General features: G+C 36.4%; 2 protein-coding genes across 6 annotated transcripts; one reads left to right on the top strand and one right to left on the bottom strand.

Moving 5' to 3' along the window:
- Positions 1-5,498: 5,498 nt before the first annotated feature.
- Positions 5,499-10,765, bottom strand: LOC144438805 (uncharacterized). Its single transcript, XM_078127982.1, has 5 exons — positions 10,577-10,765; positions 9,155-9,284; positions 7,014-7,164; positions 6,009-6,238; positions 5,499-5,681 (listed from the first exon to the last, which is right to left on the bottom strand). The coding sequence occupies exons 1-5, from the start codon at positions 10,763-10,765 to the stop codon at positions 5,527-5,529; spliced, it is 855 nt and encodes a 284-aa protein (XP_077984108.1). The 3' UTR covers positions 5,499-5,526.
- Positions 10,766-32,818: 22,053 nt separating this feature from the next.
- LOC144439528 (rho GTPase-activating protein 7-like) lies at positions 32,819-133,118 on the top strand. 5 transcript variants are annotated; one of them, XM_078128827.1, is made up of 17 exons: positions 32,819-33,012; positions 48,141-48,177; positions 112,704-112,775; positions 114,093-114,174; positions 116,362-116,422; positions 117,419-118,967; positions 119,732-119,981; positions 122,480-122,539; positions 123,893-124,018; positions 125,209-125,441; positions 125,958-126,083; positions 127,060-127,190; positions 128,015-128,206; positions 128,596-128,745; positions 129,322-129,485; positions 129,914-130,216; positions 130,634-133,118. In XM_078128827.1, the coding sequence occupies exons 1-17, from the start codon at positions 32,896-32,898 to the stop codon at positions 130,755-130,757; spliced, it is 3,777 nt and encodes a 1,258-aa protein (XP_077984953.1). In that variant the 5' UTR covers positions 32,819-32,895; the 3' UTR covers positions 130,758-133,118. The 5 variants fall into 5 exon arrangements, with proteins under 5 accessions (XP_077984953.1, XP_077984956.1, XP_077984954.1 ...); XM_078128830.1 differs by lacking the exon at positions 32,819-33,012 and adding an exon at positions 47,754-47,804; XM_078128828.1 differs by lacking the exons at positions 32,819-33,012; positions 48,141-48,177 and adding an exon at positions 50,220-50,272.
- Positions 133,119-144,179: the final 11,061 nt, after the last annotated feature.

Below are 144,179 nucleotides of genomic sequence, written 5' to 3'. Positions count from 1 at the left end.
ATAGAAAAAGACAATTTCCACAAGATGTGGTGAAAGAGTTCTTCAGATTCAAGAACTATCATTGTGTTGTTCAGAAGTACCTGAAAACATTGGGTTAGGGGTGAGCTTATTGCATTTTATTTAATTATTACATTTTACTTTTACTGATTTCATACTAGAAATTAACATATATACATATTTTGTTTGGTAAAAATTGGCATATGTCATTACCACAACTCGAAAAGAGACTAAGTCAAATTGCTTCCTGTGAGTAGCACTCATAAAGCATAATTGACAGGTATGAATTTCGTAAATTTCATGTATAGAACATTTTGTGAATGTAATCCATTTTGCCTTATCAGAAAATACCCCTGGAGAAAAACTCCCACGTAGTAAGAACTTGCCCTTGGTAGACTATGGGTATGAGCTATGACTCAGCTTGCCCACAACTCCAATGCAGACTGTCAAATTGCTTCCCATGAGTTACGCACTCAACAGACATCATCGACAATGACAAATCCCACAAATATGTCACAAAGAACTGTTTTGTGAACAGCACTCTGCTAATATTCATTAGGCCGAATTTGAAATTTCATATATCATCATGTTGACTTTAAATCCATTAGGACAGTTACCAAACCTGGAAATGATTTTAAATGCTAAATTGAAATTTAAACTATGAACATTACCTGTATTGCAGACTGTTTCAAAAGTCTGAAGTGTCATAATATAGTTAGTGTTCAAATGTCTCTTTTTTTAATGTCTGATCATCAGTAAAAGCAGAACTTTGGAATCAGGTGGTCATGACAGTTACAACATTAAAATTTGAACATTTCAGGGACATTGAATAATGTGAAACACTCAATACAGCATTTAAAATTACATTTAGTTCACTTAAACTTAATATTAAGTAATAAAAGTACAATTAAACTTTAAAAAGCATTAAAAGCTTTCAGAGATAAATTACGTCAATTCTGTACAAGTAACTATATATTAACTGATAATGGATAATTTTATTGCTGTGATTTATAGCTTATCTCCAAATGAGAACTTAAATGCCATACAAACTTTAGTATAGTGCTGTAAATCTAGATGTTTTTGCCACTAGAAAATTTTCTATTTTTACACTCGAGTTCTCCAAGACAAATTATTGTGAATGACTAGGTTTGATACATTCCTCATTCATAAATAGACATTTTAGTCACTCCTTGTATTCTTGTTTTTGTTTACTAATTAAAAAAAGTGAAAATAAATCTGGTAAATTTCTGGGTTTACAGTATAATATAGACTGTACGATATGTCATGTCATTCTGCTCTCACCGCCTGACTCTTGAGGGCGCCCTATACAGTTTAATCACTCTATTAAATATAAGTAGCAGACTGTACGATACGTCATGTTGTTCTGCCCTTCCCCGCCCTGACTCTTGAGGGCACCCTATACAGTTTAATCACACTATTAAATATAACGTAGCAGACTATACGATACGTCATGTTGTTCTGCCCTTCCCCGCCCTGACTCTTGAGGGCGCCCTATACAGTTTAATCACTATATTAAATATAACGTAGCAGACTGTAAGATATGTCATGTTGTTCTGCCCCACCCCGCCCTGACTCTTGAGGGCGCCCTATACAGTTTAATCACTTATTAAATATAACGTAGCAGACTGTAAGATATGTCATGTCATTCCGCTCTCACCGCCCTGACTCCTGAGGGCACCCTATACAGTTTAGTCACTTATTAAATATAACGTAGCAGACTATACGATACGTCATGTTGTTCTGCCCTTCCCCGCCCTGACTCTTGAGGGTCTCCAATACAGTTTAATCGCTTATTAAATATAACGTAGCAGACTATACGATACGTCATGTTGTTCTGCCCTTCCCCTACCTGACTCTTGAGGGTCTCCAATACAGTTTAATCGCTTATTAAATATAACGTAGCAGACTGTAACGATACATCATGTTGTTCTGCCCTTCCCCGCCCTGACTCTTGAGGGCGCCCTACACAGTTTAATCACTTATTAAACATAACGTAGCAGACTGTAACGATACGTCACGTTGTTCTGCCCTTCCCCGCCCTGACTCTTGAGGGCGCCATATACAGTTTAATGACTTATTAAATACAAAATGTATAACGTAGCAGACTGTAAGATACGTCATGTTGTTCTGCCTTTCCCCGCCCTGACTCTTGAGGGCGCCATATACAGTTTAATGACTTATTAAATACAAAATGTATAACGTAGCAGACTGTAAGATACGTCATGTTGTTCTGCCTTTCCCCGCCCTATTCTTGAGGGCGTCCAATGCAGTTTAATCACTTATTAAATATAACGTAGCAGACTGTAAGATACGTTATGTTGTTCTGCCCTCACCGGCCTTCTCTTGAGGGTGCCCTATATAGTGTTATTCTTAAAGCATACATAGCAGTCATCCCATTCACATCATAGGGTCCCATGCTGTGAAACAATAGCCAGTAACTAGATAGACTGCAAGACACCAAAACAAAAAGTTGATGGTTGCTCCTTGACGACAGCAGTGCTTTGACTGAAGTCGCCCAATGACAACTGTCATTCACTTGTTTAGCTCCTATAAGAGTGTCCTCAACATGCCAAAAGGACATTAACTTACTTTGTAACTCAGAAATTACATGTTCTAGTTCATATTGTTCATTCCTATCAGGCTTCTAATGCAGTGATAGCTGAAAGTGGCAGTTGATAACACGCCACGAAAATCAGATCTTCATGCAGACTAGTAACGATAGAGACATTTTTCCTCAAGTGAACTCTGACATCATGCAATAAGCCAAATTCAATATACAGTAGTGGTCAGAACTTGGCAAGGGTTATATCTTACACAGTGATCTCCAGTTCGGCTCACTGTGTTTATCAACAAACAAAAAGTACTTCATCTAGACATGTGTACTAACTAGACAACCACTCAAACCTTTAAGTGCTGGGATAGATTACTCGGTAGAATTTCTACTATTTTGTTTGTCCTTTTATAATGTTTAAAAGTCACTTTAGCAGCATACCACTGATTAACTAAACCAAACTATGGATGAAGGTCTTGTATGTTATCATTGTGTGTCATGTAATGTGTTCACACACAGTGTTCAGTCACTCTGAAGAGTTTGCTGGGTCAGGCATTAAATTAAGTTATTTCTATGTCATTTACTCCCAATTCTAGAATTCCAAGTGGTCCGTGGTATGTATATACGAAAATTCTTGGTATCTGCAATAACATTTTGTCTCGTTTGAGGGTCAAAATAGAACAAGAAGGTTGACTTATGCTACCAATATAGTAAGGGTGACCATATTTTTGTCTTTGTTTCTCATTAAACGACCGACCCACATTTTCAGCTCTGACATCAAAATAATTTTCTTCTGTTATTTTTGCCCACTCATAATATTTGCTGAGTAGCGCCCTCTCTGGCAAGAATAAATAAGTATGTGGACTGTTGACACCATCTACAGTCATGGCAGTGGCGACAACACTTGTTAATGAACAGACCATTTTTTACATGATGGAAGTTTAGTTGCCCGGGCCTGAGAATATGCCAATTGTTTAGAGAAACCGGGAAAGGACTTGATGTTACCAGGAATCCAATAAAAAGAAGATAGAGAGGAGAAAAGGAGAGGCAGAGAAACATGGAGATGATTATTTTTTTTTCTTTTTGTTTTTTAAATCGACCAACTGACTGACCCATAGTTGCTATGAAAAATTAATGAAGAAACATTAAAAAAAATATGGTTCCCCTAATGCATGTGTGGCACATGGAATGGAAATTATGGTGTTGAACAAAAAATTGAATGATGTTATTTTATTGACACACCTAGGGAGTTCTATTTCTAATATTGAAGTTTTGCAGGTTACAAATTGCGGTAGAAGTGAAGTGGATTATGGGTTTCGGAAAATGATCAATCAAATAATGCCAATCAATAAAATTGTTGATTAATCAATAATCATGAATTTATTGATCATAGAGAAGAATTCAAACCCTTGACAACTGAGTGTTATGGTATCAGTGTATGTAATAACAGCTCTTAGTACTACACTTAAAATGGATTATGCTAATAGAAAAATAATCGATCAAATACAATTATTGAATTAATCTTTGATCAATTTATTGATCTCCAAGAGAAATAATTGACAACAGATTACAATAGGTAACACTGAAGTAAAGCACTTTCTCTATGTGCTACACTCATTTATTAAGCATTCGTATTACAACCAGTAACACTGAAGTAAAGCACTTTCTGTATGTGCTACACTCATTTATAGCATTCATATCAAGTATAAAGGTATACTGTTTCAATTGGTTTTAATATTTACATGCCTAGTATGTGGCCTTTCTAATTATGGTCAATTAGCAAATGAAACAGTGTACTTTTACATTTGATATGGATGCTATAAATGATTGTGGTACATACAGAAAATGCTGGACTTTGGTATTATGGGTTGTATAATGACATCAGTGTGTATTTCCTATATTAAGAGAGAACAGATGATCTGAAATTGTTGACAGCTGGTTATCTTTCAAATAGATCAAGAATGTATTTCAGCTTCTACGGTAAACAATTTAACCAATTTAAACCAGTGTTTGTTCTATGACAAGGAAGCTGATGGTTCAAGTATAGCTCTGCTATATTGAGTTTTAAGTATAACAGTAACAAATTAAGAATTGTTTTAGAACCATTTAAGTGGCCATATGGATGAGGATTGGGTATATATTTTGGATTTTTTAAATTTATAAAACAATTTTATCATGGTGTCCTACTTGAAAAATTAATGTGAAACAACATAAACCAAGTCTGCGCTTGTAACTCAATAAATTGCAAAACATTAACAAATGTGTAAAAAAAATTGTCATTGTACGTACAATAACAAATATTTGAACAAAAATTTGGTTCAGAAACAAAGGAATAATCCTAGCTAATCCTTATATGACTCTTCTAATTTTACTGAACGAAGGAGAATATTGGGGATTAACATCTTCTAGACATAAATTGTATCGACAGCTGGTAATCTCCACTTCTAGTTCAATTAGTGTAATTTTCAGTAAATACAGACAGCTTGCTATCTCATACTGGAGTAAATTACTCCTACCAGGTAGTAGATATTTGAATATACTGTCATTTAATGTGCCATATGGTGTCCTAGATTAATTATGTAACCAATATTCTTGTCTTATTAACTGTATGCGTCAATTAATTTAAGTAATGATATTCATCAATAAAGCTAATTTAATATTTTCAATTTATTGGTAGACATAATCATATTTGATTTATTACATATCCGTAATTATACTGTCATAAATCGTATGACCTGAGATGTAGCTGTCATAATCATCAGATATGTATTTACCAATAATCTTTATCCCCAATGACATCATGGTATGTAAATTATATTAATGACATGCAAATGACATGCTAATTATATATATCATGGTAATGGTCATCACTTGTATCTTCCTAGTGGTAAAGACAGAGCCCACGCAGTATGGATTTCAAAGTCATGATATTGCCATGGAAACAGTTACCATAGTAATCACATGTGTCTACTGAGATAAGGCAAAGACAGTGTCCACTCTGTGTTAAGTTCATAAGCCCCAATATATCCAGAATCTAGACCAGTGAATTCAAACTGTCCGGTTGGTAGTTCACCAACGTAGCTCTGATGGAAGGTTAACTTGCCTGATATACCTGTCAACAAACCAAAACACATCGTATGAATGACAATTTATTACAAGTTGTTTTACAGCACTCTAGGGATTTCATTGTATCTATCCCCAGACAGTTGATAAAAAGTAGACAAGAAACTCAACAGAAATTGATATCAAATTTTGTGTTTTCCACTATTAGCTCTTAGCTATGTCTAGACGGTTTAGCCATGTTTTGTAATACAATCAACATCTTTATCTCTCACAATATTTTGTGTATTACCATGTTTGGTGAGTGGTCCTTGTTAAAATAACTTTTAAAGAAGATTGTATTATTAACAAATATTTTAGTTTGATCATAATTTCCTACCTCTCAGTGAACTTTCGTGAAATTTCCAGTCAAAAACTGAAGACAGGTACATTCCCAGTCCAGACTCAGCTATCAGTGGCAGGTCAAGGGCGCCCTCTATGAACTGTTTGGTGTAAGGGAAGTCCTTGGAAGTTTTCCAAGGAGTGACTGGCTTCCATTGCACATTTAGTACATCAGTGTTGTCATCATAGTCTGAAATGTGGTAGTGGTTTGAACCCTCCTCACTAGAACTACATGTGTTAGATAAAAAGAAAAAAACGATAATGTTGTAAGTTGAAGTTTGACAAGTTTACATTTTCTGTATGTATAGGAGACAGATGCAGTGTAAGGAAATCATCAATTGTAACAAAGAACGATTTTAAATCGGTTTAAATTCCATTATGCTCAAAAGATCTTGATTTCATCAAATTTCTCATCTAAGGTTCCTGTCTATGACATTGTTGGTGGCATATACTGTATTTTGATGATCTTGTAGTGACTAAGACACAAAAGAGAAAGGATGTGTGTGTCGATCGGTAATATATACCTCACGCATACTAGTACTCTGGAAGGAAATACAGTAGATGAAAAATCTGAAATATACAGACCGTATTTTAATCAAAATAGTCTCCTTCCTATTTAAGTACATTTCTGTCAAAATATTTATTTTCAAAGTTTTTTCAAAATAGTTAAGTTATTCCGAAAGATCACTTCCTGTCCTTTCCTCACCAAGGTATTTGTAATTCACTCAAGTGATTAACAAATCTGAAAACTCATGATATCTCAACTAGTTAAAACAGTAACAGTGTAAAAAAAAATAAAATTAGTTTCCTGCATTTAATATTACTGTTGATATTTTTCATTTTCATAAAAATGTTGTCAAAGTGATGTGCCCTCTCATTACCACATATTAATTCTTAAGCAAAAATTTTGTTATTTTCCTTCAAAATTTATGTAAAATATCAATTTAGCACATCAAATTATTGGTATTTAGAAAATTTTTATTGAAAAACTTTGACAACCGACCTTGACATGTGACCTTTAATCTTTGCTAGTCCATACAGTTTACCCATCCATATACCATATGTATCATTTAGATAGAGTCTGGGTAGGAAAGTGAATGTTGTGTTGATACCATGCTTTTCTTTGTATTCAGCATTGAATCTTACAAAAGGAACTGAAAGTAGCGATGGATAGAGAAAAAAACAGTGTACAATTCATTTATTACTGCTTAGGCACATCATAAAAATAACTTCCGCTCCACATGCTTCACATACATTACTTTATACGTCACCTGTCACCAATCTCGCATTCTGATTGGTCGAGAGCCCTGCAGATACACAGGCGTATTTTTCACCAACAGCCGTATTTTTGCTTGTTGTATCACGTGATCACTGCACGTCCCCTTGTAAACAAATCTAGCAGACAACTAGAGATCGAGCTATAACCAGCATTTCCAATGCCAAATTTGTGGTCAATCGAACAAAATATCACCGTTGTATACATTGTAACAAGTCTTTGAACTGTACTTTTCATGTCACAGGGAAATAGTCAAAAATTCCACACACAACCGTGAAAGTCCAGTGACGGCGAACGCACGGTCGTCACGCGATCGTAAACATAAATTCCTAAATTTATGAAGGATATGAAAATTACCACCACAGAGGGTGTAATTTTTGCTTAACTAGAACAACAAAGCATATCACGAACATTTATGTACATTTAATGGAATACAGTACGCAAAACAAAGACGCACTCATTTTTCAGCTGATGGTTATAAGTTTGAATATATCGCTGAGTGATATGCAAATAGTAAACATTACGTCATACTACTGAGCAAACGCGCACTCTGATTGGATGATAAAGTTAAGGCTGACATGTAAACAACCGCATTGCAGTTATCAGAGAGGTGCATGATACTACGCTCAACAGTATAACGTGGAAGTGATTTTACTTTAAAATGAAACAGCATTTTTAGACATTCAAAAATGAATTCATAGTCGCAGGTGACGTATAAGTATGTTATTTGCCAAATACTGTTCCACATCTTGCTGCTCGAGGTAATTTTTCTGGTATAACGGCTCGCCTCCGGCTCTCCGTTATACCAGAAAAAATTACCTCTCGCAGCAAGATATGGAACGGTATTTGGCAAATAACATATACATAGGCGCACATGGAAATAAGTCAACCTTCTTGTGCTATTTTGACCTCTAGCATGAGATAAAATGGTATTACAGGTACTTACAGTAAGTCAACCTTCTTGTTCTATTTTGACTCTCTAGAATGAGATAAAATGCTATTGCAGGTACTGAGAATAAGTCAACATTCTTGTTCTATTTTGACCCTCTAGCATGAGGTAAAATGCTATCACAGGTACTGAGAATAAGTCAACCTTCTTGTTCTATTTTAACCTCTAGCATGAGGTAAAATGCTATCACAGGTACTGAGAATAAGTCAACCTTCTTGTTCTATTTTGAACCTCTAGCATGAGGTAAAATGCTATTACAGGTACTGAGAATAAGTCAACCTTCTTGTTCTATTTTGAACCTCTAGCATGAGGTAAAATGCTATTACAGGTACTGAGAATAAGTCAACCATCTTGTTCTATTTTGACCCTCTAGCAGGAGATAAAATGCTATTACAGGTACTGAGAATTTAAATGATAAGATCAAGGCGTGTGACTTTGCTTCACTTCTCACTGACCTGAAAATACATATTCAAACTGATTGGTTTTTGAATAAGCACTCAAAGTGATTGGTTTGAAAATTCTTGTTCAAACTTTTAAATATGCACTCAAAGTGATTGGTTTGAAAATTCTTGTTCAAACTTTTAAATATGCACTCAAAGTGATTGGTTTGAAAATTCTTGTTCAAACTTTTAAATATGCGCTCAAAGTGATTGGTTTGAAAATTCTTGTTCAAACTTTTAAATATGCACTCAAAGTGATTGGTTTGAAAATTCATGTTCAAATTGAATGGTCTCGATCAAAAAATGTAATATTTTTTTTATGACTACATACTACAATAGTATTGACAATATATTGTTAATTTACCAGCTGACAGACTTTTCTTGGTGTTACTATCTCAAGAAGAGAACATAAAGAACTTCTTGAAGTAGTAACACCAAGACAAATTATAAGTCTGTGGATGGGTTACTATTTTACTTACCTGCAAGGACAGACTCCAAGTAATTCAGCGTAATTCCACCAAAAACTGGTCTTACTGACTTCTGAAAACCAAATGTGTACAACACAATATACTTTCCATCTTGTATCTTGTCAGCTACTAATTCTATATCCTGTTGTTGAAATAAAATACACAGTTTCAACTTTAGGTTCTACTTTAATTAATAAACAATTTTAATTAATTTTTAATGCGTGTAATATTGTAGGGCTTTAAATTTGATTTCAATAGGCGAGTACATGTTGACATAGGAGGGCGCTGTTCTCCACTCCCATGGTAGTGGAAATGCTGCAGTGTCTTCACTGCAGACAATGTCCTTGAAAAAACTGTCAGTATGTTGTCTTTTATAATGCTGTACCAATCCATAGACAATAGAGAGGTCCCTCTCTATTGTCTATGACCAATCATAGGCAATCAATGTAAATGGACATCATAGTCTTGTGCATGTACTGAACTCAACAGGAAAGATTGCACTGATGTGTAGAATGTAGTATCTCACTAGAGATAGAAGTGGTTTGAAGATATCAACAGGTGGTTGACTGATTTAATTTCATGAAGTCAGAGTTCACTTTGAGAAACAGTTTTGATTTATAACCCATGATATGATCAAAATCTCTACCTACAAAGAAAAGGTGTGACTCCAATAGAGTCCTATGCCACCGAAAGTGAATTTTGACGTTTATAAGTAACAGCAACAAAATTCAGAACCTCGGATAGGGGTATTACCTAGTAAAGGCCAACTTCAGATAAAAATTAAAATTTAGTTGTGAATTTTAGGATTAAATTTAGGTGTAAAAATAGTTCGTCTGGCGAAGCTGTAGCCTTCATTAAAGAGCCAGTAATTGTTTCCGCATGATATCTTCAACATGGGTAGTGAGTGGTAATGTTACATAAGCAGTGCAATGACTTGAACTTTCAGACTACATTGTATATTTAAAACACTGAAGAAAACAGAAAGAATGATCCTATGACTCTACTGATACCGTTTATGATAACACTAGTGTGAGAACCTAGGATTGAATCTTTGGCCTTTAAAGGCCCAGATCAGATTAGGATTTGAATTAAGGTGCCAAAAACAGTTGTACACTGAAATATATGTGTCTGGTAGAACTATACCTAATGTGCTTAAGGCCATTGATAGGATTAACTGGAGTGGAAAAATAATTGTGTAACATTGTTGACACTGGAACGAGACTCTGGTATAAATCAATGCATAACCTATGTACCAGCAATTGTACAGTATTTAAACAAGATAAAAAAAAATTGTCAAAAGTTCCCGAGTTAACCTGATCTGGTGATGATGATGTAGCAGAGCTGTAGGAAAATTTGGTTGCATACAAAAGAATGATCTCATAATCATGTACTGAGAACACTAAGCATTGAATCCTCCAGGCCTCTAAAACTTACCTGGGGCAGGAGTGGTTTGAGAGTCTCGACAGGAATTTGTTGAGGGATAACGACAGCTTGGTAATTTCCTACTGCCAAGACATGGTGATTGTTGTTGTATGGTAGTATATAACTAATCAATAAGGGTAACGTGTAATAGGTACCAAGAGATATCAGGAAAATTACCAGAAATGATATCCTGACAGACATGTTGGCTTGTATAATAAGGGATGGTTATCTTTATTGGCGGGGGGGGGGGGGTGTTGCTATAACACAACTGAATTGTGCAAACTCATTTTTTCGGGGGGGGGGGGGGGGCACACTGAACCCCAATATTATATAAGAGCTGTGTAGTAAGTAAAAGCAGTATTTGTTGTCCCTCATTTTGTTGCAAAATTTAGCAAGATTGAGAAATGGACTTTCTCACTTTCTCAATCTTGACTGTGATTAGTGGCACTATGGATTTTTTTTTGTACATGTATTTTTGATTAATGAAACAACTTCACAATGGTTTACTACTTTTAAAAACAATGTGCAGCAACATAGCATCCATTGTCCATGATTATAACTCAATAAATTGCTACAAAAAACAAACAAGAAAAACCCTAAAAATAGGTGGAAGTTTGCAAGATTTGTCTTAATTCCAGGGTAAATATCAACCCATCAAATAAAAGATACAAAGAGAAATGAAATACAGAAAAAATACAACAAATTGAAAACTAGAACCAAAATGCAGTAAAAAATTCAAGAATAGGTGTGTTTTACTCAGTAATCATGGCCAGAGAATATGAATATGGTTTGAAAATGTACAAACAAAATTAGTAATACCGTTAGCTATCAATATGAGCTATTTTCATACCAACTTTCTAACCCCCCCCCCCATCAAGAAAATGACTACACCCTGAATGTTCTTTTAGACAACAGCTTATTACATGTTGATTGTTTTGTACTTGTGAGTTATTGGTGCTATGTACAGCTGTATAATATGTAAACTGTTTCATCTATTTCTGTTCTTTTGTTGAAGTGCAGCTGGTAAACACCAGTCTGAATCCAATCAGAACTGTGCAAATTTACTGTTGGTGTTGACTTCACACCTTTTTGAACTACACTGTGTAAACATTTATTGTGACCTTTGAGGTCTATGCTGTGCTACAGTCTTTTTACTTTTAAGATAATTTCTCCACTGTCCATGATTTCCTTAACAGACTATGCTAATGTCATCACCTGTGATCTTTGATATATAAACTAAGCTACGCTTTATTTCTTCTCCACTGTCCATGATTTAACCTCTTTTTAATGGTCTGAGATTTAACAGACTATGCTAATTTCATGGTGTCATCAGCTTCATTTGCATGTCGTTAAAAGGAAAGGTCACAACTTGCTGCATGAATGCATTCAGTACGATGTATGTCTCACACCTTCTTAGTGAAATGTTTAGGACAAAAAGTAATGACCACAGTCCCTCTATCCATAGATTTATTAGAACAGGCAGATTTGTGGTTTTCAGTAATTTTATGTTGTTTGTGACAAAAAATGATGTTTTTAAAAGAATCGACGCTCCAAAAAATTGGGTAGAGGGTTTAGCTGTTCTTATGTACCCCAGGCTCCCTCTGGTGATCAGGGATATCGGCCCTTCCTCCCTCCCAATGGGTTTCAACTTGCCCACCAGCCCACTACCCACCCAATATTGTGAATGGTTTGCCCACTCCCCACCAGGAGAGCATATGTGCTTTCCACTATACCAACATTTTGATGTACACAATGTGTGCCCCTCCCCACAATTCCATGTTTTCTCCTCCCACTGTATCAAAATCAGGACTCTTCTCCATTGCAATTCTTCCTCGTTTACTCCCCTCATGCTACTGAAGAAAATTGCCCGCCCACTTAAAAATTGCATAAGGACAGCTTTTTGCAAGAACAGTTTTGTTGACTTCACCTGGAGGTAGAAGGTACCTCCAGGAATAATGTGGTATGATCACCCAACAAAACAGAAACTTAATAGAATAAAGACTAAAAGTATGTCTATAATCAATTTACAGCATGAAATTATCAAATTCTGATCAATTTACTAATACATTTTACATAAATTGTTCAATGTATCCTAGAATATATCCACCATCGTACTTGGGTCTTCCATATACCAGGTTATGAAAGTCATGTATAGCGCCCCCACAGGTGGAAATGGATGATTCTTAGACATCAGAGATGTCATCGTTTGCCTGAAAACAGATGGTGTATTTCCATTTGTTTGGTAGAGAATAGACTCTCCACTGATGAAGGGTCTATGGGTAGAGTTTTTTAAAAATATTTTTTATTTTTTTTGTGCTGGGAATTGCTTCCAGCGATTTTCTGTTATGTAGACATATACACAGAAATACACAAATGCTACAGAGACCCATTCAGGTTTGGGACTATGTGACAGGGCTATGGGTCTATGGGTAGAGTTACTTTCAAAGAACTAACACAAACTTGAGTTAGCAAAACTATTGAGAAAAATAACAATGGCTACTTGAATTACAACAATAGAAATAAGATAATAGAGGACTCTTGTAAAATGTGTTTAAATGTTTATTCAGTGAATTGTTTAGGAAGAGAAACAGCTGTTTATAGAATAGTTTGAGACTAATAGGTAAACAATGAATGATGTGACAGACAATTATCACCTAGAAAGGAGAGGTTTTGGTTTTTAGCACAGTCAGTCATTTTGGTCACTATTCACATACAGATAGTCTGGATGCCAAAGTGGTTTCTAACTAAACTAAGTGGAGGTGTAAATGGTAATGATAGCAAGTAGACTAACAAACAGTTTACACTAGTGATGGGTTCCTACATAGGATTCAAAACTTGGCAAACTAAATCTTGTTTCACATGTATTCAGAGAATAAACACCATTTAGTCAAAACTGACAGGAGACAAATTTTCAAAACATTCATTTGATGCTTTGATTACAAAGGAGAGATTGCATTGAAAGAAAAACAAAACATATTGGACGTGTGAAAATTGATAAACAACAAAGAAATCATAGCAAAAATTATTATAGAAATGTGTTATAAGTGAGATTTATATTTAGATATTTATGGTAGACATTAAAATAATAAAAAAATGTTTAGACAGACTTTGGGTTAAAGTTACAGAAAAAAATACACAAGATGTTTTTCATAGTCTTATAGAAGTTTGAAAACATAACTACCAGATAGTGTCTGTAGTGTGACTCAGTTCATTGAGTGTCTAATTCAATAAATGTTTTAATAAACCTAGTGTATATCACAGTGTAAACAAATACGACCTGTAAAAACATATCCCTTTGACCATGATCAGAAGATATTGGATCGCTTCATTATTACAGGGGTGGACAGCTTGGAAATAGTGTGTGTTATCATTCCCTTCCATGATATGGTCAAACCCAATTTCTGACTCTTCAATGGTTGGATTTCAAAAATGTGTAAAAGTGACGTGTACATTAAAAATCAAAAATTAATTTTAAAAATAGTATTAAAGTTCTTGAGGTTATTTTTTGGACAAATATGTCCCTGACAGATATAATAATGACCACCCTGTTAGTGAATGGTTGTGTCTAAACCTAAATCTCCTCATGAAGATCGCATTACAAGAGTTCAAGTTTGGTGGTGATACACACACTACAACTGCTGTTTGGTATCAAAGTGGTCTTGTTGACTTGGCAGGCATTCTTGTTTCGCTAAGCAAGCGTTACTTTTTCAAGGGTAGGAAAACGAAATTCAATTAGTGACGTTTGTAGAAGTCTAATCCTTGGAAGAATTTGAACAGTGTAAGAATTAAGTTACAACATGTTACATTGAGTTTAGAAAGTTCAACCAGGATTTATAGATCATCTGCTGGTGTATACTACAGTTCATTCAAGGTAAGGTAAAGCTGTTTCTTCTAAAATTTTGTATTGAGAATGATTATTTAATGTTTGCTTTCCAAGATTTGAAGAAATTTTTCGTTTTTAGATAAAACATGAAGACATTGAAATATGTATATGTAGTAAATCTGCTGCAGTACCTAGAGCTAGCTAGAGATCAGCCTGGAAACCCATTCAGAACATATTTGTCATCACATCCTGCAGGGTAGCGTAAATCACATACTGTCATATCTGATAATGCACATTGAGGTCTACAAATCGACAGCGTGACTGGAATATAGAATGAAAAAATTCATATCTCTGTGTTACAGAATTATGGAATTCTAGATTATTGACTCAGCCAATGCTTTTCCAGCCTGAGACACCAGACTTGAGCTATCTGCTTGCAGACGGAGTATGTACGGGAAAGGGACACTGTCACACATTGTCAGAATTGAATCTTGACTTACTCTTTCTGCAAGCAGGACTATACTCCAAGTGTCGTACTTTTATGTTGATATACATAACAAAGTAACTTAGTCTATTATTCTTGAAAAATGTTGAGGTCAGTGAGTTGATAGTAATTTTTGTCCTCTCATATCTCATATCTGCTTTTCATTGTACCATACCTAATTTATCTCAGTTTATTCATGTTTGTTTTATCATCATGGCGGTTGTCACGGTGATTGTCTACCTCCATGGTTTCACATATGTATCACATTTTTTGTAAATGGATGTTGAAACTACAAAATAGATGGGTGGAAAACTGGAAACAAATTGTTGTATTTTCACTGAGGTCATCATGAGACTTTTGAAGTACAACTTGTACATGTCAACATCATGTCTTGGTGTTTATTTGTAAAAGTAACAGATGTCTCACTCTGTTTCATATATTTTGATTTGAGTACTTCAAAGTAAAGTTGGTTGGTAACCTGAGAAGACATTGTCAATGTTACTAGTTCCGCCACTCAACCCTACCACTCAGAGGGGACCTTAATAGCCTACTTGAGCCCAGCACACATTACCCATTACACGATTTTACCTTCACCTTCATGTTCTATCATGCTAATGTAATGAGTCAGATGCTTTTTCTTAACTTTTTTGATCATCTTAACCATGGTTAGTCTTGTACCAAGACTTCAAATCTGTGCTCAAGAGTTTGCCAAACCGACGGCAATGATGACTGTACCTCTGGTAGGCAGGTGTGCAAGCCCTCGACAGGGCCTTTGGTGATATCTCAGACCACTTTCACAACCCCTTGTGACTTTTAGACTTAGCTAAAGGGTCTAGCAGCTAGACTAAATCATGGTCTTTTATCTTTATGTCCGAACTTAATGAAGGATTGTGCGATTCCTCTAACTTTAACAAACAAGCTTCGTATACTTTTTATCTTTTGCTGTCCGATTGGAATTACTTTGAAATCCCATAAGATATACGGAAATTAAAAAAAAAATTGTACAGCAATAAAAATGAATAAGTTGGGTCAAATTATTTTTCACTAAAAAAGCGTGAAGGGACTTTTCTAGGATTATCTAAAAAAAGAAGAAATAATGATAATAATGTTGGTTTTTATTTAGAGCTTTCCCACCCTGTGTGCAAAGTATTTTACAATTATTACCCCTGGCACAGATCTATAATGGCACAATGGTCCTACTTCCTCAACTCCCTGGGGAGCATACAATCCATTGCAGCATGTTCAAGTGCATAGGATCATATTGCAACCTCTATCCTACCAGGTCCCCAATTATACAACTGGGTTGACTAAAGCGCAATCATGGTTCAAATCTTGCCCAAAGACTTTATAGCATTCAGAGACAATCGTCAGTGATGTTGTTTGAACCTGCAGTCTGCAGATTCCATTCACCCATCATGACTCCAAGAAAGAAGAAATACGGTGGTATAGACGTTGGAGAGAAACCTAACGACTCATAGCGGTCTGAGGTAACGATCAACGTCTATGGTCAGGGCTTGGAGGAATTTGACTATAATTCCTCCAAGGTCAGGGTTTCAATCCCAGCATGGATAGTGGGTGGTACTTCCATGATCCCAGCTTCTCGCACACAGATAATTTTAACAGTGGAGTCATACATGCATCATGTGCATAAGGATTACATATCCTTCTTTTGTTCTTGCTTGCATTAATTCTGTAGCAGCACAAATAAGTTACTTATTTGTGGTACCAGACAGACTGTTTTTTCACACCTAAATTCTAATCCTATCCAAACTAGCCATTTACATGATCAGTGTTATTCATGCCATAAAAAACAACAAATGGTTGAGTTCAGACTAGTCTGTAAGAAACAATGTATACATGCCATATTGCCACACCAGTCCCCTCAGCACACACAAAATGAAGAGATTTATGGGTGCTGAATGACCTGACATATCTTATATAGTCTAAGTTTAGACCATAGACCTCTGGGTGGAGGGTCTATGTTTAGACCTAGTCAAATAAATATTACACTGAGAGTGATCACAAACCTGAGTCTGAACATTAATGGAACACAGTTTTTTGAATGATTATAGGGATATATATAGGATGGTGTCTACTGGTCCAGTTGTGTCTGTGAAGACAGAAGCATGCACATTCTTGTAGAATCTCCAGACTTATCAATCTATAAACAAAGACAATTATAAGTTAGGGGGGTGCTGGTGGTGTCATATTTAGTGATGTGTGTGTGTGTTGGTGATGGGGAGGGCATTTTGGTAAAGTTATTTGTAGTGGAAGCTAAATTTAAGGATCATCAGAGGGGTTGCTTATGAGTCGGTTCAGTCAGAATAGTTTACTTTCCTGTCGTGAGTCGAAAGATATAATTTAGACATTGTGTACCAGATGATGATTTTGGGGACAATGTCAGGTCATGGAGGTATATCTCCATGGTTACAGGTCAACTTGATACATGCATTTATAGAAGTTGATTATACAAAATACACTGTCATATTTTATAGTGCAACACCACTCGATCAACAAGAAGCAAACTTAGCAGGTACATGGGACAACTAGATCATATGTCAACTCCATGTACATAATACTCGTATCATGTTTTTTAAAATGCCTCCAAGATATTTTGGGAAATGATATTTGACACTGTCATGGGTATAATACTCAAAGAAAGAGATCCTGGTATATTGATTCGTCTTTAGTAAATAAGAATCACAATACTTTCCAGCTAATTTATATAAGGTGACAATTTGTTTTAATCAGACTATACATATATTTTCATAATACAGCCAAATATTTTATTTTCAACGAGATTTAATTTTTACTGGAAACAGAAATTTTGTCAGCCTGGGCCTAATTTTCAGTCACTGATTTAGGAAGGAATTAATGCATTGTATCATAATATAATGAATAAAAAGTGATTTCAAAGAATTGTATTTTAGTGGAAATACACACCATCAAATATAGCCTGGAAGATTCTGTTCGCTTCATGTGCTCATGGGCCCTGGGGTAGTAAGTGGTTACATGTAAGTAGACCACAAGCTGAAAATTCAGACTGTATGAAACTAGCGAAAACTGTAAAAATAAGTTCCAAGTAAAATTTCAGTATTTCACAGAGCGTTATCATGTCAGGTGAGGGGGGAGGGGAGGGGGGTCAAACAATTTGGTAAATGGAGAATCTGAGTCTTTACAAGGGGAGGAGGTTATCTTGAGAAAATCAGTCAGTCAAGCCAGCATTATGTCACTATAGATCTGATAAAAACTGTTTGTGTCTCATACTTTTTGGATTACTAATATAATAGTCATGTAACTGTAAGTGCTTGTACTAGCTGTAACTAGATAACATGTGTGTGAAGGCTTCCCTAACCTCTATCAGAAAAAAACAGGAAACACAGCTTCCAGATCAAAGTATTTTATCCCTGTTATCCCATTAAATGCTGACAGATGACAGCCTGGCTGTTTAGACAAGGGGTCTGGTGATACTTAAAGCTGGGAATTTTTGTTTTCATCATGTAACAAAGATATATTCACTAAAAAATTGGTCAATTACTTATAAAAAGACACTGTATCTGTTAATTGTGGTCAAAATTAATTTATCCAAAGGTGGTGTAGTGATAAGTTTAAATCTTGAGCAAAAGCGTAATTTTGAATGTCACTTTGTTAGAACTGCACTATTGTTTTTTGATAAAATACAATAATCTATTCACTGAAAATAATCAGGCACTGTACATGTACATGTTAATCAATGGTTGATCGTATCCATGAATATTACAATTACAGGTTTAAATAATGATCATCGTTGAGGGCGCTAATTTTTCGGGTACAGACCCAAAATCAATTTGATTTAATTTATCCTGTATACAGCTACAAAAAATATGCTCACCCATAGGTGATTGAATACTGACTGTTCATGGTGATCGATATTACGAGGTAGTCATTGTATCTAACAAAACATTTTCAAAAATATGTTCAGTTGCAACTAGTGGAGCTTTAATAGGAGGGGGTGGGGGGGGGTGGGGGATATATAAACATCAGAATATTGGTTTTGGAATGCATCCTAAAAAATGTCTTACATTGTCAAATTTAATAATTCATCTAATAATATTTTTTGTATGATTATTACGTACATGTAGTTTAAAATTGTCGCAATGTGCAATATTGGAATTAGAATGTCACACTTCTCATGTATGTCTAATCGACAGTTATTCTCTCATCAAATTCTGTGTCTTTCAAAATATTTTGTGTAGTTACATGTATACTCAAGAGAGGCTACCTTGTGAATTGACTATGTTTAATAAAAACCTTGATGTTGAACAAGATAACTTAAGATATGCTAGTTTCATTCACTTCCATTTATCAGTACAGAGCTGGCATAGATCCAAACTTTGGCAATGTTTTGGCCTAATGTTAATCAACCTCCATTATGTCCTGTGTTGTTGATTATTTCCATTGCTAAACTGTAATTGTACAACAGTACAAACAATTGACAATATGTGTATAGAAGTTCCCTAGCAAGGCCTGTACATGTACGTCCCTTCTATCTAAGGGAGGGGGGGGGGGGGAGGAGGGAAGGGTTCTGTCTTCAGACCACCTCTAAGCCCATCTCTCTCCCTCATATACACTACTACATTAATGTCAATGATTTATCATTAAATTGGAAACTGGTTGAAGTTTTTGTATGATCAGTATATTAATTTCCAAATAAAAATGGAACATTTTCTCGGAGTTCACCAGCGTAAGACAAATTGTACAAAAAGTAGAAATTTGGGACATTTTCTTTATTTCACTGTTTGATATTAAATTCACCTTGACATTCAGCACTCACATAAAGTTCATGAATTAAAGTCAGTGTACTTTGGCAAGTTGTACATTAAAGGGGAACACCACTCCTGGAAATAAAGGTATTTTTTAAAATAAACTTTGGGTTCTGGAGAGTTCTTTCATGATTTCATGTCACCTGAATTTTGCTCGATTACCAAAAAACATCCAAATTGAAACTCTTTTTCACCTTTGTTGTTCTAGCAGTAGTATATTGTTGCATCATGGGTCTTAACAGACATGAATATGTATTAGATGAACAAGGAATATTCATGACCATTTATGTAATGGTAATAGGCACTTAGGAGTCATTAATATACATTTTTTTCGAAAAAAGGGTGTGGTCACTTCATAATTTTCTTTAGTTTATACATATGTGTATACCCTTGCATCATTTTACTTCTGCAGACTTTAATTCAGGTCTTTTCTACAAATCTATATGTATGTACATGTATATGTCTCACAAAAGCGATATCTGTAATCTTTCTGTCTGTTTTCCTTCCCATTTTGATTTCCACATATGATAGGAATTCCAGGATAATTGTAGATCGCATTAATTCTGGAATGCTAAGTGTATAGAAATAAGCATAGCATGCTGAGAGGAGTATGTAACAACCATGTAAAAACAGTCAAATCTCAGTTTGTGGGATTACCACATGTAGCGTGTACTAGCTTTATAAATCCCTAATCACATTGATATAAAGCAGTCCCTTACATGTACAAGCTGTATTATGAGGGGGAGGGGGAATTGAGGGGAGGGCAGCTGGCAAGTCAAACTATAGTATAGTCATATCTCTGTCTGATAGATTACCACATATATGTGCTTGTTATATATATCCAAAGCAGTCTCCTACATGCACAAGCTGTATTATTGAGAGGGAGGGGGAATTGAGGGGAGGGCAGCTGACAAGTCAAGCTATAGTCATATCTCTGTCTGATAAATCACCACGTATATGTGCTTGTTATATAAATCTGTATAAAAATTCTTACCAATATTTCTTTTTGTTTTTGGTTGAAGCAACATTTTTCAAAAATAAAAACAATTAAAAAGATAAAATGAAATAAAATCCCGGCCTACCTACCTACCCTATTTTCTGAGACCGTGTTATCGGAAATTTAACACACAATTATTGTTTTTTTTCAGCTTACACAATTTCTCACAGAACTTTACTTTGTAAAACTGCATGCAGTTGTCACTGTTCAATCTGAGGTCAAGGTGCTTGGTGGGATTTTTGCCTTATCATAAGTGTACCACTCACTATAATGTACAAAGCAAACAAGTAATTTGACATTTCATTATATAGAGATATATAGTACATGTAAGTCTAACCTGTGACAGGATGGAACACAGTAATTGATATTGACTATTACGTAATGTAACAATTTTTAACATGCAATGATCTTCTAATTTAAGACTTGGTGCATTTTAAATTTCATTTGAATTTTAATGTGAAACTAACTTGTTAAAGTTTATCGTAAGTTTCTAATAATACTTTACATGACTTAATATGACAGGAAATCCTGTACGTTGATTTTTATAACTTTTAAAAGTATGCACAAATTGGTTTCAGATATCAAACTTGCTTAAATATAGAAACCATGGATTAATCATTTTTAACAGAGTTCAGTCAGTTGTAAATCTTGATGGCGTACAGAAATTGACACTTACATTCTTGAGCCGACATGGTTGAATGAATCTGTCAAAATAAGAAGTAAAAGGAACTTGTATTTATTTCACTTGTTGACTAAATCATTCAGATACATGAGAAGACTGTACTTTGTGAAAAACAAGTATGATAACATATCGGTAGTTGGTTAAAGTTACATCTATAGGTTTGTTGATGGCAGTATTTGAATAGCTGAGACACTTGGATATCTGGCTTGACTATATTAATTACTAGAGCCAGTGGAGTTGAGTTAGATAGTCAAATCTCGGTGCTAGTATGCTAATTAAAGACTGGGACAACCCGAGTTGATACTTATTGAGGTGTAGTTTTTACTGCATATTGTACTCACAGTATTGTATGTACTGAAGCATACTTAACCATCACTTGCAATTAACTGAACTCAAAGCTGGTATCAAGATGTAATTTATAAATGATCGGATGATGTAATTTATCATATGTATCAAAAAAATGTTCAAGAAATCCTGACTTTGCAGTCAACTGTTTTTGTAATAACAACAGAAGACAATTGTAATGTTATAAAAGACATGCATCAACGTTAAAATCATGCTAAATCAAGGTTATTATTTAAGTATAGAATGTATTTTCACTTGAGTAAAAGTTTATAAACTCAGCTTGTGAGTGGATATAGGAATACAAACTTAGCAATGGTGAATCTTTCTTGTTGTATCAAAATGATGATTGTGCTTGTGCAAGTCAGCATTAGTTTTCCTAATTTTTCCCTAAATTATATGTTTGCAGTGGTACATGTATAATCATATTTTAAAAATTTACAAGAAATGTTCTTCATTTTAGAAATTATTTGTGAGGTAGTGGTTTTGTCACTACTCATTTGTTGACTTGTAGTGACAAGGCCCCTTAGGTAACTTGTGATTTACCTTTGGATGAATGAAAAAAAATGTTGAGAAATAATTTTGTCTAAATTTCTGTTGTATAAAATATATGTACAAGTTCAAATGTGCAACAGAATGTACAAATGTGTAGTCACTGAATTGGAATGTAGAAGAAGAGGGAGAGGAATGTACAAAATGATAAAATAACCACCAATGTACTTGAAAATGGGAGTGGAATTCTGTGTGGGTGGAATGACATATATTTTATGTGTTCTGAGATGTACCCAGTACAATGTCAACAAAGATGAAATTGATTGGTCTGGAAACAGATAGTTTGTGTATCAGCCTTGAACCTGCAAAATAGATCCTGAATGTCTCAGAGACACAAATATTTTATTTATTTATACAGACATGAATACTACATTGACACTGCTAATCACAATGTTGGGATGTACTCAAACATTTCGCAACCCATGTTGGCTCCTGTGGTTTGATGACAAGTGATAGTATATTTTATAGGGCTGTTTTTCATTCAGTAGATTCCGGTGTTTGAGACTTGTTTTGATTTTGAATAAATATTAGTATTGTAAGTCTGTATGTCAAATATTTTGTTAGACTGTCGACAGTCGTTCATGCCTTTTGCTACGTTTTATCTAAAACTAAAGTCGTTGCCACCTTGCTCCGATCTGGAGTAATACTATAACTGTCTACTGATCAGTTCGCGCCTTCGGCAATCGCAGTTCCTATCAGTATGCATTAGTATTCAGTGCTACGGAGCGAGGCAATGACTTTGATTTAGATGAAATGTAGCAAAAATGGAATGTAGCAAAAAAGGCACGAACGACTGTCAACAGTCTAATATTTTGTCTTTTCTTAGCCTCATCATGTTGCTGTATTTTGATTATTTTATGACATTGGTGCTGTGAAGTGAATGTTGTCATCATAGAACAGCACCCTCTAGAGTTGGTTATATTTTGATTATTTTTGTTGGCAAGTGTTATGACAGTCTCTGTAAAGGTACACAGTGATGGGTTGCCTCACACATAGGTCAACTCCTCTCTGTGAGGGTGGAGTGACGCGACATATAGTGTTATGAATAATGACAACCCAATGAATCTGCTCGTGGAACAGCGCCCTCTAGAGTTGTTACCACACCAGGAGTTATGGTTTTTGAACTGTAACATGATCACTTTGGTCAGTTTGGTAGTTAAACACTTTAGATGTGGATTTATTTTTACAATTACAGGTCAAACCTGATGTAGACTACCTTCAACCAAATATCAAGAAAAGCACCAACCCTACAGAAGCAAAGGTTGTTGCCTAGCAACAGGTGTTGCCATGGAGCATCAAGGAAGAAATGAGACTGCCATATTTTTATTGGATGAAGAAGAGCAAGAAGAAGTAAGTCGTATCTGTAGATCTTTAAAGTCTTTTATTTGTGTTTTAAACAGCTGATGATAATTATGGGATGTATTAGACTTGTTTTTGTCTATTTTACAATTACTTGTATATCAAAAGATTTCAGTGGCTGACTTTGTAAGCTTTTTTTATTCAATTGACAATCTTTATATTGCCTACCTACTCATCCCTGTGATGACATTAAATCATCAGTTTATGCATATATATATATATATTTGAGTTTTCCTTGATGTTTTGGTAGATGTATGTTAAAGTGTGTCATGGAATCTAGTTTGTGTATGTTGACTAGAAAATGTAAATGAAGTTCGAAGTTTGTTGAAGTTCACACTTGACGTTGAATATCGTTGACTAGAAAATGATACTGTATATCATATGAAGTTCAAAGTTTGCGGAAGTTCTCACGGGACATTGAAATTGTCGACTAGAAAATGATAAATGAAGTTCAAAGTTAGCAGAAATTCATACGGGACATTGAATATCGTTGACTAGAAAATGAAGTTCAGAGTTTGTTGAAGTTCACACGGGACATTGAATATTGTTGACTAGAAAATGAAGTTCAGAGTTTGTTGAAGTTCACACGGGACATTGAATATTGTTGACTAGAAAATGATAAATGAAGTTCAAAGTTTGTTGAAGTTCACACGGGACATTGAATATCGTTGACTAGAAAATGAAGTTCAAAGTTTGTTGAAGTTCACATGGGACATTGAATATCGTTGACTAGAAAAATCTGAAGTTCAAACTCTGTGGAAGTTCACAAGGGACATTGAATATCGTTGACATATGAAGTTCATAGTTTGTGGAAGTTCACATAGGAAATCTAATCAGTCAGTGTACATGGTTGGATGAAAACAATGAAACAATTAACTCAAATCAAAGACTGTGAAATCATTCTGATTGATTTCCTGTAAAAAAATTAGTCCAAGCAAAAATGTCCAAATTATAACGACAGTGGCTAAAATTAGGTTGTTGTTATTTGAAAGGGTCCACTGAGAACTTAACAGTTTTGATGATTTATCTGTTATATGAACAAAGGGCGTTGAACTCATTCTGTGTGCATATAATGTAAACTCAGACTTTAAAATACTGCCTCAGGTGGCATTTTGATACTTTTGTGTAGCAGCTAGAGTACTGCAGCATCAGATCCCTTGATTATAGCACCACCCATGATGTCGCTACTACCCCATACATGCTAAGTTAGATCAAATATATCAACTTATACTTAGTTGTGTACAAACAAATACCCCCTAGGGAGAAAGAGGATCAAGTTGTTCTTAGTTGTGTACAAACAAATACCCCCTAGGGAGAAAGAGAATTGATGGGCCACTATTGTCACGTGTTTTCCATTGGATAAATGTGGTGTAATAAGTCCTTGAAATTGTATGGTTAGAAAATGTATATCTCCAGTATTTTTTATCTGAACTACTTAAAGGCCCAGTTCAGATTAAGGATTAAAATCTATGTGTGAAAACAGTTGTCTATAGAAAATGTTGGTCCAGAACAAAAGAATAATGCGATGTAATCTGTCTGGTTCCACTGATATTAAAGTTGCACTAATGTGAGGACATGGGATCGAATTCTGGGCCTTTATAAAATAGAACTCAAGCAAGAACCTAGGAATGGACTCTTGAGCCGTTAAATGCTACAGGAACTAATAACTGTTGGAACTGAAATATTTCTCCTTGAGATAACTAACTCCTGTTTAATGTGTCAATTAATATATAGCTCAGCTGTAATGTGTATTCATAGTAAATATCAAACTAGTCCTGCTTGCAGACTGAGTAATTTGTAACTTGATTCTGACAATTGCCCACTCCCTTCCTTCCCCATGTCAAGGGACGATGTCAAAATATCATTCCATACACCGTCTGCAGGCAGGACTAATATCAATCACACCCTTAGAATTTCTAAATATAGAAAAATACCTTGGTCTGTACGAGTGCTGGTTGTTTTGAAATACTTGTCATACATTTGAATATATTAATTTTTGATGTTCAAATTTTTTAGTAGAAAATCAGTTTTTCACATTTTACCTTGGAGTCCACTAATAATTTTTGACTACAGTGTACTTACAGCCACATTATTTATGTGAGGAAATGTATTGATTTGAAATAAATCTGTCTTTATTACCTACATTTTGTACATTGTATGGTTAATTCAGAATTTATCCGTGAAATACATGATGGTTAGCTGTAAGTACACTGTAGTCAAAAAGTATTTATCAGCCAGACAGAGTATGGTGGACTCTGAGGTAAAGTGTAAAAAATCATGTTAATTTATTTTGGTGCAAACATTGTTTCATCTGGATAAGCTAAAGATAAATTTAGAATCAAAATGCATATGTATTCACTATGTCTGAATTGACTTGATGTGTTGTGTTAAAGAAAAATACCGGTAATATAATTCTATAAATAAATTAGTTTTGATAGTACTTTACAGCTGGTAATATTGTTGTTGCCGGAAATGATGTTCACTGTTTGTATGATTAAAAACACGAAAAGAAATGATTTAAATTAAATTTCATTAACGGGGAAATGTCAATGGAATCAAAATTATATGAAATCACACAGTAATCTTGTTGTCAAATACGAATTGATTGCATCACAGACAACTTATTTGTTTGTGATTACATGTAAACTTTAAATTTTTACATGAAACAAGATCACATTTTTTAAAATAAAAATTCTTCGCCAGCTTGCTATTTTTTGAGGAAAAAAACTTCACTGTTTGTTTAAAAAAAGGAAAGAAGTAAAAACAAATGAAATGAACCGGGGGAGTGATAAATGGAATAAAAAATAATATGAAATTACAAAGTGAATAATATTTATGAAAACATTTGGTACAGTTTTCATTTGGAACTATTACTGAAAACTGGTCACATGTACCTACTTGAATGTATATGAACATAGAATGTAGAATGTAGAGAGGGTAAAGATTTGTTGGTTAAGTGCTTAACCCTAAAACTGGTAGTGTACTTTTTAGAGTGGCCTGATAACTGCTTGCTATCAGAGATTTATTTTAAATAAGATGTTAGTGATAAAAGAAGTAAATAAAGTTGAGCAAACAGTTTTAGAATTAGTGTCGGTGTTGTAACGTGCTAAGGTCAGGCCACAATTTAGCAATAATACAAGAGACTGAAATGGGTCAGACCACCTGTTGAAGTAGCCACTAAAAACTTCCTGCCAGGTTATGATATGTTGACAGTCAGGGCTGCAAGACTATAGAAAGGTGAAGGTAAAGCCAAATGTAATGGCTTGCTGTGTGCGTCGTTCACCACGTACACGCACTAAGGTAAACTTCAGTACAATACAGTCAGCGGTTTTCCTGCTAATATGATTAAGCCATATGTCTTTGCTTTGACTCATATTCAGGGAGTGTTTCCTCTATCGTTTTACGTCAAGAGTTCGTAAGTAAACTTGTTATCTTCAAATATTGTAGATTAAGCAACAGTATAGTGATTGTCTTGTTCATGGTTTTTAATTCTTTGTGAAATATGTCGGCACTTCTGTCATGAACTAAAGTCCAATGAGTCAGGTTGGAGTATAGAGATATTTATCAAACCTCGGTGTGATGGCCTAGCTGCCAGTTTTGAGTCAAAAATGAGACATACTCCTCAACACTGTTAAAATACTTGTCTCAAAGTGTGATGAATTGTGAGATATCTGTTCTCACTTATCAGGTAAGACTAACTTTTATCAGTAAGATATCAGACACTGACAGCAATGTAGATAGTCAGAGATCTCGATATCTGAACAGACAGCTTTTGTCTGGTATTTTATACATGTGGCATACTATTTCATGCAGTCATTCGATTCTACCATATTTATTTTGTCTATAGTGCAGTTCAAAGAGCAGAATTTTTATTTTGATATATTTATTACCTTTATACTATCTTTATATAGATTGTATATATTTACTACCATTGTGTTGAAAGAAACTTTGAAATTTCACAATTGACATTTTCCCTCCAAAATTATAGGTAAAAAATGACAAAATAACCTAAATTTTTGTGAATTTTGACTCAATTTTAGACAAAATTACTGTTAAGTGTTGTTTAAGATGTGTGTGGATCAAAATAATGAAGCAGATGGAAACAGAAAAAGAAAAAAAAAACAGAAAAAAGAAAAACAATGCAAATGATGTATCTAAAATGTTGACCTGGTTTACTACAAGGATAGGTACTGAACTACATTATGTATATGAAAAAAACAAATCCTTTCATTCAGTATGAGTTCATAATAACAAGAAGGACAAAATTGATACTGGAAATTCTGACCTTCCCCCATCCTGACCCCAACAAAAAGAATGACAATGTCAGGGTAGTGTTGTTTCCTTGAAATGTTTTGTAATCTCTTAATGGTAATCATCATCATTAAACATGACAGCTATCTCGATTTGATTGTAACTACGGTCTGTAGCCTTGTATCCAATGTAATCACCATAGTTGAGATGACCGTAGTAATAACAACAAAGTTACGACACTCCTATTTAATTCTATGTTTCGCAATGTCACCACCTTAAAAATAGGTGGATGGTCGGTTGGTCAGGTGAAACTTTAAAAAGTAAGTGCGTTTACTACTGTATGTTGGTGATATGTTGAATTCATAATGAGACTTTAGCAGTCAGAATGACTTAGAAGTGACAGATAAAGTCGGAATGACTTAGAAGTGACAAATAAAGACATGGAAACTTTGAACCATTTGTTTATTAAAATTTAAAAAATTTCAGCGATAAACTATAACTTTCGCTCAGGTACATACTCGTAGGGGCCGCCATCGTACAATGACGTTGTGATTTATCCTTATCCTACCATAGAGGGCATGCATCACTATTTTTTTATAATTTTGCCAGATTTAAGAAATATAGGGTTGGTTGGGTCATGAGAAACATAGGACTAAGTATGGCAGCCCTTTGAAATAGTTCAACAATCTGTTTATGTGTTGGAATCTGCAACAAATGTTTAATAAGTAGATAGAATAATGGAACCAATAAACCAAGGACTTTGGTATTGTGGATTGTTTATTGTACCCTAGCTTGATGGTATATTTCACAACTATTGTGTTTAAAGACCAATGTTTGAATCCATGGTCTTACATTCAGTGCAACCCTCAGAATTTAACTAATTTGGAAAAGTTGGCCGAAAAACGTGCAAGGTAGACCAATGAATAGGCCTTTCCAAAATTTGCCATGGTGGCGCTCTACTTCCTGTCTGTGTGTACCTTGGGGGTATACATGGTATAGGTTACTCAGTTAATCATAGAGCACTGCTGCTTTCCTCGATATCTAAACAATACTAAAAACATCCCTGATTTACACTTCTACAGAATACCAAGAGACAAACAGAACAATGAGGGGATGATACCCCAATTTGAGTGAGGGCGCTGCATTCTTAATTTGCTGTTTGCAGTCTGGAAAGGCCTGGTATTATGCCCAACAATGGATATTTAGTATATAGTAGAATTTCCAAACGCAAATTCATGAAAAAAAGTAGTCAACAAGAAATTGTGGAGTAGCCGGTTGATTTTGCCGGCTACCGACTCTTGTTTACATCCCTGAATATTAACATACAGGTTTTATTTGTGTATAAACAGGGGACAGCAAGGAATCAGTGCAATGATTTAAAAGGTAACACTACCACCTGGCAAGCCACATTACGAACACCTGGGGATGAACCAATGAAAGGCCAGCTTACAACAGATAATGGACCAGTATATTATACCTCTACAGCTACAACACTGCCATATACAACACAACATGCAATGAAAATGGTAAGTTGAATTGCTAAGTTTATAGTTACCATGGTGATGATGTTGTTGATTGAATGCATAATACATCATGGTAATGCAAGGAGGCAAAAGAAATGTTATTTCAACATAAGAAATTTGATTTAAAAATCATGAAAAGTCATCATTTATGGCAGTTCAACATCATTGCTGCATTTTACACGTTCCTTGGTCATCCTGGTGCCAAACACATGACACTTCTGACAAATTCTCAGTTTTCTGTTCCCCCTGGTCCAACCACTGGAAGAATGCCCACCAACCAGCCAACATTTGTCAATCTCTGTCACTTGACATACTCAATACTTCCTGTACCATGTGATCACTTTCAAATTCCAACAATTTCCAAAGAGTGAAGTGACATATACCAGTAAAACTTATGGACTGACAATAAACTACCACATATGTATGCACGCTAATAACAATCTACCAATACAGTAAACATACACCACGTCAGCAATTATCGACATAAATACCAATTGCCTCCATGAAATAATTTCTGTATTTTCAAAACATTTCCAAAGGTTTCTTGTAAAATTTGTTAATTTGCTAAATGTATTAAAGCTGGGGCATGTATCGGTAGATTTTACGGTCCATAAAAATGTGAAAAATTTGATAAACCTGAGTGCTCAATTCTGAAGGAAATTTATTTCGAAATGATCTTTTTTTAGAACCAGAAAGTTGGCAATATTTGATGAATAGGAGATATATTTAGTGTTATTTTACTGCCCTATGTTGCTGATTGTTTTCTACTTGTCTAAGTCACTCAGGTTGTGTTTTATAAGTATAATTGAAGACAGGTATAACACTCATGTGGGGAATGTACAAGGTACATGTAATAAAAAAAGAGAGAAAAATGTACAAGAGGTCTAAATATAGAATATGACATACATCCCATAATAATATTCTGATGTTTTTGTTAAGAATGATACAAATCCGATCTTCTTGAAGGTCAAAACCAATGTCCCCAGACAATTAAGACATTAACAATGCAATAATGGAAGTAGGACTTTTGTCATAAGCATTCATTAAAAGTAGGCAAAAAAGAAACAATTTTTGTTTCATTTCAGTTCCTTTCTATGATGAAAAGTGTCAAATTCAGTCAATGTTTCTGACGAAGCCTGGGTAAACAGTTTCTTTTCACAGTAAGAGGGGTTACCACCGTCTCGAGTGCAAACTCCACCGCTGACAATGTGTGTGCCAGATATATTGTCTTGAAAAAGGCAAAGTCATTTATACAGTCCTTGCTGCTATACTTGTACTGCATGTAAGCAATTTGTCAGTGACACAACTTATTATCCTACAAAATATACTCGATCGGTTTCCCTTGAAATGTGGACAAAAGTAGAAAATGTAATAAATCTTACACCTTTTTCACCCGGATTTATAACAAGTATGGCATAAAAGAAAAAAGTCTGTCGTAAATTGAAAATGTTTGCCATAAAAAGCGGTAGCGTGAAAGTTTCAAGGTGAAACTTAAACAGAAGTGTACTTCAGCACATAATAATAGTGTTGTCAAATTTTATGTCTGTATTCAAGTAGTCACCTGACACAAGCCTGTATGGGTCATAAACTTTTATTTCAACTATTTTAACTGCCCGTGAATGTGAAGGCTAATTTGAATCTGAAATCCAAACATACCACACAGTGCTTTCAATGACCGACCTAGATACACATGTAGTCTAAAGGCTTACACAACAGTGTGTGGTGAAACTTAGAATTTTGTAAGGCAAACTGCTGAGAATTTGTCGATATTTTGCTGTTGAAGGTGTGAGTGAGGCCTTGTCAAATTCCTAGTGCTGGGTGCTAGCGCCCCCTATAGTTTACTAGAGAAACCCTCACAGTGTACAACTTTAATTAAATACACATGCAGTACTGCAACTATAGTGTAGTATGTGTATTGCCTTCGTCCTGATGATGCTGTGATAACAGCGCCCTCTAGAATTTACTAGTGATAGGATCAGCATACTCATACATACACTATTTATTTAAAGTTATTGTCTCCACCTGTATAATACAGTTGCTTGTCATTATTTGAATATTGTTTTAAAGTCATGGTGCAGTCCAAATAGGAAAATTTATGGATGATTCTGAAAAGAAACAATCAATTTGATTGTTTTTTGATTTCTATAGTAACATATGGTAACATTTGTATAGTAACATACTGTATGTACTGAAGCTTGTGTGTCTATCAATGTCACAGATGTAGATTCTGTAAGCAAAGGGATGAATGGATAGATAGATAAATGAGTGGGTGGGTGGATGGATGGAGGAATGGGTGGGTAAGTGGATTGACGGATGTGGATAGATGGATGTGGATGGATGAATAGATGGGCGGTTAGTTGGATGGATATGTAGATGGATGGATAGATAGGTAGATGGATAGGTAGATAGATGGATGGATAGATAGATAGATAGATAAATAATCTATACCACTTCACCATATATTCATGCAGGTGATGTGTCAATTAGTGAAGTGAGAGATCCTTGTGCAGGTCGGATAATGGCATACTGATAACTTGTACTTACTCAGCTTATTCATAATTCACTTCCTGTATGTGTAATACCACAACACTAACACAGTTTGAATTGTTTTGGTAATTGAATGAGTTTAATACATCAATGAACTTGGTCGACCAAGGTCTATGTCATTTCACTTTGTTTGTTTTTTTCAAGTAGAAAAACATAGTACAGTTGATTTGTTAACGGGGAATGCCACTTCAGAATCCAAAGTTTATGAAAATACCTTTATTTCCTGGAGAGAAATTCCTCTTTAACCAGAATCCAAAAAAATATCTGTTTCTCATCCATCTGGTCACTTTGAATATGCAATTGTATATGTGTTGAATATATGTATTTTTTCAGCCTTCAGATCGGTACATGGATGATTCTGATGTTGATCAATCCTCACCCAATGGGTCCCCTACAATTTATCATGGCTACCCACCAGTGCCACCAAGTCAGTCGCCATGGATACGCAGACAGACATCACCACAGGACTCGCCTCAAGTTCAACGAAGAATGCATATATCACCTGGTCAGTCACCTCAAACGTACAAACAGACCTCACTCTCTGCGTCTCCGAAAAACTTAAAAACTTCACCAAGTGGGTCACCACAAACACACTGGAGAGGTTCACCTAATTTATCACCTCAAAATTATTGTACATCATCTAGTATGTCCCCCCAAGTTTACAGGAGGGTGATGCCAATATCAAATCCTAATTCACCATTACTCAGCCGCAAAATTACCGAAGCTTCCTCATCTTCTGACTGTACTGACTCGGGAGTAATTCTGAGGAGAACACCATCACCATGGCAACTTGCGACTCCTGCATCACCATTGACGCAGAGAAGAATTACTTCTCCGAGTGTGTTATCATCGTCTCCTGACACTGCTACTTCCCCGGTAACACTCCGGAGAAAAACATCCCAAACCGATCAGCTGCCGTTTTATCTCCAATCTGTCTCAGCAAACTCGTCACCACAAGGTTCACCAGATATGTCACCAAAGATGTCACCGTGTCCATCTCCAAAGACAACTTCTATCTCAAGTTCACAGTCGTCAGGACAAGCAACAACAATGAGTCCAAGTAGTGGAGCAAGACCTAAAGAAAAGGTGAGAAAATCAAATGTCTAAATTCTTATCCTTCTTCTTTTTGTTGTTGTTGACAAATTTGGCTCAGAAGAGGCCTGTCATACTACACTGGGGTGAGACATTGTTCAAAGTAAACAGAGTTAGAGCTTCAATACTCTTGAACCAGTTTACAGCAGAGCCAGATTTGCTAATTTCCACAGCTCTGTTTTAGAGAGTTGGCATGATATAAGGGATGACCGCACAATGTCACACAAGCTCAATATTAAAGCAAACTTCATTCCTTTAGGGGGAAGGGTTCTGGCATCAATGCGATTGCTGAACTTCATTTTTGCACTTTTAACCAAATTTCAATGGAAAACTTTCACTCCTTCAGTGATAACAGCTTTTGTATTTACTACTGAGATGTTGATAAGTTGATAAAAATTTACTTCTAATGTGAGACATGGTTCTGGTTTCTGGTAGTATTTTAAAGTGTTTACAATCACACATTGTTTTTACATTACATCGATCATAGTGGTGTGGCCGCTACAGTTTTCATTGTGGTTTACATCATATATAAGTGTTTGATGTTGTACTTGTGACTGTTTGTTTTGGGATGATGGAGGTTTTTTTTTTACCTAAATGAACGATGTTTGTGTGTTGAACTAAGGTGTGACAATGTGCGATCATCCCCTTAGGTTGATAGGTTTCTCTGTGTACAGTTCTCATGCTTTCTTCAAAGAAAATTTATGATCATGTAAATACGGGTCATTTCAAAACATCAGCTTTTTTCCTGTTACATATAATACTGGACTTTGATCGTTAAAGCCGTACAAAAAAAATACAGTGATGAAGAATGTGACAGTGTTTGTTAGAATAACTCTTGTTGTTTTTGTCGTTGTTGGTGTTGTGCGGCTCCTATTTCATTTTAATGAATTAACTTGTTTTGAAGTGTGTTATGTTTGGAGAGGGAAGGATTTGTAACTCCTACTTAGAGATTTGATGAGACAGACAAGGAGAATACAACAAACATCCCTTGCAATAATGTTGTGATTTCAGGGTGAAAAAAAAGGGGTAGATGAACTGATTTGTATGAGAGATTATCGACAGGAAATATCCTTAGATGAACAGCAGGTGTTTTGGCCTAAGGCTTTGATGACATTTCCTGACCAATTATCAGCAAAATTGAACTGCAGATTGAAATGAGGAATGACCTATAACTTTTTCAGATGGTAATCGAACTCAGAGTTGAGTCACCATTTGTTAATAGGTTGCAGCAAATTGCCTTCATTTGATATCCCAGTGCTTTCCTGCCTGAGTTCAAAGTCTTACAGGAAAACCACAATTCTAACCACATGATGTTTTCCAGAATGAGATTGTCAACAAACATATTGATTAAATAAGTGGGCTGAAAGTAACTTAATTCACTGATTTTGAGAGTATGGTATTAGAAGCATGTGTCCCACACACCAGATTCAAACTTTTACTGTACAGTGGCGGAAGTTTTCTTGATTAGTCTGGGGGTCATTCTGTAGTAGAATTATCTGTCCTACACCTTGGAATTCAAACTTTTAGTAGTACAGAATGGCAAAACTTGATTAGTCAGGACATTGCAGTCTCAGTTCTTGATGACCGTGTTCCAATTCACACTACGTAATGTGTGAAGATAACGTCCCTAATGTAAATCGGAATACAGTCATCAGGAACTCAGACTATGGGCATTGTAGTAGAACCATGTGTCCCACACCATAGATTCAAACTTTTACTGCACCCTGCATAAGAGCAGTATGTACATGTACTTGATTAAGGTACAAATGAAATTTCTACTCTCAGCATCAAAAAATTCCTTGGAAGTGAATCGTAAATTTTGACTGACACAGGGTATATTATTATCGTTAAATGTACAATGGGCTGTTATCATGTGTCTTAGAATAGTTTAATAGAATTCTGTGTCCTACACTGTGGAATTGAAACTGTCACTACAGAAATGGCAGAACCTTGTTAGTCCATAGATGTCTATGGTTAGTCTAGGGTTTTGCAGTAGAACTATGTGTCTCACATACACCTCAGATCTAAGCTATTACTGCATGGAATAGAACTACTTGATCCACACCTTTACCACAAAATGGCAGTTCTTGAAGTGTTTTGGCATAATAAACTTTATAGGTTATCCCGTATTAAATGCTGGACTTTTGCTGACTGTGGGGTAACAGGCCTTATGGTAGGTTTGACCTTAGAAGTGTATGTAAACTCATAGTATGGGAGGCTATAGTTAATGCATGGAGGTTATAGTAATTTGCGGAGGTTATTTAGTTAAGGCCCGTCTTTGAACATGATATATCTTCACCACAGGATGACATTGAGACACAGAATCCAAAGTATTAGAGAAAATATCTAAAACAAAATGAAGCTCAGAAAGTCCGGGGAAAAAGTGTCCTGCAGAATTACATACACACAATTGATCAAAGTTTATGTTTTGTCCAAGTTGTCGTGATGAAATATCTCAGTGTTCATTCAAATGTAGGGAATATTAGAAGCATGACTTTGACCACCCTAATTAATGATAACTATATAGATGTATTTCTGTCCAGTGAACTAGGAGGTCCTCCTTGACCAGAATGACCTGCATATACACATTACACTTTATGTGTGTGGCATAAAATGGCTTGGTAAATCTTTTAGACCCTGAAGAAGACCTCCTGTGTGAGGTCAAGAAACATTTAGTAATAAAAGCTTAACGGAATTGTCAACTTTTTTTTATCAAACCAAAAATTTTTATCCAGGCCTCAAAAACATTTTCTCGGGCTATGGTCAGAAAAATGTTCAAAGTTATCATTACAGACTTGAATTGATAGCTCTTTTCCTGCTGCACGTTTTGAAAAAACAATGTATTCAAAATTGAAAATGTTTTTGTTTGAACTGAGAAATTTATGTGGATTGCAGAAAACTTCACTTCAAGAGCACATTATCCTCATACAAATTACCATATTTATAATCAAACAGTTTACAATTTCCATAATTTCCATCATGAATAACAAACTCATGTCTAATACTGATGTGTTTGGTCAATTACAAGTCACCTAATTTACATATCAATCACTTTAGGTTATAACTATTTGCATATCAATCACTGTTTGATGTTGATCTATCACTGCAGGCTTCTAATTTACATATATTCCTGATGGCTGCTTATTTACATATTACCCAGCAGGCTGCTTATTTACATATCACTGTAGGAGTTCTTGCAGAGTTCTTCTAGCTGAAGATTGAATTATTACTGAACATACCACAAATAGAAATTTAAATATAATCTTGCTGATAAATATAGTGTCATGTGTCACTTTGTGTTATTTTGGGACAGTAGATGATAAGAATGTTGACTGTTTTGACAAGATAAGGAGGTATGTCATGTTCATATGAAACCTTGTACATATATCAATAGTCCATATATCACTATTTTGGTACTTTGCTGTGGTTTCCGATGTCATAGAAGTGTGAAATTTAGTGACGCATGATGACGTAGCTTTTTATATTTCATTATCACCGATGACTTCACTTCGCTGATACTGTGGCCAGGGAGAGTTTGAACCACGTTGCATATGGTATCAAAGATAGTAATATCATAAGTGGAGATAACTATTTGTGTGAGTATTTCAAAATTGTCACCAAATTTATCCTCAACTATTTTGGAGATATGATTGTCCTGTTTTATTCAAATACAATGTAAGTTGGTGTATATATACTTTTGGTTTATCTCTAGCGAACACCAAACTGTTTACTCTTGTTAGCCCTTAGTGTTTACAAATGATTTGTGTTTTGTAAAAGTTTCAAACATTATGATGTTTATAATGTTTTGTTGAAATCAGTCCCCATGGGGCATCACTGCCTCAAGGTCCTTAGAAATGAACATCTTCTGAAAAGTAGGGGTTGTAGAAGATAACTAGAATGCATCATGAACGTTTCCATGGTGATGAGCATGTGACAAAATGTTGAGTTTTTAGAGAATCTGTAATCATGATGTTTTATCTTGACATTGAATATAAATTAGTGGTGTGTTGAAAGCAGACTTTCGTAATGTTTTGGTATATTGTGACTCAAGTTATATACAGCTGCCCCCTGTCATGATGACTGCTTGGAATGAAATAGCCCAGTTTGTGCCAAGTCAAAGTGCATCAAATGATAACAAAGCTATCAAATAGCGGTGTTGTATTGGACTGAGAGCTTTCCCTTATCACTTTCTGCAGATTGTGTGTCTGTACTTTAATCTGTGCACAGTTTTAATGGTCTCTTTAAGTCCACAATCTGTGCTTTATGGTAATCCACGTCAAACTAAAGTGGTACATTTTGTGATAGTTTGGTCTCCTATTCTGCCATTTCATCAAGGTTCTCTGCATCAGCTCAACGTATTGTAAGTATTACTGCACAATTTGTCATATTTTGAAAAGTTTCCAGTATAAGTTTTGCTCTTTTTGGTGCATAAGTCTGATTCCTTGGAAACACTGTGTAGTTGTAATGATACTGTTACTGGTGGTGTTTGTGTACAAGTTTGTCATATTCGATACTGTCGTTTTCCATGGGTTGAAAATATGAGTACCTTACAAGCCAGCTAAACTGCCACCGGGGCTAGTGAAGAACAGTGTGCAACCATGATAAATGATACAAAACATGTCTGTGTTAAGGGGTCTAACTCTATTTCTATCCCAATCTCAACCCATACCTAACTCTTTAACCTAAACAAAGTGTGTAACTATTTCTCAACCTGTCCACTTTTCCGCATGTCATGTTTGTCTCTGAATCTTACAAGATTTTAATCATTTGCTGTATCACAGAGTTTATACCCTATTGCTGAAAAGCATATACAGATAAGTATTTAGCTCACTGTATAAAAACACCAGCTGACTTGTGTCTCTGTATTATAGTTGTTTTCTTTCTTTCTTGCTGAAGGACTTTCCCTATAACCTCTCCTTGGCTCTGTTTGACAAATGACATTACCAGGTGTCTTTTGTCTGTCATAAAAATAAACATCAACAGATTTAACTGAAAAGTATCGTGGTTTGTTACAGTAATCTTATCATGTCATTCACACACAATAGTAACATTTGGTTAGGTTTTGTTTTGTATGGTTTAAAAGTCCACCCGTCTCAGAGAATGGAAAGATATATTCCAAGTACAGTCTATGCAGACACTATTGGTATCCAAACTGTACCCCAAATGATAGTGTTGGTGCCCATAGTGGTTCTGAGATATCCAGTGTTCATTCCAGGGCACCCTGTTTTCATAAAGACACCAATGCCAGGTCCCATCATTGCATCATGGTTCCAACTTAATTCCTCCCACTTGAGGGCTGTATGTGTACCTGTATTTGTACCAGACTGCCTCTTTCCCCAGAAGGATAGTATTGGTCCATGTATTGGTTTCAGGCAACCTTGGTCCTTCCCAAGAAGAACACTATTGTTTCCAATTTTAGTACAAAGCTAATGTCTTCCAAAACAAGGACAGCATTGGTGCCTGTGGTTCCTGACTGTCCCCTCCTCCTGAAGGACAGTATATTGATCCTAGTATTAGTATCAGGCTGCCTTTTCCCCACTGAGGGACAACATTCATCCTCATAATTTGTTCATTTACCCCCTCCCCCTACAGTATTTGTACCAAGGTTTCCTTTACTAATTAGGACTTAATTTGTGCCAATTTTGGTAATTAAGGCTGCCCCTTCTCCAGAAAGGCAGTCTTGCAAGCACTATCGGTTCAGGTTATCCCCTCCAAGCACATATGGTTATTCCATATAATACTAATAATCTGAATGGCAATGGATGATGGATTTCCTATCCAGTGTCTTTATTCCCACCAGCTATCCACAAGGACATCCTTGGTTTACATTACACCAATATATAAACATTCACAATATATGTAATCTATTTATCATTGGAAAGGGTTTAGGTATGATAATGATCCACCAACTGTTGAAAACTTTCACATAGAACTGTTTCATGAAGGGTGACATTTTATCAAGGTAACATTTGTACTTTCAGAATAACATAAAGTTTGTAGCACATCTAGGTTCATTTGGGTGTTGATCTGAGTATTTCTACACATGGTGTTTATACTTCTAGTTTTCTGACGAGAGACAAAACAAAATCCAGACCAAAGCGCCAGACTGCCTTTCTCCCAATCTAGCTCTATGTGACCCAACTATTCATAGTAAACCACTAGATAGAAATAACACCATGTATAAGTAGTTCTGTAATTGATGTGCAATACCAGTACATGTTGTTGTTGTAATTGCTGGACCAGAGAATGTATTACTAAACTAATCCAAGCGTGTACTAATCCAAGCGTGACCTCCTGTGAGATCTGTGCCAATATTTCCATACTAACAATCGTGACTGTATACATATATGTTCAGTGATAGTGAATTCCTAGCATGCCTAGGAGATATCTTGTATATTTTGTTCACTGTAGGCCAGCTATTCCCCACTGATAGGAAAACTGACCTCTGTTAGTGATAGTTGGCATGATACATGTATTTTAAAGCATCATGTTCCTGTTCTCTGGTTTCACTATTACTGGACTAATAACCCAGAAACTTAATTGTCTTGGTGTTGCTATCTCAAGAAACGATCTGTACACTATATGCTAGTTTTCTATTTCAAGTTATAGCATGCATAAAATCCATAGTTTTGACTTTTTCATTTAAGAAGTGTAATATTACGATGTGGATAAACCATTAAAGGCGGAAAGCATTAAACTTTGGGTGAGAATAAAGTTGTCTGGAAGCGCCAAAGAAAAAGTTAGTCCTGAACCATTGTAATCATATCTAATTTTCAATAGTTCCACTGATACCAATGTGAGAACCTGGGATTGAATCCTTGGCCTTTTATACCATTCTATAAAGCACTCACCTGTATTATACATATAGTGATTTCATGACATCAGCTCCGTCAAACAAAACATTTTGTCCAGCAATAAAGTTTTTCCTGCCCATCCTTTCCCACCACCACTACTACAAAATGGAACATCACGAACCTGGAATATACATCATCCATGTTTATCAATATACATCTCAGTTTGCCGACGTGTTTCTAAAAATACAGATCACCTACTTCATATTATGAAGTTTTGCTGTTTGTGATTTTTACCCTCCTTGGACTGAATTCACAAAACATTGAATGTTAAAAATCATTGACTGTAAATACAGCAAACTAAAGAATGTATCTATAAATACATTTACTACATACAAAACTTTGTGTGATGTTTGTAATTTTTACCAACTCTAATCTTATCACACAGTAGCAGTAATATAAATATTTTGATGTGTGTGATGTTGACCATGGCTTAACTTTTCACATATATATAACCGGTAATGACATATAACATTGACCTAGCTACAATACTTCTAGTTAGTCACCTTAATGTATATATAATTGGCTTTTACATGTAACTATACCAAGGCTATGACCACACTGAAGTCTGGTAATTCTCAGCTAAGAAGGGTAATCTAGAGGCTATTCGTGGCTTCCAATCTCTTCTGACTTGAGATTCAAAGCCATGGGTTGCGCAGCCTCTAGACAAAGCTAAGGGTGACCATATTTGTGATTCTTATCCTGATCATAAAACCGTAAAAATGATTGATCGGTCGGTTGAAAAAAGAGAGAACAAAGTGTGTGTATATGCTGGGTGAGGGGGGTACCACTGGTCAGCTCAGGTAGGGGTGTGTGGCCATGCAGTACTGGAAACCTCAGGCCCCATTTTAGACCCACTTTGACCAAAAATCATTACCCCATTTTAGATCATTACAGGTTTTTGAAAAGATGAAAGTTTAGACCTAAATACATTTTCCTCAGGAGGCAACATTTTGGGACAATTAATGGCAGTTATGATTTGGTAAAGGACAATAGACCACATTTTACACCAGGCAAAATAGAAAATAATGCAAAATGGACCCCGTTTGAGAATCTTCAGCTTAAAAAAAAACATCCCATTTTAGACCAAAGGGCAAGAAAATGCACCCCAAAGGGCGGCACATATATGTATACTCAAATAAGGGAAGTAGCCCCCTAGGGTGTATATGTTGGTGATGCTTTCAATTCATAACCATACTTATAATATACTCTGGATGCCTACAAAATGTCAACTAAAGTCAACAGGAAAGTATGAACAATTTGTATTATTAAAGGGTCTTGTATTTCATTAAACACTAAATTTAGCCCATATAAGGCACTTGCAGCGACATAGTACTAGCCTACCTGTAGATATGTAGGACTAATGTATGTTATAACACTATTTCTGCTATCCTAAATGACATTTGTTGTTGTTGAATTTTCACGCCATCTAACGAATCAAAATGTCATTTAGGATAGCGGAAATAGTGTTGTAGTGTTTAGTCCTACACACATTTACAGGTAGGCTACTTACATGTAACGGTGGCACCATCTTACTACAAGTAATGTTGTGAATTTTTTCTGATTTGGCCATATTAAAGAAGGCATCAATTTTTTACTACTTTGTTGAATCAAAGAAAATAGGGTTGGTGAGGTAATGAGAAACTTAGAAATAAATAGGCATGTCCTATTAAAGATAAAGTCAACTGCATCTGTAAAACTCACTAAGTAAGCCTCCAGACATAGAGCCCCTGCTGACTTTGGTTGCCATAGCATTGAATCAGACCTGTCAATCAAATATTTGCTACATCATTATACATCCCATTAACAACTAGGCTCCAATTAAAGTCATATAGGCTGGCTGTCTCTCAATGTAATTATTTTTCCATTTAAAACTTTCATTTTTTCATCAATGTCTATATAAAAATAATTAAGTTTTAATATTCTGTTAACCAGTTCAATTTATTTTTAATTTTTTTTGATAAATAGTTAATGGAATATTTGAATTGAATAGAATAGAATTAGGCATATTTGTCTTTGATGCAACATTATTTTCCCATCAATTTTAATTTTACCTTAAAAATGCAGACGAGGATGTATTTTTTTATTATCTTGTATTTTAATATCATTAGAATCATGTGACATCTTTGTACTAATCATGGTATGTGTTGGCGTTGTTTATCTTCAGCTATTTTGATGATCATGTGACCATCCTTGAACCAATCACATCGATCATTTCATTTTGTTTGCTGCAGTACTCTGATTGGATGTCCATTATCATGTGACTATCCTTGCACCAATCACATACTTTACACTTGTTTGATGCAGTCTCATGGTCTGATTAGATGTCCACAGAGTTAATATGTCAAATTGAGATTCAAAGACACCCTATCAACATTTCCAAAGTATTTTTTTTACCATGTTTACTATAAACTATATTTTCTATTTTTGTACATCTTTATCTGGTTTAAGAATCTAACAAATATGTTGCCGTTGTATGAAATAGAAACACACCAACGTTGTATTGAATACTAAGTCTCTGAGAGATTTTATGATCTGAGTTGAATATTTTGTGAAACATATAGATTTAGAGCATCATCATACATCACCACCCTCTATGGCATTGCTTCAGTCGGGAGGGGGGGGGATGCTCTGGCTTGTGAGAATGGATTTGAGTGTCAAGAGAAAACCTTGGGCCCCTATATAGCTTCACTTGATGATTGATGCAAACCTTGAAAGAAAGCAAAAAAAAAAAAGAAAACTGACAGAGATAGCTTGGTGAATAGTGTACAGAATGGGACTGTGTGCCTTCCTGTATGTATCACAGAACTGAGAAGGTCCAGATATCAAACTTCCATGTCTCAAAGTACCTGCTGTTTTGATTGAAGGGTGAAGGTGAAATCATGTTGAGTCTTGTACTTACATAAAGCCAAGTGTAAAGGCCTCATTAACTGTCAATAATAGACTATAAACATTGGATCAGATTACAGGCAAAACTGTCAATACAAATAAACTAATCAAAGTAGGTAATTAGTCACATGACAGTTAATGCTATTTTGTAAGTTGAAGTTCATCAAGGACCACTCAACGTCTAAGTTCTTTCAAAGCGTCTTTCAAGAAAGATCAGTGAATCAACAACAATATGTCAGCAGAGTATACAGCTTGATAATACATGGTTGACGGGTATTGGTGTAATATGCTGCATGTTCCAGGTTTAGCTGCATGAGTCTCACTTTTCTTGTTGACAAAGATTTCCTGTTTATGTTGGAGAGTAAAAGGTGAGAAGAAAGGAAGTTTTTAGAAGTGCGATTGGTGGTTCATTGTCCATGTCATATCAGTTTTCTTAGGAATGTGGTGTGGGCCTAATGTATGTATTCATATGACAGTGATGTACTGAGTTCACTGGCCTAAGCTTACTAGTCTAGAGACTCCCCTATCTGGTTCAATATATTCATGAAAACATTGTCAAGCCAGAAAGCCAAATCTCTAGCCTCAGGGTATAAAAGTAGCTTGACTAAAAGATTGGTTTGATGTGTGTTGGGGGGACGTATTGCCCAGAGACTTGGCTTTTGACAATACTGCCCATGGCAGCCTGTGAATGTGCACACTGAGCAAGTGCATTGAAGTCCCTGGGCTCTATATGACCCTGGCTGCATCATAACAGGCATGAGATAGCCCGGTCATGAAAGGGTTAACTGAATTTTTGGAATAACACCCATGGAACTACAGAATAGGACACACTTCCACAATGATTTTAAACAATGATTTCCATTAATAGTTGGGTTGAAAGTGTGGATTTGATCATACCTATGAATAGAATGGAATAGAATCTTTATTGCATCTGTTAAGAAAACTACATTTCTTCATAGGATTTTCTGCAATAAGTGTTTACATCGTTGCAATTAATTGCTACAGCATCTGTTATGACACCGTGCAAAACGTGTCGTCCCAACAGTGTCGCGGAAGAAATAATAGGCAAGTTCAATGGCCCTAATTGGCTGAAAGTTGAGTATGGGTGTTCATACCATTGTAACTTAAGTCACAGGAATCAAATAGACTCTGATGTAAAGGTTAATTTTCACTTGCCTTTTGGCTATTAGTATTTTGTTCAATACCCATGGTACTAGACCATTGTAGGCATACAATAATGATTTCAAGTTCATTGGCCACTTGACTGAAAATGTTATAGGTTTTGATGTTTGTGGCTCGACCATTGTAGGCTGCAGATTCAAAAAATGTGTAAAGTTCACTGTCCGCATGGATAACTGTATACTGGGTCAATACCCGCAATCTGTACCTTGTATAGCTTGAAGGCAGTACTAACCTCTAAACTGATTACTGACTATTAAGTACTATGTAAATTTGGCATGTTTGTACAAATTCTTGACTTTCTGTAACTTTGCATTTACCCTTTTTCTTGGAATTTGTGATGCAGGATGTCAGTGGATGGTGATGGCAATTTTAATATTGTACAAACAGAAATTTGTAAATGCCTATCTTTTTGCTCCTCTACTTAGCAGTCTTAATTTTGTGAATTTTAATGACCATGATGGCTTCAACTTCAGGCATGTTATATATTTCAACTGAACTGTATGATGTATTGTTGCTGAAAATGTTTGGGGCAACATGATATAGATTATTACTAACTTGACTGCGATGTTTTTCGTCTATGTTATCATATTAAAAACCATCAAAATATATGTGAATGTAATACAATTCTTGATGTGAAAAGACAATAGTAAGATTTGAGTATTTATCATTCATGTCGTGGTTCGAGTCATAATGGTTGAAAGATTAGAGTCCAGGCGCCTGTTTGTCATCTACATTAGTTGCCAGTTCAAGCCTTGCTACTGTCAATTGTTTCTGAATGGCTAAACCAAGTCCTTTGGCAAGATTTGAACAACCATAATGCCCCGGTGGTATAAGTAGGGACTTGGTAGGATAGATGTTGTTATGTGAAGGATTTTGTCCCATGCGCTTATAGTGACATTAGGAATGGTATACTCCCCAGGGAGTTAAGGCCGTTGTACCACTCTAGGTCTATGTACATTCAAGGGTAAATCTTGTACAGTGCTTTGATTGAACACATATACATTGTATATAGGAGATCACGATATTAAAACTTATATTATTGTTTGTCTAGACTTGTTATCACAAAATTGTGTTTATTTGTAGATAAAAATAGATGTGTTGATAGCGTTGTTTTTGTTACATTTGGAGAACATCCTTCATAACTCTATCAAAATACACTTATCTTTGAAGAATGCCAATACAAAGATAGATATATCAATAAATATGTTATCAGAGCTAACAGATATTATTGAAGGACTTGCTTTTGTACCAAAATATATGAAAATTGTCACCTTCTCCTTGTCTGTCAGCAGATAACATTGTAGATGAATGGGAGTTGAATCAAGTTCAGTTCTGACCTGCCATATGCCATGATTAATCATTCTAGTCCATTAAAAGTTAGTGAATGTGAACTTCATATGTTGTAAAAGTTTTATTTTGATGAATGACTTGGCCCAAGTCCAGGTGTAGACATGTGACAGTGACTTTACTCTGTAATCATGTGGTCATAATACCAGAGATCGTTTAAAATGGGAGGGTGTCTTTAAACTTTTAGCTAAACCATGCAGTCACCACCCTTCTTGTTTGATTTGTCACTCAGATATTAAAGCATCAAACTGCGAGTCCCATATGTGTTCAGGGAAAAGCCAAAATTGTATTTTATTTTCTAACTGATAAATCAACGTTTCAACTTGACTACTGCTACATCCCCGCCCAATCTGATTAAAATCTGATGTGGTGAAAGTGGCTAGGTGTCTTTATTTACCTCTATTTCCATCATTTTATGTCGTTTGTTTTGTTCCAGGTGATAGCCACCTTTCCACATCTGACCCTGTTTAATAGAAAATCTTGTTTGAACTTGCGCTTTTGAGTAGCCAACCAGGTTGAGCTTTACATTGGCAGCTAGTTGCTCACACTGAAGAAATTGAAAAACCAAACAAATAAATGTACAAATGGAGGATTGCGTTGACGACATGACCCGTCAGTGGCGGCGTGGTTTCTCCGAACGATTTTGAAAGAAGCATGATGATTGGTTGAAGAAACCTTTCAAGATCCTTGAAATTCAAACAAAGATTTTCTATTACACAGGGTCAGATGTGGGAAGGCGGCTATCACCCAAAACAAAATAAATGACACAAAATGATGGAAATAGAGGTAAATAAAGACATCTAGCCGCTTTCACCACATCAGATTTTAAGCAGATTGCATCCCCACTGTGCACCGCAACTATGTAATCGTTTCTTTTGCAGTAGAAGTTGTCTGAGGGTGTGTATTAAATGTCATGTTACATGATGGAAACACCAAGCCTACATCATTTTAACAGTAATATGGTCTGAGTTTGGAACTAATTCACAAAAAATATGTTGATTGTTAGATGGACTTCCCTTCTGTGCAGTCTCAGAATCAGTAATTTTGTGGCCGAGTGTAGGAATGGATGATTATAGTTTACATTATTTCTGCCTACTATCCACTCATACCTCTCAGTTTGAAACTAACCAGATGGAGCGGTATCGGCAATCAAAACTCTTTGAAATGGAAATGAGTTTGTAACATTTTCTGTTTAGTATCTCACTTCGACTGTTCATTCTACAGTTTCCCCAGTAATTTCCGAACTTTAAATTAACATGTATCCGCAACTCATGAAAGAAACCCACTGTCCATTCTGAATAAGGTCTCTTTCTGTAGTGAGAATAATTGCTCCCTTGGGATGTGGTGAAAATTACCACCAATTAGAAAGAAAATAAAGAACAGACTTGAAGGTGGATAATTGAGTTTGGTAGTTAAGACTGTGTTATGTATGCCCAATTACTTCTAATTGTGGTTAGCAATGGTATGTAAAGTACACTTTTTTCAATCCGGTTGTGGAGTCTATTAATTCGACCACAGAACGTAGTAGGACCGTATGTGTTTTGGGGTGACATCATTGTTTATAACGAACCCACTCATACATACAAAATTCAATGAACAATCCTTTTGTTGCCAATTATTCACACATACTTTTCATAAAATAAAAAATTGAACCAAATATTTGACATAATTTGACTGTAATGAAAAAATTCCTTGTGGTGCCAGTCTTCTTTGTTACAGCTATTAAAATATGTCACATGCTTTGAAAAGAGGGAAAGCAACAAGTCGACACTTGCCGACTGGCATTGAATACTCGTTCATAGAAATTGAATGGATTCAGATATTTCAGTTTTCAATTACCATTTATAAAATACCTATGAACATTACATCATTAGTCATAGACAGTATATGCCCCATTCAGAATGAATAGAGATAGTGTGTATTTTATTAAAAAAAAAATCACACAAAAAAAAAATAATGAAAAGAACACATATGATACAAGTTATGTAATTTTGCTTCTACATCTTTTCATCGCAGATTATTTGAACTACAGGTCAAAGAAATTAGGTCAATTTTATAACATTTTCTAAATTTCTAATGTTGACATTCTGATTTCAAGACTGGTGACTCTTCTGTAATGTAGTGATGAAAATGAATTGATAAAAATTAATAATATCAATATTTCACAAAATATTGAAATTGACATGGATTGAAATATACAGAAAAAAATACATGCAGCCATATGTTTGTTTCTGAAATTACATCACCCACACATAAATACATATTTATTTAGGTTTGCATTGTAATAATCAAAAGGATATTCACAAAATGGGGGTATTTATGGTATGCAAATTAATTAACCAAGCTGGTCTGAATGGTTGTTACCATAGCAACTATCACGAGGTATATGATTGCATCATTTTGGTATAAAAAAGACAAATCGAGTGATGAAATACAGTTTGTATCAATTTCATTATATGGAAAAGACATAACCGTACTGATGCAGTGTGTATTGAGGATAGCTAGCAGTACTGTAATGTAAGTTTTACTTTAGCTGATGCAATCATCTGTTGTTGACATCAGAATACATCAGTGTGATTACTTGTAATGTTGAATCTGTAGATTTGGATAATTTACAGGAAAAAAATATTTTACTGAATCCCAAGATTAGTTCAACAACAACAACAACAACAACAACAACAACAACAACAACAACAACAACAGAAAACAATAAACACAGGTGATTTGCCATGAAAAAAGGTGTATCCACCAACTCAGTGGATTGCATGGATGGACAGATGGATGGATGGACAGATGGATGGATTGGTATAGCAATTTATATTTTACATGCAGTTTTTCTTATTCTTATTTTAGGTGTTGGAAGAGGTCCGTTCACCAAGAGAACAAGCAGGTAAGTGTTGACCATAGATTATTTTATGGTGGTTTATAAGTTTGCCTTCAAACACTGTGTGCATGCAGACTTACGTATATAAAAGGAAACCATTCTGATGTAGGATTGTGATATATTGGTTATAATAGCCAATAGACCATAAGCTGTCTCCTGAGGAGAATTCAAATCCAGGTCATTTGTGTTACTGTGTGACATCATGGAAAAAACTTTCTTGTCTGTGTGGTGTCATGAAATGTATAATATTGTGGTGCATATGTAACTTGCAGTATTGAACTTTAAAAACCCATGGTGGACATGGAATTTTAAAATCAAATTTTCCAAGGTAAAAGGAACAATCAATGAGAGGTACTGAGTACCATCTTGTATGTGTTTCCCAGCTTGAGATGTTGAGTGTAAATATGTGATGGAAGGTTAATTCTGTGTCCATCATACTATTCTGGTTTGTGCATTTGTCATATTATACAGCCCTATCAGGCTTCTAAACCTGAGTGATTGATATTAGTTGATGGCATGGGTGTAACTATCTTACAGGCGGGCTATAAGTTTCCCACAGAATACATGCTTATACAAAAGTATTTTATGAGTATAGCCATATGTATTTGATTATAAGGGAGTCCATATCATCTTACAGTATGGTGTATTGAAATTTGTTTTCTAAATTCAAAAATAATCTCTCTGATACCATGAAACTTAGACACTAGCAATACCAAGTCTTGGTGTATCACCATCACCACCACCACCACTCTTACAATGAAGTGATCCATTCATACTGATAGATTTCCTGGATTCCAGGAATGACTAAAACTGTCGGCTTTTCTTGACATTGAACTGTCTGTTTCACTGAAAGCAAGGGAATATGCGTGTTGTTAACATGTGTACTTTAAGTGATGCCAAGAGACTTCCCCGAAAGTCCATGGAATAAGAAATGTGATTCCAGGAATAATTGGGAACTGTCGTCTTTGATTGACATAGAACTGATGCGTGTCACTGGAAGCAAGGGAAACACATGTTATTAATTGTGTACATAAGTTTTAAATGATAGTTAAGAGTTTTGCTAAAAAGAATGAGAAACGTGATTCCAGGAATGACTGGAAATGTCATCTCTGATTCAGCCATAATGAACTGTGATCTGTTCTCTGAAAACAGAGAAACGCACATTGTTTACTTGAAGAAGAAACTTTGGAAAGGACATCATTCAGTACTAACTGAAGTAGAACATTTTGTCAAATAAATTCTCAATATCACAAAATACATCATAGGGAATATATTATTTAATATTATGTATCATCAGAAATACTAGGTTTTTAATCTAACAAATTAGAAAGATTTGTTCTTGACTTCAAATAGAAACTAGCATTGACTGATATATTAGTCATGTATGTAAATGAAGAAGAAAAAGGAAGCGATATCCCGGTATTTCCTGACTCTGGTATTTCCTGATTCTGACGAGGATTACACTTAGTTTCACATTGAATCAAAGCATCATGACACCACCCCCACCCCCATCCCCATCCCACTCACATTTTAGCATGCATGCATACACACATGCAGTCTCACTCAAAACATTCTCCATATACACATGCAAAGTAGTCTTGTTCCTATACAATTTACACCTCCCCCGTGTGGTTTAGTTATATAGAGACCACACCATGTTGGCATCCAGACTACATGCAAAGAAGCGACTGCCATTTTCAACAATATGCTGAATTTATGGGTGCAACAGTCTTGACTGTTTACATTGTAATTGTCCACCCTTAGTCAAATAAACAAAACACAGAATTTCTTAGAAGAAGAAATCCCTAATTCTTAAGATTCCAAGTGTGGCTTTATCTGCCACAGAACGTAATCCAATCATATCAATTAGTTTATATGATTGATATACAGGAAGTTGTCAATGTTCCGATGCTTCCTGTCACCTAGGGGTTCTGCATGACTACCCAGGTGACAATATCACTGTCTCTTTGTGATGTCATAGATACAGAGTTACTATTTAAACTCTTCAATGACACTAGTATACCCATCAGTTTCAATTTTGACTGCACTCCTATATTAAGGAACAGCTAGAATATGAATTTTGAGGTGAAAATGACCAGTGGTAAGTAAACAGTCTCTCTGTTGAATTGCATAATGGATCAAAGGATATCTGAATGTTCTCTCTCTCTCTCTCTCTCTCTCTCTCTCTCTCTCTCTCTCTCTCTCTCTCTCTCTCTCTCTCTCTCTCTCTCTCTCTCTCTCTCTCTCTCTCTCTCTCTCTCTCTCTCTCTCTCTCTCTCTCTCTCTCTCTGAGTAATGAATTTGGAATCAATTTCATCAGTGTATATGTCATCTTAGATTAGAAGTTAAGTATATACCAATTTATACTGTAGATATCTTGTTGAAATTGAATTTTGTCAAACCAATAATCAGATGCAGCCAACAGTTAGATTTGTGGATATGTTCATACCAAAATTTTGTTTTAAATAGAATCGTCCCCCCCAAAAAAACAACAAAAAACAAAACAAAAACAAAACAAAACAATGAGCGTTACTTTACACTTTATCAAAATCAGGACTTCCCCATCATAATTCTTCCTTATTTGCTCCCCACCTGTTAATTGTCCGTCCACTGAAAAACTGCATAAGAACCGCTTGGTTGACAGCACCTCAATAACACGAGGAAATGATGTCTGTCTGTTTGATAATAGCATAGACAACATATTGGAGTATTGAATATCACTGTAGTTCTAATGAAGGGCTATGGGGTCATAGTTTAGTGCTTGCCTTCATCAAATCTTTCAGATCTCTGTTGTTGGCATGCAGGCTACAGGGATCAAGACAGGAAGCCACAGTTACACACATCTAAAACTTTACTACACTGTAATCTAATGTTATTATGGTCTTCTAGTTAACTTCAGCAGAAATCTACCTCTTCATTTATACTATTATCAAAGTTTTCTATATTGCCTGATGATATAATCTTCAACATCTCCCATCTCTTATACTGCCACCAGCTCACTACTAAATTATAGAGCGTGTAGATTTTCAAATTAAAATCAGTCAAGTTTTTCTGTTTGATCAGATATAATTTGGTGTGTATTTGTGTACTTAGATACTAATATATGTTATCTTACTAATGAAGGTGCTATGATATAAGATCTGAGGTGTACACTTGTTAATAAGTTTGAGATTTAGTGTGTATGTGATGGAATTTAATTAAAGACTTAGGTTTAATTGCAAATCTGGGGTATATCTGATTCATTGGCATCCTAATGATGAATTGGAATCACTCTTTTTGTTCTTGTCCCCCCTTTCTGCTGAGTCTAGTCTCAGACCAAGTGGTCTGAGGTCTAGTCTAGTTCCTATACGGTGTCGTTATCATTTACACCTCCACTCACATAGTCTAGTTCCTATACAGTATTGTTACCATTTACACCTCCACTGACAGTATTGTCAAAATGACGTTACTCTAGAAGTCCTGAGATGCATGAGATGTAATTCAAAATTCATCCACAGTCACCCACACAATCATTAACATCATGTCTTTGTTAATCAATCTCGAAATTCTAACCAATAACACAGTCCCTCATAAAGTTAGTGATTATTTGGGCAGTTATGTAAGTCAAAATATGGTATATTTGTCAGCTCAGGATGCTACTTATACACTGTTTACATAACTATAAGAGTTGGGGTTCACTGATTGGATGAACAACTCTTTGTGCTGATTGAGGGACTTTTGACTAGACATGTTGGTATCTGGACTCTCCTGAGTCTTGATGCTATCTATGGCTCCAAATCTCAGGGTGAAGCCTGATCTTGAGATTCAAGGCCATGAATAGTATCTACACTACATCTCTGCCAGACAACTATTTTTCTTACCCTAATTTTAACTGCTAACACAACTTTGAGAACCTGGCACTGAGAATTTAACCATACATGTAAAACTATGTATCAGAAACTTTTATGAATATAGGTTACTGTAAACCTGGAAAGTTCTGCCTTTTCGCTAGATAACAAAAACAGATATATATAACTAGTGCCTTCTTGTACATGAAAACAACGTACCAGTCTGGTAATTAGTAAAAATTAATCTTTGGGAACTACAATCTCAAAAGTTTCTAATTGAGAAAATATCTAAGTTTACACTATATATGGTGTATGCTGCACAATTTTACAAATTGTCCTGACTGTGATTAGTCTATTTCCTATATGGTATGTTACCATTCACACCTCCACTCACTTTAATAGTTAGAAACCATGTTGGGATCCAGACTAAACTGTGATAAACATACACCCATGCAGTACCACAGTTTGAAACCTAGCCAGTCAAGATGTCGGGTAATGGTGTCGGAGTCTAATATGTGTCAATCACTGAAACTATAATTGTAACACTGCTGTCATCCAGCCAGGGAAATCAGCCACATTCTCATTTCAACAACTATCAATAGTCCATTCATAGATGAAAATAGACCATTAAAAAGTCAACTATTTGAGATCATTGGATACTGGTAACTAAGTTTGTTTCTTTATCAGTTCACTGTGCCGCAAATGGATTTCAGTCTGTTAAATATCCTGTCCTTTTCTAACTTTAATTTCTACCAGAACTCTTAATCTGGGTTATCTTAAAATGATATCAGTTGAAAACAGGGTTTCAAGTGTTGCCATAACAGATGTGTGTCTTTGCCAAGATAAGTGGTTTAATGACTTGCCTGGTGCTAATAATATTATATAGCTTTGTCACGTTTTCAAGGCTTTATTAGGTACCATAGAGTTACATTGGACAATTGATATGTATTAACATTGTTTTATTGATATACAACAGATCAAATTTATTTCATTAAACCAGGTAGCAGAGAATCAAGTCATGGGGGCATTTTGAGTTTTGTCTTCCCACTATACTAAAGTTAATGAGTCAAAATCCCCACTAGAGTAGACATGACTGTACTAGGTTATAAACCGGGTATAGTATTCACAGTCTGGTTGTCAAAGCTGTACTGTTTTCCCAGTTGTTCTACATTATAAATAGTCTGTCTGCTTGCTCGATGTGTGAGTTTGCTAAACTTTTTCACAAGTGTAGTGGAGTCCCAGAGCCAGCCAGTAGACAGGCTAAGTTGTCAGTAGGTGGACCGATTAATTTTGTTGAAGGTCATACACGTATTTAGATATGTGTTAAACATATTTTACATGACTTTTATTGCCCCCGATTACATAACAATGATATAAAACATAATTTTCAGTTAAATTAAAAAATTACTTTTTCTTTTAATATATATTTTAAAGCAGACACATTCACAACACAGTCCTTTTCTACTGTATTTATCATTTGAAATAGTCGCAACATGTGAAATCCGGCTAGATAATATAATATACTGTATTTCATTGTTGTTTTAAATTTATGCCTCCTTCCATTCATGTGATCAATATTTGACAGGTGACCATGTCATTGATGACTTGTGATTGTTACATAAGTTATTGTCATTTTATTCTGCCATGTAGGTGTAAAACTACAGATGACAATAAATAATTACTGGCTATTGTAAATTAAATTCGTTAAAATTCAACAAGTGTTGGTTTATATAATTCTATCATTGTACAAGCTTGGATTACAAAAAAGAAACTATCACTCCTAAATATGTATAGATCTGACAAAAAAATAGTGTAGGGTATATCTGTGGCTTTGAAAGTTTGAATGCTTCTCCGTAAGTATCAAAATGGGACGAATTACTCATTTAGTACACACTAGTACATTTGGGTGGAAATGTAACACCCCCACCCCCAGCAAATCTCTGGCGTAGTGTAATCCGGGAGTGTAATACGGAGAGATGTGTTGGAGTGCGTGGATCCGTAGCGTATATTTCCAGAGCTAGGTTTGATACGAAGTAATTGACAATTTCCTCTACGTGCGCATGACCTACTCCCATTGCCCCAGTAAATCGCCGATGGAATTACAACAAAATACTTACAGTATAGCTAGTTAACTTTGATGAAATCATTGTCTTGTTATAATAATAATAATAATAATAATAATGATAATAATAATCAAAATGATATTAATGTAGCCATTGTAAGCATTTTATTGTACCACAAATTGCGGCACACACACTGAATTATTGAAACTCTGCGACACGCATGTGAGCACACGAGTGCACTTTCTCCGTAGTGTAGGCCAATTTCCTAAAGTTGTTTTGCAAATAAATAGATACGTAAATGAATAAATAAATAAACTTTCAAGCGATAGGAAGTTTGCTGCAGCAAATCTTGTCCTTGGCAAACCGCATCTTACCGGAAATTCTACATCACTTATACAAGTACGGTGAAGTATCGCATTAAGTCGGTGCGATGTGACGCGACGTCCTTTTAATTGGCGTAGATCACAGCGTCCTCTATAATCTGCATAACCTTGAGAACGTCTTGGCAGTTACGATGTTCGCTTTCTTTGAAGGGTGCTTTGATTTCTAATAAATCATCTTCGCATCTCGTAGATAATTTCATGAGCGTGGAAGGGTTGTGAATAAATTGCTTTCAATCTATTTTTTTTCACTGCTAGTTATCATGTTTAACTTTTGTCTGACTGTTACAGGTCCTGGACTGTTATGTCTACACCCGAATGTTATTCAATAGTCGTATTAGCTCAGACATTGATGTAGTTTATACCTCCATGGCCAGTATCGTAAAATATAAGCGTATTGGTTATAGGCGTTAGGTATCTGTGTTAGGCCTACCCGTAATTCTTTTGATGGCCCGACATCGGGCATAAAACTCTAGAAATGGCGCAAAATGATCACGCGTAAGCTTATAATAACAAAGATTGTTCACAAATGGATAAATAAAAGTAATATTGTTCGGAGATTGTCACCCTTTTGCGTTTACGTCATTGTTTATATTTTGTCATCGTCAATATTTTTCGCGATCGACTCAGCAAACAGCTGTCGATACGACATATGTGCAATCATACGGTATTGAAGACTTCCGATCGTGACCGGAGCGTGACATATAATGACATTACAGACAGTATACGTGTAAAGTGGTAGGAAGTATTGCGATGTGGTTTACTACTGCAACAGGAAACGTGTATTTATTCATACAGTCTTTTATTTCATCGATGCGATGTTAAAGTTTACAGAGTAATATATTGCAATAAGCTAAAAGTTGAACGAAAAGATAACATTTAGAATTTGCGCATTGATGTTCACCACATTACAGTGGCCTATTTTTTAAAGTCATGAATACTAGTAGTATAATATTACATTGACAACGCACTGGTCTAATATTCAATATTATGTTGTAGATTACCGAGATTGCATTCAATGCCAAATGGTTTTAGTTTAAGGAAAAATACGAAGAAACAACATCTTGTAAAATCAGCAAAAAAGGCGGGAAGTGGACAGGAAACGTGGGTATTTCATCACAGAAACAAGGTGAATGCGGAATACGCGTGGATGTATCAGTAATCCATCCATGGAATTCGCCGTAGCCGTTACATCTCAAAGTATTAGGCCTGGACATCAGATCTTCAGAGTCGACTTCCTGTTTAGAATATTTCTGTTCTACTATTTGTCGCTCTGTAAAACCCATTTATGTCGACATTTCTCATCTTCTGCTTATAATAAATTAAACAACAACAAACACACCGTGTTATTATTTAAACTTTAAGAAATCTTCACTTGCATCTGTGCTTATATTTATCATAAATTGCGAAATTTTTCTCAGTTGACGACGGAAGTGCTTCATTAAAAAATTATCTAAAACTTTCATTCCGGCTCGTCATGGCAAAGAAAATGTATCAACATCCGGCCAGTCGTTTCTATCTATCATGTACAGAACTTGTAAATCAATATCGCGATTTTACAGACTGTAATAAATACATGCCAACGTGCATGTGGAAGTGTTTTTTTCTCTGAAAGTAACTTTAAAAAGATTTACGTAGATCAGCGTATGAAAAAACTAAATCTCGTTGTGTTTGTTAGTGGTCAAAGGAAATAATTATTTTCATTATAATTTCACTGGACGATGATATTATGGAATTTACGAGAGTATCGTACATAAGTTGTGTCTTGGCGATCAATTTCTCACAGGAAAATACTTCTGGTTGCGTTCACTGCACTCCGTGTACCTAAACACCCCTATGCGAAACTTCCCATGGTCAACACGACGTGGCCAATCAGAACATCCCATTGTGCTAGTTGGTCCGCCCACTCCATTTCAAGTTCAAATGGTCCATTTTCTAAACAAAGCAGAAGTCCTATGATCATTGATCGTCGTCCCAGCACATTTCCCTGTGCTGTATTCCTTGTAGGACTTTGAAGCGAGAAGTTCGACTCTTTATCGTTGTATTTATGCTGCTCAACGACGTTGCAGATCGTTTGACTGTGGAAAACTTGCATGCAGCTAGAGACGCTGTGCAGCTTGTTCGTTGTGTGGATAAGTGAACTTGGACAAATCGCTAACTTCGATTGTTTATATACGAGTTGCGTTGAAAATGTCAAGACTTGTACGATCTCTAAGCACCACGGAGAGAAGAATTAAGCCAAGAAGGGCGTGGGATCGCTTCGTTTACAAGAGCAGGCGAAGAAAACTTGCAGGTACTTTACACAGTTCTTACTATTTTAGTTTGGCGCTCATATTAGGTGACCCATATTACAAGTAATCAGTATATAAGAGTGATGCCGTGCACGTACACGTGTGCATGATTGCATACATGATCACTTGCTGGTATTAGACAAGTAAAAGAATTAGGATTTTACTTTCGAAATTTCTGTCGAAGTACAGTTGTGAACAAAAGTTATCAGTACTAAGACCGCATGTCCTCTATTCAGGGACAATTTTATTGCTCGGTTTGGCGGTTTCATTACGTATCTAGTTCGTACGCCCTGCAGTGGAATGCAAACAATGGAACGTTGACACATTTTCAATGGTGCAAAGAAAAAAAAGAGTTTTCTCTATAAAACACGTGCCATGCACTAAATAACAATTGACATGTTTAGTCGTTACAAAAATCTATACTATGCATTTAGTTGGCCGTAGCGAAATCCTTGCATGCATGCACGATACCTCAGGTGAGCGGAGTGAACGTTGTAACATCAATCTGTAAACGAGAGTGCGATTTTACGATTGAACCTAAACATAAATAAATATTTAGATATAAATAAGTAAAGGTAAAAAACGAAGATAAAAAGTGAATAAATAAATAGATAGACATGTGATCGATCATTCATTAAAATCATCAAACAATTCGTCAAATGTGTATTGAAAGAAAAAGGCCAAAAAAGTTCACACATTAAACTTTGAACTGTATATAGGCCGATTTTAAGTTGGTGTCCAGGGCTCGAACTTTAATTATAGCAGTAGTCAAAGACACAGAGACTATTTTATAGACTACCAAATTAGCAGTAGTACAGAACACATGGACTACTAACCATATCTAGACTACCAAATTTATAACTTGTATTATAAGTTGTAAGGTTGTACTTGTAGTCTAGCTGTTAGACTGTGGAAATCAATATAGAAACGAACTGAAACAAGTTCACTTGGCTAAAATCCTACCAAGTGTCAATGTTAAATCTGAGCCCTTGTATTACACACACACTGATTGTTAAGGTCATAAATTTATATCTAAAATCAACAATTGCAAGATAAAAATCAAAAGTTGAGATATCACATCATACATTTTATCTGAGTAGTTATCCTAGGTAGGTTGTGACCTATATATTATCAAAAGGTTAAAGCAACAAGAAAGTGTTGTTGGGACAGCCTTCAAACTTTTGAAAAGGAAATAAAATTTATCAGTCATTCATGTGACAGTATTAAACTGACTGATATGGCCGAGGTTCACTAGAACAACAAGGGTGGTATATATGAGTGAAGCAATTGATGTTGAAGACTTAGGCATGAGTCAGCAGCCATTGATAATAAAAGTAATTTTCTCTATTAAAAAATTGAGTTATTTGGAATGAATAAAGTAATTACAAACACTGCCAGCTATTTTTGACATTTTAATATGAAAATGTAACTTGTTTAACTTTGACGTGCAACCATCACAACTGGATTCAACTAACATAATTATCTAAAATGAGTACCTTAGCCTAGTTGTCTACTCAGTGGATCCGTGACTCTGTTACATACATTCTGTATCCATGGATGGGATAGCAGTCACAGATCCACTGAATAGATGGGCTGCACTACCCAACTATGGTCTTATCAGATTATCTCAATAGTAAATAAGATTCATTGCTTGTTTTCCATGAGTAAACTATGACTTATGACAACATCCAGGCCAGACTAGTCAGTGACCATCACTGCAAATAACAAATGTCTATGACAATGATGGTTTTACCATTTCCTTGTGTACAATTAACCAATTATGTAATTAACAACGTAGTACATAAATAGAAAATTATGAATTGGCTTAACCATTTCCTTATGGGGTTTTTCGGCACTTGCATGTACATGTACCTACTCCAAAAATCTCAAATTGTGTACAATGGGTCAAATTTTGAGTGAAAACATGTATCTCTACAGAGAGTTAGCCGACTGGACAACATCCTGATATAAAAAAAAAAATATCAAGGGATATTTCAGTTACTATGTTAATAGTCTAATGGATTTTCAAGCATATGTGGAAACGAGTCAGGCATTACTTTTATGTAAAAATGTAAACAAATGGTAAACCTGTCTATGACCCCTGGTATTAAAAAGTGTGTCAATGAGGGCAGAAAAAAGTGCATGATTTAGGAGTGAGCTGGGGTCACTTTTGTGAACTGTACTTATTGACATTTTAGATGGTGAGAAGTGTGTGGAACTATTTGTAACTAGGTCATGGCTTCTTCTATGTTAGTCTGGGAGTAAAAAATCGTGACAAGGAATTAATATGCATGATTGATGAAGGTGACATTTGGTGGGAAAAGTATATATTATGTTGTGTCTGACCCACCCTATCAGCCACAACAGACGTGATGAGATGGCAAAATGAGGGTGGAAGGACAAGATGTATGTGTCAACAGTCTAGAATGTGCACAATAGACACCTATGATGCAGCTATACCTACAATGCAATGTGGTAAATTGCTTCAGCAGAAATACATTTGTATGTGCTGTAGCTTGCGAGAATACCTATGATGCAGTTACCTATGATGCAACATCGTAAACTGCTTCAGCAGAAATAATGTGAGCAGGCTTGCGAGAATGTCTATGATGTTGCTACTATTATATATAGCAGTTCTTTCTGAATATAAACTAAATAAGTCCTTGGGGGCAAGATTTAAACCACAATTGTGTCTCAGTCAATCCAGCTATATAATCGGGGACCAGGTAGGATAGAGGTTGCTATGTGAATGCTTTAATCCTATGCACTTCCAGAGGTAGTCTGTAAGATACATTATTGACAAGCTATCAACTGTATCACAGAAACTTGATAGGGCTAAACAACGCTACATATCTTTACAGGCTATTCCAGAGATTGCAATGGACTGTACTTGTACATGTAATATGCTCCTCAGGAAGCTATACATCCACACCAGGTGTATCACTATCTGTAATAGTTGTAACAGTAAAGCTAATGGGAAAGAACGCTATAAAAATGAACATTGTTAATATGTTGTGGGTTAATAAGGAAAATGATCATTGATTATTATTTTGATAAGTTCATAACACAATGGCATATTGTTGTAACCTTATATTGATTTAGGATAGCAGACAAATTGCAGTTGGGAAACTAAAAAAATGGAAAGTCAGGGAAAACAAAGGGACAAGACACAAGAATGAACAGTCAGTGATATATACAACCATAGTATTTGAAATGGTGATCAATTGAAATTTGTATGCAGGGACAATATTACTATTGTTACAGGTGCCAGAAGTAACATGTAAACTTATGTACATGTATGTGTTTTAAAGTGAAGGGTATGTGTAGACTGGGATACCAATGTTGTACTTAGAGATGCTGTTTTCATTGGTAGATGAAAGGATTATATGATGTATGTACAAGATTAAGTATGTACAAATCTGTATTGTCTTAAGAAAATGAAATGATTTCTGTGCAAACGTGTATACTATACCACTTTGACTTTTGGAGCTTAAGATCTTGCAGTGGGTAGGGTACGTGGATTAGAAAGCCATTCTGAAGGAACACTTGATCAAGGTCAAAGATTAAGGTGGGGTGCACATACCAGAGGTGGTGCGGTATGTCATATGAAGGATTAGTGTTGTAGGAGCAATAACATGTATATTTAGATGTGAAGGGAAGGTAAGATACCATGAAGGAGTTCATTTAGAATGATCCAGCCACCAGCCACAGTTACTTCAACTAATTGAAATCTGTGATGGTTCAAATCCTACTGAGGGCAGGAAACATGGGTAATTGAAAAGGGAGAGTTGACTTGCCCACTCTCCTATTTGTTGATAATCCCCACCTCTTGACTTCACTGATAACCTTTACTTTACCCCCTGAAAGTTCCTGTGTGCCTGTATTTACAGTAGTTCGGTCATGTTACACATGTAGACGCAGACATCACACCAGCTGCAATGAACAGAACACTGACAAAAAATACATGTATAATCGATCCGGTATGATAGTGAAGGTTTCTACTAATGTGCAAATCAGTTGACAGTGCACAGTGATATAATGCTTACAGTGTTAGCCCAAAATCTATTCGTTTGGGATTTTGTACTCATGTTTCAGCTACCACGCCTGGTATTTCGGTAGCGGTTGTTTATTTTAATCAAGCTTCGGCCAGAAATCAAGCCCAAATTCTTTTTGGGTTTTCAATTTTTGCCACTGTGTGAGGTGGCATCACCACATGATTAGAACTGACTTGGAGGTTGAGTTATGATGTACACATAATTACCATATTCAATCATCACTGCAGGAAATCATAATCTAATTTTAGGTTTGAAGAAAATGACTGCTATTGCATTTAGTGAGGGCGAACCCCCACCCCACCTGTCAGGGAATCTCCCCCCCCCCCCCCCCCCCCCCCCCCCCTTGAGTTACACAGTAACTTCATGATGTATCACAGATGTATGGTGAAATACCAAGTCAGTCAAGCATACATTGTATGCAAGTTATGTAGTTGGAAATAAAAGTACAGTGAACATTGTACATCAGGCCAAGAGAGAGGATGGAGAGAGTGAACATTGTACATCAGGCCAAGAGAGAGGATGGAGAGAGAGAGAGACAAAAATACTTACCACATCTTGTACACGATATTTACAGTTGAATTTGGAAAATGTTCTAGAGATGCATCCAATTTTTTTTATTTTTGGGGGTAATTTTGACATTGGATACACTAACACTGCGTCTGTAGATCACAAGAGTCATTCTTTGTATTCTTAGGCAATACTGATACTGTACATCTGAATTTGATTAAAATAGGGGTTACCCAAATGACATAGATATAGTTTCGTGTCTCATCTTGAAAACAAAATATTCTTCTGCTTTGTTACATGCTTGGCCTAAATTCTTCTATGTCACTTCAAATTTACAACATGTCAAGTTAGCTATTTGGTCTAGATAGTTTTATAGACCTACATAGACTGTCATCTGATAGTGTGTGTCAAAATTTTAATGCCATGGATGTCATGTACTTAGTTGACATTTGTTTAATTAACCAGTGTAAAGGGGTATCTGTGCTACATCAGTGCTACTATCCACTGATAGAATGAATTCAGGGATGTACTAACTGTTGGCCTGACTTAGTCTAGGCTATCCTTGGCTTCAAATCTCGGCTCTCATTTTGATTTGAAGCGATGGATAGCCACAAGACGGACCTGACTACATACTACTCGAGAATGAATGTAGTGGAGTCACAGATCTAGTCGGTACACAGGCCAAAAAATGTTGACAATGCTTGTAGGATAGTATCAAATTTGGTACATTTTAAAAGTCCTTTAGCTATCTAATTTAACCAAGTCTCCCCCTCCCTAACCAACCTAGAGGCTATCTGTGGCTTCAGAAGGGATCTTTTGATTTGAAGCCATCCACTAGACTACAGCCCACCTGAATTAAGCACACATGTAAATAAAAAAAACCTGATTTCCCTGCTGTTAGCATTATCTGGTTGTTCAAAAGCATATCACAAACATGTCAGTGTGTACTGACTGTTTTCAGGAATGCAAAATGTACTTGGCAGTCATAACACATATAGCTGTAATTCCCTAAACAGTTGCTGGAAATACATATACAGTATCAACGATTCTGTTAATTATGCCACCAAACTAGAGAATAGTTTAGTTGGTCACTGTAATAAACTGACTTCCATATACATTATTATAAACATATCGTTATAATGTGAATAAGTTGGTTTTTCTGCAGTGTACATGTACATAACTTAGACATGATGTAGTGTGTATGCAAATTTTGAAAAGACGCACCATACCGCAATGGGATTTTGACGCTAATTTTGGTAGGAACGCATCCCAGGGATGCATCAGAAAAAAAGTGACCGCAACCTCTGTTAGATTATACTTTATTCATAAATCATAACTAATTTGAACAATTTAAATGAAAATGAAAATACAAGTGTGACTTGAATTTGGATAATGTACATGAAAAGTTACCAGTATGTATAATTTACATGAAAACAGAAATACAATAGTGAATAACCTCAGAGAATCTAAATGAAAATTGCAATAATTAAGTTACTAATGTGTATAATTTGCATGAAAATAGATTTTAAAAAGTCACTATTAGTCATGTCTGCATAGTTCAAATTCATTGTCACATCTGCATTATTCATTTTCACCAACATTTATTTTTCTATTGTTTATCATGACATGTAATGTATTTTGTTGTAGTCTTGTCTGGCAGTATGACAAACATATGTATACATGTACATTTCCTCTGTCAGATAACACAAGTCTGTAGATGTACCTGTAGGCGTCCTGACTACTTAGTGAATTTCAACATTTTTATGAAGGCCACCCACATGTAAATGGTTTGTTTGAATCACAGACAGTAAAAAACTGGTATATTTGTTATTTTGTGGTAACATCCAGGGTCCTCACTGTTTTTACCCTTCTATTAATTCAGTTGTGATTAGTGAGATGACAAACAGAGGAAGAGCCCACCAGTATTGTCTTGAAACTCATCCCAAAGTTTGTTACTTAGCAAATAGTTTCCAGACATCCTTAAAAAACTCAGTCTCCAGGTTTGTTAATTTGGAATAGTTTCCAGACATCCCCTAAAACCTCAGAAAAAACAAGTCCTGAGCCAGAAACATTTCCTGCATAGACAAGATAAGATTTTTACTCATTATCATAATCTCTAAGGTAGTAAATAGCTAAGAGAGAAAACTTTACGACTTCAGCTCTGAACACTGTAGGATGCAGAGGTGTCCATACCATGCAGATGTGTTCATGACAGAGGTAAGACTTTTAGGTTATGTTCACATTTTATTTCTACCTCAGTTTTAATTTCCTGGCAGGGGCTTGTGATCTTTGCTAATCCATTTCTACTATAATGCTAGTCACTTCAGATAAAACAGCATTCCTATGGTTTGTACTGTAGCTCATGTTGATGTTCTGCTTGTGCTTGCAATACTGTGCAAAACACCTTGCATGTACTTCACAGTGTTTTATTTAAGGGCGGTAAGTAGGTAAAATCTACCAGGGTTCCCACATCATTTTACCGGGGTTCCCCACCAAAATTATGATACATTGCATGGGAAGCACTACCAGTTTTACCTCTTTCCCCCTTTCTGTTACCGGGGTTCCCAAACCTTAGCAAAAACACTGCTTCAGTGTGATAGTGAAGTAATGTGATGAGTTTACAGTTTGTGATGGGGTCTAGTTAAACCTCGTTCTCGTAAGTTTACCTGTTGGAACTGAGTTTTGAAAGAATTGATATCCATGGCTCGATAAAGTGAATATTGGTAACAAAGTCTTTGTATATCGGCAGCAAGTTTTATAATGTCACTGAGGTAACATGATACAGGAATTTTAGATGAAGCTATTTGGTTTTCTTTTATACAACTTTGGTAATGAACTTTCATCGAATCTCAAGATCTCTCTTTAGAGATGATTCCATACCACGTTGACATCCCGTCACTAGTAATGAACTGGAGCAAAGTACCATGGGGATTCAGCTAGATATTATTTCTAACTTGTTATTTACTACTACAAACACAGTGGAAAGAAGCTATATATAGATACTGTGGAAAGATACCTCCGCTGCCAATATTTTGTAATTCACAAAATAGTTCTATCAGCAAAGACATCACAAACGTTAATGCATAGAATTGGCCAGCATTCAATATGAGAAGTTGATGAGAATTTGGAGAAATATAAATAAAAAAATCAAATTCCTGCAGTTGTATGTTGTTTCTGAACTGTCAAATACAAGTTGTTCAAACATCAATATTAGGAAACAGTTGCACAGAAGATTATCCCTGAGGTCTCAAGTAGATAACATTCAGCAGTGCAATACTACACTGTTTCTACTACTTCCTCTGTGTTGATAGATTTTTACTCGAAAATACGAAGAGCAAACAAAAGGCGCCAGTCGGACTTAGCAAATCTTACACAAAAATCAAATCTGTAATCCAGTGCAGTCAAGATATGTAGTCCGAGAGTCAATACAGATTATGGGTAATCAGTTTCTCAGGTAGCTGCTACCTACACAGGCTTGCATGTTTTGGGGGGATTTGTGGTCTGAAAGGTCACATACACAAGTAAAAACAACGCCATAAATGAAACCATTTATTTCGTGATTTGTCAGTCATCCTTGATCTCCCGGTAAGCTTTAGGATTACAGGAAATATGGCATAAAACTGTCCAAATTATAGCGAAGTATGTGAAAATTTGATTTATATTTTAGTGTTGTGCAGTATTTTGGGCCTTCGTGCTCGATCATGTGATCATGTTACACCAGTTATTGTGGATAGTTTTGATAATCACACAAATTTATGATAACGATTTAAAAAAATATCATTTTGGTTCTAAAGATACAATTGTACATACGATTAATTGTTTCTCCATGTATTTAATCGGGAGAGTAAATTTTACTGATTGCAAATGTCATGTAAAAATATCTTGATTGTCAGCTGATTGTAAATACCATGTTGAGTAACCTTAGAACTGTTTTGTAGGTTGGCATGGCAACAATATATTAGATCTTAACCCATCTTTGTACTGTTGTTACATTAATTGATTTCTCTGAGTAAATATTTTGTTACTTGGGTATTATGGAGTGATAAAGTTCTGTCAGTTTAAAACTGATAGAGGTGTCGAAAGTCAACACATGCAATCTTTTGATAGCTAGCTGTCAGGGTAGGAGATTCCTTCATTTTAATACTGAAGGTTTTGGTACACATGAGTAGAAACCAGCCTGCCTCAACTTTCAAAACAAACATATTGCAGAACTTGCCTTACCAGAGGCGTTACTTTTAAACTGGAAAACAGTTGGGTGGTTACAAAAGGAGTAGTTGAGCAGAACTGAGAAAACAGTTTCCTCATCAAGGAATTTGCTGGTGGTCTTGCAAGTGATGCACTGACTTGACGGTTGGCTAAAGATCCAGGAATGTAAGTACAACAAAACAGCATTGCCATGTTGTTGTGGTACAGACTTTGTGTTCTAACTGCTACATTTCCTGTTGGCAGTGGAATGTACTTGTTACCAGTGTTGACAACAAACTACTGGGGGGGTGGGGAAGGCTTGTGGAGGGGAGAGGGGTTGGTGGGTGGGTAGGGATGGTGGTGATGGGTACCTACGTTTTGTGTATTAAGACTAAATCTGGTGTCAAATACCCAATTGTGTCATAGAGAATTGTCCAACAGCTGTTTCCTTTTATACCTACAAGTGAAGTTGTCTCGTCAGACGAAGCCCAAATGTAAGCTAATGTGTCTGGAAAATGTAGATATTTTGTTAAACTTGAAAGATTCACAGTTTTATCACATCGACATATTTCACCCAACGTACCTTATCCACAGTATTACTATTACATACCATATATATATCCATAACATTATACAGATGCTAGGTTATGATGGTTGGTGGGAGGTGAAGGAGGTATTTTGATGGGGTTAATGGGAAGGGAAGAGGAACCTTGAAGTAAGTGGAAGTCTTTGTTTTAAAACCAGGAAAGGACCATGCACAACAAAAATATATATATCAGGAACTTACTGGACACTTGAAGTAGTGGAGCCATCAGGTTGAATTCAGACAAACTTGATGGCTGTCACCACGTAGCCGCCACTGCATGCTACAGACTTCATTATCCACTATGTACTGACTTCATTGACTTCAACACTGCCACTTAAATCCACATCAAGTAAAGTGATCATTGTATGCAGTGTAAGATCTGTTTTCTGTGTTACAAATAAGACGAACACCTGCTTTATTCGGGTTATATAGCGTCTGAGGAGATGCGGAGTGGCTCTCTCTACACCAATTGAAACTATTAGACCATGTCAGAGAGGGTTCTAGCCAAGTAAACGTTTGTAAATCCAGTGTTTTCCATGTCATTTCGAACTCCATGACACATAAAACAATGATATTTACATATTTATTTATATAAAACAGGGGTAAATATGGTTTTGTTTGTTATGTATTTCCATTCAGATCTCACCTTTCAAGTGTCCTTCCCAGCACCATACCTTTTTGTTCTTAACAAGGAGAAGGGGGTCCTTCAAGATTCTTTGTAGAGTGAAATTTCTGAACGTGTTTAGCCACTTGTAAGAATGTTTGTGCAGTTAGGCTGGGAAGTGGCGTCTTTTCAGTCTATGAGTACAATCGGTTAAAAAGGAGCAGGTATGTTATAAATGAAGAACTTTTGATTGTAGTGTGTACAGTACAAGCAGTTTCTAGGTAAAATGACGGTGGAGTTTCAGCGGGTAGTATGACCACATACCTGCAAGCATTGCCACTATTGTTGTCCGACAACACATCATGACAACTTGAAGGCTGAGGTATTTGAAGTATGTCTTTCTTCTTTGTATTTTAGGACATCCGATACCACAACATGGTTCCCTAACTAAGTTTATATTCAAACAGTCACCAAAGAAAGTTTTCATAGCCTCAACCTGTTGCTGTTTTTTTGGGGGTCCTGCATAATTTGCATAAAGCTCGTGTTTCGTGTCGCTAAATAAAACGTCTTTGCACGGATCTATGTAGATTAGTTTGCCCGCTTCTGTGAGGTAGTCGGGATCAGTTTAGAACATTTTCATGAAATTCCTTAGCCAGACAAGCAATAGTTGCAGTTCTCTGCTACTCTAAATCTGTACACTACAGCCAGGACTTTGTTGAACTTCAGGCTAACACACTATTTGGAGCTTAAAAAGTTGTCTTTGGGAGAAATCCAGTGCTTGTGTATCAGATTTGGGGTCACCGTACATTGGGTAAGTGGCAAAAACAAGTAATGTTGTTGAACATACTGGTTTCTCCTGCTGTCGAAAAGACCAATGCACGCTCATTTGAGGCAAAGTAGAAATGAGCATAAACAGTACGTACAGGTACATACAGGTAATTGTACGTTGTAATATTTGTTCAGTTACTCATTCGTACATGTATGTCAATTTCATACCAGAGAGCAGGCACTATCCTCTCTCTCTTTCTTTTTTTTCTTTTTTTTCTTTTTTTTTTTTATAAAACAACACTTTTCTGTGTTACATCATTATTTTGCCTATCAGTGATATTTAAAGTTGTTGAAGTATACCAGAGTTTTACAGACTTCTGTTGCTTCTGAAGTTCTTTCGAAAAATAGCGCTTTCCTGCAGGAGATGGGAATTTTTTTTTTTAGCTGAGAATTGATTCTCTGCTGCTATGATTCCTTATAAGCACAGGAACAACACCCAGACTATCATACATTAACCGGTGATACAGGCAAGAAACACTTTTATTTATTTATTTATTTATTTAAAAACTGGGAAGAGCTGAAATTCATGTTAGTGCTTTCATAAGCTTTGAAGACTAGAATGCTATTTCTAAACAATGCTATCACCTGAGACTACCTTGCATGAACTTGTTTTCGAACTTTTTTAGCCTTCTTATTTTTGGCATAGGTGCAGTAGACGATAACCCACAAATAGAATGGTTAGATTACAGTGTTTATTTATTTTTCAGACAAATTTGCATCTCCTCATGTCTATTTCATATTCATCACATTGTTACAACCTCAGTCATGCATGTATTAGTTCACATTGCATCATGGGAGTAGTGTGATACTGGGGTAAATATGTATAGCATGTGTTATGACTAGAATTATTAGATAACAAATTTAAAAAACAAACTTTGCTGTAAGGTGACACAAATGATATATGGATTAAAAAGGCTTCAAAAATACTTCAAAGAATGAAGCATTGTCTTATTTTCTTAGTGGGGATGTACTTACAAAAAGTTGGTGTTAGATTTGTTTTCATCGATTCTTGTTTTGTGTCAGTGGTAAGTTTAGTCGTATGAAAAATGTAATTTAGACATTTGATGTCTTTTCTGACGTCACAGCCTTTGTCATTTTGGCGTACTGAGTATTATAGTGTATTGTTCAACGGGTAAAGGTTTGGTATTTCTCTAGTTAAAGAATGTGTTAGTCCGTAAAAAGAGCATTTACGTTTGTGTCAAATGGCGCTACTGTGACAAATCACCGATGGCATCTTGTATTGAAAGGAAATACTTGTGAGTTAAACCAGATTTGATCAGCATAAATGACTGTTTTGGGTATTTGTCAACAAATCCAAGTATTTGTTCAATCTTGAACACTGTAATTCTTCCGAGTTAGTTTCCTGCATACTTTATATATCGTACACGACTATTCAATTACTTAAGGAAGAGATTTCCAGTGTATTAGATCTCTTTAAGAGATTGGATTGAGGTGTAGCTCTCCTACAAAGCTTTGCCCTTGGCTTTTTTGAAATTGATAGCACTTCGGCAGCTTTTTGGTGTGTGTAGTAAACTGTGTTTTAGGTTGAATTGTGTCTGGATCCCGATAGAAAATAACGCCACAGTTTTGAAAAGAATTCAACAGTGCAAGAAGTGTTTAGAAAGGAATAAGTTGGTTTTGCATGCATGCACAAGTGTATTGAGACACACATAGGGGAGTGGTTGGACAGATGCACAGGTGGAACATGACAGTGCAATATTGCTATGTAATTGTTACCGAGTAAGCATTCTCGAGTAAGTTATGGTTTGAAGTTCAATGTCATTCCAGCTTGGCAGCACTTTTATTGTAATATGAAATTTTAGGTATGTGAGTGTTTTTGTCTGTAATTATGTCATGTACAGAGAGAAATGTTGAAATGTTTAGGGACAATGAATGTCACACAAGCTCAAGAAGCGAACTTCATTCGTTTACGAGGAAGGGGGTTCGGCATCGGTGCGATTTGCTGAACTTCAATTTCACACTTTTAACCAAATTTCACTGGAAAACTTTCAATCCTTCCATGATAATAGCTTTTATATTTACTATTGAGATGTTGATAAGTTGTTTACAGTCATGTTTTTTACATTACATGTTCGTAGTGGTGTGACCACTACAGTTTTCATCCTAGTTTTCATCATATATAAATGTCGCACTTGTGAACTTCGTTTAGCGGGAGGGGTGCTGACCTAAATGAACGACGTTTGTTTGTTGAGCTTGTGCGACATTGTGTGATCATCCTTTATGCAAGACACATCAAGGCAAAGATTTTAGATGCCGGTGGGTTTGGAGATCGTCTTGCCAAGTGGCCAAGATTGGTAAATGTTGGATTACACACAAAGGTAGATATATAGCTATGAAGATGGTGATCTGTATGTAAATGGTAGATGTCTATCTGTGACCATGCTCCAAGCTATACACAAACAGTGGATATGTAGCTGTGCACATGTTTGGCACTATGATGGATAGGTATCCATAAACCTGCTGGATCTACACAAATGATGGATGTGTGTAGCCATAAACACACTGGCTCTACACGAATGATGGATATGCATTTGAAAGTAGAGTACTGTGTTTATAAGTACCGATATTTGTCTGACGGTTTAGAGTTTCTACCAGTCCTGAAAAGTTCATCTTAAGCAGTTCTAAAGTTGTACACTACTGCTGAAGTAGACATACTGTGTTTCATAGCTAGCGATATTTGTGTGAAGATCTAGAGTTCAACCAGTCCTCAGTACCCTACTTGACAAAACTAAATGGCATCTTGAATGTTGTTTTAGGGTAAAATGAAGGTAATATCGGCTGTACAGTATTGGTGAAAGTTTGTCACAGCGAAGTGAAAGGCATATGCAGTATTGATTGCGTTTTGTTCTGGTACATTTACAATCATCCTCTGTGTACGTTTGTTTGGACGTGTGGATTTTTGTACGCAGCGTATCTTTCATACGACATGTACCATGACTGCTAGGAGAGGAAAGCTATCAAATATTGATACATTGTTGCCTACTGGTGTTACATCCAAATTAGCAAACAGTCTCAAATGTTGTTTTTCTTATAAACTTCTATATCGTTTTTTTTTTTTCAACGCAGGCAAATTTCTGTCAGGTGTTCATTTAAATTCTTTGAAAGTATTCGCCATGGTGTATTTTCCGCGTGACTGGGTGTCAAGTCACACCCTATATGTACACAAGTGTTGGTGTTCTTGCCACTTTTTACCAAGCAATTATTTACCAATCGGTAGCCTGGCTGACGTTAAGTTCACTTCAGGTGAAGCGATAGACTGTGTTGAGTTAGTTACTGTGAAGTGAAAGTCATCAATCTCTGCCGCAAATTTTCAAATTTCGCATCAGCTGTGACCTTTGCGAGAAGAACATCAGCCACTTAAAAGTGGTGTCTGTGTATTCCTTAATGTACCTGTACCATATGGAGCGATTCCCGATTCTCTCATTGACTTAGTATACGTTACAGTGTTAAAAGACAAAATTGTTGTCAACTTTTCACCACCATACTCTAAAAGGTCTTTACAGAGTGTCTAAAAGCCACCAGTTTGCTTACATATCTATCTATAATCTAATGTACATGTAGCCCAACTTCTTTGTATCACTCCCGTCTTTTATGGACTTGAATGTCAACATTTGTGTTTGTATACACAAAGCTGCAGTAAAAAAGCAAATTCACTTTGTCCATGAACTTGTTAGTTGCATTCCTATGTGTTCAAGGCATGCCAGTGAAGCAAAATGCACATTGTTGAAGTCCATGAACCAGAGGTTGTATTCTAAGTCTTGCACATGTACAGCAACATACCAGTGAGTTGCTGACCTGAAATCCATGTTGTGATAGTGGTTGTATAGTTCTAACTGACAGAACTGGAAATGTGTTAACATTTTATGTTGCACATGATATCTTATTAATACTGTTGTCATCGCTATAGAGGTAGGTAGAACTGAGTTATCACAGTGGGACTGTGATGGAATGTTTCATCGCATATGTCTCTTTAGTCGCAGTGTGGAATGTTAGTTGTCGGAGGTAGACAGACATATATTTGATTGCTTAGAATTGAAAGTCGTTAAAGAGCAGTAGAGCTGTTCTTATAGGATTGAGACTCAGTTCAAGTGTTAACTTATGACTTGAGGGGTATGGTTTGGGTGATTTGTTAAATGCATTGAATTTTGGAGGTATAAGTCAACACTAGTCTAAGTGCTATCTGTGGCATCAAATCTCAAAGTCTCTCTTTAGTCTACTGCTATCTGTGGCATAACATCTCAAGATCTCTCTTTAGTCTAGTGCTATCTGTGGCATCAAATCTCAAAGTCTCTCTTTAGTCTAGTGCTATCTGTGGCATAAAATCTCAAGATCTCTTTAGTCTTAGTGCTATCTGTGGCATCAAATCTCAAGAAGGGGTAAAGAGATAATTTGATACCAAGGCTAGATCTAGACTAACAGTTGTGCATACCAATGATTATTGATTTATGTTTGAAGGAATATGTTCAGAATTTTAAGGGGAGGGGGAGGGGAGGTGGAGGGGAGGTAGCAAATGAAGTTGACAGTTCCTGAATATGTGTAATTGACATTATGTTGATTTGTATTGAAAGCAGCAAGGTTTTTAACCCTTCGTAATTACAAAATTTAGGTTATAAACTTGTAATGTTTTGTAGGACATTGAAATTGAAATTTTCAGCCGATGAACAAAACTGCTTTGTTTTCTGTTCATTTGTACCATATCCGTTCACCATTTTTTCCAACATTAGTTAAGCCTTGTGATTGTTTGTATACGCTCAGAGTAGGTTGACATGTAAAGTGCCTAGAGTAAAAATAACAGCACCAAAAAAAGCAGAACAAATAGAGTAAAAGAAAGAAACGTCAAAATCATTTATAAGCAGCACGATAGTCAAATTGATCAGTTAAAAAGCACACAACACAAGATTATTCTGCTGGCTTCTACTCCAGCGGTCTTCAGAAGGGACCGACTTTACTTTGTTGAATTCAACTTTTTAAGAGTGTTTTCAATGCGTGTAGATAATTATAGGGCAGCCTGTAGATTGACAAGTACAATGGTGTAATAGCAATGCTAGCTGCAGTGTTAACTCTATTGTTATCGTGTGTGTGCAGACACTGAATAGCCCAGTTATTTTAATCAAACTTTTAACACCACACAGCAATATGTGGAGAGTTTCAAGGAGTCATACAGGTAAATAGTCAAAAACACCGCTTCACCCTTCATATTGACGCAGTAAGGTTACCATGGCAACAGCATAAAATCAATGCTGTGATTTTAGAATTGAACAAACTGTTGAACAAAACAAGTTAATAATAGTTTTTAAGTTGATATTTGAGTTAGTCGGTGAACTGAGGTTATAGAGACACAGAGTAGATAGATTTGCTTAAGAAGTGGATAGTTCTTATTTGGTCCGTGTGTTGTGTAGATTATTGACTATACTACATGGATGTTATACCAGAATGAAGTAAGTACAGAAATACCAACTGCATGGGGTGGGGGTGGGGGTGGGGGTGGGGGTGGGGGGTTTCAAACGTTCAAAGTAAATCAGTTCAAAACTGATGTAACAACAAAAGTGAATTGATTCAAGTTCATTGCTCAGTTTTGTCGTGCAAACAGAAACCAGTTTCGAACCAGTCGATTCGGTTTCCAATCAATTCCGATGGGGACAGGGTGTGTATGGTATATAGAAGGTGTGAAGTACATAGAATCATGTCTATAGTTACTGCCTTGCCTCACTTTGGTCTGTAATCAATATTGTCTAAGGTGTGAAATCGGTGAGAAAGTCTCCTTTTTAGGAACATTTTATGGCTGGGCAATCAAAATTTTTCATTAAGGGAATAGAATACAGGACAAGATTTGTAAGTACATCAGGATTTCTTAGTGAGACTTTAATATAGTCTTGTGAATAGGTTTTTGTGGTAGAATAGATTTATGTTGGTTTGTTGTAAAAACTAGTGACATGTTTCTTTGTTCAGGTTGGCAGTATATGAGTGAAATCTACTGAATTACTTCGGTTGTAAAGTAAGTTCAGCTTGGTAATTTAACTACCATCTCATCATCCCTGACAAATTTTTTTTGCCTGTAAGTGAAAAAATGGGGTGTGGGAGTTAGCTTATTTAGCTTGTTATCCAAATTACTCTCCTGTTAGTAACAGTGTTTTGAGATAAAACAAATTGGGGGGGGGGGGGGGGTTGTAGCTTAGCTTGGTATCCAAATTACTCTCCTGTTACAGTGTTAGTAACAATGTCTGGAGATAAACATGGGTACAGGTAGTCTGTAAAATACATGTCCTGCTGCCATATGATATAAGCTAACACTTTAAGAAATGGCCGATGAGGAGTGAATGACACACCACATCATACAGTGTAGGCTAGGTTACAGGCTGGGGTTTTTGGGGTCCTTCAATAAACAGTACATTACAGTTTGTTCCTTCATTCATACAAAGCTGAATATACGCATTTGTAACTCACTCGAGCATTTATTTATCAAAGGCGGCACACGGTTCAGATGTACTTTCTACTTTCTCTGTGTTTGTTTAAATAAAGGATGACACATTCATATTATGGGCCATTCAGTCTAGTATTGTCCGGAATGATAATAGATGCATACAAAACAATAATAGATGTGTGTGTATATATATACTAAACTAAATCATAGCATGGCTGATTTCAAATCATTCATCTGGAAGTTGTTTGGTTAGCTTACTGGGGCAGGGAGTATTTTCAAAGCCTTTTGATAGAACAAAACATTCCTTACAAGTGTATTGAGAAAACTTAAGAGATATTTAAAGTTTTTTTCCCCCGATATAATCTTGAGTTACCCAATTTGCTATCATGCTGTTCATTTCCAAAACAGCAGAAAAAAATGTGACTAAAACATGGAAATGCCAACCTGATAGCGAACAGCATATCTCGGGGATAGTTTCGTTTTTGCTAAAGCATTGGCGTGCAAGAATATGAGTAAGCTGTATTGATTTAGTGTACAGTTGCAGTGCAGTTATGTTGTACTTATATATAAGTTTTAGCCTGTTTTCTTATGTACCGTATTTTCCGTAATATTGTGAAGTTTACTATGTCAAAGTTCTATGACTGCCAAAGGTTACAGGAAACACTTTTATTGCCCTATTTTTCCTTCTGGCAATCACAATATGATATGTTTGTTTGTTACTGAGTTCATTGATGTAATTGTTACCATGGTAATGAATGTGGTGTGTACTGTGTCAATACTTAAAGAGATTGTGTTTGTTTGTTTGTTATTAGTTATGTCCACTTCACAGTTGAGAATTCAATTTCTAACGTTTATACTGTACATACATTTCAAAAGGCGTCCTAAATTTTTATTGTACGCCCAAATAAATTGGGCCTTCTTTTTAAAAATCTATGATCTGGTACCTTTGTGTGAAAGGCCAAGTTTGTTGTTATTTAGGACAATCTTTAAAACCTGGTTGAATACCTCTGTAAATATAGAAAACCAAATATAATCTCACTTTACTGTGACCTTGCAGCAAATAAAGCTGTAAACTCTAGGGAAGGTAGAAAAGTATATCTTCCACTAATTTTGTGTTCTTTTGTTCCTATTTTCATAGGAAATCAATTAATTGATGATGTTGTACTGAAACAATATTTTTATAATGTTGGTGGTTACTTCGTGTGGCCTATAATTGTAGAAGACACTCTCATCGGCCATGAAGGGAGCCCTCTAGAGGGCATCATCCTCAAATGGCTGATTGTTGTTCCTTTTGTTGTAGTGGGCACGCTGAATATGTACCATAGTCTGGTCAGAAAGAAGAGAGCTTTCATTTGATATTGAAAAACAGAACTTATTTGATTTAGATGATTGATTTGCAGGTGTTTAAAGTTTTTGTTTCTTTGGTCTAATCTGTTACTCAAATAAGGTCCAAGCAAAACATCTTATGTTGAAGTATTTTGGATGATTTTGACGTCATTGAACCATTGGGTACCATGATATCCGTAGTAGTGATGTCAGGAATTTTAATTCAAGAATTGATAAAAATCAGCTTATGAATGTGTGCCACGTGAGAACCAAGTGTCTGACTACATCTTGTACAGTATCAGTTATCAGTAAAGTCCTCGTCCGAACACAGCCCACAGTCTTCGCACTTGCGTCAGTTTGACGTTGATTGCCTATTAATTTGTTTGTCAAGTGTGTCAAAGATCACACTTGGTCTGATAAATTGTTTGTCTCAGTGTGGGGTTCTAAGGACATAGTTGTGTAGTGTAGGGGAGAAGCAGCATTCTCTTGGATCGGTCCCTATTGATGTCATATACAACGTAATATCTCAGTGGGGATCTACTTCAATCGATAAGGTGATAAGGCCGACCCCTTTTTTGTGGCTTTGTTAGCAACTGTGTCATGTAAAGCAGTAGAAATCAGTTACAAATCAACTTTACTGTGTGACCAGTACTCGGTAATATGGTTACAGTTTTTTCTGACCTACATGTTGTTTTTACCGTAGTCAGTATTTTTTGTTCAGGCTGGCAAACAAAAAACGGAGTAAATTTGCTTTGTTATTTCATATATATAGAGCCATAATTTGGGTTTCAAATTTTGGTCAAGTTTGTAGGGAACTCGGGGAGAGTTTTACACACAATGCACATAACAACATTACTGACAGGGAACTATGGTAGAAAGATTTTTTCACAGGTTTGTTTATTCACCACCCATAACAAAAACAATGGCAGGGAACTATGCTAGAAAGAGTAGGGAACTTGGGTACATTCTACCTTCTCATTACCGTCTGTGAATTAGTCTAGAGACCATCCGTGGCTTCGAATCCTCTTCCACGGACTATTAACGAACATACTATATTAGTTATATTTAATTAAGTTGTTGAATTTAAGATTTAAGCAAAAGTCCATCTGATCAAATTTTTTATTTACACACAAAATCGCAATTTTTTATCACAGAATCGTTGTCAGTATGTGACAGCTTTCCATGCAGGAGGCCAATTTGTGTCTCAAATTGTGGTGTGACTCATAATGGCAGTGTGTACGTAATGACTAAAACATGATTTGCAATTGTAACTAGATTTAACCGATGAGGTCACTTCATTGTGGTGGACTTAACAAGACAGGTGGACATGACAAAAAAAAGAGACAATGTTATAAAAACACTACAGGGAAGAAATTTAAAAAAGTACTATAGCAGTACTAATCTATATATATTTTCTTCCAAGGAGGTATTTGTTTGTACTCAAGTAAGTATCCAGGATTCACTTGTGGATTCATCTGCCTGTGGGATGAAAAATATTTTGATTTGTTACCATGGTTATGGGGACTGGTATTACTAAATATACACATTCCGTGATAATTAATTTAGGTTATAATATCAGTGTTCTTTTCCTGTATACATGCTGCAGGATTCCATGAAAAAAATATTTTGATTTGTTACCATGGTTATTTGGAATAGTATTGTTAAATTTATCTGGGATAATTAATTAGTCAGTAATCATAGAGCATAATGTCAGTGTCCTTTTCCAGTATACTTATTATTCTGTAGCTTGTGCTTTTTTGATGAAAAATATTATGATGCTACTATGGTTTTTGGAAAGAATGCACATAATTAAAATTGCTTCATTAAGTAGTCAAGAGTCTTAAATTAGATTGTGAGTGGTGAGTGTTCTTTCCATGTACAGATGTTTGATAGTTAATTAAATTGCTATACAATCTCCCTGTATTCTGTGTGCGAATACTAAACTTAAAAATTGAAAATTGCTGACTAATAGTGGTTGTCTTAAAGGGTCATGATTCAATCCCACCTTCTCACATTATCTTATCTGTAGAGCCATAATAATTGCCTAGAATCATTCTTTTTCTGTGGACCACATTTTTCTATAGTTGTCCCAGACAAACATTTTTTTGTGGGCACATATATTTTGAACGTAATATGAAGTGGGCCGTTCTGGGTCTGCTCTGTCAGTACTGGTAAGTAAAATCTGCACAAGTTCCCCTTTCAATTTACGTGGGTTCCCAAATCAAAATTATGATTTATGGTTTACTGTATTTGAAACTATAGGTGTGTAACCCCCGGGTGTAACCACACTTCCCCATCTCTGTATACTTCCCCTTCCATGCCCCCCCTCTCTGTGCACTTCTCCCTCTCTCCTTCTCCTCTCTAGCATGCCTACTAGGCAGATTTGTGTGATGCCACCTCAGAATGCATGTAGAATGAGTGTAGCAGAATCACCAATCCAGCATGTAGATGGAGTACTCTTGTGTTCCAAGAATTTCAAAACTCCTAGCAAAATTAGTGCACCACCAGCAACAATAATAATGTAAATGTTGACATATCTGTATTTTAAATATTAATTCTGATGTATACAAGTAAAAAAGTTCCTGTTTTAAGCTATAAAATACACTAATTCCAAAACTAATAAATTTAATCTGTTATCTGTCTTCCTGCAAAGATTCTGTAAGATACAAAAAGCATAATAACTGTTTAATTAACGAGGATATGACACTGAGCGTTATTGTCAAATGTATGTATAGTCAATGTAGTTTTTTTCTTCATCTCTAAAACTATGTGATCATGAAAAGAATATAACGAATAACTTTGGCCTGTAAAGAATTTGTGTGGTGAGTTGTGTCTAAACTGTGAGATACGCCTTGTCACTCAGTGCTCATTTGTCGTGAAACAGGTTGACTGATGCAGGTGAGGGTGTGCTTCGTCACAGTGCACCTGACAGAAGAAGTTGTGTCAAGATATCATGAATCAAGTGATTGAACAGTTTTATTTAGTAATAGTTAAATAATACAGTGTAGACATTGTCAGCTGAGTCAGGTTGTTTGTAGTTTAGGATCACATATTTTACAAAGTGTCTCATTATTCTGCGTTGTACAACCAAAGAAATTCTTATGTCAGCATATTTGTCTTGGTGAATAGTCAGTAGTTTGTTGGCAAGTCATGGAGGTCAAAGGTCGGTATCTTCATGATCTTAGATGGGCAGACGATGTGACGGTATGTGGGTGTGCGTGCAGCTCTGCACAGTTTATATCTTGCCGTAGGCATCAAACATAATGTACAAAAAAAGTCTTGTGATGTTATGTTAACAATACAGTGCCTATAGGGAATCAAATAGAACAGCCTAATTTCCTGCAAAAGTGACTTCCTTTGATGTTTAGAAAAAGAGCTTTATGTCCACAGATAAAGGAGAGAGACTAGGTGCATGGAATTCATTCACCTGCATGATTGTTTCATAGCAGTTTTTAGCTAATCAAGACAGTTTCCTCTTGTGATCGTCAACTTTTCAAGCAACCTGCAACTTTTAAGTTTGTTCAGTCTTCTCTTGTTGTTGAATGAATACATGTAAAATAGCCAAAGGGAAGTGTATTGTTCATAGTCACTCGTTTTGTATTCTCACACAGACTTTGCTGGTGTAGTTGTCCAAGAAAAAAAAATTCTGCTTTTCAGCCCGAGTTGGTTACATAATCTGCCTCTGGCAGATATTAAATGCTTCTGAAATATTCCTTTTTTTAGCCAAAGCTGGTTATGTAATCCACCTCTGATGGCAATGAAATAATTTTGATTACCTTTATTTAGCTAATGCTACATAATGTGTAGTAGCAAGTTATTTGAAACGCCTAACTATTCATGACTAATGAGTTCTTTGAAACGCCTAACTCTGCTTGACTAAGGAGTTGTTTCAAACGCCTAACTCTGCTTGACTAATGGTAAGGGTTATGTCAAATGCCTAACTCATCTCGACTCCTGAGAAGGATTATTTAAAACGCCAACCTCTGCTTGACCAATGGGGAATAAATTATTTCAATTCAAACGCCTAACTCTGCTTCAGTAATGATGAGTTGTTTCAAACGCCTAACTCTGCTTGACTAGCGGCAAGTTATTTCAAACGTCTAATTCTACTTGACTAATGGATAAGTTGTTTCAAATTTATGCCTAACTTTGCTTGACTAGTGGCAAGTTATTTAAAATGTGTAACTCTGATTTAAAGACGAGTTATTTAAAACGTGCAACTCTGATCAAAGACGAGTTATTTAAAATGCCTAACTCTGCTTGACTAATGCAGTCATGGCAAGATATCAACGCCTAACTTTACAGTGGCTGTATAGGTTTGAATACCGACTAATCTCTGTGGAAGACTCAGCTATCCATTATGTACTAAGTTGATACACAGGCTTTTGTCATGGTAATGTCTCGCTTCTATTCAACAGTAAATAGTACTTGCACTCATGTGTATAATTAATTCCTCATTATATGTAGATAGCCCAGTAATTATCAAAACAAAAAGAGACATTTCCTACAGCTAGTTTTAGAAGTTTATACTGTAAAATCTGTAGCTTTTTGTTAAAAAAAACGTAGTTTTTATTATTTTTCTTCAAATCTGACCTTCACCTGGCGGGATTACCAAAGAACAGGAAGTTATCCTGCTTGAATAAAAAGCATGGAAGCATCTCACACATAGATAAGTTAGCTGTATGACTTCCTTGTAATTAGACTTCCTCATTGTTAGAAATCGGGCAGAATAGGAATCATTATGGATAGGAGGTTAAAAAGTATACTGTGGGGTCCTCTTTAATGAATGCAAACTAAATGCAGGGGACTAAGTTATTTCCCCATAAACAATACAAAGTAATTTATAGAGAACAAGAAGTGAAAGTCTTTGAAGATAATAGCAAGGAAGTGAAAGAAAATTAGATAAATTTACAGTTTCTTTCAGTCTGCGTTTTAGAGTACTTTCCTGGTACATACCTTGATTTATCAGATAGTGGAATGGTTGGACACTGGCCGAGTTGGGAATGATAAATAGGACATTGACCCAGCTTTGGAGATAGGAAATCTAGTTCTTCTTGACTTCAGTTTGTTTACTACTTAACTTACATTTATAACTTGAGGTGGTTGAAATTGAAGATGGCGTCAGTTTGGAATCCCAGATGATTGTAAATTATGCAAAAGTACATGTTATCGTGTGTAAACCACTGAAATCTTCAGCAGTAAAGTAGTGTACCTGTGGCTGGTTTTGTGATGAAGTAATTCTCATAATCAGTATTAACCACTTAAAGCTTGATAAATGTCTTATAGGAGCAAAAAGTCAGGGCTTATAAGATTTCAGATAATTTTTTAAGTGGGTCTTTATGTTTAGATTTCATCTTGGTAAATGTACATGATGGTGTGATTGGCCTGAATAGAAAATCTCATGTGGCTCTCATACCGAGCATGATTGATTCATAGTAACCCTGCTTCATTTGATATTCTGACTATTAACACACAGTTACAGATTTAGGAATCCAGTCATATTGGGATTTTGTGCTCCCCTCCTCTATCCCTGCCTAGGGGAAAAGCGAACACAAAATCCCCACATGATTTGATTCTAGGCTAGAATAGCTTAGAAACTTCGCTGTAGTCGGTTATTGACTCTGTCCATGCATATTTAGAGGACATGATCAAAATAACCACCGGAAAAGTTCTAAGCTAGTACTAGTATATTGCCATTCAAACTGTTGTGTATACGGAGATGTAGACAAAGGGCTACTCAACAATGTTTTGCCAGCTACTTTTTCAGGACTTTGTGTAAAAATTCTTTGTTTCAACTAGTATATTTCCACCAGTTGAGAGATTCATGGGTCTCGTTGGTAGATGTACTTGTAACCTACTTTTCATATTTCACTGACTGCTTTGACAACTAGCTACATTCCTGATACGAATAGAATCCAGACGTTACAAGATCTATGTCCTAGACTCCACTGGGTTCTAGACTACTGGGTTCTAGATGTTGCTAGATAGCGTCAGATTAGAAATTTAAATACAAAAGGAGAATTAAGGAAAAGAAACATTTCCATTCAGTCTAATTTTGTGGAAAAGAGATCTTTGTGACTTAGCATATTTTAAGTATTCATTACACGGATAAACTGGTTACTGGTCTAAAAGGTTTATTGTTTAAATGGAGACAAATCTGTTAAAGTTTTGATTGTCATCTACCTCAGCAAACAGACTACTGAAACTAGATGACCACAATCATTTCTTGGAAAGTTTGAATCAGAAATTGGCATTTAACAAGTGTTATTTGCAATGATTTTAAGACGAATGTCTCTACCAATAATAGTTGTTGCTATTGTGTGGTCCTTGTAGACTCTGGCTATGGAGACATTCCGGCATGACTGCGAACGTGATCAAAAGACCCTGCAGCACATCAGAGTGTGATGATGAGAGACTGTGCTTGACATGATAGTCTGTATATGCATACCTCTGTCTATCAAGTCTACCATAGGATTAGTTTCCTCAACACCTATCTATGTGTTTCTTTTGTTTTTCTCCATTCATATGTACCATTCATATGTATTAAAAGTGTGAACACCCCATTGGCACCTATGTCTAACTGTGTTCATAAAGCTAGAAGTTTATCAAAAGTGAACATTCACACCTTTCATAGCCCAGCTGTTTATGCTAACACTGTCCTTGGACACACAGTGGTGTCTGCTTGGGGTCCAAAAAATGTGCTGCTCCCAGTGATACTGAAAATAACACCAACTGTATGAACCAGTATTGCTGCCACGGTTCCTGTAAACTGATTGTAAGGATTGCCAGTTATTGTGTGGAGGGCGGTGGTTTATACTCCAAATTATATTGGTGTCTTCAGGTGAAGTATTTCTACCGTTTCTGGGGGTTAAAGTATCTCAATGCATGGATGTAAGATTTAACTGCACAGCTGTGTAAGGATAGTATTCTCTGTGACAGCCTCTTGAGTGAGTGAGTGACATAGTTACTATTTGAACTGAATTTCTATTAGGACTATACAGATAAATGTACATTGAATGGCCACATTCACATCAACGGATTACTCATGAAAAAAACTGAACCAAAGAGGGTATAATAGTGATTGAAAAACCACAACAATGAATGTTGCAACTGAGCCAATGTTGCTCTATTTCTGTGATGTCATGCCAGTAATCTCAAGGTTGGCTTTCATACTATGCTCCTCAGGAGAGGAGATCTCCTCTCCCCAGGGAGGGACAAGTACTCTCCATAGGGGGATGAGTAACGAATGTATGTCTTCAGGATTCACTGAGGTATATGATAGATAATGGATGTATTCCAAACCCATAGATAGACGGAAAGATTCAAAAAAGATTCATCGTCGTGTTCAATCATTTAATTATTCAGTAACTATATATTAACCGGAATGCTAACAACAAGGAATCTTTCGGTCTAGTGTATTTGACTATAAACTTGAAAAAGTAGAATGTAGGAATGGAAGTAATGCTATGAAAGTGTGATGTTTTAAAATGGAAATATAGTCAGTCATGCGTTGGCACTGAAGTCATTGTTTCATGGAGACAGTAGTGTTACCACCCATAGTAAAGTTTCTTTACAAACAGTGAGAATAAATCAAGCCAAGTGAAAGTGATACGCACAGAAAAGAACCGGGTTGTACTATTTGTGGTGTAATCCAAAATAATGGCAATGGGTAAGCACTGTTTAGAATCACTCAATTTGGAAAGAAGTGAAAAAGTAAGCAGTCATTGTGTGGGAGACAATTTCAGGCAATGAGTGATACCGATTTGTAGATGTCCAGGGGCCATTTTGTAATATGGTTGTTATGGTAACTGAAGTACAGTAGGCACATGATGCAATGGTGATGAATATGGAGGACTAATTATAGACACCACTTCATATTTAGATGAGCTCTTTTCACTGCAAACTTACTTGGCACAAATACAAGTTTACAAAAGTATTATCATTGTGGCAAGGCTTTTCAGCAGCCGCCTCTCGTTACCGCTGCATACGTTTAGAGGGGGAGTGGACAAGAATGAAACTGATTTGAGCTCAATGGATTGGTAATGTGACACTGACACAGTTGGGTACTGTAAACTCTGCATGGTTTGTGGAATTTGTGAAATGCTAACCCACATTTAGAACTGATTACTGGAATAGTAGTGATTTACGCGGCGACTGGGAATACTTGCAAGCGTTTGGGTTTGTACTGTAGGCGTCTATTCTGGTGAGTTTAAAATACCTCTGTTTACAAATCGTACTTCTGTGCAAGTTTTACTGTGACTGTTATGTAAATTTTTGCTTGAGACAAGGGGAAAAGGGAAGCTTGTTTTTGTCATGGTTAATGCCATAGTTAGAGTTCATTAAGAAGCTATGTTGTTCTTCACGTGTAGGGTCTGTGATCTAACTGAATACTTTAGTCTGGTGTGTCTTACTGGCCATGATTTATTGGCTATAAAGCATGAGACTATTCAGGGTGAAAAGTTGGTTCTTTCCGAGGAAGTCTTAGACGTTGACATTGCAATCCATATTTGTCTGACACCTGTCCTGCCATGTGAGTTGGTGTTTTAGATTTGAACGTGTGTCAAAATCAGAAGCAGTGACACGCTCTCACCAAATGCTAGACATGTTCTACAGTGCAGTTAGTCAAACATTCTGTTGTAATAATGTAATACAGTCAGGGATATATGTACGGAAACATTGCATTGAATCTATGTCAGTCTGTTTGCATGTTTTTCCTCAAAGAAGAATTTTGTCATCCTCAACTGCTGAAGCCTGGAGGTCTGAAGGTCTTGATCATACCAACCAAAGAGGTGTATAGTATACTATTACTGTCATGCACCAGTTTACTAATTCATGTCACAGGTCTGTTGTCAGAATTATAGGTGGCAATCCTCTCTAAGTTCACACTATGTTTTGACACTAGAAACCTCATGGGATGAAGTTAAAATTCTAAGTGTGTATACAGTTGGATAGGTCATTTTCCATGTCGCTGGCCAATTTGTAACTTATACAAACTAGAATCCAGGAAGAGTGAAATCTCAATGAAATGCTCTAGCTTTGGCCCATATCTGTTGCGAGACACTATGGTTATGGAATCAGTATTTCAATATTTGGAAAATACCCACTGGCAGCCCACTAGACTTAAAGTTTTGATACTGTCAGTAGGATAGTATGACTCAGACAATTGCTTGGTTTAGAAATAAAAGTACATGTAGCTATTTTTGGGATTTTATGATATACTTTGTAAAATTGAAAAGTAAAATTTGAGAATTAGCATAGTGCAAGTGTATGTTAGATATTTGAAATACTTTCATGCGTTTAGCTAAAGGGCATATGTTGTTATTATCGGACCTGTGTGCATAAATTATGGTACTGTGCTTCCATTTCTATGAAGGCAGAAAAAGGTTCTGATTTTACTGTATGGATTTTTCTATTGTGCTCAGATATGAAAAACTGAATTTAGTCAGCGAGGTATAGTTTGCATGTCAAGTGCCACTGTCTGTGTGTGTACATAGGTAAACAAATTCAGAAAGGAAAATAAACACACTTTCTCCAAGGTTACTTACTAGGTAACCACTCTCCTATCTTGCATGGTGAAAGCACTATTTCTTTGTCATAAAACTTGTATGTCAAGTTTAGTGACTATTAAGATAAACAAAATACAGAAGTCAGCGGATCCTTGCCATAGTCACTTTCCAGGTAACTTCTCTAGTCACTTTTGAGTGGTGAAAGCTTGTTTCCTTGTCATAAAACTTTTAGTTATATGTTAAGTGTTGTGTCTATCTGTGATATGAAAAATATACAGAAGTGAACAAAGTTATTTTCTAAGTATTTAAACTTCCTCACATCTTAGGTACTGGTTCCACCATCTCTCATTAGTATGCTAAGTTTATGTACAAAGGTGAGCACAGTTAGGCGCATGCATGCAGACATCAACAAACCTTCTTCAAGGTAGCGTTCCAGGTATCTCACTTTTCTTGCATCTTTACACAGTGAAAGCTCTGGCTCCTTCCTTTATAATCTGTATGCCAAGTTTAGTGTGTACAAAGGTGAACCCAGTAGCTGCCGACATCAATAAACCTTTCTCCAAGGTGACTTTCCAGGCATAGCCGCTTACATCATGTAATCAAACACATTCAATGGCTGTTGGCACTTTGTTGTTAATTGAAAGTGGGCCAAGGGTTAGGATGGTTTTGGAGGTCATGAACTTGCTCCTGAATGTCACAAGACCATGAGACATTCATTGTTCTGTGCACACATCATGCTGTTCATATGAAAGTCTTTTTATTGCCCATTAGTGTCACCAGTCTTTTGTTCAACAATAAATTTCCTGTTGATTTAATTGTCTCTTTCTATCAATTGTCAGTGTTTCTTTGAAAAGTCTTGTAAAGTTTCATTGCGGAAATTATTAGATTGTGCAGAAAGGAAAGAAACCATTAAATATATTTTAATGCCTCGACAGTTATTATGTTAAAGGGAGAGTGATCAATAAATAAGTTTGTACGATGGACCACAATGTATTTCTATGTAGAGAAATACGTAAGTCACATTTAAAACCATCGTTAACGTTTGTATGGGTAGGAAATAGCTTGGAACACAGCCAAGGTGTTTGTTGAGTAGATTTGTTAGAATCTGTGTCAGCAAGCAATACATACATAGAAGCAAAGATAAATGGTTGTGTTGTGTATGAAAACTCGGTTTCTAGATCATAACATAGGTTGTGGGATAAAAGGTGAGTTTAACAGTTTGACTGACAATTTACAAATAGATTAGGTTTGATAACTCAAGTAGTAAATTAATTTTTTGGAAACCAATGTACTGTTTGATAGCTTCCTGTTTATTAAACTATCCTAATTTGGCTAGCCCAGAGAGTCTTGGCTTGTCTGGATGCCAGCGTGGTATCAAATTATCTGTAACCCTAAAGAGAGATCTTGAGATTTGATGAAGGATATGGTAGCACTTAGTTTAGTTCCTATATACGGTATGGTTACGATTTACACCTCCACTCACATTTACATAGTCAGACGTGGTTTAGTTAGAGACCACGTTGGCATCCAGACTAGGTAGCATAAGACTAAGACTTGGCTGTCTGGTCTGAAATTGTTATACTGTCGAGGCAGTATTGAGTCAGATAAGCCATATACTAAGCGTGGTGTCCATGCGAATGGAGGTTTTGAATTAGTTTTTTTTCCCATACACATAACAGTCGATCATTCTAGGCGAGATCGCGAAATCGAAATTCAAACGCCCATTTGTGTGGATTCTAGGCTAGCTAAGCCAAGTCTGTATGTTCAATTTTGGCGTGTAGTAGTAATGCAAGCTAAAAGTTTGTGAATCTAGATAGATTTGACAAATATTTGTACTTCTCTACACTATTAAAATCACTTTACCATCTGGATTGTACAAAAAGAGAATTTTTTTACTGAATATTACAAATGTTTTGTGAATTTAGGACAATAGTCAGTTTGAAATATTTGAGTACAGTAAGTAGAGACTAAGCATCCAAGGGGGGTGGAGTCAAGAATTTACCAGTGTTGTGACCCACTGGGGTTCAAGCAGTTGGGTCACATGAAAGTAAAGAGGGCAGCTATGATATGCCGGCCATTTGACTACTCCAAAAGTAATTATTTGTTATTGGATCATCGTAATATTGTGTATCAGTGCTTAGTTTGTTATCCATGGAGGTTGCTGGGTTGGTCTCTATAAATCTGTACTAGTGACTTTTACTAACCCATGTGGCTAGCCACATCGGGTCATTCCAATGCAGGAATGGTATTTTACATATCTGTACGTGGCAGACTTTAGGTTTGTATTACTCAGTAATAGTATAGTTTCTGTTCATCGAAAATACTCACCTTTATTATACTACTATTGGGTTACCCTTTTGCTTTTAGCCTAACTTCGCAAAATAAAGTCGTGACCCCTGACCCACCTGTGGCTATCCCATGATGCCCCTTTTCCCGCCAGTACTAAATTTTGCGAGCGAAAGAAGACGTATATTTTCTTCGCTCACGACAAATTAGCCTTTTCAAGCCTTGGTGGATTTTTATAGCTGACTTCTGTGGCACCCAAGTCCCTGGAAACCCAGCTGAGTCCTTTCTTTTATTCTTTTCATTCAATTGTGCTTGTTTTAAGCTTCGCTTTTCTTTGTTTATTCTGTTTGTATTGAGCGGTCGTCTATTGTATTCCGTTACACGACCGTTTCATTCTTTTTCCGCTTTTGACTATTGTTTGTTTAAAGCGTGTTTTCAAACCATGCTTCCGAACCAAAAGAAGGGGTCTTGTGGACATGTTTTCCACATAGAGGACCTCCACAAATTTTGCCCTTCTTGTCGGAAGTGTTCCCGTACTTCACCATGCAAAACTGTATGCGGTCATTGGGCAGACGATCAGTGGCAGGAATTCGATAAACCTATTGAATCGTCACGTAAACCAAAATCAAAGCAGAGTAAGCGGACCTCCGCTGCTCCGAGCACTGATTTAGATAAATTTTCAGGTAAGTCTTGTGTAAGTGTGGGTTCTCCCACGACAAAACGCCCTTCTGAGGGCGAGGTCTTAACCACAACGGGTTCTGAAGTACGGGTTTCTCGTGGACCTATGCAGGACTCGTCCGATAAGGGACGTCCTGATACGGGTATTGTTAGTGGAGAGTGTCCTGTAATTACAGACAGCCCCTCTTCCTACAAAGCTGATTCTCGTTCTCCGTCTCCGACACCTCAATATAGCGGTCGGTTTCGAGAACCTCCCAGGCGAACTGACGTAAACCCTTCGAGCCGTCCACATACCGTTCAAGGGTCGTTCAGTGAACGTCAAACCATGCCGTCGAATAGTCTAGATTCTTCGCGTGGGGTAATACCGGAAGTCAAAAGACGCACTTCCCGTCCTACCGCTAGCGGATCACATGATCAGTCACCTGATCCTAGGTCGATACCATGGCCTCCTACGGGGACGCTACCATATCCATTCAATGCTATGGGCTACCCACAAGGTGAAACTTCCACAGATTTGGATCCAAGACAAAATCCACTTCCTTGGACTGCCTTTGGCCAACCTACAGGGTTTTGGCCTCCACCTAATTATTGGTCACCTTATGGTTACCCCCCCACCATGGATACCCATCAGTCTAGGGGTCCCTGGGGAGGAGGGGATAGAGATAGAGAGAGGTCACGGCCGCCTTATGACCGTTCCCAGTGCCACCGTCGTTCACGCAATCCGCAAACGGAACGTGACATAGGGGTACTTCGATCTCGCAGAGATCGCTCTCGTTCCCCACGCCGCTCGCACAGTCCACCGAGGCGCGGGGATCGTAGATCATCGCTTTCACCGAGACGCTCTTCCAGACCACGCATTCCGGTAACGCGTGAAGAGCGTTCTCCCTCGTCTTCACCGACACGTTTCTGCCGCTTACAGGGCGAACGTTTCGGATCCCTATGGAGACGCGATCCCGATGAAATGTCCTTAACGGCCCCAGAGGATCGCGACCTCCTTGGGGGCGCTGACCATTCGGATGACGATCGGGTTAGACCGCCGCCCTCTGAATCAGAGGGGAGAGCGCCCTCTCCGGAACGCTTTGCTGATATTCCATTTAGTCAATGCGTTGAATGGGTTTATCAACAGTTCCCAGATAAATGTACCCGTCCCACTGCAACGAATTCGGTACAGTCTGAGACAAGCTTAGCATTGGAGGGCCAGCTCGAACAGACGGAGTATCAACCTGCTACACTCCCCCTCTCAGCTATGGTCACTTCAGTACAGGGTAAAGTGTCCTCAGAGGTTTGTGGCAAGGGTCCAGGTCAGCCGCCAATGCGAATGAATAGGTACCCTTGGTTCCGCTATCCAGGGAAACCTTATCGTACCCACGCAACCGATCAACGTGTCAACTTTCCAGAGCTGGACACTGATGCTGACGCTGTTGACCAAGATCGTGATGGTTTTAAGAATACTACCATTGATAATAAACACTTATCACGGTTAGGAGAAGGATACGCATTATCCCTTCGGATATTCTCCTCTATCGATTGGTTCCTTGCTACTACGGTGTCAGAGATGAGGTCCGCCCATCCTGACTCACAGAAGATATTTCGTCTGATGCAGGTAGTTAATAAAGCACTTAGCCACGTGACTGAGCAAACGACTAGGTCACGTGCTGCCTTGTTACTCCTTCAGCGAGATGCTTTTCTGCGTCGTAACTCAATTGTGTTGCCAACAGAATTAAAACAGGAAGTTCGCGCAGCACCGATTGATGCACCTTCTCTATTTGCTGGCACTTTGACTTCTATAGCTAACCGTGCCAGCGAAGCAAAGCAGCGGGAGCGTTTGATTTTTGACACTCCTCGTTCGAAACCGCATACAAACTTCAAACAGTCCCCAGTCAGTAGTAAGTCCCCTGTGACAAACATCTCACGAGGTTCACAGAGGGGTCGAGGACGGGGCAGACAGACTTCCCGAGGCCGTGGTAGAGGCAAGCCTCAGTGGTCTGTGACGAACAAAGACAGCAAACCCGGACCACCCTCAGAGAGGGGTGCAAGTGGTTTCGCGCAACATTCCTGACGGTGCTCCCGTCTTCTTTGCCGCCCCTACTACACCCTCTCAATCAAGCGTAGGGCCAGTAGGGGGAAGGCTCCTGTCATTCACCAAAGAGTGGCAGCTGATTACCGACGATTCCTTGGTTCTTTCAATAGTAAGAGAGGGTTATCGCCTAGAGTTCGAACGTCACCCACCACTTACAATGTCTCCCTTTGTCACAGTGCTTCCAGGCAACAAGCAAAAAAGAGAAGCTCTGTTAGAAGCAATTCAAAAAAGGGGTAGTCAGACAGGTGAACGCTACCAATGCAGGTCCAGGGTTTTACAACCACCTGTTTTTGGTGCCAAAAAAATCGGGGGGGTGGCGCCCAATTCTGAACCTAACAGCACTGAACCAATTCATGACCGTGTCCAAGTTCAAGATGGAGACCACGCGATCCATTCTCGCCGCTGTTCAGCCAGGGGAATGGATGGCGTCAATCGATCTAAAGGACGCATATTTTCATGTACCGATTCACGATTCTGGCGCCCATCATTACACCCCCTCTCTTTCAAGATTCCTATTCGTCCGTCTCTCCGCTTGCACCTGCTTTGGTGGGTGGACGAGAACATTTTGCTAGAAGGGAGGTCCCTAGCGTATCAAAAAGCGAACCTGTCCCTTTTCACCGATGCTTCGAAAGAGGGATGGGGAGCCCACTGCGACTCCCAGGTGGCCTCAGGTCAGTGGGGGGGAGTAACAAGTCAGAGACACATCAACTGGTTAGAACTCAAGGCAGTCTTTCTAGCCCTAGTGCAATTCGAGACTCTGGTGTCGACTCGCCACGTACTGCTCCACTCCGACAATACGACAGTGGTAGCATATGTAAACAAATGGGGGGCACAAAGTCACCAGACCTCTGTTATCTGCTCTGGGACATGATGTTTTGGTGCAAAGAGAGGGACATAACCCTAAGAGCACGACATCTCCCCCAGGAGGTAGCAAATCAGGTCTTCGCTCACTGGGGAACCCCCCTGCTGGATCTCTTTGCAACTTACCACAACGCAAAACTGCCAATGTTCGTAGCTCCAACTCCGGACACAAGGGCATTAGCGATGGATGCGCTGTCAATCTCATGGGAGGGAATATTAGCGTATGCTTACCCTCCAATAGTGATTCTTCCTCTGGTCCTTCGCAAGGTACAGGAGGAGGATGTAGTCCTTATTCTGATAGCACCGCTATGGCCAAATCGGTCTTGGTTCCCTTGGCTTCTGTCTCTTTTAGTAGATTGCCCAATTCGGCTTCCACAGAGGACAGACCTTCTCTCTCGGGGTCGGAGCATTGTTCACCCCAGCCTAGAGAGTTTTCGTCTTCACGCATTCAAACTATCGAGAAATCCCTCGTTCAGAAAGGATTTTCTACTGACTCTGCCGCGGTTATCGCAAGACCGCAGCGGGCAAGTACTCTCAGCACTTACAATAGCAAATGGGAACGATTTTGTGATTGGTGTCAGCGAAGGCAGATTGATCCAATCCATATCACTACCAGAGACTTTGCAGACTTCTTGTTAGCTCTCTTTAATGTTAAGAAATTTGCTGTAAAAACTATAATGGTATACCGCGCAGCAATTGCATCTACCATTAAGAGTACAGGAGGCAAAGACTTTGGTCAAGATAAAGTTTTGTCTAGCATGATTAGGCATTTCCATATCAAGTGTCCTCCTAAACCTATTTCGGTCCCTCAGTGGAATCTGGCATTAGTCCTGAGGGTACTGGAGAAAGCTCCCTTTGAACCTATGCAATCAGTTTCATTGAGAGCAATGACACTCAAAACAGTCTTCCTCTTGGCCTTAGCGTCTGGCAGAAGACGCAGTGAGATCCATGCTTTAGATGTGAGCAAGGGGAGAATTACCTGGTCTGAATCACAAGTAATTCTCAGGCCTCACCCATCTTTCTTAGCAAAGAACCAGGTACTGGGGTCTTTTTCTTCCCCCATTACCCTTCTTCCTCTCTCTAATTTGGTAGGTTCTGACAAACAAGAGAGATTACTTTGTCCGGTTCGAGCCATACGTTGGTATTTGCATCGTACAAACTCACTCAGAGGAGAGAGATCACGTCTCTTCATCCCTTATGACTCCGACAACAAGAGCGATTGTTCGGCAGCCATAATTTCTAAGTGAATTATTCAGACAGTCAGATGGGCATACCAGGAAGCATCTGATGATAGTTTAAGGTTATCCCGGGTCACAGCCCATGAAGTTAGAGCCATCTCAACTTCTTGGGCAGTACATGCAGGAATTCCAGTAGCAGAAGTGATCAAAGCTGCTACCTGGTGTTCTCCTAATTCTTTTATAAGCTACTATCTTAGAGATATGGCCCAGGATGCATCTGAATTGCAGTCTCTGGGTCCAGTCTGTGTCAGTCAGCACATGGTATAATTGGGATGTCAGGAACTCCCCCCTCCTAATTGGCTGACAAATTCTAACCCAATAGTAGTATAATAAAGGTGAGTATTTTCGATGAACAGAATTGAAGTTTCTACCGAAACTAATTTCTGTGAAGAGAAAATACTCACCTTTATGTGAATCCCTCCCACCACCCCACAGTTCCTGTTTTGTGTACTTTTCCGTATTTTTGTCTGTTAATATGACAAAATTTAGTACTGGCGGGAAAAGGGGCATCATGGGATAGCCACAGGTGGGTCAGGGGTCACGACTTTATTTTGCGAAGTTAGGCTAAAAGCAAAAGGGTAACCCAATAGTAGTATAATAAAGGTGAGTATTTTCTCTTCACAGAAATTAGTTTCGGTAGAAACTTCAATTCCCTTTTAACCGGAGATATACATATCATTTAGATGACGGTGATGATTGAAATGTTTATGAATGCACTCAGTTGGTTGTCTTGTAGGGTATAAAAAACACATCACACTGTTGTTCACATACAGACAGTTGGCCAGGGGACAGAGAAGGAAGAAGTTGATACGCCAGAGTATAGATTGTCTATATAGGACTTGTGGTCACTGTCACAGACTGTCACCATTTTACATGTAATAGTTTGTGAAAGTGACACAGGACAAATCACTTGGCTAAGCATAGACAGTAGTAGACTAGCATTGGAATAGACAGTAGTAGACTAGCATTGGAATATATTGTATAGAGATGGTAGATCAGAATGTTTTTGATAGGCCAGAGTATAGAAAGGATGGGCCTGAGTAGATACAGTGGGTCAGAATGTGAAGTAGTGGACTATAGTAAAGAGATGGCAGACCAAAGTATAGAGACAACAGAGCAAAATGTAATAATGACAGAAGGCCAGCGTAATAGCAACTATATACCAAAATGTCGAGATTGTGGGCCAGAATAGTAGCGACTATACACCAAAAAGTCGAGACGGTAGGCCAGAATAGTAGTGACTATATACCAAAATGTCGAGACAGTGGGCCAGAATAGTAATGACTATATACCTAAATGTTGAGACAGTGGGGCCAGAATAGTAGCGACTATATACCAAAAAATTGAGACGGTGGGCCAGAATAGTAGCAACTATACACCAAAAAAGTCGAAATAATGGGCTAGAGTACAGCCAGCTGTAATGTGTTGTGGCAGTTCTCTGAGTTTCCAAATTTACATATTGTCATATGACTCAGTTGGGGAGTGGATACCCAAAGTTGACATAAAACTTTAAGTGGTGTGACTCAAGGTCATGATGGCCTTGTACTTGACAAAACCACTACTTGTCCTGATATGACCCCTTTGTTACCATGACACCCAGTGTTCTTTTACCTGAAAAACCACTACCTGTCCTGGTATGACTCCTCCGTCTCTTGACAACCAACATTCTTTTACCTGTAAAACCACCACCTGTCCTGATATGATGCCCCCTGTGTGTGCTCTTTGACAACCAGTTTTCTTTTACCTGGAAAACCACCACCTGTCCTGAAATGACCCTTCTGTTACCATGACAACCAGCATTCTCTATAAGTGGAAAACCACCACCTGTCCTGATATGACCCCTCTGTTGTCTTGTCTAATAATGTTGTTATACCTGTAAGATTACCCACCCTCTGTGGTACAACCACATTCTCTTCCTTCCAACCTAACATCCCTGTGTTTAAACCACCATCAGTCCTTGTATAAAACCACTCTTTCCTCATCACCAATCAAACTGTGAACTGTAAATGATATTGAAACACTAGAACTATGATATTTTATCATTTGTTCGAGTAGAACAACAACAATAACGTATTCCTTTCAGTTAGTCAACTCTTGAGTTGTGTGCATCATTTGGTTTCAATGGCTCCTCCAAGGCAGGGAACATTTCAATTTTGATCAGTATCTTGTACCTGGAAGAGATGGAGAGGTACCGGAAAGAATAATCATGTACATACACATTTCTTGGAGCCCCTCAAAGTTTTGACGATATAATCATACAGATTAGACGAAGCATGTCTGTTGTTGTGATAAATCTCACTATATTTCTTTCCCCAGTGATGTCTGTGTATTTATTTCATCAAATTATCACAGGAGTTTTGTGACCGACATTTTGTTCAGTTTTGAGTCGAAGCAATATTTTTCAAAAATAAAAACAACTAAAAAGATAAAATAAAATGAAATCTCGACCGACCTACCCTATTTTCAGAGGCATGTGTTATCAGAAACACATTTTTTTCCCCGTTTAAGTGCATTTTTAATTAGGATGGTGACATCTATGGCTTTGGTCATTTCTGTAAGAGATTTGTGTCCAAGATTACATTGACTTTACTTGGGCTGTCATTTTGAGAACAACCTAATATATAAGCGATAGGTATAATGCTAACGTTTTAATCTACCCTAGAAAACTTGTTCCACATTTCAGACAATTGACAGGAATTTGTATTCTACCTGTGGAAGGTAAAAAGACAGTTCTTTTGAAATGAAAAGAGACACCGACTGTCATGTTGCCGTTCTTAGTTAAATCTTTGTCCAGTTGAGTGCACTTGAAAAAAAGATACCGGTCATAGGTGGATAAAAGATTCGGAGCTAAGTTGTCAGCGGAGGAAGTGGAGTGGAATAACTACTACTTTCTAATAATGTACACCAGCTTTCATTGCGGTTTTACCACATGTATAGTACCAGGCTTTCAAGGTGGGCGTGTCTTAAGCAGCTAATGGGAGGACAGGCCGTCCCCATTACCCTATATAGAGTAGAGATAGGGAGAACCACAAAATACTTGCCCCGTTCTGCTTTGTTTGATAGACTCTGTTATGTGTCTGGCTCATATTAAGTTGTGGCGCCAAGCAAAGCATTCAAGGGAAATGTCTGTTTGTATGTTTCCTATTTGGTTTGTTTGTGGGCGTGTGGGGGTCGTTCAAGAAGAGTGACTCTCTTGTAGAGTGGACGTGACTAAAGTTGGGTAGCCAAGTGTTCCCATGTATACCCATAACTTCTGATACGTCATCAACATCAATTCTGTACCCGGAATCTTATATTGCACCGCTGATCATAAAAGTTATCACCAGTGTCTACTTGGACCTAGGATTAAGAGAGTCAGTGAAAGTTTGTGTCCTGTACTTGTCTGTTGACCTTCCAAAGTGTAGACAGCCATGCCTTCTGCTACGGAAGTTGCACGTAGAAGTCTTCTTATCTTCAGTGAGTACAAATCACACTTTTTCTTTTTTCCCTCAAAATAATTCCGAGTTTATCTGTTAGTGTGGAATCTATGGAACCAGTATTCCTTTTCTCTTACATTACAAATCAGTTCCTTGGGGAGAAAGTTACGAAAATGTTTTGTTGACCCCAACACCTTTTTGTGGAGAGGTCAATGTTATACAGTCAAGGATGCCATTAATTTACTAGTATGGTAGTTTGATGTGAAAAAGTGGACGGCCATTACAGTAGTAAAAGTGTGAACAATTTGAGCCCATTTTGTTAAAAAAGGTGACACTAATTTGTTTTGCTTTCATAAAATGAAGGACAAAACAATTCAAAAGTGAAGGCTGGACACTCCCGTTGTGGGAAAAAAGTCTGTTTTTTCTGCCAGTTGATTCTGACTAGGAGTTTATGATATCACCGTAATGCCATTCAAATTCAACCTAAGTTCAAGTCTAGTTTCTTTAAAATAATGCTGTTTTGTGAACGACGTTTTTTCTTAAGGGGCAATAAGTTGGCATATCTATGTAAGTTCTACAGTCATCTTACCAGGGATCCCAAACAGAATTATGGGACGACAGTGCAGAGAAACTAAGAAAACTCTGCTTTTAAACGATTTTACCAAGATTTCACAAGCCATAGCAAAAAAAACCATGACAAAGATAGGTAGTTGTGATATAGAAAATATTATTAGAGTGGTCCATTTCATGAAAGGAAAGTAGAAATCTCAGAGTGAGTTGCCTTTTGAGGTGTGAAGGTAAGGACAATGTATGTCAAAAGAACGGAAACTGTGCACATTCCTTATAGTTGATATCACTAGTGTTCGGAAATATCGGTCTGACCAGAAAAATTAATACCCATATAAGTATGTTCTAGTAGGGATATGAAAACAATAGTTTGAGGGCAGGCTATTCAAATGAACATGTTCACCTACAATGTTAAAATTGTTGTAAAATGAAACAAAAACGAGAAAAAAGGGGAACTCCATGCTTCATTGTATGTGCCATTTTATGTAGGGGATTTCCTGCAGTGATTGTTTTCAGAATTTTAAAATTTGGGTTTGTATTATATGACAATATAAGTTTCCGTATGCAAGTGAGAATTATTCCATACTTGATAAAACTAATGATAAATGAAATTTGAGAGGGAAATGAAGATCAAGCTGATCAGATAGTGTTTCTATACTTCCCTTTGACTCAAGCCCAGGTAGAGTTTCCACACTTCTCTCTCTGACTCAAACCCAGGATATCGGCCAAAGCATTTTATAGGTTAGTTCCCCTATGACCAATCACATGTCAAACACAGTTTGCAAATCCATCGGGCATTGTCCAACCGGTGTGTGTTTTACCAAGAAATCAAGTTACATTAGGAGTGTCGTGAATAGAAAGTACTTTTCTCAGAGCTCTTGAGAGTTGCAGTTTGTCTGCAACTCATAGCACTGTATAAGGTTTCACTCCTCAGGGGATCATTCCATATGTTAGAGCCTACCCTTTTACGTGCTTATAGATTCTATCCCGTGGGAAATGTTGACCGATATTCAATACAAAAAAAGTTCTTTTTTATTTCTTCAAGAGGTTGATTCTCCATGTCACCTGTTTCAGAAGTGTGTCGTGTAGACCTGAGACTTAAATAAATAGTGTGAATTTTCTACAAAGCAGACACTTATCAAACAAAGCGTGGTGGCCTCGTTTCCTTCCGATTGCCCCAGGAAATTGTCTGAATACTTCACCACCTTTAAACAAAAATGAATTTATTTGCATGATTTGATATGCAAATATTGTTTTTTTTCTGAATAATTAATTATATGGTAATTCACTTCTGTCTTATATTTAAATGTGAAAGTTGGAAAACGTCGAAAGGTACAGAACTAATGCTCACCATTTTGTTCAAAATATACAAGTGAGATAATTACTATAAATGTATATATTTGTGATTCATATTCTAATCATCCCTTATTTGTAGAAAAATTAACAGATAAAATACTTTATTAAAATTGACACTACGATGGCTGTGTGCAAAGCGCAAGACTGGATGACTCACACGCAATCTTCCTTTTTGGTGTATCAAACCACACCAGGAAAAATCAGTAAATTACTTCACGATTAATTTTTCGTTAATACGTAATGTCATATTTTTCTCCTACAAAGATTGACCACATTGTCAGACCAATATCCGTTAATTTGACCACTAAGACGTTTATCCCCCCCCTGAGTTGAATATAATAGTTCCCCTTGTGGCTACCCTAACACCGTAATTAGTCACTCTGCCTTTCTAGTATAAGGTAGTTTGAACTTTCTTACCAGACAATAAGGATTACAGGAGTGTTACTTTTGAGATTGTGGTGTAAAATTGAGTTGTTTTTATTATCAATGGTCTTACTCATCGCATTGTGAATCACGATTTGAAAGGTTTGAACACACAGTGGGAAAGTGATATATAAAAACTCATGTTATTATTTTTCATTATCGTATACACTTCACATAACAAGGACCCTTTGGCTTATTTTTGTAAATTGTGTTTTCATTACAACAACAACAACAACAACAACAACAACCCTGCAATGTGTAGAAGGAAAACAAGCATAGAAATTAAATCATACTCACTTCATTTAGACAAAAGCAGGATAGGCTTTCTGACAATTCTGGATATTGATGGGATGTTGACGTTTACTGGTGTGATAATATTAATGAACATCAGACAGTCAGCAAAGGTTGCTGCCAGTAGACATTAATAACTCCTGGTTAATTTATATCTTTTAAACTAGAAATAGAGACATAGGTGATATGGGAATAATATTAGTAGTTTTGCAGGGTAGATGTATAATTGAGACAAGCTAAGATGCCATGGGAAAATGTTTCACCAACCCACCCACACTGACTCAGTTGATAATTGAATACAGCTATATCATGAAATGATAGACTTACATTACAATTAACATTGACACACGGTACTTATAGTCAAATCTAGGGTGAGCAAGCAATAACCAGCTTGTTGTATAAATCATGTCCCCTAAGACAGCATCAAAGATTTACCATGATTGAATGGTAGGGAACAAAAACTAAACAGTGTCAATTGGATCTTGGCCAGCAGCCTAAATATATTTATAGCATTTATTGTCCAGTCCTGGATGGTTCTTGTAACTTGTTGTCTAACACATGTTTGCATATTGTGGAAGAAAGCAAACCAAATGGTTTGGTATTGGAGATTTGAAGAGGCTATATATAGTATAGCATCTAGAGGAGGGCAGACAAGGTCAGTGTTGAGATTTGCTGTTCACCACAACTGTGTGTGTGTTGTGGTGGGAGGGGGGGGGGGGCTAGGAAGGTATTGAATAGTAAGGTATTGTAATTATTGATAGTGTATTCACTACTTTAGGTATGTTGTAATACTTTACGTATCAACCCCATCAGAGTTCATATTGTGTGTATGACAAATTATAAAGTAAAGCAAGTCTTTGAGGGAAATACACTCTAGCCCAGAGATTTTGCTAGCTAGCTTGACAATGTCGTTCACAGAACAAACTCTGATGGCCCAGCATGTCTAGTCAGATAGCCAAGTCTATGGGCAAAATGCACAGGTGACTTCATGTGACTGTACATATCAGCCCCCTCCTGCCGGACTGTATATCTCCTTGTTCCTATCAAAATGCTCAGTTCAGATAAAGAGAACTGCATCATATGAGTAACCATGACAATGCCAGTCTGTACTTTTAAAAAATTTGAGTATTTTGTCGACAGTGACAACTTCATTATTAGATTAATCCAGTGTCAAGTAGATGAATATTGTTCATTCACTTTTAAGAAGTCCCGTTTTCAGTGTCCCAGGTTTGCGGAGATGAGCTCAACATGTTCAAACAAAACATAATCACCAAGAATACAGCTTAAAAAAACCCTGATTGTTTGATACCATAATATAGTCAGTCAAGTATAATTTATGACTTAGACTGAATCGGTGCAAATATGACCTCTAAACAAAGGAGGTCGTCTGTTTAATACCATACAATTCAAGGTTTAGGGCAGAATTACATGTAAATGGATATAATCTGTATCTCAGACATTTGGAATTTTGGTCAGGTCATACATACTATTACAGCAGTCCACTAGGGTGTCGTAATTTATAGCTGTTTTAATGACAAACCAATGGTGGTAAATCAGACAAAAGAACAATAAAGCAGATAGCGACTTTGCTTCATTGAGGGGTGTGAATATTTCATATGCTTAATTATCGAGCAATTCTTTGTAGATCCTCAGATGATTGTGTGTATTTTTAAGAATGATGTCATTACTTTCTAGTCCAATTGGGATATCAATAAAACCTGATTTATGGTTGTTTAGTTTTGACATGTACTTACTCCCTGCTAGGCTGTGATGACAGCATTATAACTATGAGGAATGCAACTGGTGTGTTATGGTGGGAGGTGACCTATATCTTTGTGCTGTAGTGGAATTTCTCACACAAAATGTGTGTGTGTATGCACTTTCGTAGGTCGTTGAAAGGCACTCAGTGAAGTCTGATGAGACATTATTTGGTCAAGTCAGGATAACTGACCAAATTTTGTTTATTTTGATATTGATCAAGACATTCAATAGTCCAGAGACTTGGCTATCTGACTTGACATACTGACTTGACAGTATAGCCTAGAGACTTGGCTATCTGACTTGACATACTGGCTTGACAGTATATCCCAGAGACTTGGCTATCTGACTTGACATACTGGCTTGACAGTATAGCCTAGAGACTTGGGTATCTGACTTGGCATACTGACTTGACAGTATAGCCCAGAGACTTGGCTATCTGACTTGACATACTGGCTTGACAGTATAGCTCAGAGACTTGGCTATCTGACTTGACATACTGGCTTGACAGTATAGCCCAGAGACTTGGCCATCTGACTTGACATACTAGCTTGACAGTATAGCCCAGAGACTTGGCTATCTGACTTGACATACTGGCTTGACAGTATAATCCAGAGACTTGGCTATCCGACTTGACATACTTGCTTGACAATATAGCTCAGAGACTTGGCCATCTGACTTGACATATCTACTAGCTTGACAGAGTACAAACAACATTTTCAAACCAGACAGCCAACTCTCAGGGCTAGACATTCAAGGGAAGTATATAAGTAGCCCAAAGAATAATAAATGTCTATCAGACACAACACTTTGGCAAACGACATTGTCAAGTTGAAAAGCCTCTAGGCTAGTGTCGTACTCAAAAGTTTCAAAGACCTTGGTAGTCTTGTTTATTTCAGAAATGAAGGATAAGCTAAACTTTTAAAGGCTCAGTTCAGAGTAGGATTAAGGTTAGGTGAAAAAGATTCATCTGGCAGAGCTATGGAAACAACTTAGTGCATTTTGTTATTCGTACATAAATTACATAGTGAGAGAATTTCTGGCAATTGAATAATAACAAGGAAAATACTGAAATATCGTTTACAGTACCGATAGTCGAAATATGAAGTTTAGTCAATTGATCTGACAGGGGGTGGTTGAAATATGATGGCAATAATTCATTGATTTATTGTTATAAGGAGGGATTGATTTATGATTAGGGAATGGAGATAGTAGAAATATTATAATAAAGTTAGTTAATTTATTAGAGCGGGGAGAGATGCTGAATCGACCCAATGGGTAAAGACTTAGTCAATATCTTTATTAATCCCAACATTGGCAATTTGAATTTGTGATAACACTTTAAAAGCACTAACACAAATCATTGAAATTAGTATTACTGTGATTATTACAAAGAGACAATAGTCACAACACATATTTAAGATTAGGCAAAAATAATTTTGTTTCCTATAATATGATTTCAGCAAATAGGGTAGGTAGGTCAGGACTTTATTTTTTTAATTTTTTTTTACTCTGACCCCAAGACAGGATACTCATTGGTCACAATACTTCTGTATCTGTTGATGAGGTGTACAAGAAGTAAATGAAGACAATTATGTGATTCAGAAGTAGACAAACACAATATGCAGACTGTGCTGTTATAGGCTGAAAAGACATCGTTTTTCTCTAGAATGTGATTTTAAAAAAACAATGAAAGATACTTTGGCAAGAAAATCTACAGGGAAATAGAAATAAATTGTCATCATTGTACCTTTTTGCATGTAAACAAATGTTTAGGGTCGGCAGCTTAAACTAGTGTTGGTTGGGTTACCCAGTGTTTTATTTAAGGGCGGTAAGTAGGTAAAATCTACCGGGGTTCCCACATCATTTTACCGGGGTTCCCCACCTAAACTATGATACATTGCATGGGAAGCACTACCAGTTTTACCTCTTTCCCCCTTTCTGTTACCGGGGTTCCCAAACCTTAGCAAAAACACTGGTTACCAGAAACACACTTTTTTTGCCTATTTGCATTGGGAATAAGAGAAAATTTGTGCTGGGTTTGACTTACATAGCCGAGAGACTTGTAGATATTTGGCTTTTGATATGTTGTTCACCAGAACTATCAAGCCAGTCCAGTTCAATAGCCGAGTCTCTTGGTTATTGCAAGCCATGGTAGGCATCTAGTTAGGCTAGGGATCTCATTGGATCTCATTCTTAATGACTTGTTTTGATGACAGACCAAAGCATGGGTTACAAGATGTGTAGTGAAAGAATGTAAAGTATGTATATTTGTGTGTTCAGTTTTCATCACTGAATTCAAAACACAGATAACATAGGAATGAAACCATGACCTGCTATCTTCTGATGTAACCACTATCTATACAAGGTCTAACACAGGTGTTGACAGATTTCAAAAAACAAGTCAAGTCATCCTTATAATAGATAATAATTATGATATCGTCAAATATTTGTGTGTTGAAAATACGTCAATGTGAAGATGGTACCTGTTACCACGTCACTCATCCATCGGTAGCATAGATTGTCCGGTTGTAAGGCAAAGGTCCCAAATGTTTAACACTTGTATCAAAAGTCCAACTTCGTTCCCAGTTCTGACGTATGCTGTGCATTATTTTATGGCCCACTGCTCTCAAGAATGGGTCACCTGTTTCATAAGCATGTCAAATACTGACGTAGTCGATCAGTGAGGTAGCTCACCTCTTGTGTGAACTTTGACCTCAAGGTGTTCACTTGCCTTTGCCACAGACCACTGATTCAAAAAAAAAAGGTCACGAATATCATATATGATACATATACATCCTGTGTCATGCTACAGTCGCTGTCAGTTTGAACAAAAACGCCGGTCTTGCAGCATGACAACCAATATTTGATATGCCTAGAAGTTCTCCATCCTGTTGTTATAAGGAAGCCTTGTGTTGCTTGAATTTCAGAAAGGAAAGAGATATACATCAACACATTGGTATGTATATATACTATGTAGACACTTTTGTTGGTGGTTTTCACCTTGTGCAAAGAATTACTTTTTGTTGATTTTTCCGCTCCCAATGCATTCTGATTAATATTTCAGCTTGGTGATCTAGTTCCATAAACTTCCTATGAGATACATGCATGCATTCACCATATTAATTGTAATTGTAAAATAATAGCAACTTTAATGTGATTTTTGTCCAATGCAAATAATCCTTTTTTCTTTCGACAAGTTTTTTTTTTTATATGGTAATTCCAATTTTGGAGGGAAAGTTGCCGCCAATAACAAAACAGATTTGATCCACTTGGTGGTTTTTTTTCAAGCATTTTCAGTAAAATGTTGCATTTGAATGCAAAGTTGGCTTCAATACCTTGTTCCAACCACCCTTGAAAAGTATCACCTAGTACTATTCTTCATCGAATCATGATAGTTAGTGATGATTCGATAACGTGTTGGCATCCACACTAAGTATCACCTAGTACAGCGCTATTCTTCATCGAATCGTAATGGTTAGCAATGATTCGTTAGCAATGATTTGATAGCACGTTGACATCCACACATAGTATATATGGCCATAATACTTAACATGCCCCAACCAAGCTGTAGGCATTTATATATAACTGTTTGCAAATGTTCAAAACAATAGCTTAAATTTGAACAAAGGGGAAGTATTTTGAATGAGAACAAAAAAAAAAAATACAACAATGAAAAAAATATTTAGAAACAAAAGAAATGTGTTTCTCTTTTAGACATCATACATGGTCAAAATCTTAATTCAACATGAATAATGATGATAATGATCGACTTACAATTACTTCTGCTAATGAACAATTTCAATATGTTTGTGACATGTATTTAAATGAGACCACCGTAGGTAAATTTTAGAGGATGTGTTCTCAAGCAACCAGTAATCGCAAATCAACAGATTATTTATATTGTGGATGAATCACAAGGGTTATTGTATGCCGTCTAAAAATTAAATGTTGTAAATGTTGCTGAGGAATTGGCCAATTGTAGCTATAGCGCTAATGTCATAATGTTGGCACTCGGGTCAGAGTGATTCTGTGTTAGCATATCTAGGAATAGCCGCATGCATGCCTAATTCTTGAGTGATTAGAATGAGTGAAGTAACGGTTTTAGAGTTGATACTATTGTTTCACCTGAAGGTAAACTACAGAGTATCAGTTTCCATGTTTGTCCAATGTATCATCCAGGTATTAGTGTTGTCACTCACTGGACATCTAGTGGTGCCTGTGTGGTTGGTTATCGACCTTTGCTACTCATGTTACTTGTTTGATCACATGGTGCTATTTCCGTTAGCACAACCACTTCAAACTAGTATACCCAGAGGCAAGGAGTTATTACGTGTGTGTATGTGTGCCCCAGCAGTCAGTCAGTCGGTCGGTCGGTCAGTACGTGTGGACTTTACCTACTGACCTCGCGTTACTTGACTTCACTTCTTAAGAACTCTACTTCTTTACGAGCGGAAGTTTGTGTTTTTCGTTTAAACGGTGATTTGATCAACACAACAACTTTGGAGGTTACTAGAGAGAGAGTGGAATTTTTTATCGATCTGATTTTGAAGATCACGGTTTAGTGGTATCGCAAGTAACTGGAACTACTACGATAAGCTGATAATAACAAGGTATGCAAGTCAAGATAATTATATCTTGCAAGTGCCACACTGACTGCATGTATGTATGTATGTGTTTAGGATTTTAAAATGCATGCATGTGTTACTTGATTCTGACAGAGCTGCTAGTAGATGCTGAGATGTTATTGCCAGGACTAGCACAATATAAAAACTTATTTTCATCTTTAGTTAATTGGTACAGTAAATCAATATTGCTGCCTAGGTTTAGGACCCCAGTAAGAGGGGAAGGGGAAATCTGATAGAACTTGCATATATTTCATATACCTTGTAATATAATTTTGATGGGGAACCCAGAGAGAAATACGTAGGGAACTTTGAAAGATTTTACCTACTTTACCACCCTGAAAGAAAATACTTAAAACTTTGGAACTGTTAGCTGGTTTTTACCTATTATATTTCATGCAAAGTGCTGATTAAGCTCAACTTACATAATATGATGCAATTTTGCTTATTTTAAAAAAATTTTGTTTGCTTTTGAAATATGTATAAAGTTGACATGGTTGTATTTAGTTTACCTATGACTTTAGTCGGAGATAGCAAACTATTTTATGGCAGGTTTAGCCCCTTCACATCCATTTTAGAACCAACTCCCATCATGTCTTCCTAAATAGAAGATCTGATGCGTCAAGTTCAGCTTTATTCTAGAAAATGAACATTAACTTTCTGAATAGTTTAAAACATTTACAGGTGTAAATCTATAAGTTTTTGACGACAAGAATGACTGAAAGCACTAGGTTTTTGTATAATCATAAATGCATACCCAAATGTTTAATAAGTAACGATCTGACAAATATTTTTTAGATACATCTGATTTGAGTAACACCAGTAGCACATACCATAACACGCAATATTGTGTCATACACGTAATCAATACATTCAGAAGTCTTAAGCGTTTGGTAACCAGTCCAGTGACACCTGTCTATATTGAAACTTCGTAGAAGGCCGCTAAATGTTGCAATTATTCCAGTGTTACAATGTAACAAAAGAAAGAGTGTAAAGGTTATTACTGTTGGATAAACAAACGTCACTTTCTGTTTGTACGTACTTTGTCTGAGTTGTTATGGTATTTCACAACAAGCTCAGCTATTGCACTCAATAAATAGTCTTTTGTAAATAACCAAATTGTGGTCCCACAATGAAAGAAATCCTTGGTGAAAAGAAAAGGATTTAAACTTTTCCCGTCAGCTATAGAAGTTTCATTGTAATATTGACACTTCCTCAGATGATGATGGATGGTCTAATTGTGGTCAAAAACTTTGAAAAAACGACGTGGATTATGGGGTGTCCAATCTTAGTTATGGTTTCAATATTTTGTCACTGGTTTCAAAATTTCAAAAAAAGGATCAATCTTTCTCAAATTTGGAAACCTTTGCAGTATGGATACCTGTACACTATGGACAGGTGTTCTAGAGAAGGGGGAGGTTGTTGTTGTTGTTGTTGTTGTTGAGGTTGTTGTTGTTGTTGTTGTTGTTTACTTGCATATAACTCGAACAGTTCTGTATTTTTATGCACACTGTATAGATTAGGGACAGTACTTTCACCTGTGAAGAGTCAGTTATGCAGAAAGGGGGGATGGAAGTGTACTTTCACCTCCTACATTGCATTACAGTTACAAAAAATAAGCCAAGGTCAAAATAATCATGAGATTGTAGATGGCGTTCTGCCTCGTTACCTCTTCTCATGGCCGGAAAAACATAGAAATCGGTCCACCTTCACATGAGCATCAAGTTACAACTCAGTATATATTAGTAGTATGTTGAAATAGCATGACTTGGAAACTTCCTGCACACTTTGTCTTGTATTGTTTGATGTTTGACGTTTGACGTAATGCCCCCAACCAGCCAGCCAAGTAGTACAGGAGCGTCTTGAATTGTTCCTAGTTTGACGTAATGTCCCCAACCAGCCAGCCAAGTAGTACAGGAGCGTGTTGAATTGTTCCTAGTCTGACGTAATGCCCCCAACCAGCCAGCCATGTGTTACAGGAGCTCCCTGTGACTTAAATCCTACTCTGTGGGTTAAGTTACCTGTGTGAAGTAAATACTTCATATCAGTGTTATTGTAGAGAAGTGTGTTTTCATCGTACTGAAAGCAAGGTGTGAGCTCCTATCTCTGATGTAGTCACCCAATACTGGGTGTTTGATGAGTTTGGATTGTTTGACCGTGTGAATGGTTTCAACTTCACACAATTTAACCCCCTGGAAATTGAAATGAAAAGGAATACCCAACATTGTAGTACCTCCTGCCATGTCTGTTCACACAGTGCGCAATATTACATATAGTCACCCGTTTAGATTAAAAAACGGGTCCTTTCAGTGCCGTTATTTTGTAAAGTTAAGAGGCAGGGTTTGAACGGAGAGACGAGGGAGAGTGAGAAACTAAAGGGAGAGAGGAAGGTAGACGAAGAGGGGGGGGGGGGGGTGGAGAGAAAGGGAAAGACGGAGAGAGACAAAGACAGTGCTCAAGAGACATCGTTAGTTTATTCTAACACAGTTTGTAATGTAATTATAGTTTTGAAGGATGTCTGGTGAATAAAAGTGTGAATCCAGGTAGATTTGACTTCCTTTGATAAAGTAACACTAGTTGAAGAGGGAGGTCGACTTCATGGATCAAGGTAATCCCCATCCTGTCACAGAAAGCACACAGAAGTGAAAGAAACTCAGCCCACTCAGTATTCTGTCTGTCGTACTTCCAAAAGTAGAGAATACTCTCTTTCTGTGACCATTATTGTACCTGTTTGCATTGCTTTATGTAGGGTTACATAAGTCAGAACAGGAACACAATTCGTTCACATTATCGGCACCCAACCTGAGGCATAGTTCCCTTTTCACAGTGCTATTTCTGGCTAATGTGTCTTTTGAAACAACACCGCTATTTCTTTGAAGAGTGGGCTAGCCTTTGTTATTCTTTGAAACAAGATTCAACATGTGTTTTTGTGTGCCCACCCTGGTGGGATCATTTTATTTGAACAAGTTCAAATTTGATGCCCTCAGTACATGTCGAAGAATTCAATTTTCATCAGCTCGGTAATCAGCTACACTTCAATAGATTTTACCTTTTCATACCAAACACAGTGGTGAATTCATGTCAGCACTGTTATCTCACGAGCTGTAGGATTTTAATTAGTGTTCAACTATACTCATTCAAACAAAAGTTGCTTTCTAATACAATTGTCATTACGTTTTGGATTCTCCTGCTGTGAACAGGTAGGTGCAGTGATACCGATCTGAACGATGTTTTTTCGTGTGGTCTATCAGGATCTGATCATCACACATTGGCTATCAGGATTAGTTGTCTGTTTTAGGTGGTAACATTAACAGCAGTGACTAATACTTGTGTACATAACTGTCACACCAGATATATAGTATTAGATACAGATATTCTAATAATACGTGACAATTGTACTGTGTTTCCGTAAAGTGTAAAGACCAGAACGTGAATGGGTGGTAATGTTACACAGTACATATTTCATCGGTTCAAATCGCATGATGGAGGGAGTGGGGGGTGGCAATAATTTTTGGTTGTCCTGTATTCACAGTACTGATCATGTGAATTATAAAGTTGAATTTGTAAACTTCTTCTCCAATCCACTGAGATTTCTAAATCGGCAGCTGAAAATTTTATATTCACTGCCAGAGATAGGAAAAGTACATTAGAAGTATTGGTAAAACGCAATAATTTATATATTTTCTACTTCAACCCAACCAGATTCTGGATCTACAGGTGAATATTTTCATATTTTTCTGAAAATGAAAATAATATAAACACAAAATATTTAGAAAAAGTTGATTTAATTTAGAATATCTTATCAAAAAAAAATAGTTAAAAATAGTTGAATGAATATTTAATATGCTTATAAGTGTAGGAAGAGATAGAGATCTCTCAAACTTTTTCGAGTTGATGTACGGGTAGGAGGGGTGCCACAAATATACTTCTACCTACCAATATACTGTCGTATCTTGATAACTGTTAAGTTTAACATCTTTTCTCATATATAATTTTAAAAAAAGGAACCAACATAGTTGATATTATATAAGCTTTTATGTATTTCTCTAAAAAAAATGCCATTTTTGAATTCATTCTTAAATGCCATTTGTGTTGGGATAAACAACAAATATTGTAATCTGAGAAATAGAACTAAGAGATTCATATCAAAAAATTTTCTGTGGGCGTTTAGTTTATAGTAATCATATCTTCTCAAAGATTAGCTCAAGGTTGTACTTTTTACTTTGCAATGAAATAATTGACAAAATTAGAAAAAAAAATGTTGAACAAATAAGTGGTCCAGATACATGTACATTTGAATATCATTCTTATCGCATGTCAGCAACTAAAGTACATTGTAGGTGATTACAGAGGAAAACTGTATGTAGTATTAGTTGATGGGCTTCAACTGTTCTGTTGACATAGTCTACTACAAGCCTGGTAGGTAGGTAGGTAGGGTAGATACAGAAGCAGGCCAGCAGGGAATCCTGGGACGTTCAGCATACTTTGACGTAATTTGTTGGACTTTGGCTGCAATTTGTTTGGAGTAGCAGATATCCCTGACAAGTAGTTGTTTCGTCACGATCAGATCTATCATCGACATACAACCGGCTTTAGTTTAGTCACGTTGCTAGCATAAACGTAGTAACAACATTTGGTCCGTTACTCCAATACAAACACGTGGCATTTGGTATGCCAAGGGGAATAACCCGAGACAAAAACGCTGAGAATGGTGAAATTTTTGAGGTAAGATCTCAGGCAGACTATTTCTTATTCTTTTTCCTATGGGTTTGGTACAATGGGGTGGTTTCCATGTAGCTTTCAACAGGGCAGTGCACTATACGATAAAAATAGACCCTGAAGTTGGTCAAGGAAGATAAAAGCAACATATCAGTTTGACTTTGTTTATTGGGTATTGTTATGTGCATTTTGTATTATAGGAGCACAAGTTGAGCACAGTTATGAGTAGATGTACAAATTATCAAGATTACAAGTTTTTTTGTAGAAAAAAGTGTTCCAGTTTGCTATTGTTTTAATATTCTTTCTTTGTTCATTTTGCGTGTGATAATGTCATTATATCTGCAAATAGGTCAGTTTTTGGTGATCATTTTAAAGGTGACTTTTTCTCCCTGAAAATTATTTTGTTTCTCAGTCACCACACTTTTGTTTATCTTGGAGTGAACCCATGAAGTGTATACGTGTGAAATACCATGTGTAATGTCTTACTAAACTTGTTTCAATGTTCCTGTCATGGTTGATTGTTCCGATCTTTTTGAAAAGACGCCACAATCAATATGTGGTCGAGGATTATACTAAGACGGGTAATCAGAGGTTTTCCTACGTCACTGCTGGAGTTTTTTTTTTCATGGTCAAGGTGAAGGGAAATTTCTGATTTGAAAACTTGGAACAGCATGGGTTTGTTGTGATGGTGTACCATTATGCATATAACTGTACTGTATTGTTTGAATATGACTATGCACACACCCCATGACAAGTAGAGGGGGGCTTATTGTTCTAGGTACAATGAAACAATGATATGTATAATTAGTTGTATTTGTTACATAATCATGTTTCTAAACAGTTGCCCACCATTGTACCCTGAAAGCGGGAATTTAGGAATACCCACAGTGGTTGTTATGATTGAGTTGTTACCATTCAATGTTCCTGATGCACTGCGTACAGTATGAACTATGATTACACACAGCACAGACGAACTTGGTATCAGCGATACATAGTGCTAACCACAACATATACAAGTCTAACATTGCAGTAAGTTTGGTGAAAGTGTGTGTTATCTATTGTGCGTGAAAATTTTGAATTAGTCTTTGGGTCACCTTTGTAACAGTTGTGTAACTTCATTTCAGTTTTGGTTTTAAATACTTTGGTGGGTCTTTTTTATGATTTGACCAATTAATAGATCTGTCAACATACTTGAGGTTTTTATCCCAGAGTATCACTAGTTTGTGTGCGTTGTTGTCCAGGTTTTAACCATGTTTCTTGTGATATGTCGAAAAATTCACTGAAAGTCCGTCAACACAACAAATAAGTACTTACCGGTAAGGGACTGTACCAGAGATCTTTATTTGATATACATACATAGAGTCATCGTTGAGGTATGGGTGTGTGTTGTGAATTCGCACGTTTACAATGCCGGGTTTGTTTACTCGCCGTGATCTATGTCAGGCCATTTGACCTGTACGATAGTTCATGCTAGTCAAAAGTGTGATTAATACGTGTGTTACAGTTGCCATACTTCACATAGGAGATGAAACTTATCGACTATACCTCTGTATTTTCTACACAGAAAGCTTTCAACATAAAGTAGGTATACGCATTCCGTATGAATGTTAGTATTGTCAAATGCAAAAGATTATTTATTTTTTATTGTAACTTATGTTTGTATGCTATGTCAGAAATTAATGGTCGCATCAAGTTTTCCAAACACTGGCAATGATTGAATGAATGGCAAGCATAGTTCATGGAGAGTGTACAGATGTATTGCTCCACTCAAAGTCATCACGTGAAGTGTTCAAACATCTTTCTTGTCTTTGCAATCCAAGCTAAGTAGACTAATTTTCTTTTGCTGAAAATCAATTTACTGTAGGAGGTGTTTTTTTTCGCTTATCTGGTTACTATTTTTAGTGTGTTTGTCATAGATCAGGAGATGTATGGCTGTGTTAAATCTGTCCTAATGGTAAACGCATTACTTCACTTGATCACATTTACCCATTGACAAATTAATTCGGTTGTTGACTAAGGGTGGAGTGTTTTTTACAAGCACAACTGAATTGAAATGACATCATAATTTAGTTGTTGCTTGTACTTTTCATCGAAGTGGTGTTATTTTGAGGATCTGCTTTGTTCTGACAATGAGTGACGTTTGCAAGACATAAGATGCTAGTAGCTTTTACCATTACCTTCCCAAACAGTAAACAAACCAGTGTTTGTCTCGCTCATTCACTTCAACTTATCTTCCTTTCCTTCGAACTTTAGCCGTTGTGTAAAGAAGGTGAATCTATAAACAGAAACACCACTATGAAATGTTATTTTTGTTGTTGGTGACATGTTATAATGGTGTGAAAATTAAGAGTGGATGATATTTTGAAGTTTAAATTTTTCAAAAGAATAATATTGTTGCATACAAGAAGACATTCGGTAGCATAGTTGTGTTGTGTTGTGTTGCCATGGTTTTTGTTTTTCTGTTACCATAGCGTAGACTCCCTGGAGTCCTAACGGACATCTTAAATAGACAGAAATAAGTATCTGTATTCAGAAAGTTTCCCACGCAGTTCTACAACCAACAATTAATGTTAGCAATAATGCTCTAGAGACAAGAATGCAATGATTTCTAGTTTCCCCGAGTAAGGTTTAATTTTTCTGTTTTTTTAGCACACCAGATATTTATAGAAATGATTATCTACTGATTTTTTGCACCAAGCTAAATCTTAGTGCAATTTATGACTTATTTTCAGTAAAAATGAACTATTTGCACTTTTTATGTGTTGAACAACTGAAGAAGAGATTTGTTGATTTTGTTGGAATTTGATTTTTGACCTGAATTGGTTCAAAACCTATTCAAACTGAACTGACTCAGTTACAATGTTTATAAGTCGGTTCAAAACTGGTTTCTATGAGAAAAGTGAGCAATGGATTTGAATCAATTGACATGTCCTGGTTTTGAACCGATTTACATTGAATTGATATGAAACCACCCCCACCCCCACCCCCACCCCCCCACCCCCAATGTCGGGACAGAAAAATTGACTTTGATTCATTTTCAAACCGATTCAACATTGTACATGAGGACAGGACTATAGTGATTGATTCACAAAAGTGCACTTATATATTTTATACAGGTTGTTAGTCTGTGGAGGTCATGAAATCACGTTTGGTGAAAACAACATGTGTGCTTGTATGAATAATAAGACTGTATTTTTGGTTATGCAGTTTTGCATACCAAATCAAAACGACTTTCTCCTGTAAACAGTCAAAATGCCTGATTGCGAGCACCACGTTATGTGATGTGCAGTGACTCGCGTTATCTAAGACTATTGTTACCAGCTTTTGTATCAAGTCTTCCTTGCAAATATTCTGATGTCGTAATATATCTTTTCTGCGGTGTCGGCAAGCAAGCAAGCGTATTTATAAATCATTTTCACACAAAATATGTGTAGCGGTACTCTTTTACATATTTGATTCTCCTAGCGCTATGGGAAACACAAGGCACTGAATACCATGGTTTCTGAGGTCTGTTAACCATCATTGGTAGCTGTGTAATCCTGGGTGTTACATTGCAACACAGGTGTACGTGTAGGCCGTGTGATTCTGTCAAATTACACCGTGTTTAACAAAGGCATTTTATACTTTATTTCAGAAATCGAAGCAGCTGAAGCGTGTGAATGGTTAAAAGCTGCCGGATTTCCACAGTATGCGCAGATGTTTGAAGGTGAGTCAGCTTCCGTAATGCTTAAATGCAAACATGGAATTAATGTAGTCTGTTCAGTTTTCAATTGAAAAATCATGCCAATTCAATTCAGTTTTTTGATTTCCTCGAATGTTTCCGCCTGCTTCACCATGCTTTATGTTGTATAGGTGTTAAAATACAGTGCCTGTCAATTTTGTCGGAAAGTAAAACATCTGATGATTGTTTCTGTAAGTTAGATACTGTAACAATGCTTAAATCGGTCTTCCATATGAATGAAGTATGACATTCACAGCTTGTATGTGACATTGTCAAACCAAAATACACAAGAAGTGGAAAAAATATGAAATTTGACTAATTTTTTAAAATAATTCCAAACAAAAGAGAACTGGAACGGAATTGAAATGAATCACAATGTATAGAAATTGTTCAGAAACAGATTTTCTGAAGGATTAAAAAATCCGCAAACTTTGACATTTTTTGTAACGATTAATCGGCGTCCAAACATTTATCCTGGCATCATTTTTTTTCTTCAAATATAACATCCTGCCTTTGAAACAAATTCCTCATTCAAATAACCTTTGATAAGAAACAATGAAATAAAAATTCACCTGTCAGAAGTCACCCCGACCTTTGACCCTGTGCACTGCCCTTCTTGTCCTTATCATGGCATTATAGGCACAGCAGATTACTATGATTACCAATTACCCACTAAGTAGACCTATTACAGTCACAAGCCCAGTATATTTAAGATAATTATTTTTCCTGAGGGATTTAAAAAAAGAAACTTTGGCATTTTTTCATTGTAAACAGTATCGATTCGTTTGCATTTATATGTGCAAGTATTAAGAGAAATATTTCAGTAATTTTTTGCAGACAATTAATTTGGATTATTATATTAGGAGGAATATTTCAACATTCTTTTCATACAATGTGGCTCATTAGAATGTAAATATTTGACTGTTTGCTTTCATTATGTTGTGTTTGTAAAACAATTCAGAGGTAGTATTATTTGTAGAGAATGCTAGCATGACAGGACTTGACATGATAAATTAATTGGTGCACTAGAAGTCAGACTGTCATTATTGACTTTTACCGGTACTTATAGGTTTTCTGTATCGTTTGGTTTGTTGTATAAGGCAGATTTGCCATAGTATCGTCCACACATAGATTTAATAATGTAGATTTGTGTAGTCTTTGGTCGTACAACACAGTTCAACAATATATCGTCCACACATAGATTTAACAATGTAGATTTGTGTAGTCTTTGGTCGTACAACACAGTTCAACAATATATCGTCCACACATAGATTTAACAATGTAGATTTCTGTTTCTTTCAGATTGTTTGTTTCCTATAGATATACAATCTGTTGTCAAAGACCATGATTTTTTAGATAGAGATTCAATCCAGTCATTGTTCAGGTAAGTCAAGTTCACAACTACAAATTGTATTCATATATGATACATGAACAATGAGTACTTGGTTTTCATATTGAGTCTACAGATGAATCTGAATTTTTCGGGAGGTTGTCTAGAAAAAAACACCGGGAAAATTCTCCCTAAGCATCAAAGAAAACTCCCCTAGGCATCAGGAAAATTCTCCCTAGGTATCAGGAAAATTGTCTCCAGGCATCAGGAAAATTTTCTCTAACCATCAGTGAAAGTCTTTGTAATAAGCATCAGGAAAATTCGCCCTTGGCATCAGAATTTTTTTCTTCTAAGCTTCCAAAAATTCCCCCTAGGCACTAGTGGAAGTCTCTCAAGGCACCACAAAAATTCTCCCTATGCATCAGGAAAATTCTCTCTAACCATCTTCCCAATAAGCATTAGGAAAAAATTCTACGTTGACACCAGGGAAAGTCTCTCAAGGCACCGGAAAAATTCTCCCTGGGCATCAGAAATGTTATTCCAAGCTTCAGAAAATTCTTCCTAGGCACCAGGGAAAGTCTCCCTATGCATCCTAGTACAGCTCTTCACCTGTTAATTCTAAAAGTAAAAACTGATGATTTCTAAAAACACTAAACGTTATCATGTCATCTGACTTTTGTAAACGTAAAGTATTTTGATGTCAGATTTCTTTAAACATCAAGTGTTATTTCTATTCAGAGAAAGCTATCTGTATCTACTAGAAGAAGGACGTAGTTTTTTTTTTTAAAAAGTTGTTTTACAAAACTTTTAAAATGTACGTCGTGAAGTAGCTGCCTGATAAACAGGAAAGAATCACCTTTGCTAATACATACGTCATGAATTCCACATGTGTAAATGTTAAGTATATAAATTGTTAGAACGTCATTCAACGTTGGTGCAACCTATTGTCCCATCAAAGAACACACAAAGTGAATCCCTTTTTTTACGTTTACTGCAAATGCTTAACCTTTCTCCATCATAAAGTTTCATTTTAATGAGATGTCGGGGCTCATCGTCGTGACTACTTAACTACAGAAACGATTCATGAAAAGGTGATATAGGTAAAAAAAAAAAGTATGTCTTTTATAACCTTTGTGAAACACGAATCATGCGTAAAACTTAAAAATTTGCAATCGTGGTGTGTGTGAAATGTATTTTGAAGTGACTGATATGGCGTCATGTATGTTTTTCACTTCATCTTCGTGATTGCAGTTGATAAGCAAGTGTTCAGTTTGTGCAGTCTATCCTGAGATATGTTAATTATTTTGTCGTCAAGGTCAAATTGTAGTTGGTATTTGAGCGAAATGGGAAGAAATTGTTTTGAACATTTGTCCCTGCAGTAGTGTTGACAAAGTTCAAATATACTGTTATCATGAAAAAAAAAAGAATTCAAAATATTTTCCCACCCCAAAGATAAAATATTTCAAAATTTAAAGATAAAATAACCGGCAATGATTACCGGTGTTGATTTGTTCAGATTACACCACATATAAATAGGGATGTTTTTTCTCTCTCTGCACAGTAGTGTTAATTTCACGGTAAATGTGATCAGCACTAAATTAGTTTGGGAAAGGAAACCAACTGTTGCAGTATGTTGATACCTGTTCCAATAACAAACACTGCAGGGTGTCAGTTACGTTAGCTATAAGAATAGGTAGGTAGTAGACTGACGTATTTCACAGGTTACGGATGTACTTAGCGTGATTTGGACAACAAATCGTAGTAATGACTGAAATCATAGCAAATAGGGTGCTTTAGCTGTAATAGAACAGCTACTTAGCGTATTTTCTGACATAAAAATATCTTTGAAATTGACAAAATAAGGGGGGGGGGGTTCAAATTTGTACGTGATCAATGAAATTACCGACAAATAGGATGTTATGATGTGAGTTATTGAAATGAAGGTCGTAAACAAACCAAGAGTAGAACCATTCATATGGATTGGGAACATCTGTTGTGTTCACCAAATCAATGCAAAATAGGAAGTCTTATGACGTACTCTAGCACCGTGAACAACACGTTGCTCTACACGTAAATCTATATATTGAATTAAGTGTTGTAACACCTTTTCGCTTGACAGGAAATGTACCGTTTTTTTAATTCAGTTGAATGATTTCTGGTACATCACATGTGTCAATGTGACTGTTTTTTCCTGATATCAGATATTATCATGCTAATTTATTTCAATTTTTACACCCACAGACGACTGAATATACTCAATAAGTGTGCATCTTTTAAGATTGAGAAAACCACAAAACAAACTGTAAGTATTGTGATCATCTTTCTGTTGTCCCACCCCACCCCCACCCGCAAAGAACAATTAATGTCTCCCCTATAGACAAAATTTCAAGAGAGAGAAAAGTTTGCAATTTCTAGCATCCATGATACTTTCAAAATCTGTCTGTCTGTCTGTCTGTCTGTATGACTGACACAATTAAAAAATTTTAAGTTCTAGCAATGCTGAACAATGTAAGTTTCAACAATAGTAAAACAAGTTTTGAGATGTGTTCAGTTTCTTATGTTCATTTCTTATGGTTATGTAAGGGGGACTAGTATTCTTAAAAACAACATGTCATCGGCAACGCAAAGCCTTTTTTTTTGGAAGCGTTCAATGTCATGTTTGTGTTGTCTAGCGAAATAAGCAAAAATAACTCTATCATAAAGATTTCCAGGTTTACTGTATACTGTACTTGACAGTTCGTCAGGAGATGGGTGGGTGGGGGGGGAGTGTTAAAACTATTGTTTAAATAATTAGTTTGAGTATGGTGTCTTAGAGTCCAAACTATTTACAGCAAGGAGTATATATATTTATTGACTCCATACAATGGTTGACAGCTGACCCATTTGTAGATACTAACTCAAATTTGTCATGTTTTAAATTACGTACTGCCACTGTAATGTGTGTGTATGTGTGTTTTGGCCATGACACACTCTATCACTAATAACGTTGTTTGTCAAGCCACCGACCTTTTGGGTAATGTGGATAATTGGAATCTAGGTACTTTTAAATTGTTCGAGAGGACACGTATTGTTAGTGTAATTTCAGCAGATGCAGTTGTAGCTATATTTATCAAACTACCGTTTCTGACTATCTTAGATAACAAAAATTACTACATTATACCTGTATTTCGCTGTAATGAAGCCAACAGACATAGAATGTCATTACAAGTATATGTCATTGTGCGTTTTGAATCTGAAAAATTGGAAATCATCTTCAAAGGTACAGCTTCAAATTTTCTATTATTTGTTCTATTGCTAGGGTGATGATTCTGATGAGGACGACCAGTGTGCACTAAGTAACAAGTGGAAATTTCAACGAAGTAGTCGACGTTGGTCTCGCAGACTAAACCCTCTGGAATTGTACCTTCAGGAGGCAAATTGCGAGATTCCGAGTGAGGGAAACACAGCTGAAAGTTGCTCTGCTCAGGGTATGCAAATCGATCCATGCTCTTATTCGAGTAGTAGCAACAGTATTAAAAGTCAACAAGGTGAATATCTTGAGTCCCTAATAGCAGCTGGCAATTTGGACACAATGAGAGGCAACGCGGGAAAAGACAATGTGAAGAAAAGTGGAGTTATGTCCACACCAAGAGAAGCTATCATTGAAATTTCATCGCCAATATCTGTGGAGAAAACAACTCATAAAGACTTTGCCATGAATACGCATGAGCGTATGAGAGGAGCTAAAAGTCTCCTCAAGAGACTGGACAGTTTGAAAGGCAGGAAGAACTCTAGCTTAAAGAAGAGACCTGCCTTGAACTTGAAAGACGGAATCACAATCAGTGGACCTATTGTTACAGGATCCAGTAATCTGCAAGAAAAAATTGAACTCTTTAATTGCGTTGATTTAAAGGTTGCCCAGGAATCGCAAGTAGGCAACGGTGTGACATCACCCTCTGTGTTAAGGAGAGTGAAATCGGAACGATCAGCAGCTGATAGGAGCAAACGTGGTGGAGTCGTTTTCAATCAGGAACAAAAACAAAGTTTTGAAAACATAGGTAGTGACATTGAAAGCCCCAAGACATTGCCAAAGCGTAATGCGGGAACCCACAACCGAAGAAAGTCTGAAACGAGTGGCATGGATGCTGATGAAGTCTTCAGTGCCACGCTTCCACGGCTGTTATCAAATGGTGAATATATCGAGACGCGGACGGGTAGTCGTATCAATACTCGTACGGGTAGTTTTAACTTTGGTAGAGATATTACTGGCGACAACGATTGTCTACCTCAGGTGAACCGCAAACGGCGTAGCTCCAATGATGAGAGTGGATTAAACCGCACAAGTATTTATGACAACGTGCCTGTACAATTGCATGCAAGTTTAGGTAGCATGTTGTACACGGACACAGCAGATCTTGAGGAGCAATTACAACGAGAAATTAGTAACTTGTCAAATTTGAATCATTGTAGATGTAACAGCGTTCCAGCAATGAGTGAACTAGAAGCGTCATACGCATCAGATTTTGATCCTTTTAGAATATCTAGAAACACAAGTGCCAACAGTATGTCGTCATCGGAATTGGAATCAGAAAAGCAAGATATTTTGAACAACATTAATCAACTGCTACTGTGTGACGAGTTCCAGGATGAACCGATAGTTTTTGAGGCTAAAGACACAACAAAGGAGAAAAGTGACACAGCCTCACAGAAATCCTACGACACTTGGCAAGAAGACGAGTCAGAAATGGACATGAGTGACATCACGGCTATCAGTGCTGAAGTCGAAAGACTTCTGAATGGAATCAACGAAAACCTGAATGAAATGAACCAGATGGGGGAAATCAACAATGACAATGAAACGTATATAGGTAAATAAACATCTAATTTATTTGTGTTCTATTAAAAGGAAACTGTCATCGAGTTCCAACTTTATGAGTCTAACGGATTTCATACAGTTTAGTGGTCTTCCAGGTTAAGTACCTAGTGTTTGTTTACAAACATGGTGCAGTGCACAGTCACTATGTAAGCTCTTTACCCAAGTTCTGACCACAATGTTGAGTTTCACTTATTTGCATAATGTCAAACTTCATTAGGAGGAAAGTCTTTCACAAGTCATGTTCATTTCTGTACAGGAACAAAGTTTTTGTTTGAGTATCCTTAGTGACTGGCTAGGTGTTCCTAGCATTGGACCCCCTAGGTGCATGTGAAAAGGATGACTCGCAAGTTTTAATATAGAAATAGGTGCTGAACCGTATGCCACCAAAATGGAATAAATTTCACTTTTTATTGTAGTAGACCTCTGTTATTGTGTATTGATGGTTTTGTTTATTTTACTCACTTTTGTTTCGTTCATTTTGTTATTGCTTTTAGACCCTGTGTGAGGTCAAAACATTGGTAATAAAGTTTAACATAGACAAAAAGGACTTCTCGTTTCTTTTACGAAACCCATAAATTGTAGTTCACCTTTGTGAGTGAAAATTACCTACTGTGAGAAAATCTGTTATTTCTGTTTATTTGGCTAGATTCTAGTCTTATTTTAGGTATAAGGAAAATAGTCATGTTATTTTTAAAAAAATCTAAATTTAATACATCCTGTTTCTCTCTCTCCTGTTTTGTTGGATCTGTACTGTAGGTGGCCAGGAGGATGACGCTTTCCTGGCTTCATCACCGATACCATCACCTACGCCGGATACAACGCCAGAAATACAACCCAAGAAGATACACCTCCATATTGAGACAGACGCTGGTATCAGTGGAACGTCATCGTGCCAAGATACAAGTGAAATTGACACTGCAGGCTCTACAGAAGATTTACAAGGTGTGATGGAAGTTAGAGAACGCCGAGATTCCGGTGTTGGAAGTTCATTGTCAAGGTCAGGACGGTAAGTGAAATGACTGCTCTCGTATGTTTGCAAGCTAAGGTTCTTTCTTTCTCATAGTTCTATACCTATCTAATAAGGCAAATATAAAGCTAGAAGGAAGATGATTTACCATTTGTTTTTGTTTTCTTTATTTCGTAGTCATTGGTGTAATGTCTAGCTGTGATCATACAAACAAGTACTAACTGTGATAACTTACAGCATAGCAAAATTTTATTCATTATGGGAGTAAATTGTAAAATTTTCAAAAAAAGTTGCATACAAAGATGTGATCACACAAACAAAAACTAACTGGTATTTATGGCATAGCAAATTTGAATCCTTTTCAGAATAGGTAGTAAAATTTTGAAGAAAAAAATAAACAAAAACTATGCGCACGCACACACACACACACACACACACACACACACACACACTAGCTGATATGTGTAGCATAGCAAAATTTTACTCATTTTGGGAAAAAAAGTGTACAATTTTTAAATTTTTAAAGGGTTACAAACAAAAGTTCCAATTTCTAGTTACAGAGTATCCCATAAAAATGTTTGCTGTGGTGAAATTAGATGGATATTTGCTATCAAAATTTGAAAAGAATCATTCGGTGTAAAGGAATACTATCAAAATTGTAACATTGCTGTCGTCATCAGATTGACTTCCGAATTCCACAAATTCATTTGCTATCATTAAGATAAGAGTTGTGGTGGTCAACAGCTAGCAAGTGTGGTTGTAGTGTAGTGTAGTGTAGTGTAGTGTAGTGCAGTGCAGTGTAGTGCAGTGCAGTGTAGTGTAGTGTAGTAGTGTTTCACTAAGTTTTATAATTGTAACAAGAGGGAACTATTGTATAATGTACATAGTTTTCTATACATTTAGCCTTTTATTTGAGTTGAGCAGAGAGAGAGAGAATGAAATCTTGTATCATTTACAGTTTCTTAAACAATCAGTGTGTATTTTATGGTTTTTAGAACACTGGGAACACAGTCAATGAGAGGAAAATCTTTTATAAATTTACATTTTTCCCCAAAAATGGTGTTCTTCCCCCAGATTGGTAATAGTGTAAAAATACAGTAAAAACAACAACAACAACAACAACAACAACAACAACAACAAGAAAGCAGTTTTCTGATGCGTTGCATGTTTTTGGTATAGAGTTATTGAACCCTGTCGTTATTAGCTGAGTGTTGACGATATTGTGAAATGTAGAAACTAGATACATTTCATTATTTATTGAAATGGATAACCCGATTTCAAAAAAAAAAAAAAAAAATCCAGGAAAAACATAGAAGGTAGATTTCACTGGCTTTACTCGAGTTAAACAAAAAACACTGTGCATTAAAACCTTGTCAGGTTTCTAATCGATCACTGTTTGTGTAGGAATTGTTGTTTTTCAAGTTTTGTGTAGGATATTCCAAGGCCATGGTTCAAACTGCTATGCCCTTAAAAAGAAAAAAAGACACTACTCCTGCGTTACCATGGCGATAGTAGATATCAGTTGAAAATAGCACTTGAGAGTAGATGCTATCTGTTTCATTACTACATGTTGTCATGTGATACTCTCGGGGACATTTTGTTTTGTTGCTTTCCTTGTCACCATTTGAATTTGAATAAAAAAAAAAACCAATAGGAGAATGAACTTTCAAGGATTTGAAAGTGAAATTTAATTCTAAATCATGTAAACAATAGTTCATTACCCGAAACTGACATGTTACCGTGGCAACATAGATTACGTAGTTTAATTGTACTGTATATATCAACCTTGTAATCTATATAAGTTCAAATCTAATTCAATGGAACGAAAAGTGGCGTGTGGCTAATTTTGCAGATTTGAAATTTAAAATTCAAGTCTGACCATGTAATCTATTTAAGTTCAAATCTAATTCAATGGAATGAAAAGTGACATGTGGCTAATTTTTGTAGATTTAAAATTTAAAATTCGAGTCTGGTTCAGTTGTAATTTCAGATAGTATGTGACCAGTTACAATTTATTGATGTATCACAGTATGTTGATTTGAGAATTAGATAACAGAACATTTGTGGTTATATATTTAGATCCATTTTATCGTGATTATAAAATTAAAAAAAAAAATTTTTTGTTCCATGAAGCAAGATATTTTTTTAACTAGATCCACAGAAGTTATATATTACTGTCTGTGTATTATTGTGGGTGCAAACTAATGAAGTCAGCTTTTGCGACTAATTAGTACGGTATTTTGAGTCCATTGTTGATGGCCTTGGTGGACAACGGTACAAAGCGGATACAGATTACATCCACAAGGGATATCTTTCTGTCAGTTGAAAATCTTATACAAGGTAGAAACAGAACACAAACAGATATGGCTGTGTTTTAGAACAGCGATGATGTTATGTATGAGTGATGTATGAAGATGGATCGTGTCCTTGTGGAATAAATGCAAAAGGCTGTCTCTGTATATAGAGACGGTGTAAACACATAGAGCTGCAAATAATATCAGTAATTGACCTTCATGCCTTGTACCTCATTTTTACAGACGGCCACGCATCCGATGGCACAGCTTTTCAAAATCACATCGCCCCAGCTTGAACTCAAGGTAAGGGAACTCTTGCAGTGTAGTGTGTGTTACTGGTACAATTAATTCCCATGCCTTGGCACCGGGAGTTGGAAACCATTATGTTAAAATATAAACGTCACCAATCACCTCACTCCCATATATGGGCATCTGCCTACCTTGTTGCCGTGACAGCACATCATCATTTTTGATGATAAAGATACGTGCAGATCGTGTCAGGCTGAAGACAAATCAACTGAAACTAAAATGATAGCTGTACAAAAGGTTCATTGCTTTTCAAAACCAAAATGAAAATTGCATGAATAAATCAGATTTGCACTAATCATGTTAATTTTCCCCCCGAATGTTAATGAACAAATCTATTATTTGTACCTAATAAATATATATGTATATATGACTGAGATAATAAGAAGATATGTCTTGTTAATGCTAAATTGTGCGTGTTAAGATCGAAAAATCTAATAGTCCTAACTCAAATTTTGGGAGACGGAGAGACATTATTAAGAGCAATATATTTTACAAGCAAGGCTTGAGATTGAAGACTATGGGTTAGAGTAGATTTTCATGGTGGCAGTCTTTCTCAATATCCCGCCCACACACTCTGCGGCTAAAAATAGCCTTGCATCTGCCTATTCAAATTATCGGTGCTGTGTACCTGCCGTTTCAGTTGTATTCTAGTCATCTCGCCTTACACTTCTATCTGCTTTCCTAATATGACGGTTGCTAGTTACGATTCATCTTCAGCGATGGTGCCTTCTACGCTATTATCGGCTAATGCGTATGTTTCACTATTTTAACTTCATTTATTTTTCTCGTCATATTTTTTTCATTATTTGTTGTTTTTTTCTTAAATGCTCGTCAATTTGAGCTTATTTCATCTTCCTTGTTCATTTTTTCCGTATGGGAATAATTTCACTGCAAGACACTTTCTTTATATTATTTGGTGCATGGCATCATAAAATGAGTAATTTCTTTGTGGTTGGTACGAGCATAATAATTGTTAGTCAGTTCACATTACTCATTCTTGTAAGGTAGGTAGGCGTAATTTTTGCAGTGAAATATTCTGTTCATATATTTGATTTATCTTAGCCTTCTATGCGCTTTAATGAAATCATTGTATGACTTCGACATTTTTTATGTAATTTTTACAATTTTTTTCTGTCAAAACTATTTTTTTCTTGCTGGTTTATTTCATTGTTTTGATGTCATTAATTTGATATTATATTTAAATTAATCGTGTTCGTTTTGGATGTTATCATTTATTTCCTTTCTGTATGTATATTTCTTGTGGGAATAACAAATTTCAAATTAGAAATTGTGCAAATATTTTATTTGGTATTAATTATGTCTTATTTAATCATATTTCTGCTACAGACCTTTCCAAATACACAATCTCTCAGCTGGACAAATCATGGTGCTTCGGAAACTGTCTCTGCTCAAGTTAACTGCTATGATGGAGAGGTATTCAGTGTCCAACAGATCGTGGTCAGGATGGATCAAGTAAGCCCCTTTGTTTATTTCTTAAAATCAGCCTTGAAACAGTAGCTTTTGTGTTTCATTTATCGGAAATACACCCGTTGTCGAAATCTTACAATTATACATTTTTCAGTGGAAATTGCGACATTATCTGGATTTTCCTTCACATTGTATATTATTTTGTAACTAAAAATTGTATAAAATATGTAACCGAATATTAATTAAATCAACTCTTTGTCCATTTTTCTGGCGATTTTTTGTGGTTACGATAATTTAATGCGAAGTAATGAAGATAATATACTAAATTTATATATGAGTAATAACAACACTAATTTGACAGTATCTGTACGAGTTAAAAAGGTGAACAGATGGCGGCCTGACCACAGCATTTACGACAATTTCCTGAAGCCAATATTGAAATTACACTAACTCCTATACATTTAAACGTCGCCAAGGATAATCGGGACTATTACCATGGCGACCAGCATCAATTTTTAACCCTTCACTGATGTAGGGCAACTGAAACTCATTCGCTCCATCACAAAAATTATGACATGCCGTCAGGGTTCTGCATAAAATCTTCTCTTTCTAGCTGACCTGCGGGGCAAAAGTTGCCTTTTAGAATAAATCTTGGCTGTAGATTTATAGAGTAGGTCGCTCTCTACCTGCTTTACTTGTGGTCATTAATGTCGTAGGACAGATTGTCAACGGCACTCTTGTGTTAAGAGACATTAAGTCAAAAATGTTTTATAGGCAGAGTTTGTTTTTATCTCGCCGTTTAGTAGAATTGAGAATTTCGTGAAGTAGAATTTGTAGAGAAATATCTGCACCTCACGTTTGTATACACGTGTGCTTTCAGCATTGTGCGTTTCCTTTTACCTTTGAAGATGTCAAAGGGTCTTAACCAAATGGATTTTCTGATTGACTTTATTCAAATATGGAAGCCATGCTTGGCTTAGAGTAGCGTCATCTAGATTCTTGTATGAAAAATAAGTCTACGAAAATTATTGATTTTTTGTCATAGGCGATGGAAAATTTAATATTATTTATTATGCATACATTTCTTGCCCGATGCTTGCTACTAAATTATTGCATTAAAACCATTCACAGTACATAATCGTATATGTTTTTTTTTTTTTTTACTTTATTGTAAATATACATTTTTTTGTTGTATTGCATAATTAATGTTGTTATATACTTTGTTACAATTACAGAGTGATGCCACGTTTTATGCGTCGTATAAAGACCCCAGACTACAAAGAGAAGTGTGTGTTTGGTGTCCCTCTGAGTGTTACTCTTCAACGCACTGGTCAACCACTGCCACAAACCATACTTCATGCCATGAGGTACCTCAGGAAAACGGCTCCGGAAGCAGTCGGAATATTCCGCAAACCTGGCGTCAGAACAAGAATCCAACAGCTGAAGAAAAATTGTGAAATGAACCAAGGTAGGAAAGGTTTATAAATTGTCCCTCAGTGAATTGAATGGACTCGTGACATGTTTCTATGCACATGTTCATACGTGTGTGTTTGTATCTGTGTCAGTATCTGCATGCATGTGTGTATGTGTGTGTGTGTATGTGTGTGTTTGTGCTAATATGTATCAAAATGTTCATGTCACACGTGTGCATATATATGTATGTGTGCATCCAAGCACTTGTGAATGGATTTATTTTTTTATTTCCATATATACCACTTTGTTGCCACGGAATTATTTCCAGAATTACGAAAATTAGTATGAACAGGGTTAAAAAATGTAGTCCAATGCTTACCAATAAGTTGACTTGAGGTTTCTATGACAACACATGAAAATAAATGCTGGATTTCTTATGTCAATATTTCAAAAAAACATGTACATTAAAACTATTCAGCTACATGTCTAACAGTATTCACCATGCAGCCAGTATTTGAGTATTTTTAAACCACATTTTAAACACGGGGGAAAATGTTCACTTTTCTTATAGATCACTCCGATTATGAAGGCATGATGGCATATGATGTAGCAGACATGCTGAAGCAATATTTCAGAGAATTACCCGAGCCACTGCTGACTACAAAACTCTCCGAGACCTTCCTCAGCATCCATACATGTGAGTATTTTTTTTTTGTCTTTTCAAATCACGTCCAAACCAATATGTTTTGCAATATTTTCATCTTCCAACAAACAGAATCTGTTGATGAAAAAAGATTACCCTAGAGTCCTGTATCAGTCATTAAAATAAGATGTGTAACTCAAGAATTGCAAATTTCCTGCTGTTGCCAGGCAACCGACAGCCGTCTGGATGTTGGCAAAGGAGCAATCCATTTACAGATGTTGATATTAATGGGTTTAGTCCTTGTATAGATATCATTGAAATGAGCAGAATTTAAAACCGTAGAGGCAGCAGTGCCCACACATGCGAATGACAATTGTGTTAGTGAAATATCTCCTCCAGCAGTAGAGTTGGTTACATAGAAAAACACAACAAGACTCCTACACTTGTTAAGTTTTTTTTTTTCCAAGGACAGATTTCCTTGTTGCATGTTAAGAATAGAATTACCGCACTCCTTCAGGATACGATACAAGGACGGTCGGTCGGTCGGCGTATGACTGTAAAGTAAAAACCAAGGTCTTGTATTATTAGTAAAGTGATTTGACTGGTCTCAGGCTCTCAAGAGAAAAATAAAAATTGTTTAAATTTTCGTGAGCGAAATAAGGATGTTTGATTCATGCTTATATAGCTTCAAGGATGTCTAGCTGTTACACTATACAGTGGTGATGTATTCTTGAATAGGATAGCTCTACGGTAGCGACACTGAAAATATAGCTACGGTAGCTACACTGCAAGTACAGCAGAAAACTCCTGACTTTTTTTTCAAAATTTTTCAGTAGAGAGCTGGGGCAAAAAAAAAATCTTAATAAAATGACAATAGTGGAATTTCTTAGAAAACATACTTACAGAAATCATATAATATGTTTTTTTCTCTCAGCAAAATTTTTCCTCCTCTTGAATTCATGAATTGATATGTTTTGTTCTAAAAGCACTACAAAATTAGTAATGAAATGTTTCTATTGTGTGTCAACAGCAATGCCCAAGGATATGCGTCTTCAGGCTTTCCAGTCCACAATAATGTTGATGCCTGACGAGAACAGAGAAGTACTGCAGTCATTGTTATTATTTCTTAGTGATATTGCACAGCACTCGGATACAAACCAGGTAAGAATCAGTGAAATTCATCACAAGGTGGCATATCTGTTTAAACTGGGATCCTTCTGTTGGTGTGTTTTCCCTACCTATGGGGTGGAGTGGGATGGTTAGTCAGACATAGCAAACCAAATAATTTTATTCGCAAGAAAGTAAAGATGTTACTTTATACAGTAAAATCGTGATGTTTGTATGTTTATATCTATCAATGTGAAATCAGATGCAGTCGTGAGTACGATCCAGGGTTTGATAGCAAAGAATCGCCAAAACTGTATGTGCTGTTGTCTTAGCAACCAGTGTCCATTTGACATGTTAGCTGTAGTTGTTAAGATATAGATGTATGATTTATCATGGCAAAGTTATTAGCAAAAGGATAGATATTTTCATTAAGTGTTGAAACAGCAATCTGGCAACTGAAGCACCAGCTTGTGGGAGAGATATTCAAAGTGGGTGACGTTATGTTTCTATGATGGTTGCTTCCTGAAAGGTATCAAATGAATACTGAGGAAATTACAAAAGGGTTGAACTCAAAATTAATTAGAGAGAAGTTATTTTAAGGACTTGTTTTTAAAAAAAATATGTTGGTTGTAAAAATAGTACCAGATAGCAACGTTCCTTGATATAGAAGGTTTGACGTAAGATTGTCTGCCTTTCCTTGTTACCAGACTCCTGGGATATAGTTTGTTTTCATTTTTTTTTACAGGTAATTAGCTCATTAGGTTTACTCAAGTTAGAGAGAGTTGTTAATTTGAACACATAGCCATCATGATGTTTTTTTCTCCATGCATGCTGCATATACGTTAGTTAATGTATGAACATTTGGTCTTCTGTTACAGATGACGGCGCATAATTTAGCCGTGTGCTTTGCTCCTTCATTATTCCACATGAGTGGCCCCCGTACTGGTACTAGTCCACAAAGACGACGACGTGCTCAACTCGGGAAGCCAGATCAGAAGGAACTGAGTGATAATATCACAGCACATGAATGCCTAGCTTTGATGATTCGTGACGTGAAGAAATTATTTGTGGTGAGTCAATGTTTTTGTCAGCTAGGTTCAGATGTGCTTTGTATTTTGCATATCGCCAAATGTTGAATTAGAACGAAACTTTACATGTGGAAAGCAGTTTTCTGGCAGAGCTACTGAAAAAGTTGGACATGAACAAAGGAATAGTCATATTCAATCACTATAAGATAGTAGTTATCCAAGACCATGGGATTCAAACATAAGGGTTTAAATAACATCTGACCAATTTTTAGTGCATATACATATGGTTACTTGATGAAAAAATTTATCTCAGTTGCAGCTAGGGCAGCTTTCAAGACGAGCAATTATTTAATTTTCTTTGTTCCTGATGATAATGAAATGAGTCCAGTCCTTGTGTTAATATCAATCTGTGTGTATATTTTTTTTGACAGATTCCAGAAGACACAATGATGAAATGTCACTTTTCATACATGGAGCTAGGAGAGCCTGTTCCTCTCAACAAGTTAGGGAGCAACAACAACGATGATGAAACTGATGGTTACAAAACACACTTGGAGGGCTGTATTCAAGGAATCTTAAAGGTAAGACTGACAATTGACCTCCAGACTTGTCAACGTGTATGTTGTCAAGACTTCTTCCCACGTACCATTTCTTAGTAGTACAGTACTTCTTACAAGTGTATGTTTGTATGTTGTCAAGACTTCTTCCCATGTATCATTTCTTAGTATTATTTCTTACAAGATGTTCCAAGAAGTGTGGCGTAATAATAAGTCCTTGAAGTCAATGACTAGAAAATGTATATCTCAAGTATTTTTTATTGGAACTACTTGGTGTAGATTAGGATGTAGGTGTGAAAACTGGTTATCTGACAGAACTATAGAAAAATTGATCTATAACAAATGAGTGATCCTCTGTAATCTGTGTGTATGAGGTGATACTAATGTGAGAACCTGCGATTGAAACCGTAGCCTCTAAAGTTTCTGTAATATTAGGTGCTTTATTGTAATCCAAAGCGTTTAAGATTTTACAGGAGTGTTTGAATTTCAGTTCATGTTAGCTAACATCCCTCTGGAGTATGGTATCTTAATGCAAGTGTTACTTCATTTATGTTCTGCCTTCACCACCTAATTATATGCCTCTTTTTATTTGAAAAACAGGAAGCAAGAGACAAGTTCAAAGGCTGGGTTTCCTGTCCGTCTGTGGAAGGAACAGACTTAGCGTACAAAAAAGTCGGCGATGGCCATCCGCTGAGGCTATGGAAATGTTCTGTGGAGGTAGAGGCCCCTCCTGCAGAGCTATTACATAGAGTGCTTAGAGAAAGGTAGGCCGTGCATTATGTAGATAATATATATTTGCTGTATGATTAATGCTACCCAGGAGAGGGAGGCATTGTGATATGAAATGTTAATCAGTATAATTAGTCCCCTGAAAGTCTGTATAAAATAGAGCAACCTCACCCTTGAGTCTGTTCCAAACATCATTATATTACAGGGATGAATAAATTAGTTCATTAAAGTCGGAGAAGTGGATAATTTGACTGATTTTGAAACTCTTGTTATGACAAGTAAATTACTTCGTAGTACTTCCCATGAGCTATATATATCCCATTAGAGACTGTCACATACAAACAAATACTATACATACAGTTTGTCTGTCACATACGTTGTTGTCACAGTTTTACAAGTTACGTCACGATTTCAAATTTGGTTTCTGATCAATCAAACCTTTTTTTTTTTTTTTTTTTAACAGACACATGTGGGATGACGACTTTGTTAAATGGAGAACAGTTGAGAAGTTAGACCAGGAGACTGAAGTATTCCAGTATGTGAGAAACAATATGGCACCCCACCCATCCAGGGATTACTGTGTTTTGCGTAGATGGCGAACAGACTTGCCGAGAGGTGCCTGTGTGTTGGTTGCGACATCGGTTGAACATCCAGACTCGACACTCCTTGGTGGAATTAGGGCAACCGTATTAGCCTCAAGATATCTAATAGAACCATGTGGTGCTGGCAAATCTAGACTTACCTATATTTGTCGAATTGACTCAAGGTACGACAATATCATACTCTTGTTTACCTACCGTGATTAGGCCCCCCCCCCAAAATATAATTGTTTCAGGACATTGTCCAATTTTAATTCTCAATTCAACAAACCTGTCACTGAATCTATAATTTATGACAGTTACTGTTCTTTTTATTTAGTACTTTAGAGCAAGTGTGTATGTGAGGGCAGATGTCATTTGCTTGTGCGTGATTTGCTCAAATTTTGGGTGTTTGATTTTACCTGCCATCTACTTAGTGAACAGTGCCCTCAGTTGTTGAGCATGTGATGACAACATTTCTTGTTTTTAGAGTAAATATCACAACATGATTTACACAAGTTTTATATATTGCATACGTAATATCAAGACAAAGTAAAAATTGTTTTATACTTATCCCCAATTTTTATTTCTAACATTTTTTGCAGAGGTCGCAGTGTGGAGTGGTATAACAAAGTATTCGGTCACACAACAGCTCACCTTATTGCCAGGCTTAGGGACTCCTACAAGCATTCTACCACAGAACTAGAGGGTCCAGAAACCAAAGTGTGAGAGGCTCAGGCTCTGGATGGCATTGCTGTAAACGTTCTGTTCTATAGAAGCCAGTTGGAGTTGTCAGTCCGAAGTTTGACGAGGAGCTGTAGTCTATCTGCAGCCTTTAGTTTGATAAGGAACTGTTCTCTCTCAGATTACACTGCAGTCTGTAAGGATTTACAACACTACTACATACAGTGCAGACTTGTTGAAGTGCCTACAAAGAAACAGCCCTATGTGATGACGGGATTTTGCTGAGGGCGTATGTTTTGTGATAAAATTGTTGGTGAATAAAATGGTCGTGTAAAGGAATAGAGACTGATCACAGACTGTAACCATTTATATCACCAAGTAAAATGAAAAATGACTTTGTATACTGAAAAAAACAAACTTGGAGAATTCCAATATTTCAGTGAAAGCCAACTTTGAATTTACAAGAAATTACCTTATGTTATTATATGTTACGTTTTTTTTTATAAAAAAAAAATAACTAACTAACCTTTGCAATGTTGTTATCAGCATTGGATGACCTGTTATATTGTACTTTATACCTCATTGTATCTGTTTATACAACAACGTTACGTTACGCCAACAGAACAAAACGTGTTGTGTTGTATTGTGTAAGATTTAGAATTTCAAAGTTGAAATGTGGGTTGTTTTTTTTTGCTACTTTTATATGAGACTGACATTGAGAGGTCTGTGTATGTAAAACGTCTTTGTGGTGCACAGAGTACAGTCTCTCTACCCATCAGGATTTTTGAAAAGCTTTATTTATATATATATACACATCCTTATAAACTAATACAGGAGAAGAAGATTCAAGCTTTATTATGAGCTTTTGTTTGCAAATTGCCACAAGTTTTATTTAATGTATTCAGGGATTTATATTTTTTGAGGGTCCCGGAGGGTGTGTTGACACCTTGGGAGAGAAGCGTGTAGTGTACTGCTTGAAAAAAGGACTTGACATGTATGTGTCATGTTTGAGCTATGTGACTTGTAAAGGAGTATTATTATTACCTATTTAGTGAAATATTATCAACAATCAGGTTTAACATTAGACGAAACCCATGTCCAGGAATCGGCTGCCAGGAGCTCAGTAAATAGAGGAGTGAAAAACGACTTTACTAACACTATGTTGGTATTAACAATGTTTAGGGTGTGTAATGGTGGTGGGTTAGTGTCACAGCGCCCTCTACGGTATCATACCTTTGAAGGTGGCTGAAAAGTGATGGTGTGTTGTGAAGGGCTCCCTCTATCACCTCTTTATCTGCTAAGCTTCCATGACATTTTGAAAGAGGCCCCCTGCTGTGTATTGTTCACAAAACTAACAAGGTTTTCTTTTTAACTGCTCTCAGCTAATGTACCAAAGATTTGTAATACGTGCATAATGGCATCAACTTTCTGAAGCTTATCACTTTCTGCCTTTTGCGTTAACTGATGGAGTTCAATTCATCCACACATACAGGTCATGCTTATCTGGCAAATATCGGAGAAAAGAAGTTGAAATATTACAAGTTTCAGTATTTTGCGTATGTATTATTTTAATCGTAGAGTTAGGCTAGTAGAATGTAGTAGTTTAATTTAGTAGACGTTATGATATGATAGCTTTAGTAACGCTCTAGAGTTTCAGCCCCTGGTTGGGTGATACTAACAAACCAAAGAATATAAAACATATTTATTTTCTACAGAAACACAATTACTATTTATTTTATTGGTATTTTTTTTTTTGGGTAAACTTTCAAACTAATTTGTATTGTAATTTGTATTGTTGGAAAATGGTCACAAAAATATTCACTGTGGTGAATTTCTGTTTAAATGTGATGTTGCTATGGTTACTTATGAGCAATATTAATCTTTTGTTTTGTTTAATTTGATAGTAAGTGTCCTGTATAATTTACAACTACATAGGTGAACATCAACTGAAATTTTTCAGTCTTTTTCCCTGCCAGTGTAAGCTCCGGTAGTGATAGATTTATGTCGGATCAGTTCTTGTCAAAATTCTACCCTTTTTTGGCAATTAAGTTCTTGTCAAAATTCTACCCTTTTTTGGCAGATAAGTTCTTGTCAAAATTCTACCCTTTTTTGGCAGATCAGTTCTTGTCAAAATTCTACCCTTTTTTGGCAGATCAGTTCTTGTCAAAATTCTACCCTTTTTTGGCAGATCAGTTCTTGTCAAAATTCTACCCTTTTTTGGCAATTAAGTTCTTGTCAATAATTACCCTTTTTTGGCAGTCTTCTCTAAAGGACTGCTATAAATTGTAATTTTTGTTGTTTTCTTCATGTTCTACATAAACATCGGTCCAACCTATCCCACCTGACAGTTTTATTATTTAGCCGTGGTTAAAAATATTAATGTATATAATGAAATATGTTATAAAGGAAATAAATAAATACAAAATATCAATTGTTATAAAAATATGTAGAAGTGTTTGTGGTTATACTTTGAGTGGCAGATATTTGGACGTTGCATTGTTGAGATGAATGGAGAAAGGTATGCATGTCTTATTTGGAATGTGTTTGTATATGTGGACGTTGAAATATTTGGTGCTGTGAAAATTTACCAATAAAGCCACCTCCAGCAATGTAGGTCTCAGGATGACAGTAGAAATATACATAACGATACCAGTAGTAAACTATTACTAGGAGTCTGTCTGTACTCCATGCAAACATCAGAAAGAGTACAGATTGAGAAAACTGTCACTCTTGTCATCTACTAAACCTAGCCATTATATATATCGCCCTCTACGACATGATCTGCAAAGAATCCAGGCTAGAAATCTACTGTATGGCAACAACAGAGGGCGCTCACAATTTGAAAGCTGGTGCAGACTTCTGCATAGTGCTCATGTTGAGCATAGTGCGAGTTTTTCAGTCAGTTCCCACTGGATTTGCTTCCAGTGTGTTTGGTATTTCCAGTCTCACCTTGACCATACAATAACGTACGTTACCATGGGATACAGCAGTTAGTCTAGAGAAGGTCAACAGGTGACAAAACTCATCAACATCATGAAGCTGTTTTGTAGTATACATCAGTAATCAGAACGTTCAATCTATCCATCTAGTCTTCAGCCACCCTTTTACCCACACGTTATTGACCTGACTGTTCCCTCTGTCAAATTTGGATAGTATAAAAGTCTAGTGAAATTTCCCTTGCCATCCTCTTTCAACGTTAGGAATGAGCAGTCATGTCATATCAATAACTATCATATCAAATATCACAATTTGAAGAAAATGGATTTTGTATATCGATAACTTTATTTTGAGGCACTTACTTACAGAAAACTTTGGCAGTGGGTGAAATCAAACGTCTTCAAAACACTTCATAGTACATGTACTATCCATAGAATGAAACACAAATGTTATACCTCATACTACTGGTATGGAAAACAAAAGACCCAGTGTTATTACATATGTACCAGAGATTCCTTGCACTGGTACGTGTGCATACTAGTGGTATTTTCACAACAGCGCAATACCGAAAACATTATTGCATACCTGCATGCAAATGATATGCAAATGAGGACACAATCGTTGACTACACATGAAATTACGTGATAGCGCTGTATGATTTTTTTAAATGTAAATTTGACATTTCAGATTAAGGTATGTAATAACAACCCCATGCCACATGAGTTCCAGTGTGGGTACTCAGGGGTATTTGCACTTACGCTTGCAGTATTTTCTGCAGCACTCACTCGCTATGCTTGTGAAAGTACTGCCACAGAGAACACTGCAATCACTCATGCAAATACCCCAAGTACGCCACACTTGCACTCACGTGTCATGGGATTCTGTCATAGTGGTATGATTAGAATGAAAGGATATGTTTATAATAATATACAACAAAAGACACATGCATAACAAGTTAAAAGTCTAATACCCTAATAATCTTGTCAATTTAAGGTTCCTTTCTCATGACATACTAGTAACTAACTATAAGTAGATAAATCTCTAACAAAGCTAACAGAAGAGCTTTTTGGAAAAATTAAAAATTATTTTGATATATCCATCAGGTCTGCAAAACCATAGATGTTGGAGAGTGATCACGTCTATGGTAAAACAGAGTAATATTTAGTTCTTGTATCACAAGCAATGGTCTGATTAGGAGTACTGTTTCACCTGTTCATGTTGACAGGCTTTTACAAACTGACCACCACCTAGCAGTAATAAAGCTAGCAAACAGACAGTTTACCAAAGCCTGTCAACCTGAACAGGGGAATTGTTACTCCTAAGTACTTAGAACCCTTGGTTGTAGTACAAGAACTTACTACTACAATAAAAACTTGTATCACTAAATTACATGTAACAACACCAGTCTGTATGAACTATACAGATAAAAAGTAGAAGCTGTGAAATCTCAGAATGCTGTAACATCCTGTGTGATCAACAACTGTAGCAAAAAATGACATGACTTTCTTAAATATAAAGTGTACCTATAAATATCTATTTGTATATTTGGACAACTTTTACATACAACATTATGTGTTCTGTTGGTTAAATAAATGAATAAATACTGTATAGCCTTCCACAGTATGACCCCTATTTATCAAATTAATATACTAGTATCTATATATTAATTTTTTTGTAATCATTTTTTGTTTGATGTACCTTGCCATGTTATGGAAAAGTGTGATTACCTATCACACCATAGATGCATGAAAGAAGACACTGAATATAAATATTATGAATTCATTTTGCCAGTGTGTTTGTAGATGGTCTTTACCAATGTTTTCAATATACTAAGGGACAATCACACAATGTCGCACAAGCTCAATAAGGGAACATCGTTCATTTAGGATAAAAAAAACCTCCCCCTCCCCCTAAATGAACATTCATAAGTGTGACATCATACATTTATACAACCCATAATACCAAAGTCCAGCATTTTCTGTATGTACCCCAATCGTTTATAGCATCCATATCAAGTGTAAAAGTATACTGTTTCATTTGCTAATTGACCATAATTAGAAAGGCCACATGCTGAGCTTGTAGATAAACCAATTGAAACAGTATACTTTTACACTTGATATGAATGCTATAAACGAGTGTAGCACTCACAGACAGTGCTTTACTTCAGTGTAACCCATTGTATATGATATAAACCATGATGCAAAGTGTAGCAGTCACCCCACTACGATCGGTGCAATGTAAAAACATGGTAAACGTGAAGTTCCAACCTTATGAACGTTTACTGAGATGATGGTAAACACATCAAAATACTACCAGAAACACTGTATCTCACATTAGAAGTAAATTTTTATCAACTTATCATCATCATGTCAGTAGTAAATACAGAAGCTGTTATCATTGAAGACGTGAAAGTTTTTGAAATTTGGTTAGCAGTGTGAAAATGAAGTTCAGCAATCGCATTGACGCCAGACTCCCTCCCCCCCTCCTAAACCAACAAAGTTCACTTACTGAGCTTATGTGACATTGTGTGATCATACCTAAGTACCAATGCATTACAGATGATTCAAAATAAAAGGAAACATTCAATTCATGGAATTAATATGTTTGAAAATCAAATTTCAAGTACTTTAATAGTAGGCTTTCTTACTATCGTTCACTTGCTATTTTTGCTGTTAATGTTTTTTACCATATTCATGGTTTACAAGAAAGTAAAAATGATTGTTTTGAACTGTTCCATGTAATCATATCCCTTTAAAAAGTTCCATAACTTTAAAGTTATAACGCCGACGATGAATATGTTATGTAAACTCCAAGTAAAAATAATAGCTTTTCAACTTTTCAACATTCTATTGCTAGATAAATAACTGTTTAAAAAGTTCTACAACTTTAATGTCGTAATGGCAATGATGAAATAAGTTAGGTAAACTCTGAGATGAAATCATGGTTATGAACTACTCAATGTCATAGGAGTAGTCCTTGACAGAGTACCATAATACTTTTTAAGTTATATTGAGGTGATAAATAAGTTATGTAAACTACAGGTTAAATAAATAATATCTAATTATCCTGTATGCAAGAATGGAAATCAGTGCATAATAGTTGCTGCGTAATAGCTCTTAGGATAATAAATGTACATCATAGCCTCAATGTATATTATGCCTCTATACCAGCTTTGAATTCTGCCAGTAGCAAATGATGGCTAAGTATGATTAATATTGGTAAGCAGAATACAGCAAATACCTTTTTAATTTGCAGGGAAAATAAAAGGCCCCCCCCCCCCCCCCCCCCATACATTTAGACTCAGCTTGTGCCCCATTAATATGAAAATCTGGAACTAACAATGGATTTTTGTGTCATGAAGAGATGACAGTGATCCTCTTCCTAATCCAGGAATAGTTGTGGAATCTGTAGATGACTTGCCACCGGACTCATACTCTCTTTTATCTTCTTGGATTGGTTTCAGGGAACCTGTTGGTGAAACATAGATGTTAAACTGAATTAGACCAAACACTAGGACAGAACAATATAGTTACTTTGGAACGATAAATTGGAAACGAATGATCACGCAATGATTTCATTATTCAGCGTTGATGTCTCTCTCTCTCTGGACTGGCAGAAAAATATGTCCAATATATTCTCCAAGACCAATCACAATTTGTTAGACTCTAAAAGTTTATCAAATTTTCAATACACAAATTCAGTTTTCACCATTGTTGGACAGACAATGTCAAAATAAACCATTTCTTGAATCCAAAACTTTAGAATGCTTTAGAATATAAATTTAATCTACACCACCATGGTTTGAGGAACAATGAAAAATTGAAAAATTTCTTATAATTTCATTTCTCAAACTTATATGTCATTCTTTTCATAAATGATAACTTTTACATTTTATAATACTGGTATCATAGTCTATTATACCATGCATGTGCCAGGTTCAACAAAAAATATGGAATGTATACCCTGGTCGTTCTATGTATGTCATGGCAACGCGTGTCTATGTCATTGGTTCTGCTCTGTTTGAAATATCAGTCAATAAGCTAAAAATTCCCATTACTTTCCCTGATTTTTTTTTATATTACTAGCGATGGTATAATCATATTATTCCTTAATATTTTTCTTCATTCAGCCACAAAATACTCCTGAACTAAAGGTTTATGTCACTACGAGTTGCAAGATGAGTAGTGACAAAGACCCCTTAGGTCACTCATATTTTCCTTGGCTGAACAAAGAAAAATACGAGGAATAATATGTAGACTAATTATTCCTTACCTTTCAGTTGTAGTCCTGCCATATTTTCTGTCAAGTTGTTAATTAATCTTCCCCTGCCTATCATCACTATAATATAATATATAAAATGAAAACAAGACGAGGAGTGAAAACATTTGGAAACGAGGCTCTAAATGATATGAAACATTATCGTTACAGAGTGTTGCAGGGTACTGTACACTGGCTCTGTTTGATGCAACCATACAGAAACCAATGGGAATCTGTACATGCCACACTTTAAGATGGCAAGATTGAATGAATAGAATCTTGCTACATTTTGTCTACAAAATGAACTAACTTGCCACCATACAGACAAAACATTGGTGCCAACTTGTCTACGTCTAGTTGTAGTACAAATAAATGGTTTATTAATTCAGACTGAATGTCTGTGGCTTCAATACTTTCTAGGGCCTGTATAATTTTTTATGTTTTCTTCACCTTTAGTATATATGATTAACGAGTTACACAAACTTTGATGACTCACACTAACTACGTTATGACATTACTTCAAGTTCGTGCATACTTTGAGCTTACAATGTTACCATAGTACGGAAAGACTCTATTATGCATATTTACTTGTTATATGTTCAAAATCACAGAGCACATGTTCCCTTGTAAAAAGTCAGGGAACAAATACACCAAGGTTCTTAATAATCAATTTTGGATATCATAACATCAATCCTTACATTTCCGTTCTGGTTTTAAATTCCAATTTGGCTGGAGAACGTGAAGTTTTTTCAGTACTGTAGCTGGTATTGGGGTGGGTGGTCTGAGAATTAGAAAAACAACAACAACAAAACAGTTGAATAATGTGAAGTCATTAGATGTACTGTATACAGTACAAAAATCTCACCGTCCATTTTATTCAAATCACATCTCTCTATGTGTAATACCATTGAACAAGCATAACTACTATTTTATCAGCAGAGGGATTGAATGCAATCATTCCTTTGTATTCAGGACCAGCTTTTTCTATAGTTTTGTTAGACAACTGTTTTTCACTTTCAAATCTCAGTTAATCCTAACTTGTCGTTGGCTCTTAATCATGGAATATTGTACAGTACATATATACAGTACTACTAGATAGATATCAGAACTATAAAAGTATCATTTTACTATACTAACATACAATACAACTTGTATTATTGGGCTATTGATGATAGAAGTTGAACAAAATTCCAAAGTGTGACTACATTTGAGTTCAATATATGTAATATGTGTATTTCATGTATTTTTATCGCAATCGCATTAAAAAACATTTTATGCATGCATTGCCGTTAATAAATAAAAAAGTAAATAAAATAAAATAAATAGATAAAGAAATTAAAGAAATAAACTAGCCACAAGAATTACTATTTTGTTGCAAACTTAGTAGCTGAAATGATCCCTTTTTACAGTAGTGTAGTGGGATTGGCATTTTCATTTTAATAAGTTTATAAGACTGATGAGAACAAATGTACCTGAACTTCTAACATCATTATGTAAATTTGTATACAATGCATTTAAACAAAGAGAGACGCTTACAAGTGAAATAACGTAATACTAGTATTTATTTCAACTACGACATGCGACTTTGACTTTGACATATGTGTACATTTCTTACATTGTATATGGGCTGGAGGCCTTGGAAAGCAATAAACATATTGTTATTATAGTATTGGCATTGATTCAAAGTAACTTAGGGGGTATTTTGACCTGTACCTTTGTATACTTTGAGTAGTCTGTTTTTTATCTGGTGTTATCCTAGATAGTGGTTTTCTATCAGGTATATCAGGTACTTTACTTTCACTACCAATACCATCAGATAGACCATGTCTTGCTTGTTGTACTCTGTCTGCAATCTCTGATAAGTCAAGTACCAATCTCATACATTTGCCTGTAAACAAATCGAAACTTGTTTATGGTCTCAAGTTATGAAAAACATAATATCTCACCAACTAATAATAAGATATTTTACTGTTTATTAGAACTTGCAGTGTTTTTTTCTATGTCATAACACATAGATATAATGTCAGGTGATGACCTATTATATATATTACCTTGGTATCCTTTGTTAAAGAATATTCATTCAAAACGTCAGGATTGAATTTATATATCAGGACTGTTCTACTCAGTACTCCTATATCTCACCAAATCGCTTTTTTTGAAAGAAGATTTCACACGTTGGCAGCAATCTAACCACAGGTGAAAATCATGATAACAAAATACAATTCTCATCATATACCGATACCATTAATATTACACCTCCTAATATAGGCAATGTATGCCTTCAGTTTGGATGTTACCAACCACCCTCTACACACTGGGCTGATAAGTATCCTATCCAAAGACATGAATACTAATATTGGGGCAGTAATCTATAATACAATACAGTGAGTTCAAAAGTACTGTAACATTTCATAGAATATAAATCATACAGTACTACGTCATGACTTGTTTGACCAAAATTCACATGACCTGACTCACATGGTGACTGTAAGTTTAACAGCTAGGTGACATTTCCATTATTTCTACAGTCACGATTTCCATGAAATATGAAATAAATGTATTTAAAGGCCCATGTATCAATCCCAGGTTTTCACATTAGTGCTCTCTTGTCAGTGAAGCCCATAAGGATTTGACAGAATTATTGTTTTGTTCTGGACTAACTTTTTCTGCAGCTCTGTCAGACAACTACTTTTCTTTACTAACTTTTAACTCTACTCCAAACGTGGCCATTCAAGAATTAGAGATTCATACATTTCTTGTCATCATAATTTGACTTACCTTGTTGTCTGCCAGACAGTGGCTGTGTATCTAACTCTTTCATTAACTGTTCATGTTCTTGTTGTAATTTAGTAAAACTCTCTCTCAGTTTCAATGACAGAACTTGTTCATCAGTTCTGTATTGTCGCAGGCCATTCCTTGGCGACATAATCCGCCCATCAATTTTGTCTTGCAAGCCAAACCGCGGAGATAGAACTCTTCCTTCACTTCTAAACTGACGTAGGTCATTCCTTGGAGACACACTCTGGTCTCCATCACCTCTATGATATCTGGCTATGTTCTCAACTCTGTGTCTGTAACTATGGCCTGTAAGTTTAAGATGGAGATATATCATTACTTTCCTTGGATGAAGACATAATGAACACTGACCTTTCTGTTAAGATTATGTCTTACACTAGGGTGCTAATAGAAGACGTAACAGGACCAGATTGAAATAAAAATGCAACTTTCAAAATCACAAAATCAAAGTTCATAACAAAGGATGTGGTATTCCTCAAGGACAATGGGCCATGTGATAAAATTTTGTACAACAAGCCAAACAATTGTTGTTGTTTTTTGAATAGCCTGCACACTCTCACATCCCTACTGGTATGGATGAGAAATGAACATGGTGACACCCCCCCCCCCCACACACACACACAAACATACATACAAAGCCACTCACAACCTCTATATTTGGTGCCCTTCTGGGCTAAAAAAACACTGAAGAATATACTTACCTGATTGACTTTCAGATGCTAGTTCCACTCTCAGTTTGTTACCATGCACATCATAATTATGCATCTGTTTGATGGCCGTATGTGCAGACTCAAACAATTGAAATCTAACAAAACTATTGGATTGTAAACACAAATAAATAAATAACAACAAAACTGCACAGTCATTCTGAAAAAGAACAGCTGACCATGACAGGTGGAAAGTCTCAATGATTGTTAATTTATTTAGTTAAACTTGTTGTATGCTACAACCAATATGCCCTTTGATGAAGAAATAATGTTTTCATCTTAGTCAAAATCATAAAAACTTAATAGGTAATAAACATGTAAATAAATAAATAAATAAATAAACAACTAAATAAACAACTAAATAAATAAATAAATAAATAAATAAATAAATAAATAAATAAATAAATAAATAAATACAAACATATACAAAGGTATTCTGTAAAAAAGATCAATATTTAGAGAAAGAAAGAGACTCACCCATATTTATATGACATGTTACCATTGCAGACGGGTAGATGAACATTTACAATCTTACCAAACTTACTAAACAACTCATCAAGTAAACTCTGCAAATTAAAAATAAACATAGCATGTAGTCTAGTAGATCATCTCTCCAACTGGTAGTTGCTGAATATTATATATTGCTAAACATGACATAACCTTAATATATCTTGGCAATCGAGTGAAATGTAACATGATGTGAAATCATGAAATGATTCTTGAGAACCAGAAGTGTAAGAAAATATGTTTATTTCTTGGGGTGGTGTTACCCTTAAATAGCAAGTGATGGTTAGATAGGCTTCATTAATAGAATACTAAAAGTACTATTTAATATGCACTAAAAATTAACTCCGCAAAACTATAAACTCAACATGTTATAATCATTTATTCAAATATGTTATAACATACCTCATCAACTGACAAAGGAAGGTTGCCTACATAGACAGAAATTGGTCTTCCACTCCTTGAGAGCCCATCTTCAGGCTGTTCCAAGATAATCAAATGTTTTATGGTTAAATCTTGTGCCTTCTAGCAACGGTGACTTGTGTACGTAAGACAGCTAGCTCACTCGGAGGTAAGGGTCATGAGTTATCAATGAAGATCTCTCTTATCAAACCCTAACCAACTTAGAAATTAATCTTTGGTTGCTTTGATTATTGACAGTGTCAAAACTGTCACTCAGGATCCATACAATAGTTGGATGTGCAACAGAGTTACAACAAGGATTGTTGGTGCATCAGTTTGTTTGGGATGGGTGGAACCATGGAACTCATCATGGTGGAGGGTTCTGTCAGGCATTTATCTAAATTAGCCCATACATAAACCTGTCTTCCAGTACAAAACATTCTATTTTTCTTGGATATTACTAAGTGCATAATATAAATACTAATTATCACACCTGTCATTGACAATAAAACAGCTGAGGAGAATGGCACATTGAAACAATATTCAAAGCTGGCCCGATTCCTTCTGTAGACACCTGTGGTTATGTACATGTGTGAAATTCATATTTAGCACCGGTTTGTTACCTTCCGTAAGGAAGGTGATAATAAATATACTGATGAAGTCTGTGTGTCTCTCGATAACAAACTACCGCTGTTTGTTGCAAAGCTTGTACATAATCATTTATCTAGCTCTGTATCTCAGGATATAAATACACTCTCACATATTTATCAAATGTAATAATCTACAATTTATACCCAAATGTGTGTGGTCAAAATATGGAAAATAGACCAAGCCTTTATAGCCTACAAAGAAAATTTCGCGACAATGTATCATCAATAATGGTGACCTATACATTGACCTCTATATAATTAGTGTACAGTGAGGGCGCGCCACACAACAAAATCTTGAGAAGGAATGTAACTTGACTCGTGGTGGGACAGAAGGAAGTTCAACACGCACATGCCATATCCCGGGTATGTAGGGGATCACAAAAGCCGAGTGAAGTCGAGGATGGCAAGCTTTCCTGTGCTGAGAATACGAGGCGTGGCAGGCATTTGAACAACATTTTTGACAACTAACTTTCATTGGGACTTGACGAATCACAGATATAGAGCTAAATTTCTTGCATAAATCCTTACGGAGGGCATTCAGTTTAAATCTTGTTACTATTAGCATACATGTACTGCTGGAATGCAGTCAAGTCTGGAAAATGATAACGCTGAGTCAATAGTGAAAAGACATCTTGCAAGACTTGAGCTTTTAAAAACAATTATGACCAACTGTCATTTGATATGCACTTTGCTGTTTTTTCTGAAACATATTTACCGTTAATAATCACAGATCCCAAAGACTTGAGTGCCATTGTGGGGACTCGGGGTACTTGCACTTGTACTTGCAGTGTTTTTGACTATACTTTCACTATGGCTGCAGAGAACACTGTAAGCACTTGTGTAGATATCTCCAAAATGCCACACTGGCTCTCACACATCACATGACCTGACCCTTACCTTTCTTGATGGACTTTTTAGAAAACCTCTTCTTCCTACATGAGTACCTTCATCTCTCGATCTGTTCATATCTGTCATACACGGTGCATCACCACTTCCTAGTAACCGCAGTATCTCTTCCTTAGATCTCCTTCCATCCAAAACTGGTCTGTATTCTCGGTCTGCTGCAAACTTGCCAGCCATCTTGTTCTTTGTATTGGTCACGTCACCATGGAAATGGAACTGAAGAAAGTATACCTGTATCAATTATCATATAGTCTGTATGCATTTCTTGTATTAAACAGTTTAAAAAAAATAAAATTTTGATAAAAATTGGT

The sequence above is a fragment of the Glandiceps talaboti genome, chromosome 8, assembly GCF_964340395.1.
Source record: "Glandiceps talaboti chromosome 8, keGlaTala1.1, whole genome shotgun sequence".
Lineage (NCBI taxonomy): Eukaryota > Metazoa > Hemichordata > Enteropneusta > Spengelidae > Glandiceps > Glandiceps talaboti.
Note: the sequence above shows the minus strand (reverse complement) of the source record. Positions and strands in the feature narration are given on the sequence as shown.

Coding starts and splice junctions, on each gene's coding strand:
- LOC144439528 (XM_078128827.1), top strand. CDS start 32,896: ATGTCACCAAAGATGTCACCGTGTCCATCTCCAAAGACAACTTCTATC. Junction 124,019..125,208: donor TCGTGGTCAGGATGGATCAA/GTAAGCCCCTTT, acceptor TTACAATTACAG/AGTGATGCCACGTTTTATGC. Junction 126,084..127,059: donor CTTCCTCAGCATCCATACAT/GTGAGTATTTTT, acceptor GTGTGTCAACAG/CAATGCCCAAGGATATGCGT.
- LOC144438805 (XM_078127982.1), bottom strand. CDS start 10,765: ATGTCTGTCAGGATATCATTTCTGGTAATTTTCCTGATATCTCTTGGT. Junction 7,165..9,154: donor CTTGGAGTCTGTCCTTGCAG/GTAAGTAAAATA, acceptor CGCTACTTTCAG/TTCCTTTTGTAAGATTCAAT. Junction 5,682..6,008: donor TCACGAAAGTTCACTGAGAG/GTAGGAAATTAT, acceptor GTTTGTTGACAG/GTATATCAGGCAAGTTAACC.